A 144,179-nucleotide genomic window follows, 5' to 3' on the forward strand; every position below is an offset into this window, starting at 1 on the left:
ATGATTAGCAAATATATTATATAAACAACTGGTGAGCATTTTGCTAATTGAAGAAGATTGGGTTTTTTGGCTCGTCTGTTTCGAGTAATTTAAAATTTTCAGTTGGGTTGAGATATAAATCAATGTCAACAGAAGGAGTAAGCTTGGCAGCTTCAGAATTGTTCAGCTTTCCATAAAAAAATCTTGGCACAGTAAAAATTTTTGAAGTTTTTAGCTTTCGAATTATTAAGCCGTATATTGTCAATCATTGGAAATTTGGAACTATTACAGTGACTTTTGTTGTGTCGAGAAGGTTTTTTGAAGCGGCCTATATATTAACCAACTTTGGAGTTGTGGTGCGGTGCTGACATTTAGAAGGAGGGGACTTTATATTGAAACTTTGTAAAGGAGGGGTCTTTATGTGCTTCTATGTCTTATCTGATGTGCATACGTTTTGGCATGATTTGGTATGACACACCTTTTGTTCAAATTCATCCTAAGTGAAAATATGATTTAATTTATCTTACAAGTGGTTAAAAGTAAATGAACGTGTTTATATATGATTATCAATAAGTGGTTAATAATGTCATGAGACAATTGAAATATCTAATGGTGATTATATTTGCCTCACAGTGTGGTTGATAGTGTTATAGTACTAGTGTGATGAGGTTATTAAAATGTTTAATGCATGGTGATTAACTTTGTATCACAAGTGATTAATAAGGTCATGAAATTGTTCACTATTACAAGAGGTTAATTAACTACATATGAAAATATAGTTAACTTTATCTCGCATGTAAATAAGAGTAAATAAACACGATTGTATATACTTATGATATGCGGTTAATAATGCCGTAAGGATATTAAAATGTCTAATGGTAATTAACTTTGTCTGACTGTAAGGTTATTGAAATGCCTAATAGTAGGTTTGATGCCAAAAAAATGTTTAAGAGTAGTTAAATGTGCCTTAAAAGTAATTAATATTAACTATATATAAATAATTGTACACAGTTACCTTTAAAATTTAATGATAATAAATTGGTGTAAAATAGTTTTATAATCACACTTTACCATCAATGTTTTGAGATAAAAATTAACTATACTTACACACACGATTAAACACATGCTACATAAACAGTGGGTGGAAAACCCTAGCGATATATATGACGCTCTTAACATATTGCTTTGTAACATTTCGTACTATAAAACAGTTCTTTAATTTTGAAAAAGAAAATCTACATGTGCAAAATGTCATCATTTGATAAAGGAATTGGTTTGGTATGGGTAGCATTCCATTCAAAACATTTATAATAACAAGCTTAATTTTGTTTCTTTTCTGCAAAATCTCAAATTAAACCTATCCTGTCACGTTTCGTTGGTCTCAACAAATTGATTAATTTGATTGTTATGATACCTGACACTATTATTGTACCCCTTATTCATGAAGATTGATGGTCCGGTTAGCTAAAGGGAAAATTTTAAAAATTCGAAGCTAATGCCTAATTAATTAAGGTTCTCAGAAGCCAGTGAGTCCACAAAATTGAGATTGGCTTCAATTGGAATTTGGAATATCACATGCGATCATCAAATTTGCAATTATCAAAGAAAGGATCTACCAATTGGTGAGTTCCTCTGAAAGAATAAACTACTTTCACGTTATTTGTGAGTTGAAGTAAAGCGTGACAACCAGACAAAATAATTAGTAACTGAAAGTGATGTCACCAATACTCTCTATTCTGAATTTCTGAGTGTGTACAAGTTGACAAGGAAGAGGGGTAGTCTTGTTCAATATCTGATTTTGCATGTCTTCTTGTGAATAAAACTCTGATTTGATCCATAATACAAATAATTGTACTGTTGGGAAAGAATTGAGATGACTAAATATCTCCATTTGTATGGATAGGATTTATTTAGCTTTTTTTTTCCTGATATGTTCCAATATACAATCTGTAAAAAAATAATGTAGTTTTAGCATGCAAATTGACAAATATATAAAAAAATGAAAAATACAAATCCGTATTTGATGTCTCTTTATTCTTCTCTCACTAATTTTGATGAATCAAATCATACATTGGGAGGTATACCAAACTCGTGAATATTAAATAAGAGAACCGTTCTTTCCATATTGAGTTATTGAAGTACATGCTAGATACAACATGCACTATTTTTTCTGGACATAAAAGAAAATGATGTTTTCCCAATACGTAATAATAATATTAGGAGAGGATGAAAACGTGCTAAGGCTATTAGGTATATAGGCTAGAAGACAAGGATATTTTTATCAATTGGTGAGTGAGAAACAATAATAGGGGGGCTGGTGTATCATCTTGATTTTTGACTGAAAGTCCCAGACATTGACTCATTCTATGAGTTAAGTTTAGCTAATTCTCATTAATGATACGGTCTTAAATATCAACCGTCTTCGTGTATTTGGTTTTGTCTAACCATCCATTCTAACACATCTCGATAAAAATTAGAATGTCCAAAATGTCAAAAAAGAATTGATTCAATGAACTTTAGAGGAGGAATAATACTTGTGAACTTAATACCATGTTTCGAACAAAATCTTTAACAGGAAGTTCATGGGTTCTTCTACTTTTTTTTTACAAAAGGGTTCTTCTACTTATGTAGGCTTTACTTGATTAGTGATCATATTTGTATTTAAACTTTTAAGAAACTGTTTCTTTTAAGCATGCACCGATTTTGTGGAACAAATCAATTACGTATAACATTGAATATGGAATAACTAGCAATAACTTATTCATTCTTGACAATTTCTTTTCTTCTAGATGACATTCTTCCAACAAATATTCTTATAATCATTCTTTGTAGCATCAGTTTTATTCTATAAATGTAAAATATAACAATTCTTCATATTTCTAAAGTCAGAATATTGTTGTTTGTTCTGCCTTTAGCTTGCCTCTGAATCTCATGTAAATGGGTTTTTTTGGTACTCACCCTTGTACCAATTGATATTAATATATTCTCTTTTGCCGATTAAAATAAAATATTGATGTTTGTTGTGTTTACAACTCACCACGAAGGTAAGAGAAGATTGTAATTTTTTTTAAGAAACTAAGAATTTGATATATATATATATATATATATATATATATATATATATATATTCATAGTGTATTTTTTTTTTACATTGTATTTATATATAGATTGATATTTGTTCATGTCGAGAGGATGCTAGAAGGAGGACGGAGTATTCCAGGGTTCAGCGGCTCTGCTCTATTCTCCCAACTTTGTCCTAACAATAACATGAGGCATAAACACACTTCTATTTATATGTAGAGGGTTTTTAGTGTGCCAATGTAGACTTAAGATATAAATTTAAATTTTAGAGCATTTTTATAAAATATGAATCATCATTAAAAATACAATATATTAAATTATCGGAGTTATTAAAAATAATTGAATCTATATTAATTGATAAATCAAACATAGTGAAATTTAGACAATAATCACGAATAATTAATTTAGTAATTTTTCTTAATCAAATCATCTTATTATCGTTTTCTCATTAGATGGAGAGAGTTTCTTGATTTGATATATTGAAGACCATAATTATATCTAAGGTTTTAAACTTATTATAATTTTTATTATTTTCTAATAAATTAAACTGATTTCCTAAACATAAGATGAGAGAGTATTACTAGGTCAATAAGGTCATGCAGGGTGCAAAAGTTTTTTGGCCCGTCGGATCCATATGTCCCTAGCGTGAGATGTAGACTCTCTTCCCTTGTAGCGCACCATATCACAACCGGCCTTTATTTAAATTAATTTGAAACAGATACGTACAATGACGGCCCCACCTGCACATACGAGCCGTGAGCTAAACACTGCGAATGTGTATTTTAATATGAATTTGCATTATTTCGGCCCATCTTTTGTGTGATCGTTGTATGCTTCTATTGATTCAATTAATTTAATTTTGAAAGTATAATCAATCAATTGTTAGGCATAAGAGCAGTATTTTGAAATAGTTGGAATTGTTAGAAAAAATGAATAAAAACAAATAATATGAATATATAATAGGTTTAAATAATAATTTTATCTCTAAACTATTTAAAATACATTAATTTGTTTCTTAAAATTTTGATCTTTAAAATACCTCAATTAGGTACCTTTCGGCCATTAACAGATCTAGAAGTGTATTAAAGAGGGTGGTATTTATTTTACATAGTTATTTAAATAATTATTTAATAAATAATAAATTTAACAAAATTATTTATTATTAATTTATATGTAAAACTAGATGTATGATGTAATATTAGAAGAAAATTAAATATATATTAACTAAAAAATCTATTTTTTTATTTATTAGTATTTTTTAATATATATACATAAAAGATTTCTAGGAAGGGAGGGGTCAAGGCGCTCCCTAGGATCAAGTTAAGTTGGTATATACATGGCATGTTTGATTAGTGGTAATTTCAATGATGTCAATCTTAATTGGACATAAAAGACCTAATTGAGACATTTTTGAAAATTTAATGATCAAATTAGAACATTTAAAAATTTAAATGTTTTATGCGTGTGTGGGTGGGATACAATATGGTAATAAATAAAAGAGTCTACACCTAATGCTGAATGACAGATGGATCTGACGGATGAAAAAACTTTCATATCATATAGACCTAGTAAGCACGCTAGAAACCGTCATATATGAAATGTCACATGTGGACTCTTTACATGTGTCCTTGTAACATTGGCTTGGGACACAACTGTCCAACAAATATTGAAGGTGAAATTAAAACTTGATTAACAAATTTATCAAATTGCAAAAAAAAAAAGTCGATCTAGTTATTAAGATCAAATTCATATTTCTTAAGAATGTGAGTTTGAATTTCGTTGTGGATGTTAAAATATTATTAATAAATTATATATAAATATTTTCGTAAATCTTTTTTATTATTAAGATATGTCTTAATTTTGATAAATTTTTGAGATTCAATTTAACAAAAATGTAGAAGACAAATTTGTAAGTTTTTTTTAAAGAAAAAAGTTTGAGAAAAGATGTATAAAATACATTAATTTGGGGTGTGTTTTTTTAGTCCCTGAAATTTAAAAAGATTTTTTTAATTCCTAAATCTTGACAAATTATTTTTTAGTCCCTGACATAATAAATTGATAATTTGTGATGATTTTTAGTTGTCATAAATTAATTTTTATTTGGTTAAGATATATTTTTTATTTTCATAAATATAAAAATATTCAAAATTCGTTATTATAAAATTTTTAATGTTTTTCATCCTCATAAAATTAAAATATATCATTTTTTTTACTTAGACACAAGTTTGGATAAATCCGAACCTATAATAATAATTTTTTATATCAGTTATGTATATAACCAATGTAAAATGTGATATATTTTACATTGTGCATCTAAACCAATGTAAAAAGGCCAAGCACATATGTTTGGGATGTTCAAATCTTACTTTGAATTAAAAAATTACACATTTCAATTTTGTGAGTACAAAAAATATATTAAAAATTTTATAAGATCAGCTTGTCAACATTTTCATATTTGAGGACAAAAAACTTATTTTAACTTTTTATTGTTTAGTCGCTTGAATTTACATTTTAAAATTGTAAAAAAGTGTTAAAAAAATTACCACAAAGTATTAAAAATCATCATAAAATATCAATTTATCGAAATTCAAGAACTAAAAAAATATTTTAAAATTTTAAGAACTTAAAAAAAAATACATTCACAAATTCAGATATTAAAATAATAATTAAACCTAAAATATTTAGGTGAAATGAAATCTATGTACTTGTAAACCTCTACCTAATGGTATATTCATGACGTTTTCCTATTCGTTTTGCAACGTGGCACCGTTGCCATTTTGCATCCCCAGATCTAGGTGCAAAACGAGTGTTACATGCATACGAATATTACATTAATCCAAAACATCAAGTTGTACAAAAAAGAAAAATCCAAAACATCAAGCCCTAATTCTAAACGACAAGAATTTGTTCTCTAGATCCGATGAGATACGCGCTCATATATACATTGAATTAATGTTTCTATAACGCGCAAAGCATACCTCTTCTAACATCTATTTGAATAGTTGTTCGTTATTTTGTGGTAAATTAGTTTCTCTCACATCGTTATAATTTTTTTTTCTTCATAAATACCCTCTTTTGGAGACAAAGTTATACGGTGAATTATGTGTATGTCTATATTCTTGCCAAATTTATGTAATATGGATTCAAGTTTTTCAGTTTATAAGAAAAAATCCATAATACTTAATTATTTATCATATGAAGATTAATAGAAACTATAATAGTATAGAACAATTTAATAATTTATCTTTTTAGAGACAATTTTTTTTAAACATTTTTAATCACTGAAAATATTTAAGTCTTAAATTATCATCTTACAAGATATTAAATCTTTTTTTATAATCGATTTCATTAGTCTATTTTTTATTTAAAGAGTCTCTCAAATGTTAAAAATTATTTGTCTAATGATTTAAAATTAAGATTTTTTGACTAAAGTTTGAGATTTGATCTCTGATTTAAATATAAAGTGATGTATCACTTTATTTCAAAATGTACTGAATTGGTTGAAAAATATTAGTTTGATGAGAAATAAGAAATCATGATTTTATTTTGTGAGTAGTTTAATAAATTTTAATAAATAATACAAAGTATATAAAGTGAAAATATAAAAACATGGCAGTCTCCCCTAATCATGTAATTTGAAATGCAGCATCTCATCTCATTCCACCAAAACCATACCATACTGTAATTTTTACCAACTCTCTCTCTCTCTCCCTTCATTTTCAGCACTGTCATACTCATCATACATTGCATTTCCAGCCACCAAATATCCCCTCCCTCCAAACACCCACCATGTTATTTTGGCTGTTTTCTTAGCTTTTCCTTTACCAGGCATATTCCTATTCCCCTTTCCTTTACCCATTACAATGCTTGCTCTTTTGCAATGACGAACGACCTTCCTTTCTCCACTTTTGACCCACATTGTCATTTTTGTACTTTTCACTCACTGCTATGTGTTTTAAGCTTTGACTATTTATTGTAACTTTCAAGTTTGTGCCATATATTTATTTGGGCTAGAATAGATAAGCAACCTTGCATTGTTGTGTTGCCACTGGGGTACCATTGATGGGGTTTGTTTTCATATAAATCTTGTTATAAATCTTAATGATGTGTAATTGCTTGCTGATTTTACCGTAGGTGTGTGTGGCCATTGTTCTTCATTCCTCAGTTGCTCATAGAAAATGCACTGCTAACAGCCAAGATTGAGTGGTGTACTGATGTACAGTGCTGTTTCAGCAAATCTAACTGCTGTTAAAGCATAACAAAATTATAAATCCTTGTAAAGTTTTGATTTTTGGCTATAGCTTCTGGTTAAGAAAACTATGGAAGAGACATTTGTTCCGTTTCGTGGAATTAAAAATGATCTTCAAGGGAGATTGATGTGTTACAAGCAAGACTGGATTGGTGGTCTCACGGCAGGGTTCAGGTACACCTTTTCTTATGCTAGGAAAGATTGTAACTTATTTTCCTAGGATAGTGGATTTTGATAGCATGAAATATGCTTGAATGACAGAAAGGTTTTGCTTTAATTCAGTTAGTATTCCTTTAAAGTTACTACACTTGTGAGCAATGTCTGGCAACTCCATACTTCTTTTGATTGGAATGTTAACTTGGTGCTTGAACTGCTGTTTCTCAGGATATTAGCCCCTACTACATATATATTCTTTGCATCAGCAATTCCTGTTATTTCATTTGGAGAACAGTTGGAAAGAGACACGGGTACATTACTTGTTTACTCATACCGCATACTTGGGTTTTATCCATGTATGGAATATTTTTCTTATGATAAGATAGGTAATTAGACAAATGAAGAGATAGCGATATAGTGCACCTCAAATTTGATTTACTGTGTTCCAACAATTTCCAGATGGAGTACTTACTGCAGTGCAAACATTAGCATCTACTGCGTTGTGTGGAATTATACACTCTATTATTGGAGGCCAGCCTTTGCTGATTCTTGGAGTAGCAGAACCAACCGTAATTATGTATACATTTATGTTTAACTTTGCGAAAAGTAGACCAGAATTGGGTTCGAAACTCTTTCTAGCATGGACTGGATGGTATAGTCTCCTCACTTTCATATTTGAAGTGGTGTCATCATTTTATGTTCTTAGCTGTAATTTTTATGAAGAGTTGCTGTCTGTATGATGCCTTATAAAAGAAACTTATTTGCCTCTTGTATTTGATGTATGGGCAGGGTATGCATGTGGACTGCCATCTTGTTGTTCCTACTGGCTATCTTAGGAGCTTGTTCCATCATCAACAGGTTCACTCGCCTAGCGGGGGAACTGTTTGGCCTTCTTATTGCAATGCTTTTCATGCAAGAGGCTGTTAGAGTAAGAGATGTCTTTCTGTTTTCTTTGATAGTGCTATTGACTCTTGAATTTTTTAAGTGCAAATTATTATGTGGTTAATGAAAATATAAAATGATTTATGATAACATTGGAGGAAGATCAATTCAACTGATAAAAATGCTCTCTAATTGGGTTTAACAGGGACTCATCCATGAGTTTCACATACCTGAGAGGGCAAACCTAACATCACCCGAGTTTCAATCTTCATGGAGATTTGGAAATGGCATGTTTTCTTTGGTTCTGTCCTTTGGCCTCCTACATACAGCATTGAGAAGCCGAAAAGCAAGGTCTTGGCGATATGGATCAGGTAAGACTAGTGAAACTTTATAGAGGTTCCATATCACATGTGCATTTGCATAATCAACATGATATGACTTAAGAGAGCATAAAATACTATATTCTTCCATTGAAATATCAGATATGCATTCTTTGTTGCAAGAAGTATTTAATAGAAGTCAATAAGGAGTAGTAGTTTGCATGGCACTGACTTTGGTTTGTACTGTGAGGTGCTTTAAGTTATGTATTTGATTTATTCCCTTTCCCATCTTTCAACTCATCTTTTGACCCTTTCCCGTTATGTTTCATACTTTCAGTAGTTCTTAGATTATATTCCCATTATTACAGGATGTTTACGAGGCTTCATAGCAGATTATGGTGTACCATTGATGGTTCTATTGTGGACTGCCGTTTCTTATATTCCAGCTGGAAGTATTCCAAAAGGAATCCCTAGGCGTCTCTTCAGTCCAAATCCATGGTCCTCTGGTGCCTTTGAAAACTGGACCGTCATAAAGGCATGATTAGTTTATAAGTCCTAATTATTTTGCGCTAGGAAATATGATGATGAAATTTCTCTTTCATTTTATATATTCTAATTTCTTCCATGGAAATTTTAAATGAAATATTCAAAATCACCAACAGGACATGCTGAATGTGCCAGTTCTCTATATTATTGGAGCCTTTATTCCAGCAACAATGATTGCTGTGCTTTATTATTTTGACCATAGTGTGGCATCTCAGCTTGCTCAGCAGAAAGAGTTCAACTTAAGAAAGCCCCCTTCCTTCCATTATGATTTGCTTCTATTGGGATTCATGGTACATGATACTCCTTGCTCTTTTTGATCCTTTGATTTATAAAAAAATTGTTTTGGTTATTTGCCTTTTTTCCCAATGCTCTTTGTTTTCCCTTTGGAATTTGAGATGACATTGTGTGTGACCTCCTGATTTGCTGTAAGCTGAATGTGATCCGTGATTGTGACACATTTGATATCTTGAATGAATGTTAGGTTATAATATGCGGTCTAATTGGAATTCCCCCGTCAAATGGTGTCATTCCACAATCTCCAATGCATACCAAAAGTTTAGCTACATTGAAGCACCAGGTAGGCATTAATTACAATTGCATGTTTCATGTTCTTTCTTTTTATAGAGCTTTACTGTCATAAATTTTGCCAATACAATTCCACTACTACACTCTTTAGTAGACCTAGAACTTTAAAGAAGAAAGTAGAAACTTAATACATAATGATTACAAGTGCGCTGCTACTATCATCATACTTACATTTGGTTGATTTGCAGTTACTTAGAAACCGGCTTGTTGCAACAGCACGAAGTTCTATGAAAAAGCTAGAAAGCTTGGGACAAGTATATGGAGGTATGCAAGATGCTTACTGGAAGATGCAGACCCCTTTAGTTCACCAGGAACCTTCCTCGCAGGTACGTGGAGCTTGTGGTCTTTTTATCACTCTCCCTTTTCCCTTTTACCTATATGACATGATCACTGATAACAGTTTTCTGGCATATAATTCTTAAGTTCTGCTTTACGTTTTGAAAGTTCTCTATTCTAAAACTGATGAAAGAGAATCTTCCATCATATCATTGTTTTAATGGTTTAACTGAAAATTTTCCTATATTTCCTCTAGTTCAAACAAGTAGTGACATATCATGTTATAATCAATCCTTGCCCAAACTCTTTTTGACAGGGACTTAAAGAGTTGAAAGAGTCAACTATTCAATTGGCATCAAGCATGGGGAGTATAAATGCTCCAGTTGATGAGTCAGTATTTGACATTGAGAAGGAAATTGATGACTTATTGCCTGTTGAGGTCAAAGAACAGCGTGTGAGCAACCTGCTGCAATCTTTGATGGTAGGAGGATGTGTTGCAGCAATGCCTTTCCTGAAAAAGATTCCAACTTCTGTACTCTGGGGATATTTTGCTTTCATGGCCATTGAAAACTTACCTGGCAACCAGTTTTGGGAACGGATTTTATTAATTTTCACTGCTCCAAGCAGAAGATACAAGTATGAATATGATCTTAAACATTTCCTGCCTTTTTTTTCACTCTTCAGAAAAGTTGCATTAACTGACATGCTGCTGCTGCTTTTTTTTTTTTTTTTTTTTAAATAACTATAAAGAGTCTTGGAGGAGTGCCATGCAACTTATGTGGAAACTGTACCATTCAAGACAATTGCAGTATTCACAGCCTTCCAGACTGCTTACTTGCTTGTTTGTTTTGGTATCACTTGGGTTCCAACAGCTGGGGTTCTATTCCCATTGATGATCATGCTTCTGGTTCCTGTGAGGCAATACATTCTGCCCAAGTTTTTTAAAGGAGCACACCTTCAAGATTTAGATGCTGCAGAATATGAAGAAGTACCTGCTTTACCATTCAACTTAGTGACTGTAAGTATTCAATACTAGAGCCAAGTTCACTTTTCTATTTAGCTACATACTAGGGGGGGTTCTTTTGGTAAAAAGAAACTATCTATACTTATATGTTATGGAATTACATGACTTTCATGATACAAATCACATGAATATCAATAGTTGCAAGTAGTTCTTTAATGATTTATATTTCTTAGGAACATGACTTGTGCATAACTTCTTTGAGGTCAATCCACGGCTTAGAGTAATTCTGGGAACCCGTTTGCATCATTGTAAACAGGCATTTCACACTTTCGAATGCATCAAATGAAGCAACATTTTTTTATAATTGGCATTCAATGTCCATTTGGATGGTTTGAACTGATAACCATTTGGATGGTTTTTACAATTGGCATCTGTGTCTTCAGGAAGGGGACTTGAGCAGGACAGCTTCCTTTGCAGATGATGGAGAGGTTTTAGATGGAATAATTACTCGAAGCCGGGGTGAGGTTAGACGTGTTTGCAGTCCAAAGGTGATGAAATCCACTCCAAACCTATCCCAAGAGTTAACAAGTCCAAGGCTCACAGATAAAGTATACAGCCCTCGGATAAGCCATCTCAGAGGAAATCAAAGCCCTCGAGGTGTTGGGAGAGGATCATTTAGCCCTGCAGAAGTTAGGCCATCCAATTTGAGGAAAGGTGGTTGAACACTGATACATCCTTTTATTAGTACTTATGCCTATAATACAAGGATTGCCAACAAAGGTGGCATGCCCCTCACTCATTTTAACCTCTGATTCTTCACAAAGGTAATTGCTACAATATGAATTTTTAGTGCATGGACTTGTAACAAGATTGGTTAATGTCTATGATTAAAAAAAAGAAAAAGTTGTTAGAACAGTTTGTCTATGATTTGTTTGGTAATGCAATTATGGAGGTATTGAAATGTTGCCATCTTATCAACTGTGTATCGGATAAAAGGTCTACGTAAATCTGTCATTGTTCAAATCAGAATAAACCTCTAAAAATAATCATTCATGTAAAATAATTATCAGGGGACAGCCTGAAAGAGACAAGTTTTGTAGACCTAGAGTAAGTTGTTATTAACAAGCAAAAACAATTATTCTAACAACAAACTAGACCATTAACCTAACAAATGATCTATTAGAACATCTATAATAACATTTATCATAATTTTGTGGGCCTTACAATTCTATATAGATTTTAGTATACTAAACAAAAATTACTTCAATGTTAAGATTGTTAAAGTGAGTGTTTAAATTAATTTTATGGGTCCTACCATGCATGAAAATATGTTATTTATGGTGTAATGTTATTAAGCAACTTCACGTCATATGCTCTTGTGAAAAAAAAAAAAACTTAAGTAACGTTATTTAAAATTAAGTAACTCATATAAGCACTCCTATTGGAGATGTCCTTAGAGAGTTATGCACTTATGCTATTGATATCGAAGTTTCTTTTAACGAAATTGTCCTTTCTCGAAATATGATTAACCTTAATCTTATAGGTCTTACAAATATTTGTTAACATAATCCTGTCTTTGGTGTAATGAAAATTCTATGTAACACCATGCTAAGTATTATGTAAAATCAATTTATTCGTTTATGATTTACAATTTATATAGCATTGACATTTGAAAATTTTAAAATATACTATATCTTTGGGATTTGCAATAATTTATCTACCATTGACATTTTAAGTTTTTAAAATATACTAGATCTTTAGGATTTGTAATAATTTATCTACCATTGACATTTGAACTTTTGAGTTTTTTTATAGGTATAATTATTTATTTGGTAGCTATAAATGTAAAAAAATTCTTTTTAGTTCCTATATTAAAAACATTTTCTTAGTTTTTACACGTATTATTTTTAATCTCTTTTCTGTGTGTATTATTTTAATTTCTTTTAGTCTTTATACATTATTTTAATTTCTTTTAGTTGTTATGACAAAGATTAAAAGAGATTAAAAATGATTATATATATAGCAATGAAAAGGGATGTTTTTAAGTATAAGGCCTAAACAAAAGTTTTTCTAACTATATGGACTACACGAGTAAATAATTTTTTTACTAAATATATCATATCGCCATAATGGCTTGCTAATCTCCTCTCTATTTCTTTTGTCCATCTCCAACTTTGTTTTATGATGTGCCCTTCACTTTGAAGGGGAATTATGCATGAGGCATCTTATTCCTAGCACTCGCCATGTAGTTATTGTAACATCGAATTATTCATGGCAGAAAAAATTCTCTGCATAAAACTTTCGGGAGACACAACTCTAGGCGCAGTTTTTGACAAATGAATTTAGAAAGTCGCACAAAATGTTGAAGGAAAGTAACTCTTATAGCTTCCACTCCTCGGTATGCAAGATGAGTCATTGAATAATACAAACCTTATTCCATCTTAGATTCGCTATAGCCTAGAAAAGGAATCTCCTGTTACTTTTGAAGAATTGCTAAAAAATAATGACAAGATGCTGAACCGAGACAACTGAGAAAACAACTAGTAGACTCATTGACCATCTGTCACTAACTCTTCAACTCCAACATCTTTGGCTTGGTTTGACTGTAAAAGGATTTCCTCTTTTTCTGTCAATAGAAAAAATCATTCAGAAATGTTTTTGTCAGTTAAGTACTCTTAATGGAGAATATAAAACTCAAACATAAAATGTGACAAACCTATTCCACAGAAAGGCAAGAATTCTTTTTTTACCAAACTTTAAAAATTAAAGCAATCCAGCTTTCAGAAACTCACAAATGACAATCCCTTGAAGTCAGAAACAGTAGAAATGTATTATGCATGGAAAATTGGAACCTAATAATGCCAGTCTCTTGGCTTAGATTTTGACTTTGGCATCTTTGTCGTGTATCATACACAAGGCTTGATACACAAGGCCTTCTCAATGTAAACGAAAACTAAAATTGAAAAATAAAAAAGCCAAAGAGATCAGTGTTACTTCTTCAAAGGTAAATGTAAAAAAAAAAAAAAAATCATCCACGAGGAGACAGGGTTCTGGATTCATAAGCTGCCAAATGTTGAATTGATAGACACTGAATCATTTGGTACAAAGTAGAAAGTAGTTTTAAGAATCTTGAGGGCACTATGGATTTGAAAAATAGCACCGGCAAAAAAACCATCATCCTATTTCTTACAATTGTTTTAAATAACATTTTAACATGACCAATAACCATCATAAAACCTTGGAAGGCTTTTTTTTACATGCTTGATCTGCCAAACCTTGAACTGATGGATAAACTGGATCATTTGGGATAAAGCAAATTAGGTTATTTGCTCTTGCTGAATTTAGAACCTGTCATTTGCTCTGACTCATACAATATGTGATTGATAAGCCCCCTCGCAGCACTACAAAAACAGAAACCAAACTACAATTTAAGTAATCAAACAAATTACATTGCAGCTGATGAAGGGCAAAGGAATCAAAGAAAAGGGAAAAGAAAACAACAGAAATAAACATGTACAAAATAAATGCAATATACTAGAGCCAAGCTTACTCATCCTTTAACTTCTGAATCTTCTCGGGATCTGTTTCATGCATGTTTTTCTTAAACTGTTGTCTCACCAAATCAACAAGAAGCTCCGTGTTATGTTTCTGCAACAGCAAGCAGGCATACAGCATGATCAGTTTCAAATATCTTAGTCTCATCACATATGTATGTAGCTTAGATATTTAAACTTCTATGTTTGGATAAACTTCTCTATAAGTTAGAAACACATCTTAGGCCCTGTTTGGATAAACTTCTCTATAAGTACTTATGAAAGAAGAAAAATAAAATTAATCAAACTTCTATAAGTTAGTAACAACTTATACACCTCAACCTTGGAAGAGTTCGATGAGAGAATTTCTATAAAAGTTGAAGTGCACATGTTAAATTTAACTTATGTGACAAGTTTAATTCATTTTACCTTTTTATTTTCTTCTCCTAACTGAGTGTTGAAGGAAAACTTTATCCAAACAGAACACAACAAATACAGTGCTTCAGCAAAAAGAGTGCATTACTAGCATAGAAGCACAAGGACAGCAACCTCAATGCAGAAGCACCCCATAAGCATGGATGAAAAGAGCATCACAAGCATAAAAATAAAAGATGAAGTAAATGATGCTGAGTACTCAAAGGATCAGTATCTGCCAAACGTGTTAAATCACAAAATCTAAACTTTAGAAAACATAAGTCGCAAACATGAGGCTCACAACTTGATTAGCGAAAAATTCACCATGGTGAGGGTTCCCATATATATATATATATATATATATATATATATATATATATATATATATATATATATATATATATATATGTTGTATTTAAATTATGCTGACTACAAGTGAATCTGATTGAAAGGAAGATAGAGAGAATGGCGTACCCGATGACCAATATATTTAGCTCTTCGCAGGCATTCACGGTAAAGCTACAAAACAAAAAGGCATAAAAGTAAAAAAAAAAAAAAAAGCATAATTTTTTAGAAAGAAAACAAATTGAAAGGGAAGCAGAGGAGTAGAAGGGGGTTTGGTATGTGACAGACTGACCCTAGTGGCATTGTTGGCGAGCTCAGGAGGCAGTGCAGTTTGAAGAGACGGCATGTTCAAAATGACACGATAGAGTCTGCGAAACAAAAAACACAGAGGCAATTCATCGAACAGATAAAAGGCAGAAAAGTGAACATGGTTTAATAAACAAATTGGGATGGTGGGCACTTGCCTGAGAGACTGATTATGAGGATCAACTAGCTCTGAGTCCTCCGCGGTGTGTCTACGAGCAAACACTCTTCTGCGTTTGCGAAACGACTCGCGTTTTTACGATACTACAAACCAAGAAGAGTAATTAATTTGTTTAAAGATAGTTTTCATGAAAATTTACATGTCAAATTAATTATTAAATCAAAATTAATTATTATAAAATTTATTATATAAATTTATATATATTAAATATATATTAAAAATTTTAGTATTATATATAATGATATTAATTATTTTATAATTTAATTAATTTATTAATCTAGTTATTTAAAATATTTTAAAAAAAAATCTTATAAGCCACTAATTTGTAAACTATTTTTTAAAAAAATTCTTGTAATCCCTAAACTTACGGATTACAAGTTGTAAACTATTTGTGAATTCATAAGTTTACGATTACAAGAAAAAAATGTACAAAGAAATTCCCTAGGGATTAGCAAAAAGGCCCAAATCAAAATGCACTAATGACATGGGCCGATTCCCAAATCACGGCCCATTGGGTTGTCGGGTTGTGGGTAGTTCAAGCGGGTTTTTGGGTGGGCTGTTGCTTCCTGCACTGTCTCCGTAATGTTTTTTTAACCTTTCAAATTGGCCATTCCAAAAGCCAATAAAGGGAGTGCATTCTGGAATGTAATTTTGCATTCCAGATTGACCATTAGGAAAGGCAAAAAGGAAGTGAAAAAAATAATTGGGAAGTGCAGGAAGCAATAGCCTTTTGGGTGCATTATCAAATTTTTCACTTTTTCCTCTATTTTTTCAAAGTCAATAGACTATTGTGTTTAAATTATCTTCACGAGAAATAACTATTTTTTTTTCATTGTGAAGATAAAATAATTAATAATTGATATCTATTTTTTTATTGTATTATAATTTTATAAGGTAAAATTGATTCTTATTTGTTAACCCAACTAACATTTGTCAATAATAAAAATCTACTATAAAATGGGTCATGATTCTAGAATAAAAAGAACATTGTGAGTTTTTATCTTAAACAATCAAATTAATTTTCTCTCCAATGAGAGTTTTTATTAAAAAAATGTTTAACTCACAAATATTCTTTTTCTTTCTTGTTAAACAACTCATGAATAATAATTATTTCTATAAATAACTCAAAATGATACGTGTGCATGACAAAATAATATTTTTTTAACAAGCAACTCGTTAAGTTACTTCCATTCCATTGTGGATGCTCTGAATAAGACATGGCTTGTCTTTCTTGCTATTTACTGCCTGATGTCTCTAATGTGATTGAGTTTTAAAATTTAACTAAACTATTTGCATAGATCCGGTTTAGTTAATACTAGTATATTCTTGGATTCAAACCAAATCCATCTAATGAAATTCAAATATTTTTTTGGGTAGTTTTTTAAATTTATTTGTTGAAAAAAAAATTCTATTTGCATCCTGAAAAAATGATTTTCTTAAAATTTAAACAAGCGGGCCATTTATTCAAGTATCAATTTCGTGATTTGTTATTCAGAAAAAAAGAGAGTATGCTGACATGTTACTCAAACCAATTATTCTAAATTATTTTCCTTTTTATAATCACAATTAATCCAAATCATACATTTGAGTAAGAAAAGATGGTTACTAGAATCACTTAACTTGAACTTACACTACAAATTTATTTTATTTTTGTTTGTAATATCATTTATCAAATCAAACTAAATCTTTTTTATTAAGTTGGTTTAATTCAGGTTTTAAAAAAAATGGAAAATCCAACTATTTTATGTGAGAATTAAATTATTTCAATAATTAATTGGTTTAAAATTTTCTCTCTTTAATTCAAGCTAAATTTATTTGTAATGACTCTGCTATGAACTTCATTTCTTAAATTTAAACTCGTTTGAAATGAAACCTAATATGATATTTAAAACCTATCATCATATATAAATGTAGCTATTACAATCAAGCTATTACAATGTAGGTCCCAAAAAAGAGACTAAACTCTATATCTCGTAACTCATCACACACTAGGGGAAACCCCAAATAGGGACGAATCCTAAGTAACAAAACATAAGACCACAATCACAACCCACAACAATGTGTCTCTAACTCTCTGCTCTATAACTGTACTATATGATATATGAATTTAATGTGACATGTTAACTCCTACAATCATATGCTGAGAGCTCCACAACTGTATCAGGCTCACCTTCTCTTAAGCAATCAAGTGGAGGAATAGTCATGGTCTCTTGAGTTCCATAAGCATTCCAGCAAAAAGGGTCATCTAGTAGCTCCCCTTCGTATGGCAAAAGCTCAATCTCAGAGAGTGTTATGTTAGTGCAAGCCACAGTGTCACTGCATGCAAAGTGTATAGGAGGTGTTCTCACATCATATGTACCCTTTATGTTCCTATATGTCACATCGTTTACATGCACAGCTGATGTCTGGTTGAGACACTCCTTGGACATGCAATAGTACTGGTCAATGATGATGCAGTTCCTCACATTCTCCATTTGGATATTCTCAAATCTCAGGCCTGTCACTGAGCCCGTTCCTCCTTGCCATGTCTTGATCCTCAGGCCATTGTCTGATTCCTTTATGATGGTGTTGCGAACGGTTAAGTTTGAGACACATGCCTGAGAATTGTGCACTCCTAGGCTTCCAATGCTGTGGAAATGAAATGAACAGTGTAAGAATTTGGTGAAAAAATGCTGAAATTAGCTTTGTAGAAACTTGGTACAGTCCAAATTGGCTTTGGTATGTCTAATTAAAGCAAAGGAATAAAATGTTCTGCTCTGGGGAGAAGATATAAGATGAGTTAGATGGTTCAGAGAGAAGAAAAGGAAAGAAAGGTCGCTTCGATCTCCGACAAAACTAACATTCTAATGCGGATAAAAAAATGTTCTGATCTATAGTCATGAGGGGACAGAAATGAAGAATTTGTTGTCATATTAATGATGGGCAGTTTGAACTTTCAACTGTTCCAACTGTTAAAGTAATATAGTTATATAGATCACTAAAAGAAGAAAAAAATATAAAAATAACTCCTGTGATCCTGCCTTTCAGTTGGGATCATTTTTGAAAGGTAAAGCCTTTTAATATTTGTTGTTGAAGATTAGTTGGAATCTTGGGGTACAACTTGGAGAGTTACTACCCTCATGCCATTGGTGGAAGTCACTTTTCATTCGTTTTGCTTTTAGAAATGGTTCTAGAATCAGTAATCACTATATCATACTAATAACAAGCGCCAATTGGGTTTATTTATTTATTGATTTTATTTATACATTAATCATCATTAGTTTGTAGTTAATACAAATAATTAACAACTCAATTTAACTTCATTAAGATTAATCATGTAACATTTATGTAGCATACCTAATACCATGGGTAGGAGCACAAGTTACACCCTCTATGTCCACATCTGAGCACCCGGGTCCAATGGAAATGCAATCATCACCTGTTCAAAAAAATTAGATTATTCTAAACAATTTTTCTGACATTTATAAAAACAGAAGCAAACTACTATATTGAGAAAGTGAGACATTGTTCTTTAGTTTTTTTACCATTGCTTATCATGGAGTTATATATCCCAACACCCCTTGTGTTCCCTAAGTGGATTCCATCAGTATTGGGACTGAGTTTAGGCGAAGAAATTGACAACTTATCAATGAGTACTCCTTGGCAACCATCGAATTTCACGTGGAACATAGGACTGTTCTGAATTTTCACCCCACTCAGCACCAAATTGGAGCTCATGAAGAACCGTATCATCTATAATTGAAAAGAGAGACAATTCTAAGACAGTTTCACGGGGTTGGAAAAAAAATGTATGAAGAGTTCTGAGTACTTCACTCACTGTAGGGCTATCACATGGTCCTGATACAGTTTTTCCATCGGGACCCTGAAATGCCAATTTTTACATTAGCACTTAGTTTGAGTTCATTCAGCATTAAATAAATACAACAATAAATGTCATGGTTTAAATGTTATTATATGCTTGGTGAAATGATTAATTACCCTATGAGGTTTGCAAGGAAGATCCCACCATTGTTCTCCATTGCCTTCTATGGTTCCTTTCCCAGTAAGAGTCATTTGATCAAGTCTATAGAACACAAGCCATTGGCTGTGGCTATCTTCCTTAGGCCAAGATTCTGGTCCATCTGGTGCCATTAGAGTACCATCCACCTATTTACATTACAACCTTGTTAGTGAGCTACATTAGTACTACTAGTAATATAGAAATAGAACACAGGTCAATCACACAAGTGAACCTCACACCACATCCAACTCAAAATCTTAAGGCATTATGTATGCGAGTCCTTGCTACTTATATGTTACTCAATATGTCCATCTTTATACAATGTGGAACTTTTTACTCACATTTGCATTCAACCATATTATATGTTATAAAACAATAACAAATAGCAAAAGGAAAATGATGTGAAGAAGGATGAAATTGAACAAGCATTCTTACTTGAAATACTAGTCCTGGCTTGCATGGACCTGTAAAGATAGTTGAAGTGATCTTGAAGCAGTGATCTTCTGGAACAAGAACAACCCCTGACTCAACTGCACAAGCTTCTTTCCACGCTGCCACGAATGCATCAGTGTCATCAGCTGAACCATCTCCAACTGCACCAAAGGATCTGACATCGAAAATGCAGCCTGAAGGGGAGTCCCCAGGAGGATCATTGGGATAAGGGTCAGAGGGAACACTTGGGGAATTTGAAGGGGGTGGAGAAGGAGAGTCCTCTGGTGGTGTAGGAGCAGGGGAAATTTTCTTCTTCCCCCTGTGATAGTGGTATCTTCCTTCCACGTTATCCAAATTATGGATAATAAGCATCATCATGGTGATCCATAAGATTAAAGACCAGTGAATGAGACTCATTGTTTAGTCTCAAGTCTATGAGTTTCTGACACTAACTAACAATGTCTCCACCAATGTGAAAGGTGAAACCTCAAATATGATATCTGTGGATGGAAAATACAAAAAAAGTCCAGCTTCAGAAATGTTATATTGACAAAGATAAATGTAGAGGGTTGGAAGCAGATTGGCCTAGTAAGAACTATCCTGAAGCAAAGGTTGTTATTTATACTCAAAACATTGAAGATAGATATAGTTCATGAATATTATAAATTCTATAGCAAGAGATGGACACGTGTTGAATCATGGTTGATTCACTGTCTCAAGGAAACAGTTGTACAATTTTTAGAGGCCTTGGAGTCAATGTTCTGTAGTAACCCTGCCACGGTCTCTTTGTTCTCCAACCTCATTTTTATGATCAGCTAGCTAAGCTTCTTATTTTTATTTGTATCTGTTCAGTGTTTTGTGGTCCGTGACATGATACCTCCTTCACTCTCTTCTTGCTTCTTGGACCTAGTTTACCACCACTAGTTTCTCTTTTGTATTTTGTGAATTTGTTTTCAGAAACTACTGCAATCTGGACAATTTTCAAAAAAGTGTATATTTTCAGCTCCTTTGAGGCTCAAGTTCTCTAGAAAATCGTGGTAGCACTAACCACAGTCCACACTTCTATTACTTTTTCTTCCTTATTTTTTTTTAATTCCATTTCTGTTTACCAGTATTTCCTCTAATTAAGCTCTCAAAGATAGAAATGTCTTACTTGTAATACATCAAGGTACATGGCATTTTGAATTACTTGAACTAACTATTTTTTTATTAGTAGGAATAAAAAATAGGTATCAAGAAATTTTCAATAACTCATGCACTTTATAATCAACTAATTGAGTTAAACTTTCTTGACTACTTGTCTGCCTATAAGTTTAACGTCTTTTGTAATTTTATTTATAGAAAATGCTACAAGCTATTATTGACAGATTAGATTAGAGCTTAGGTCAAAACACAAGATTAATAAGTTCTTTTCTAATAATTAACTAGATCAAAATATTTGACCCTTTAAGAAAAGAGAGTATTTTTAGTGTAATCTGAACATATGTTAAATTAGAATAAAGAAGAAATAGAAGCCAATGTGATACATATATATATATATATATATATATATATATATATATATATATATATATATATATATATATATATATATATATATACTCTTCAAGAAAATTGTCAAACTAATTATGAAAATTTGATTTTTTTTTAGCATATTTTGTCCGGTTATATGACATATTTCTTTTGTAGGTTTTTACCTTGGAAGTGACCTAACCGACACATAAATAACACTATGAGATATTCCATGTGAATTATAGCTATAAGTTAGAACAAGATCTGTAAATAACAGAGCAGCAGATAGTAAATAAGAATAAAGCTAAGCATCGTACGTGGGAATTGTGAATATATGAAGCCACATAGGAAGACACAAAAAACAATTGAACTTACATAATGAATCACAACCACCATTCTAGTTTGAGTCAAACAAAATTTATCTTTCCATTTTAATTATGAATTAGAAACTTTCTCTTGCTTGCTAAATTAATCAACTAATAACTCTCTGATTAAGATGTTGTATTTTCTCACCCTTGATGATTTCTACTTCTAATTAAGGCAATTCAGATATCACAGATATACTAATCAATGTACTGCTACACCCATTTATATTGCTTATTACCAAATTATTTGCTGTTTGATTCTGATCACCAGCTCAAAAATGCACACGTAGACCATAGTGTGTGTGAGAGAAAGATCCTTTTGTAACATTTTTAATTGTAGAGGAATGGATAGGATGAGAAAGATTCTTATGAACTTATTTTGTTTGGTTTAAAATTTTGAAAAGAAAGGGAGGGAAATGGAAGAGGCTAAAATCTTTCTCTGTTTTATGTGAGATTTGAAAGGAAGCTTTATTTTTTTAAAATTAATTGAACTAAATTATCCATAACTTAAAAGATTTTATTTGTCTATTGTAAGGATATAATAATTTTATTTAGCTCCAATATAAACTAAATAATATATTTATTGCTCCTTTTCCTTCTCGTCCTTTAAATCAAAAAGAACAATTAATAGTTTGATTAAAAAATGTAAAAGAAAAAGAAAAAGCTAGAAGTGTGTATAGATCGGAGGAATGTGATTTTGATTTAAAACCAATCCATATCGTGACTCTTTGTTGTTGTTTAGCTCATTGTGGCTATGAATTAGCAAGGAGCACACATTTGGTACGCGACAACAGAATTAAGGCATTCACGGGTGGAATCAAACCCCATATGATTTAATGCAAAAAGAAAAACCAAGATAATTATACAGACACACGAAGAGATAAAAAGTTAGGACACAGAAAGTGACCTCATAAAAACCAAGATATACCAATATCCCCTTATATCAATATCTCTTATACGTGACCATTTAAGCAAACAAAACAACATTGAAAAATCAACTAGACTTAGTGATTCACCTGATGAAGAATGGTGCAGTTTTTTTTTCTTCTATTTCTTAGCTGTAATAACCATCCAATTAGGTAGTGAAGTTACATAACAATATGAAGTTGTAACTATGTGTAATTGTGTATGTCTAAGTAAATATGAGTTGCTATATGTAAAATATGTGTATGAGTGGGGTTTTATATAGAAGAGATAGAAGACTAGCGATGTGTAAACTGTAAAGAAATAATAATGCTGTGCATGCATTCACGTTTGTCTTAACCTGTCACGTGTGTACAATCACAGGTGAGAGTTCAAAAACAAATCAACCATAGCAATTTTTTCAACACAGCAAAAGTTTGTGACTAGATAGAGAGATTCTGGGGGTGCACTTTTTTATGATGCTCTGATGAGGTGACAGCATAGTTTGTGGCTCTCTTTCACGCCACGTGGCAAAGGGTCTAACTCACGCGCCTCACTCGCCAACTTAGTGGTTCATTGCTTCAAAGCGTGGGTCCAATGCCACCATGATTGACAGGACACCAGGGAGAGTGTGTTAATATATTATTAAGCCATCTAAGAGTAAAACAAATAAAATTTAAATTTTAGGTCTATCAAAAAAATTTATTTATTATTACTTTTTATTAGGCAAAAATATCTCATATATTAATAAAAAAGTTATATATTTTTAAAAAAGAACTAATATATAACCTACATTTAAAATAAAAATTATATCTTAATTTTATTTTAGGTCTTATATCAATCCTTTATGTATCATATTCACAGTTCCAACACAATGTTATGATCACATGCAGATTCTGCAGAAATCCAAGAAAGAGTGCATGTGTGTGTTCTTTTTTTTTTGCTAGCTCTCACTTAGTTTGAGATCACAATATGAGGAGGAGAAAGGAAGAGGGGACACGTGTTAGGTGGGAATTCACGGGGTGGAGTTTGTAGTTTGTGTCACGGGCGAATGGAAGAGAGGGACTAATTAAAAAGTTAATTAATGAGATTAATTGTTTTTTCATATGGCTTTGTTTTTGAGGCTGTAATTTTGAGACAGTGATGTGGACAGCATATGAAGATCAGCAATAAAACACTGCATTCTGGTGTCTGATTCCGTGACCTGTTAAGTATAAACCCATTAGTTTAATGTTAGTCTTGTTTGCATTTGCTTTCATATCAGAGTTTTAATTAATTAAACACAAGCACCAAGAGGCTGATCGAGATGGACCAGCTAGAGGAAATGCTGCTGGAATGTTACGTGTTCCAAGTTTACTGGGGTTTTTGGCTTCTCTAATGAACAAATCCAGCAAGCACACGAAGGATATCTATTTTTCTTTGATGAGTTTTGTCAACATCTGTGTTTAAAACAATTATAAATAAATAAATAATTATCGTTATACAAAATTAATTGAAAAGTTACTTAAAAATTAAAAAATTAACTTATTAAATTATGATTGTTAAATAAAACTAATTGTAAGTAACAGAAAAATATAAAATGACATAAAAGTAATAAAATCATGATTTATTTAAAAAAGATAATTAAAAAATTTAATAAATATATTAAGAATAAAAAAAGAAAAAATATAAAAAAAACTATAAATTAAAAATTACCATTTAAAAAAACACAGTTTCATGTAATGTTTTTAAAACGTTAAAAGTTATTAAAAAAAATGTGTTTGTTATACTGTCAAACAAGTTTTTAATTAATAAAAAAGCTAAAAACTAGTTGAAATATATACTTACATTTTTTAAGTAGTTAAAATAATAAATATTGATTTTATTCTTCTCAGGGTAAGGCATGTTTTGGCTAAAAAATTATGCTCAATAGTCTCTAGGCAATTCAAAGGAGCCTTGAAACAGTTGTGGCGACTGCACTCTTTGAAAATTTGGAAACAACATGTCAAACTATATTGTAAGATGCCAATTTTGTTGATGGAAGAGGTCGTAGCATACTAAGAGAAGGAAAATTAGAGTTTTTTTTACTTAACATTTTATATGTTTCAATTTACTCTTTGTTGTGTCCAAATACGTGTGCCTCTACCAAAAACTTGTTCTCTCGTATTTTTACTCATTCAAATTATACATCGTTTTTCACATTATTTTTACTCTAATTTCCCGTCCTCTTGATGTCTCTCCTCTCTTTTTTTTTTCTTTTTCTGATCTTATCTTTCATCCAAACATAGTGTTAGGGTTTTCATAAAAGTGTTTTGATTAAAAGAATACTGCATGTATATACTTAACATTGTGAGTAGCAATTAACAAGTTGGTCGTGAATCTCGCCACCCAAGAATGACACTATATATGTTGGTGTGAGAGTAAAAGGCATGAAAGATAGAACATGACACCACCAAGAGTAACATGATAAATAAAATGGTTTCTATATTGAAAAAAATAAAAAAGAATTTTAAATAAATCATAGCCAATATAAAAATAGAAAAAATTAACTTATACGTTATAAGCTAATTGAAAAAACTTCTAAAAATAAATCAGAAGCTACTTAAATAAACTTTTGGACTAAATAAATTTATTTTAATCAAATCAGTTTATAAAATATTAAAATGACTTGTCAAATACACTATCTAAAATATAGGAAATACTTTCTAGGGGATTACATGAGCTGCTCTCATGTTTGGTGATTCTTCATACATCATTCAAATTTTTTTTACACCTAACATATTTTAAAAAAATTTAATTTTATCCTTTTTTACTTTTTCTTATTCGTTTCTTTTTTTTTTCTTTTCTTCATATAGCCTACAGATTGATAATCCGTGAGGCCGATCTATATGGACACATACGGATTGGATAATCTATACCCATGTGGATTGCCAATTGACCTTACGATTTGACAATTCATATGACCCATTATGTTAAAAGATAATTATGCTATTAGCATGATACTCTAACTAACTGAACTAATAGATTAATTATGTTAAAAAATAATTAACGTCGCTATATATAACACTAAAATTTCTAATGTATATTTAATACACATATAAGTTTACATAATAAATTTTATAACAATTAATTTTGATCTTTTTACATATATAAATTTTAAATAAAAATCATAGGCTTAATAACAATTTATGTGTAAAAAATACATTATTAGATCAAGATTAATTATTAGAAAATTTATTATGTAAACTTATATGTGTATTAAATATATAATAGAAATTTTAGTGTTATATATAACGACGTTAATTATTTTTTAACATAATTGACCTATTAACTTAGTAGAGCGTTATACCAATAACGTAAAAGTCACAGGTCCTCTTACGGATTCATAAATTCGTAAGCCTCAATCCATATGTGGTTATATATAAGGATATTTTTTATTTTTCCCTCTCATTGCTAGGTGTATTGGAAAAATAATGGGTATAGGAAGAAAATCCCCTAATGTGTTGGTACTTTGATAGATTGGACAATGAAAGTAGTTCAAAATGGGTGGGCCTTAACTAAAGCCCAAAAACAAATCCAGCTATCATCATCACTCAAATTATGAAATTAAAGTTAACATATGGTTATATATAACTAATAACTTATAATCATGTTATTTATATACTCCATATGAGTTGTGGATTTCATCACAATAACATTTGAGTTGTGGTGTCACTACTAAAAAAGTTATTTTCTATGAAGGTTATTTTACGTATACTACATCGGTTTTGGACCGTCATCGCAGTTAATATTTTGAATGTTATAATACCTACAACGACGATTTCCCACCGGTCTGTCTTAAAATGGGTCTAGTTTGAAGACGGTTACGACATCCAAACCATTTTAGAATGAGACATATTCTAAGACAGTTTCGATTTCACAATCATCTTAAAATGTGACATATTTTAAGACGGTTTAGATGTTATAATCATTTTCGAACTAAGTCATTCTAAGACGGTTATGACTCTAAAATTATCTTTGAATGAGGTCTATTCTAAGACAATTCTGTTGTAAAAATCGTCTTTGAATATACCACATTCTAAGACCGTTTTTTTCAAAACCATCTTAGAATAAGTCGCATTCAAAGACGATTTTCAACATAACTATCTTAAAATGTGATTTTTTAAAATTTATTTTTTGTTTCTTTTCATTGCACCTATATTACATACAAACCATTATAGCTGCAGATAAAAATAATATAAAATCTTCAAATTAGCAACACAATAATTAGTGGAGGATATTATCATGTATGTAGACAAAACTATTCGAAAAGTTTAAAATGTTATAACTTGAGGACATTATTGCTAATACCATTAGCAACATTGCCCGTTATTGGTAGTGGATTATTTTGCCCTACCAGAAAACTTCTGTTAACACGGGTGTGTTGATGATGCGTATTAAATTTAGTGCATTCAAATAGGGTACACAAAATATATAAGAAATCTCTTATCTAATAGAAGTTTTTCCTCTCATTTTCGGTTCTTTTGTAGTAATTAATAACTTTCTTATGGGTGTATTTTGTTTCTGAACAAATGTCATACTTTACGATGATAGCTTAATTTTCAGATGCTTATGAAGATCACTATATATGCTTTCAAAGGGAAAATGCTCATCATGGTCAATCATATATATATTTGTTTCACCAAAAATAGGAAAAATAGTCACTCAGACGTACCAGTTAGTCATTATCCAAGCCCAAGGATGGTGTTATATTGTTATATATACCTCTGGGAGAAGCTGCAGAATCAACATATCAATGACTCAATGTTTCTGTGTTTCGATTCATTTTTTAAACATCATTTGTAGTACTAATTATGAACTGCATGAAGTGTTATTTCATATATATGTGAAAGATGTATAGTTTTGGATCACATAAGAGGCAGAATACTTGACGTGATGTCTCGTCCATGCTTTTAGTAGGCATTAATCCTTTTATCAATGATAATATTCTAATTAAGTGATGAGTGGTAGTAACTTAATTTTTTTACTAAGCATTTGTATTTTGTAGGACAGTGACTCGCAAACCTTGTGCGGATTGGCATGTAGAATCAATTATTCGGTAGTATTTTAAATTAAGTACAGCTTTTATTTAATGTGTACTGCTAAAAGAAATTAATAATGAGTTTTATTTTTATTAAACATTATGTCCGAAACATATTAAAATTTATGATACGATGAATTAATAATTTGTATAATAGTTAGTATCTTAACATTTGCATTTGCTTAAAAAAACATTTGCATCATTTAAATTGGCCTAATTGTGAAACTAAATCTTAAAAATAGTTATGCCGACCTTCCGTTGGAGTTAACATTATTATATTTACATTATTTTTTTTATTAAGAAACATACACAAATAAAAGAGGCACACGTAGTTCTTAAAAATTAATGAGTGTCGCTGTATAAAAATAATATATTAAGTAAGGAATTGGATGGAATTTTTTAATGAAAACTATCTAAATGCAATTAGTACTAGTGTCATCAACTCTATGCCAATGCAATTGGCCCAGGACCGGGAACAAAATATATTGGGCCTATTTGAATATAAGCTAAAAGAGTTTTTAAGAATTTTTCTATTGAAAATCGAGAAAATTCTTATTAGAAAAGCTCTCAAAAGTTCTTCAAACTTTACAATATTCAAACATGTTTTATTTTTTGTCAGGTTGCACCATGTAAATGCACTTAGTTAGTTTTTTCTTCTTCTTATCATTGATCCATGGGTTGGCTTGTTTAATTACAGACTACGCGAGATGAATGTGGACATAGAAAAGGAAACCCATTTAAATTTGTAGGCTGATGCAAAGCAAGACTAAACAAGTGAAACAGTCGAATTTGAATGAATTGAATCTACTATTCTTCATGTTGACAAAATACTCATATGATTGAAGTTTATTTCACCAGTCGTGATTGATTACATGAATAAATCCACGTTTAGATTATTTATTTCATTTTTTAATGAAACCTTTAGAAGAAAACTCTTTAATGATTTATCTCAATAGAAAATAAGGGTAAAGTCTGAAAACAAAATATAAAAGCCAAGGAATATGCACATCCCCTGTTAAACATGCATGTTTAAAAGGTGCCACCTAACAGCCCAGAAGAACTGGGTCGATGAAATGCTTCTTTCACACATGCATGCCTCGTACGTACAGAAAACAGCACCACAATTCCCATGAAAGAAATTTTATACCGATCGATCCGTTCCCACCTCTTGAAAACAAAATTAAGAATCCAACCAGAATTTAGGTAACCCCATTTTTTATTTTATTGTTATTGTTATGTTGCGTGAATGGGATCCATAAATTCCATGACACGACTTGGGTTGGATACATTTTGGCAACATTATATTATTCTTTGCATTTTTTATTGTCATAAAGTCATACATCCTGATTGATGGTTATCCTGTGGGACAAAAAGAAAACTGCTCCGTTTTTCACTTTTATTAGTTATTAAATTAAATAGTATTGATAAAAAGAAAATCAACATTGACACAATTAGTAGTAGTTTGTGTTTTTTAATCAAATGATATGAGTTCAAATACTAACTAAAACTGTCTACCTTAATTATGTGCGCTTAATGAAGATTAATTATTATTTTTGACGAAAACTAATACGGACCAATACTATAATTAATAAAAAATATTAGAAAATAAAAACTTGATATACATGTTGCTTGGCTTATTGTATTTGGCTTCAAAGTTTAGACTATCAAATGGAAAATAATTTTTTTATTGACAACTATTAATTTATTAATTATATTAGAAATGTCACTTAAGATATTTGAACATATAATCTCTCTTTCTTTCTTTTTTCTTTTATCATTTTTTATGATTAAGTCAATCTTATATTTTTTTTCGAATGAATGAAGGATAACATGTTGTAATCATCAACAATATTAGCTCTCGATACTTGATCATAGTGGCCATAGCCATTTTAGACACTAAGCCAGGTGTCGAATAAGGGCCGAAAGTAATCAGGTTATGCATGAACATGCATAGCATTCCTAGGAGGGCACCTTCATACATTAATCATATCATATAGAATAATATAATAATATCGAAATGGAAAGCATAACGCAAGGGTGGGTGCTGAATTGGTTGTGAAAAATGTGCCATGTGTATGATAAATATACATAATAGTTTAATAATCAAATGAAAAGATATGATGGATCAATTTTAATTTTTTATTTATTGAATCCTTTTTCATTTTTCTCTCTTTATTGTTTCTTTGTTTTTTAAATGTTCAATTAAACCCCTCTCTTTAGGAGTTGAGAGGATTTTGTTTGATCTTTTATATATATATATATATATATTCTTGATTTGATTTATTAATTCATTTTGGTTCCTTATTTGATTTTGATTTTTTAAAATGATTTTTAATTAAGTTGAATGAATATTTGGTGTATGAATGTGTTATGGGAGTTGAGATATATTGTGATTCTTTAGGTTAGGAATATTTATTGAATTGTCACTATCTCATTAAGATCATGATTATGGATTTTCTTGCTTTTTATTTACAAGCGTATCCTCCTTCAAACACATATCTATTTGAGACACATGTATTTGACCGCTAAATGTGGATTCCTTCTCTAATAAGAATATATATGGTGATTCTTTATATGGTGAGAAATCAATCCTTTCTATTAGATTCATGTTGACTTGATCTTCTTGTTTGTTTCTCTTAATTTTGATTCACCTATAGGATTAGGGAACTTAATTGAGAAAATAGAATTATTTATGAAAGGAAATAAGATTTAAATAAGTTGGTGAATCTAGCCGACAAAACAAAATGTAGTAATCTCATTTAATGATTTCTAGGTAAATTGATGAAATTTAATTTTAACATGTTAATTAATTAAAGGCTTAAATTTATTTTTATGACCATAATTAAAGGCTTAAATATATTTTTATCACCATAGTTTAATTTTTTTATTTATTTATTTTTGTCTCTTGTAATTATTTTTTGTTTTAATTCTTGTAAAATATTTTTTTTATCCTTTAAAGTGTTTTAAATAATAGTTTTTCACTGTTCAAAATATTTTTTGACTGTTCAAAATTCTATCTAAAACACTTTTAGGATGAAAAATAAAATTAACACGATTTATAAAGACTAAAACGAAAAAAAAAAATCTAGGGACAAAAATGAAAAAACACTAAATTGTAAGGACTAAAATGTATTTAAACCTTAATTAAATCAATCATCTTTCTTTTATGGCTTTTGTGTTTTTCTTTGTTCTTAGAAACCTTAAATTTCAACTAAATGATATTGATTTCTTAAGTGAGACTTAAAATTTTTTCTTGCTATTGAAATGAAAGGTACGAATGATACAAATTATGTGATTGGAATATAAATATTTTGAGATAGATCTCAAAGGATTGTTAAATTTATCTCAAAAAGTATATATCAATAAATTTTTAGAAAAATTCAAAGTTGATAAATCTCCAACATCTTATGTTCCAATTAAAAAAAAAAGACAATTTAAGCCCCATCCAATGTCCAAATTAAGAATGTTCTAAAACAGAAACAAACAAATGGAAACAAATTCGTATGAATTTAACATTGTTGGGAGCTTAATGTATGTTTAGACTTGTACATAACTAGATAGTAGCTTTTAGTCTTTTACTTGGGATGGTAAGGAAATTCAGAGAAATCTTAGAATTTAGATCATTGGAAAACTATAAAGAAAGTTTTATGACATTTCCAATTAACAAAGTACTATATATATACTTTCTCGTTAGCTAGATCAAAGAACATTTTTGTCACACGTGAGTTTTTGAATATAACAAAAAACAAATGTTTAATTTTTTAAGTTGAAAGACTAAACGAGATTTAAGTTGTATAGATGAATCAATCAATTGTCTTAGCAAAAGATTGTCCATTTGAGCTCCAATGGGAAGGGGTCCTAAGTAATATTATTATATGTTGAAAGTATGTACGGTATGAAAGGATACATGAGCGATAGTAATGGGTAAGTAAACACTAGTGTCCGAGTGAGAGGCAGGTTCAATGGTAACCGGAGAGACAAGTGCCCAACTTTTTTCTTCACACACTTTCCTAAAAACTTCAATGTAAACAACCTATGAAGTTTCTTTAGGAGATGTAGCACAGTTACCAACGTGTTTATTTCACCAAGGAGGAACAAAAGTGGCCAGGGGTATGATTTTGTGAGATTTAGGAAAGAAGATGATGAATTGGACCTGGAGAAACGACTCCAAAATATCTCTATCAGAAATTTGTAGATGCTTGTGAACAAATCGTATGGAAAATACGGTGCCAGAGGAAGTTTTAGGGGTGAATATAGGAGATCAAGACAGGTTAAGATAAGATACAAACCTAGTCTCAAGAAGAAAGGTTGGACGTATGCTTAAGCAACTAAAGTGAGCAAGCCTGGTGTCACAGCTCACCCGCAAATACAACAATAGGGTGGTGATTGAGGATACATGATCTATCATGATAAGAAAAAAAAATGAGGAATGGTTGGGGAAGTGCTATGTGGGCTATCTATCAAAAGTGGGGTTGGTGATGAATATACAAGAGGCATCCTTTCTTAATGGATTCTCCTTTGTCAAAATTAGAACATTGGGAGACAACATGGTGGAGTGGGAGGTGAAAATAATGTGAGCTTTTGGGAAGCAAAGTGGTTAGGAGACGTGAGATTATGTTCTAAGTTCAATAGGATTCTTCTTAACTCTGAACAAAAAAGCAAGAACATTGCAGAGGTTGGTGATTGGTGTGGTGGAGTGTGGTCATCGCATTTCTCATGGAGACGATCGTGGGTCTAATGGGAAATCCCCATTGTGCAGCCAATTGGAGGAGGCTTTGGAGGGTTGGGAGCTAAAGTTGGGCAGAGAAGATGGATGGGTGTGGAAAAAAATGTTGCCAAGACCTTCATTGTTAAAGTGGTTTATGCATCTAACTTTGCAACAAAAACATAAAAAAAAAAAACAAAAGCAGGGAGAAAAAAGAAATAAACTTACCAAAGTGGGATTTCAAACCCTAACAATAAACAAAATGGGGATTTCATCTAATAAAAAGCCCTTGCCTGTTCTAAGATCAGAAAAAATAACCTTAAAACCGATTTTTTTTCATTTTTTTTATAAAAAAAATCAAAATTGAAAAGAAATTGTCGGAGTATCTAACCAAAATTGCACTCAATGGGTAATGTCAAACCTTGATCTTGGTTGTTGTAAGGATGAAACAAAAATCCTTTGGTTTGTGCTTTATCCTCAAACCAAAAAAGGCCTTGATTATGTTAAAAACATTTTGTCAAACACTTCATAAGCAAAACAATTTTCAACAATTAAAAGAAACAAAAGCAAAATAATCAAAATTGAAAAGAAGTTGCCGAAGTATCTAACTGAAATTGCACTCAATGGGTAATGTCGAATCTTGATCTTGGTTGTTGAAGGGATGAAACAAAAATCCTTTGGCCTGTGCTATCTCCTCAAACCAAAAAAGATATTGATTCTATTAGAAACATTTTGTAAAACACATCATAAGCAAAACAAATTTCAACAATTAAAAGAAGCAAAAGCAAGACTAAAAAACACTAGCAAAAATCTGAAATGTATATCAAATAAAAATCTCATAACAAAGGTGGCGATGCATTGGCGGAGTGGCATCGACGAAATGAGGGAGAAGGAAGCGTAGAAGAGAAAGTGAGAGAAAGAGAGCAAGGGAGATGGTTTTGGTCAGAGATGATGCGACACGACGATAGAAGTGCAGCAATGCTATTTGTTGGTGGTCAGAGGTTGCGGTAGAGAGTTGATGGTTTATGATGGTGCGGTGACTTTCAAGGGAGGTTAAAATTTTGATTTTTAAGCTCAGTAGAAAAAGAGTGACTAGAAGAAGGTGAAAAAACAAAAAAATCAAATTTTTTAACACGTGTCACACAACCCAAAAGGTTAGAATTGAGATTTCCACAACCCAAAAAATGTATAAATAGAAAATAGATCAGATTATTATAAATATTTCATCATTTTTTAATTGTACTTTCTACTCGATTCAAATGCCAAATTATGATCTACCGTGGACAACCTATTTTCTTTGTCCACCCTATAATCCTCCTTAATAACATATAACATATTAATAACATGCATTGAATTCGAACCCATTGCACCAAACGTATTGGATCATGTGGAGAAATGGGGAGCCAGTCCTTCTACAGTACGTTTTGACTTTAATTAGTAACCAACTTTGTTATTTACTTCAGCCATGTGGAAAACATGCCATAACATATATATATATGATATGTCTTTTTATTCCTTTACTTGTGGGGATTACTTAATGTTGAAATTTGATATTTCTTAAGTGCGTTTGAGTATCGAATTATGTGATTTAATCTTGATAATTTAGGGTTTGTAATCTTACGAAAATACTAAATTTCGATGAATAAGCATGCCAAATTTCAGATAAATTAAACTTTTGTAGGCGAATACCAAAATAAATATTTGAAATTTGAAATAATGTTTTAATTTTAAATTTTTAAGATAACACGCAGACTCAACGAAATGAAATCCTTGAAGGAAAATGAGATGTGTGTGTGCCTGGATATTCAAAAATCCACGGCCCTAACGAAGGTGATATTCTTTTTAGATTTTTATTTTTATTTTTATACAAATCGTGCTAATTAAAACCACAAATCATTATCATTAAATTTGGGACAAATCCATACTTAAAGAAACTAAAAAATCGTGATTGATACGTAATTATTTTACATAAAATAATATATAATCGTGTATTAATTAACTTAATTTAGTCGATAGGAGAATCCCTCTTACCTAATATAATATATACGTGCCTGATTAACATAAAGTTCGATCTAGAATAACCACCAAGGGTTATTCTCGTCATTTCATATTCCGATGCGTGGCGAACTCACGCCACCACTCGTTTCAAAATATCTTTCGTTGGATCCCCAAGGGTACTATGGTATTTTCCTGCGCGTACTGAAAGTGAAATTTCTTTGGTAGCGCGTTTTATAAATAACTCCCGCGAATTATTTAGTGCCAAAAGGAAATAAATAGAAACGCATACGCGCAATTTCTGTTGTTCAGAGCTCTTCAGGAAGAAAAGAAAAAAGAAAAACAGAGAAAACCAAACCCTAATTAGAAACGATTTCGGAATCCCTAATTCGCAAATCGCAACCCTAGTTGTGCTGTGCGTTGTTGTAGTGGTTTTTGGAAGAGGAGGCTTGAGCTAAACGCTGCGTTTCGACGACGATGATCGTGAGCCAGAACATGGTGACGGAGGCGGAAATTATTTGCAAGCAGAACATTCCGATGTTGGACGTGAAGAAGTACCACCTTCGCGTGGCGCAAGAGCTCGGCGTTAACGTTAAGGTCGTCGAGGTTTCTCCCACCTCTAACGGCGTTCCCGTCTTCGGCCACGTACGGGTTTCTTCTGAATCGGTTTCCACCGAAACGACTCGTTTTGAATCGGTGAGTGCTACTGGGTTCCCTTTCACGGTTTTCTGGATTTTTTTTATTTCTGAGATTTCTTTTATTGGGTTTTGGTTTTGTTTTTATTCGGTGAGAGAATTAACAAATCGGTGTTTTGTATTGCCATGTCGGTTATATCTCGGAACTTGAATCGGTGGGTTTTTAGTTTTCTTTTTTGTCTTTTTACCCTTTTTTGTGTGGATAATTGTGCATCAATCGGCGTTGATTTATTATATGTGAATTTATGAGTTTGAGTTGTTCGTTTTCCTTATTTTGCTTGTTAGATTTGGGGAGGATCAAATTTTCGTGTTGAGTGGTTGTGGTTGTGGGGTTTCAAAAACTTATTGGGGATTTTGAATTGGGTTTTCTATAATTTTTGTATCCATTTTGCCTTTAGCTTTCTTTGGGTACCATTGCATATAAGGTAATAGGAAAAAGTTTCAATGTTTATTGTGTTCAAAACATTTTCCTGCGGAAAAATCGGTTGATTCAGATGGTGTTAATACTGGTAAGTTTCAGATTCCAATTGGTTCAATTGTAATAGGGTTTCTTAGTAAAAGGGGCTTCGTGGTTAAGCTTCTATTTTGTCTAATTGTGTCTTTGTTTTACCCTGTCTATCTAAATGGGCAACAGTTCTGTGCTGATGTGTTGATTGATGTCTTGTGTATGTGTGTTAGGTTATGGGTTGCTCTGAGATGATTGAAGAATCCATTTTAGAGACTCCTGCTACTGAATTTACACCGAATGTTCGATCTGGTTGCTGTGCTGATATTGGACCGAGGGGGTCTATGGATGATGAGCATATTCAGATAGATGATCTAGCAGCCCACCTTGGATTTGTGTTCAAACACCCTATGCCGAGTGCATTCTATGCAGTTTTTGATGGGCATGGAGGGCCTGATGCAGCCGCCTTTGTGAAGAACAATGCTATGAGATTATTATTTGAGGATGCTGATATGCTGCAATCTTATGATGCTGATGCACTTTTTCTGAAGAAGTTGGAAGATTCTCATCGGAGGGCATTTTTGGGCGCAGACCTTGCCTTGGCTGATGAGCAAAGTGTTAGTAGTTCCTGTGGAACAACGGCGTTGACCGCCCTTGTACTTGGAAGGCATTTGATGGTTGCTAATGCTGGTGACTGTCGAGCTGTTCTTTGTAGGCGAGGAGTTGCCGTTGATATGTCCCAAGATCACAGGCCAAGTTATTTACCAGAACGAAGGAGAGTGGAGGAGTTAGGTGGTTTCATTGATGATGGGTATCTCAATGGTTATCTTTCTGTGACTCGTGCCCTTGGAGATTGGGACTTGAAATTTCCACTAGGTTCTGCGTCACCTCTTATTGCTGAGCCGGATGTTCAGGTGGTCACATTGACAGAGGACGACGAGTTCCTGATCATTGGGTGTGATGGTATTTGGGATGTAATTTCAAGCCAGGATGCAGTTAGTTTTGTGCGGCGTGGATTAAGAAGGCATGACGATCCTCAACAATGTGCCAGAGAGCTTGTTAAGGAAGCATTGCGCCTACACACATCAGATAATCTTACTGTGATTGTTATCTGCTTGTCCCCTGTCCAAAGCATTGTCGAATCATGTCCACCCCAGAGGCGAAGATTCAGAGCTTGTTCTTTGTCTGAAGAGGCCAGGAACAGATTAAGGAGCTTGCTAGAGGGAAACTGAATGTAAATACGGTTCTCATGATTCACAGTCATTCCTTTCATGAAAAAGATTGATTCGTGTTTGTAGGCTGTTTTAGAGTTATAGCAAGCAGCCAGCAGTTTTGTACGGGTAGTAGAGGAGTATAATTGTTGGGGGTTTAGACCTATTTATTTAATTCTGGGGTTTACCTTGGTCTAGGTAGAGAAACATGTGGCTAGGTAATTTTGGCGGGAACAATGTGGGATTCGATTTCACATCCGTAAATAAGAGATGATTTAGGCTTCTCAGCAATGCTGTGGGTGAATGCGACCAAAAGACTCATTATTTTCTTGATTGTTGCATTCAATAGCGGTTTGTTTGATGCGTGGGGTGGGATAGTTGAGTAGAGTGCACGTTTCAACCTATTTCTATGTTTTTATTCTACTCGTTTACTTCCAATTCTCCAAAACTCCCAAGTCTCAAGTTGCTAGAAAATAAAAATTCATATGAACTACATTGTATGAATTTAAGATGTCATTTTTTTAAAAAAAATAATCAAATGTTTTAATGAATATTGTATGAAACATTAGCTAGGTCATAATAAGAGTAGACTATGATATCAAACTATCAATCGGTGACGTCAGCCATATGCCTATATATGGAAACACTTCATTAAAAATAAAAAATATAAATGAACTTTAGCTATTTATTTTGTTCCATGTACAGGAATCATTATATTACAATCACCATCATCATGTAAGCCATGGGACGATCGGCATTTCTAATCTAACTACTTGCAATTTTACGTGACTTTTTGTATTTCCCCCCCCTCAATTATCCAAAGTTTTGTCAGTTGTGAATTGAAAGACTTTTCAGTTACATGATTTTGGGTGTTCCATTCTTTATTTAAAGCATATCGGTTGCTTGCTTACTTGCTTTGCTCCAATCCAGCGTTTGTTTAACGACGTCATGCCGCTATCCAGAAGTGATCCTGCTTATATAAATTCATTCAATCTACACCTTTCACTATCACTGTATATATCCTGTATATTTCTGCCAAATTGGAAATTTTATTGTTTAATGGAGATTATTTCTATAAGAAATTCCATGATACTTTTTCACACCGAGAAGTTTTCTACGTTAAAATTCTGTTTATTGTGTTATCTCTTTTTTTATTTTTGTTTTTTTATCATCATTTACTATCCATATATATAGACTTATAGAGTAGGAAATCTTAATTATGTTTTGTTATCATACAATAATCTCAATTCGCATGATAATTGTCTTTATAATTTAGCCATGCAGACTGAATTCGATTCTAATACAAAAACATTCAACATTATCATTCGATGACCTAATAGTCCCGTACATGTTTTTCATCGATGTGTTTGCTGGACTAAACCTAAAACCCACTTTCAACGGGATCATGTATATGTACTTTCCAGGAGTGCAGCATAAAATTGGTGTAGTCATTGTGTAATTTTGTGTTTTGTCGTTAAAATTGAACTCAACACTCTATGATATATAGGACCAGTACCCTGCTTAGTGCTTTCTAGTTTGTTCACCTAATTATACTTTTAAAAGAAACATTCACACTTGAAAGGATGTAGAACGACTGAATCATGCTTATAAGTATTTTGAATTTGTCAATGACTTAACTCACATATCATAATTAGAATGGCTAAATTATTATGATTGTTCTGTTCAACTTCTTGACACATAGAATCACCATGGAATAATATTGCTTTAGTTTGTCTCAGGGTTGTGTTAGATATACTGTATACACTCCCTCGTGTTGCATCCTTTGGGAAGGCAATTAAGGAGCATGAGAAGACATTAGGCGTTGATTGCGAAGGTAAAGTTAATTAATTAATGGCCAAGAAATTAAGGAGACAAACAAAAATAGTACTATTTGGAATGCATATTATTATGGCACCCAATGAATGTGCGACAGCTTTGTAGTATGTTTCAGCAACTGAGGACATATATGGCACGTCCTTTATCATTCGCATCCAGCAACAATATTGAGTGACACAATGAAAGAATCCACAATGGTGCCTAATTTTGACAGGACAAAAGTCAGATATAGATGTAGTTTGTTTAATTAGATATTTTTGATATTATTTTTCAATCAAAATTAAAATTTTATCTTGATAATTTGTTAATAAAAGTTTATATTAAAAATCAACATATATTAATAAAATAAAATTTCAATTTTAATTAGAAAACAACATTGAAAATACATAAAAGAGCCGGTTGCCACTATTTTTTTTATTTAAAAAATGGATATGATATCTAATGGATCAGCATGATTCTATAATATTAAACGAAAATCTTATCTATTAATATCTTATCTCTTGGTTGATCTTGTAATTTAAATTTAAATCTTATCTAATTGCTACGACTTAATTTAGATCAAAACAAAAGTATTTTCTAAATCTTGAAATTTTAAAAATGAAAATTGTTTTCAAAAGATAAAAACATTTTTTTAAAATCAAACGCCCCTTATCTTTTGTTATCTTATTTCTTATCTTAGTTTAGATCAAAACAAATCTGATGTCATATCTTCTTATTACTTTTATATTAGTTTAGATTAAGTCGATCTTATCTTCTATCATTTAGTTGTACATAGATTCTCTTTAAATGTACACCATTTTCACTTTCCGTTGCTGGTTAAAAATTTAAGAGTTAATGCTTTTTGCCATGAGGATATTTTTCTTATCACTTATCAGTGATGCTATAGCCTATATTATCACAGCTACTACTGTTGGCTATATTGCTATGGTTTATAAATTATAAGCAGCTACTTTTGGGTTTAATTATGTGGATTGTTGGTAAATCCCAACCACCTATACCTTTTGAATTGAGCATATTTGTGAGTTGAACTGTATCAAAACTCGAGAATTCATTGATTTATGTCTTGAGTTGATTGTTGAGGGGGACAAGTTATAGTTGACTGGCTAAGGGTTGAAGGGCTGATATGAAGATGTTGAAATAGGTTTGTGGCACTATTAGAAGTTCCAGATCTAAAGAAAAAAATTGTTTTCCTTGAAGAAAGCCACGAACAATACAACACCAATTTGATATTGCAAAGGACTTGGAATTTACTAGTTTGTATTTTTTTTTTTCAGAATAGCATGACTTCTCACTATTGGTTATGATGATTCGAGTTTCTCAGTTCAACCATTACCAAACATTGTTTTCTCAGCTTGGAATTTTCTAGGTTTTTTTTTAATGTTTTGATAATAAATATTGTTTTCTCAGCTTAACCATTGACAAGACCAATTTATATGCTCATCGTTCAATGTTAAATGATTTCGCTATGAAGATTTAACTAGAAATAACTTGTGGCTGGTAAGATCGATTAGTTGAAATCATTTCAACAATGATGTATCTTAAAAATAAAAATGAAAATACATAATATATGAAACAACAACACTTAACAAGATAAAAGTATAAATAAAAGATGTTTTATTCATACAATAATTTATGCAACATAGTTTTTTGTTGGCCACCAAAAACACATAAGTTTTTGTATCTATCTCTCTTTCATTATATTTATTACATCTCATACTACTCTCTCTTTTCTTTCAATTGTAAGATTTGTTATACATTTTGTTATATAAATATCATTAAGAAATTTGCACTAAAAATACATGGAAATCATTAAGAAAGCCGGTTTCCTTTGCCTACTTACAGAGTGTTTGATTTTATTTTTTTTATGCACATTCTAAAGCACGCTCGATATTCCAATTCTTGGGGTGTAAGATCATTAAAGTGATGAATATTTGTTTGAAGCATTTGAGTGAAAAACCAAAGACATGTACACCTTACAATGTGGGCTTTGGCTAGTTATTTCATGGATTCACTCTGACCTTATATATACATATATTTAATCACGTATGAGAGGAATAAACGCCTCTAGAGAATAAGCTATAAATGGAACGAATCAGCCCTCAAAGCACTTAAAATACAATCAGGAACAAACTCGAAAACAAGATAATCACTAATAAGACTCAAGGCTTGTTTAGTCATTTCATCTCTGGCTCTGCATACATGATTCCAAGAAACATTTGCTATAGACCGATACACAACATGAATCTCTTCCACCAAGTCATAACAATGATGTTGTCGACTGCTATTTCGGTCCAAGAGCTGGATTGCATTCTTAGAATCATAATCAACTCGAATAAAGATATAACCTCTTGAGAAAGCTAATTTGATCCCAAACAAAAAAATTGCCAATAATTCTGCATGAAGCACCGAACATTGTCCAATGTTGGTCACGGAGGATCCCACCACAAGCAGTTCGAGTACCAAGCTGAGCAACAACTGCATCACAATTTACAGCAATCAAGATGGCAATTCAACTTGCCACTTTTAAATGAATGTCTCACCATTTCTTACCAGTTAACGAGATACTACAAGGACTTAAAGCCCAATCAAATTTGCAATATAACACAAATATTAGAGTCGAATTAGGCTTGCTAACTTCTGTGGGCCTAGATCAAAGTGACTTAGTACATCTAGCTAAACAAGAACGAGTTTGATTTTTTCTTAGGAGTGATACACGGACTATTGCACTCAACAGAGGTAGAATACAAATTGAATTCTAAATAATTTTTTTGGTGGATCTCACAATACTACATAAAGATCTCTAAAGATTTCTTCTATTTTTTTTAGTGGTACATCTCATTTTGAAGTCTTGGACAATTTTTTATAAGTCTCACATGGACTTCACTTTTAAATATTTTATTTAATTATTTATTAAATTAAATATAATTAATTAAGTAATTAATGTTAATGAAACATTGAAGAAAAAAATTTATAAATATTAAGAAATAGGAAAATGAACATAAATTTAATTTTTATTTATGATTAAATGTTAAAGAAATAAAAAATACATAAATTAGATAATAAAAAAAATTGATTGTACAAATTGTTACTGTTTGAACCAATTTATACTCTATAATTTTTTTTCAACCATTATATTGTATATTTTTTTTTCATCCAATTTTTTGACCGTGATTGTGTACATAGTCATAATTGTTGTGTACACAATGATCACTTTTAGTGTACCTTTCTCCTTCTCCTAACGCCCACTTTTTCCTTCACTGTGCCTTTCTTCTTCTTCTTCTTTTTTTTTTTTTTATGTTTTCTCCTCCCTCTTCTTCTTCTTCTTTCTCCCACCTTTTTCCCTTCTTCTTCCTTCTCCTTGTGCGACCTCCCCCTCCCCTCCCTCCTCCTCTCCCTCTTCTTCCTTCCGCCCCTCCCAACCTCCCTCCCCCTCCATGGCCTCCAGGTAAGTCCATTTTTTTTTGTTCTTCCTCTTCTGTTGGTTTTCTTTTTTTCGTTCTTCCATTTTTTTTCTTCTTCCTTCTGGTTGTAGTTGGTTAATTTTTATTTATAAGTAATTTTTTGTTTGTTTAAGCTTGTGTAGAGATCTTCAAGGTTTTTGTACAAGAACTCATTCTTCACCTTGGAGATCTCTATTGCACCTTTATTGTAAGATTCACACAAGACTATTTTGAACTCAAGATCTTTACACAAGATGACACTAAAATTGCTCTGACACTTGACATAATATCTTTTCATTTTTTTTGCTTTTATTAAAATTAAGTAATAAAATAATATATTTTTTCACATAATCAGACATTGAAAGTTAATTTTATTGTTTTAGGGTGTCCATCTATATTTTTCCTTTTATAATTTATATTTTTTTTGGATACAAAGAGGTTAATTACCTATTCACACTCTTGTTTTACCTTCGAATAAGACATAAAAAAGTTATAGTAACATAATATACTAATAATAATATGAGAAAAAATATGGTAAAACAATTTTATAATATTTTCCTATCACAAATTACAAATTAAAATATATAATAAATTTGTCATTTTTTATAATAATCACTTTAGAAATAATAACAACAACAACAAATTATGATTGAATGATAACACAAATTATTTTAAACTATAAATGCATGACCATTAAACTCTAATAGTATTAGCTTTCACTTGTCCCTCTAAAACTACTCACCATTCTAATATAAACATATTTTTTAAACATGCTAAAAGATAAGGGCATAAGTTGGTTTTAGCTTATGAAAAACATATTTTTTAAACATTTATCTTATGAATCCACAATTTGTTCTTCACAACCGGACCAAAGAAATGTGCATGTGAAAAAAATTATTAACTTTTAATAAGGTACATGAACTAAATTAAACGATATGAAATTTCAAGAATTAAAAATAAGAAAAAACAAAATTATAAAAACTAAAAATATATTTATTTCTTAAATTATTTAATGTGATAAAAAATATTAAATAATTTTTTTATTTCTAAGAAATTTATTTAAGTTTTGAATGACTAATTAAACAAATTTAACTGATTCTCACGAAACATAATTTTTAAGATTTATGATTCTTAGAAATCATGATTATCGGACACAATTTTTTTTTCCTACCAAACCTTCAGTTAGAGAAGTTGAAATTAAGTTTTATTTTCCTTTTCACTTTCTAGCTTTGGCGTCATAAATAAAACAATACCTTAATTTCATTTTCATTTCGATAAGTTCACGCCTTATCTATCTAATATACTATACAAAAAGTTCTTATCAGTGACAGAGTAAAGGAGGCATACCGATGACGATGGCGATGACGGCGTCGCAGTTGCGGTGCGGTTGGGGGTGGAGGCCAACGCCGAATCAGCAGCAGCAACGACGTCGTATGGTTCCGGTGGTGTGTTCCATCGCTATAGAGAACGCGAAGAACAAAGAGAGAGCGAAACTGAAGAAGCTCTTCGATGAAGCGTACGAGAGGTGCCGCACTGCTCCCACCGAAGGCGTTTCCTTCACTCTCCAACAATTCACCGACGCTCTCGACAAGTACGACTTCAACGCCGAAATGGGCACCAAGGCACGTGTTACCCTTCCCTTCCTTTCACTCTCCAACTATTCAATTCAACTTTTGTCTACTATGCATTATTAGAGTGTTTTGTGTTTCCCTAGTTTTTACTATGTGCCAATTGTTAATTGATTGTGTATGAGTATGAAGAATACATGTATGGTATCCTGGCAATTCTGTTCGAGCTGCGTAGGATAATATGGGCGAGCGGTAAGAGTCTCTTTCCGAATATTTAACGGAATTGCAGAATTTGGATTTTAAGTTGTGGTACTAGTCGTCGTTTTCGTAGTAATCCTTAATATTGCAAAATTATGGACAAATGCAATTCATGTGAGTGTGAACAATTGTTGTTTCGTCGTAATTCATGATATTGTAGAAAAATTGTGGATAAATGCAGCCGATGTAGAGCAAGTGGTGGAGACCCTAAAAAACTTATTAAGGTTGAGGACTGTATTTTGGAACCTTGAGAGGGGGCTTGTAGTTGTAGCCTATACTATATGTAGGTCATGTTTGGATAAACTTCTCCATAAGCATATAGGAGATATTTGGATAAACTTTTTCATAGACACGTGGGAGACAAAAAAAAGGTAAAATGAATTGAGTTTATAGCGTAAGCTAAAATTAACTCGTACTTTAGCTTTTGTAGAATTTAAATGAGAGAGGTTCTATAAAAGATAAGGGCATAAGTTGGTTTTAGCTTATGAGAGAAGCTCAATTCTTTTTAAATTCCTTATTTTGTTCTCCTATAAGTGTTCATGGAGAAGTCTATCCAAATAGGGCACTTGTACATTTTAGTTTACCCTTGCGTTTTGGGGTTTTTGAATGGACTGGTAATGGTTGCTGGTTGTGTTTTCAGGTTAAGGGCACTGTTTTTGCCACGGATAACAATGGAGCTTATGTTGACATTACTGCTAAGTCCACGGCCTACTTGCCTCTGCATGAGGCTTGCATCCACAGAATTAAGAATGTGGAAGAAGCAGGCATAATTCCTGGCGTGAGAGAGGAATTTATGATCATTGATGAGAATCAAGCGGATGATACCTTGATCTTGAGTTTGAGGTCTATCCAATATGACATTGCGTGGGAACGCTGTAGACAACTTAAGGCTGAAGATGCTGTTGTCAAGGGTAAGGTGGGTTTTGCGAACTCAGAAACTTAATTCAGTTGAGATTTGGTAGGTTTGTGTTGATTTCAAAACTTATTTGTTATGGCATCAATTTGTGGTCATTTGTCAAGTAAAGATTACAAAGTAAAGCATAAGAAGAAATTATTTTTTTACCTTTGCAAGTTGGTTTATTTGTTCCTGAATTACATTAACTGGTTCATCTACCTATCCATCTCTCTCTTCCCTGACTTATGCATGTTGTATGGATGGTAGGTTGTTAATGCAAACAAAGGAGGTCTGGTGGCTCAAGTGGAAGGCCTTAAGGGGTTTGTTCCATTTTCACAGATATCATCGGTTAGCTCTTTTGATATTTATGGACTAGCATGCATCAGATTCAAACTTGCCATGTGGCAAGAGCTCAACTTATTGTCATTAAGAAAAGTATAAGGGCTTTTAGTGGGAACAAGAATCAGATAAGGCTGACCTAATTGTGGGTTTTACCCAAGAATATAAATCTCAAAGCATATATGCATTAGGAGTATAAACAAGTTGAGCTGCACTGATCACTTGAAGCTCAAGGTTGGCTTGCATAAAAATATGGTGCTCAAGGTTGGCTTAAAATTAAAACATAGGCTTGGCTTGTTGGAAAAATATGAAGCTTTTGTTTGGCTTGTTTCAGTGTTGTTAAATAGTGGCCATGGTGGATTTTTTGCCAACCGCCATAGGCAATTTGTGAAGGGAGGCCTGCCATAAGGCGTAATGGCGTGTGTATATGGCAGAATTTTGGCCTTCTGCCATCCTCCATTAATGTGTTTTTTAAGTTTATTAATTTAGTATTTAAAAGACATTTTCATCTTAGAAGAAGAAATAGAAGTAAGACGATAAAGAGAATATTTGAATATAAGAATTATGTAATGATAATTTTTTATGACTAGATTACAATTTATATCTCTTTTCTTTATAAAATTAACATTTTTTATATCATTATATATATGAGCTATTCTTGAGCCTTTCATGTCAAGCCTATAAAGCTTGAGCTAGGCTCATTTATATAACCAAGCCTAAAGTCAAAAGCTTGAACTTGTTTGCTTATTAAAATTAATGAGCTTGATCAAGCATTTAAAGAGTAGAATTTGAATAATTCACAAATAACTCAACTCATTTATACTCCTACAAGCAATATATCATGCAACAATATGGCAAACCCACAATAATTCTTTGACAAGTATTGATGGCACAAACTTATAAATGTAAATCTTCCACAATTATCAATATTGAAATTGGATCATGCAATTTTACAAACAGTACTTAGCTACTTACATGCCTCAATAAGTTCATGTAGATTATTCTGGGTAAATATAAAGTTTCTTTTCATGTTCATTCTTCTGTCCCATTTTAAAAACTACAATTTCAGCTGCAAACTCAAACTGTTTCCGTTTTGCCTCTTTTCTTCTTAGAAATCAGCTGGAGAAGAACTTCTTGAGCATGTGATTCCTTTTAAGTTTGTAGAGGTGGATGAGGAACAGTCTAGACTTGTTCTCAGTCACCGCAAAGCTGTGGCTGAGAGCCAAGGACAGCTAGGAATTGGATCAGTAGTCACTGGTTCTGTTCAAAGCATAAAACCATATGGTGCCTTCATTGACATTGGTGGAATCAGTGGCCTCCTTCATGTCAGTCAGATCAGTCATGACCGTATAACTGATATTGAAACTGTTCTTCAACCTGGTGATATTCTGAAGGTAAACCTATGATAAGCTATGTGAGTATTTGCTTGGAATCACAGATGTTATGTGGAAATTAAATCTAATTTATTATTTGGTTAGGTGATGATCTTAAGTCATGACCGAGAGAGAGGAAGGGTAAGTCTTTCCACAAAGAAGTTGGAACCCACACCTGGTGACATGATTCGCAATCCAAAGCTTGTCTTTGAGAAGGTATAATTCAAAGAAAGGATATCAAGCCTTTTGCCTACTACCTATGTAAATTATGATTGTAGCATAAAAGTAGCTTCATTTATCATGGTTTATTGGTTTATTTCCAGTTTTCCACTCCCTGCTTCTTTTGCTCTCTAGATTGATATCCTAGAAGAAAGACAAAATACTTTGTTCCTTCTGATTCTATGTTTTTAATCATCTACTTCAACCCTTTTTGTTATCATTATCATTACCATTTTTGAAAGAGAATGCACAATTATATTTCTTAATCTGTTGTTATAGGCGGAGGAGATGGCTCAGACATTCAGACAGAGAATTGCTCAAGCAGAAGCTATGGCTCGTGCTGATATGCTTAGATTCCAGCCAGAGGTATTTATTTTTTGATTATTTGTTCAAAATCTCGACTAAATAAAAATGAAGCAACACGGGATTAAAGGTGACTAAAATACAAATGGCATAAAAAAAAAGTCACTTCTTGCTGCTGCTGAGAAAAAATATTGCAGATTCTGAAATAACAATATTTAAATGATTTTGATGGACCTTTTTTAGTGGATGGCATACAAAGATTTGTATGCTTTTTCATTTCTGGTGATCTTAAGTTGGGATACAAGTAGTTTTGATATTTTGGACTCTTGACTAACTGACTCATTTTGCTGACTTGAGATATATGTATATATTCTTGCTTCCAACTATTAACAGTTTCATCTTTGGGTTGGATAATTTTCTTTAATCGCCTTATAGCATTCGTGCATACTGAGATATATATATTATTTGCTCTATTTGATGAACCTATTTTTCCCCCATCCTTTCGTTTCAGAGTGGATTAACTCTCAGCGGTGAAGGAATCTTAGGACCACTAACTTCAGACTTGCCTCCAGAGGGAGTGGATCTGAGTGAGGTTCCCCCAGCTGAAGATTCGTGATTGAGAGAATTGAGAACCGAGTCCTCTTTTCCTCCCCTCCCCCCCTTTTTTTTCTTTCTTTTATCTATTTTTTCTTTTTACACCTTACTCCAAATATTGTTGTAGAAAGATGAACTAATGTAGCGGTTCTTTTTAGCAACTCAGTTTTGTAGTAAAGGCAATTGTATAACTCTTTATTTTCTGTCCAAATTATTGTGAGAGGTTGTCCCTGTTATCTTTAGTCAGATTGACAATAGTGAAACCAGTTCAAAACCAGATTTACATATTTATGTCTCTGATAACTTTATCATTTATCATAACTGCTAGCAACCTAATCTGTTACAGAAATTAGTCAATATCACATTTGCCACCTTCATTCTGATTCTAAAGTTAAGTTATCATGCAAGCAAGCAGCAGCAAGGCGAATACTTTAAAGCCACAGGAATAATGATAAGTTGAAAAGATAGACACAAGTCAGCCACGTTCATATGGCAAAAGTAGAAACTCGTGATTCATTATAATTCTTTTTACATTTCATGTTAGTGGATCGTGCACATTAACTCAATAAAATGAGGGCACATATTGAAATGACAACTTATCACTGGTTTACAAGGAGCTGATGAGGGAGCATACACTAGTGGATATTAGGCTTAACTATACATCATAGTAATTTTAGTTTGAATTGTTTGTAATTTTAATATTTTAGTAAGATTTTTTTAGGCAATTAAGTTCCTCTATTTTTAAAATTAAGTAAACTTGGTCCTTCGGTTAATCTTCTACAATTTTTAAATTCTTAATTTTTTTTATTCAAATATTTACTATATATTTGAAGTATAAAATATTTCTAAAATTTTCAAAGTGAGAAATTTAGAAAAAAAATTGATAAAATTTAAAGGATCTAATAGAATGAGGTTAGAATTTGAAGAGAAAATTTAAGACGATATTAGTTTGGGTAAAATTTGATATTTTTGTTAATTTAAATAAAATGTGATTTAATGAGTGAAGATTTAGAGTAGAAAATAAAAATTCGAAGCTTTTATGTAGAAGAAAACCGAAAGAGGTAAAATATCCTCAATTTTGAAAATGAGAAATTTGATTGACTAAAAAAAACTTGAAAGAGCAAAATTACACCATTGCATGCTTAAATAATACATTTTACAAGTTAGAAAAGGACTTGTCTTCAGTGCCCTCTTTTAGTCTTTCAAACTATAACGCTGTATTATCTCGTATTTACAAATATTCCACTAATAAAAACACTTCTTTGTATATTTACTTGTTTACAGAGACGAAGGCCACGGTGCAAATGATTTCTGTGGACCACTTTTAGACATTGTTGGATTTATCACATGCACATAGTAATTCAGTGCACCATATATTTTCTTCTCCTTTTTCTCTCTCCCTTACCTCTTATTCTCCGATGGGTGCACCTACTGCTCCCAACAAAGACAACTTCAACCACATCGTCTCATCGTCAACAACATTAACATTTCCAACATTACAAACAACAATTAAGAAATACATTGTTTCAAAAAAAGCCACACAAAAAACCACTAAATCCGATCACATTTTCAGAAAGAATGACTAAAAAAGAGAAGTTCATTAAAAAAAAAATAATACAAATGATAGCAGATCTAAATTCCTCTGCATCCCATTCCCTCTCTTCCAGCGCCAGTTCCTCGGGAGAGTTTTGTTCCAATGCTGTACTTGTCATTGTTGATAACCACCGCCTTCTTCAATTTCACACTTCCACCTCGCTTTACGTGTTCTTTTCTTTCACTAGTTGGAGTGCAAGCAATGCCACGATCAAATCACGGAATTGCAGAATCAAAAGGGAAATCTAAACAAAAAAAAATTGATTCGCACAAATTCTACACCGATGGAAAACAAAGTGTGAGATGCATGGGCATCGGAAGTGAATCTGACAGCGACGCAAAGAATCTGCAATGAAAGGAAAACACACCTTGCAATTATTGTGAAGAGTAGCAAGAAAAGGGTTCAGAAACAAAAAAGTGGCTGTGAAAGAATGGAGAGGGAGAAAAAAAAAGTGATGCCACCACCATAAATTGCCTTCTACAGCAGCGTATGGCCGAGACAGCCTGCGGAGGAAGTCGCGAAAGAGATCTGATATGTAAGATGTAGTATTATTACCATGAACCTAAGATGAATCCAAGGGATATAAAAAGTGATCCACCCTAAATCACCTATAAAGGTGGTCCATGCTAGACGTGATCGTTTTCAGAATATAAAAAGAAATAAAGAAAAAAACAACCCTCCATTGTTTCAAAATAATTATTCTGAAAACAATCGAACAGGAAACGGTTTTAGAAACTAATTATTTAGACTAATTAAACAAATTGTTTATAAATTATGATATATCTCCTCTGACAAAACATCCTGTGACAGTCTTTTGACAGTAAATAGCAGAAAACCAAAAATATCCAAGCCAGCAGAACTGAACGGTGGAAAACTTCTCTACAGTGTTTGAACTTAGAAGGATAATAGGATATACAACATAAAAAATTCTTAACTCTAGCTAAAGAAAAGAAAGAAAGAAAACAAAACAAAACTTCACCTGAGTAAATCCTACACGGGGTTGGGGTTTTAGGATCCAGGTTTCAGGATTGGAAAGAAAACTGCAGGGACATGCAGTTTTAGTCCTGGTTATAGTATGAATAGAGAACAAAAATAGAACTAGAGTTGCAGAGGACGGACATAAGATTAAAACTGCGTGAGGTGCAGTTAGTCTTCAAACTGTAGAAGATGGATCCATGTGTTGTGTTGGTTAACTCTCTTGTTTGCTGCTCTTCTTGCCTTTCTTTTGTTTTTGCTTTAATTGCGTAAGGCCAGCTGCCGATATTTTCACATTACCAACAATTGCAGCAACTAGCTCTGGATCTGTACAGGCTTTCATCAACTCCTTCTCCCGGGTTGTTGCTTCTGACATGTGGCTGAATAGGTTCATTGCAGTTTTTGCAGCTATACAATAAATGGAAAAGAGAAAAAATTATGGTAATGTATTGAAATAAAATATCGATAACTCGAGCATCTATATGAAGATACTAGTTATCAATTATGAAACAACAAACATGCAAATTAAAAAATAGTTTTCCAAGAATTCGTTCTACCTGGTACTACTAGTCATCAATAAAAAAAAATTAAGAAACAAGGTAAAATTAAATAACAATAAAAAAAGAACCTTTCCCTTTCTTGGTCGGTCCAGGAATTATCTTCACCCGATATTTGTAAGACTGAACTGCACTGTAAGGACCACAGACAGGAACAGCATATAAGAGAATGTCATTAGGAAGTGGATTCCCCGTTAAGTAATCTACGTCATTTAATTTTTCTTTCTCCTCTTCTCCTATTTCATTAATATCATCTTCTTCCATTGCCACCCTATCTGCTTGGGAAGTGTCAATAGCAGTTGTTTTGGGATTCTCTTCAGCTTCACCAACTGCATTCCTATGCAAAAGATCATCTGGTTGATCCTTACAATCCCGAGATAAGTGACCTGCCTTCTTACACTTGTAACATATTTTTGGAGCATCAGAAGGTATTTTTGGAGCATCCGAAGGACCTGCCAAATAAACATCAACATTATAATACAATAAGCAAGATAACAAATTAAACAATTGCAATACTTGGCATATAAATATGTTGTGTCTAATTTACACTGAAGTTTAGATCTCAGTAATCAGGTAATAGATACGAGGTAGTGACACATTGAATTATAAAACATGCCCACCAGTCTGCCACTGGGCAATGAACCAAGCAGGGTCACTACTCAACCCTTTTAAGTGGGCCGAGGACTCTAGTACATGAACCAAATAGTTAAACTTGGTAAAGAACTTCCTAGAAGCTGCCTCATGACACAGTCAACTTGTTTGGTTCATAAACTCCGTCAATCAAATCATAAAATCAAAAAAAGATAAAAAAAAACATATTATACAAACTAATATATATTACCATACACAAATTTATATAATATAATATGTATGTTTAAGAATCTATTAATGAAATGCATGATCCAGCTCAACTCAAATTGGCTCATATATCTAAACGATTTGAGCTAAGCCAATCAGAACAGCAACAATTTCTATTTGAGCCAAGCTCAATCCAAACAAATTGGTTCACATAAATTCAACCTGAGTTTTAAGGCAATCCAATTGTAATCAAACTGAGACCAAGCTTGGTCAACTCTATCAGCAACACTGGTGATGAAACTATAGAAAGTCTTACCACTGCCAGGTTTTTTCCCTTTGTCCAATGCATCATTTTCAGATGATGTCTCTTCCTTCGTGATTGATTTTCCAGAAGACTACAATACCACAAAAAACCAGCTTTAGAGTTAAATCATGGTGGAGTCTGGAAAACAGAATATGCAAAAATTACATGGGAGGTAGTAAAATGTTCTTGAAAATTTCCATTATGGGAGCTCGTGTACTTTCTCCTAAACTGATTTCTTAAAAAGATTTTTTAGGAAAAGATTTCAGCATTAATTAAATTTAACATCTTTGGACTCATCTTAACAAGGCATGTGATATGTATCCCAGACACATGGTGCCTACAATTTTGAAAATATATTGCATGTATCGTGCATAAGGAAAAAAGGAAAAAACATATCAATTATTTCTGTGGTCTGTGGATAGAAATGAAAGGACATGTAAGCAACTGAACTCACAGCCAACAATGTCATTCGGATGCTCCTTTCTTCCTCGTCCTGGTCAGCATACTTCTCCTTTATCTTCTTAAGTTTTCCCTTCTGTCCACGACTGATTTTTTGACCACCACCTTTTTTCAAATTTTGATCTTCTTTCACTGGTAGATTAGCAGAAATATCTTTTAGCTTTGATTCATCCTTTCCATGTTCAACATTTGAATCTTCTTCTCCAGGTTTCTGTTCTTTTTTAAGCTTTCGTCTCTCAGCTTTTGATATATAAGGTTTTTCCCTTACTGCAGTTTTGGTTTGTTCAAAATGTTGTTCAGTGTCTAAATCAATTTGAGACTTCTCAATTCCATATTTTTTACTTGATTTAGCAACAGGTCCAAGTTCCAGAGCTTGATCAAGAAGTTCCTCAAGCTGAGGGGTGACAGATGCTAAGCCATTTCCACCAACATCTGATAATATCTCCCTATCAACCATATTCAATGTACTTGTCTCTTTCGCAGGAAAATCCTGTGAAATTGCAGTTTCGGCATCGGTAGTAGCCAAACTAGTTTGGGATGGATCTGCAGGGAAGTCTTCTGGTAGGGGTTTGTGTGAATCTGCTGACAAATTACCATTCCTTTCCAAGTCAGTGGCAGGTTCTATATCAGTGACATCCTTCTCAGACTCTGAATCAGATTTATCTTCAAGAGGGCCAGTTTCTTCATAATCATCTGCTGCTTCCTCCTCTCCTCTTACTCTTCTTTCATTTAAATGAGATCCCAAGGAACTCTCATCCAAGCGAAATAGTAGGCCAAAACCCATGATAAGAGGGTGTGGTGGAAGAAAATTTTTCTTTCCACGGATCATGAAACTCCCTACTGTCAGATATTCGCCTGTAGGAGCAGTTTTACTAACCTGATGAGGATAAACCCACCAGGCACTAGTAACAATTTTCGAATCCCAGGCCTGGCTATGGCAGACCTACATTCCAAAATGATGTGGAAGTGGTAATAGTTAACATTTGGTTTAGTTGATGACCAAAAAGTAAATTTAGTTAACATAGTAGGGAAGGTGTTAAACACATACGGTGAAACATCCAGCTTGGTTTAGGGTCAGAGGTGGAACTGGTTGTGCAGGCTTGTGATTCTTGATAACTGTACTAGAAGCTCCATGCAGATCAGCATGTATATATCTATTATACAAACAAAACAACAAAATGAGAGAATCAGAAATCAAACCATACTTCAAACAGAAAAAGTTAGCACATTTTAAAGTAGAATATAATCATTTTTATTTCTGAATTCTGGTTAGAGATCACAGATGTTCCATGCGCTTTAAGTTGCTGCTGAGAATATCAATATACATTAGTTCATTTATTAGAAATGACATAACCATGGCCAACGAAGATATCATAACTACCGGTAGTATCAAGTGAAATGTAGAAAACAAGTCTAACCAAGGAATAAAGTGCCCTTCTATGAAAAAGGACAAAGAGACAGAGCAGATGCACATGAGGAAAACCAGTATATTTTTTAAAGCACATTTAAAAAATGGGAGTTTCTGACTCTAACAAAAGGAAGTTTCTCGAGATTTTCTCCATTGTTTGCAACATTGACAGCAATCTGGGACCTTGTCAAAATATTCTTAATCAAGTATATAGTAAGTTTGGGTTAAATATAAAGTTCTTTCACAAAGACATACAAGTTAACATATTCTTCAAATAATATTGACATTTGTTAACAGTTCAGTGTGAATCATTCAAAAGAAGATAGCATCTGAATCATATTTATTTTCACAATTGCTCAAAAACATTTTTTCATCAACATTTAAGCTTTAGCCTTAAGGAGCTAGGAATCTAGGAGTGTAATATAACAAGAAATACTCACAGATCTCCTTTTGACATATAACGCTTCACTATCATCTCATTTTGCTGTGCATCACGTCCACTGATAACCAAATAGTTCTCACTGCTAATGAACCAATTAAATTTCTCAAACCAGTGGACTTTACGCATATGTGAAATTGAGGCAACAGTTTTTTCCTGGAAATAAATTTGATAAAAAATAAAAAAGAGAAAATTACATACAATTAATTAGAAGTTAAATAAGGCAATCAAGAATGGACAAATCAGACTAGAGCTTGCATATCAATGTGTTATATTATATATACATTAAGTGCCGAAATGCCTATTTTTAGTTTCTTGTTGGGAGAGAAGAAGCAAAAGGTTAAGGTTTAAAATGAGGTATTCTCCAACAATAACAAGAAACGATCAAAGGAAATCAAACCACAACCCTTGAAAATAACCTTTGGCCAAATATCATAAAGAAGCCAAAATGAATATTCCTATAAAACCATAAGCATGAGGTATCTTTCATTAAAATTTAAGAAAAATCACGTTTTTATTAAAGAAAACAAAAAATAAAATAGCTTTATTAGAGCAGAGAAAGTAAAGTGTGGAAGCAGATTATAAGAAATTTGCCTACAAAAAATCCAGAAGAAACATACAGGGTAAAATTTTTTTACAGGCAATTAAGAATGAGAGGAATTCCAAGATAAGTATTACGATCTGGTAATGACATATTTCTAAACGTGAGTGCAAACTGAAACTTGTATGTCCTACCACAAATGGAAACCCAGTTAAGTAACCGATTTATAATGCATATGATATATAAAATGGTAATGATCCAATAAACTTCTTAGAAATTGAAATGAGGCAAACTCTGCAAAACTAATTCTGTTTCTTAATTCTTCCCATCACAGACCACACATTTACTTTTTTCTAAGTTTCTTCTACAATTTATGGGAAAGCAATCTAATAACTACATATCAATTTGCAATATAGATTAAAGATCCACAAATACAATTTCTAACCACCTGATTAAGCTGTAGGCGAGTCTTTCTCTCTGCAGCTTTAAAAGCCTTTTCATGGGCAGTTACAGTTTTTTCCTGTTTGCTCTCCTGCTTTTTCTTCTGTTCATACCACCTCCGAGCATTGGCATGTGCTGAGAGAGCTAAATCAACTTCAACCTTGAACATAAACATACTATAGTTACTAATGTTAAACATTCAAGGGGAAAACATAAAAAATCCACATGTATAAAAATATATAGAAAATCAGCGATGATAGTGACAATGGCAAGATAATAAGTTAATGAAAAATTGATAATAAAGACTTATTGACATAGAACAACCTATAAGAATTTATTCTTTTATACAATAAATAAAAAAATAAAAACCTTATCCACAGGGAGTGTCTTCTCATCATCATCCATTTCATCAAGATTGTTGCTTAACAGTAAAGTCATGCAGTTCCTGTCGAGATGAAGCTTGTCAATGAGACCAGCTACTGGGTTTCCAGCTTTCTTTTCTTCCTTCACCATCCGAGCAAGGTCATCCCAGTTCATACCCTTTGCAAGAGCTACACGAACAGCTAATATAGCAGCATCCACATCTTCCAAGTTATATTCTATCAATTCTGCCATCTTAACACAGTGATCAGCTTCTTTCCTCAAAGCATGTACTCGATTTTCCTACACAGCAGAAATGAGATAAATTATGCTGAGTATCAGATATCATTTTTTGAAGTTATATTTGTGTCCTGTGTTACTACATTCAATCATAAATGATTGTTTTAATTTATAGATTGAAGCCAGTACTCAAAACATACATGCATCTGATTAAAATTTACCCTCTAATGAATCAGAAAGAGATTAAGAGAATAGGGAATTTAGAGCTTGTTTGGTTCAAAACACGTGTTTTGTCTCCATTTCTATCATGTTATTAATGAAAATAAGATATGAAAACATAAAACATTTTATGAAACCAAACAGACCCTTGTTTTTCTGTCCCTGTCTAGCAAGAGAAATACAATTTCAAGTAGCATAACCCAAACTACTATATTTGGCAAAATGGAAGAGATAGATATAATAAAGGAATTAGGAAGCACAGATATGACATGAGAGATGGAAACAAAGTTAGACTTCCAAAGAGCCTAAGACATTAACGCATTTCATGTATTATTTATTGAACTCAGAAAAATAACTCATAATTAAGGGTATTTTTGTGAAAAAATAATTAATGTAAGAGATATCATGAATTGGGTCTTATGAAGAAGACCGAGCATCACTTCTAATTTGGGTCTTATAAAAAGGACAGAAGGAGTAAACATATTTTGGGTGCCCAAATCATGAGTATTTTTGAGTGCCCAAACCTTGAGCTTAAATTCTCTCCTGTAAATTAATGCCAAATTTAAACAAGCTCTTTGTTGTTTCATCGCAACAGACAACAGAAAATCCATACAAATTTGAAGGTTACAAATTACACCACTGCAGCAACCTTGAGAGGATCCTAAGACTAGTAAGTTTAATAATGAAAGGTGCCTGATTAGAAATAAGCAGAGATATACTTCATTATAAAATCAAATAAGAATGTGATGTTATTGGAATTGAACTGAACATTCAGTGTAACAGCATATATATTGGCGACATGTTAATAATTAAAAAAAAAAAAAAATCACCAAAGTATGATCCAGAATGAGATATTCCAGAAACAATAGTGTGCAACATGGTTCAGCTGACTTTCCAGAAGTGTGTTAGTTTGGACAACAGGACAAGAGCACCAACCTGATCCTGGCGAATCCTATTAAGTTTCTGAGAAGCTGAGTTTTCTTTGGCTTTCTGCTGTTGTTCAGATCTTTGGCTCTCAATTTTGCTATAGAACTCATCCAAGGCTGCATCGAATGTCTCAAACTTTGTATAATCCCTTGACTTAAACTGGTTGAGTAAGATGGGGCAGAACTCATCATACATCTGTATCAAAAGACACAGGTGTGTAAACACTAAATTCCACAAAACCATCTGATTAAGAAGTTTGTTTTTTCCATTTTCTCACCCTTATTTATGATACCACTAAAACTGTACAAAAATAGAATACCTGGCTAACACTTCCTGGTTGAGATATGGAAGAATCCTTCCCCATATTTTTGTTTTGCATCAAAATGTATCCTTCAGGGACTAATTCACCTGAAATAACATCCTGCATCCAATCTTCAAACCTCACAACAGCTTGGACCAGCGCCTGAACAGTAGCATCATCCCACGTTCTATCTTTGGGAACTTTTGTACTGGGGATTAGGCCAGCATCTAATAGTATATGTTCAGAAAGTGCAGGTCCATAACCAAGGGCCTCCCCAAGGACAATTTTCAATGTGGCAGATGACTTCCCACCTTTGTGGGTTCCCTGCTTCTCTTTTGCTACATTAGATGCATTACTTCCATTTCCATCGGCCTTAACAGCATCATCGTTATCATCTTCCTTGGAAGACACTAGGGATGTCCGCAACTTTTCAATAGTAGTTCGCTCAAAAACTCTACAGCTTTCCACAGGATAACGATGGCGTGACATAATTGCAAGCCCTTTATCATCATCCCTGTCATTGACAAATTGCAACCATTCCATTAATCACAAACACATTCTTAAAATCCCAAAAAAATAAAACAAAAATAATTGGATAACCCATGCCCCAAGAACATCAATAAAAAAGTACAAGCAAATGCATTCTGAAAGTAAAGTAAAACAATGTTAATTAATCAGTCCCATTTTCAAAAGCAAGGTCCGGCGTAGCATTCAGCATAACTTGCCAAGCCAATTATCCCAACAAGGAATGACATAAAAAATTCAAATATAAAAATGTGCTACGTACAACAGTCTCTCGGTTCTCCATAAGTACACTTATTTTCACTCTTAACAAGAGATGGAGATATAATAATGGTTAGGTGGTTAAGAAAGAAGGGAAGGAGGGAAAGCTTGCGGGTTTAATCCCTCCTGCTAACAAAAAACTAACAAAAAACTAACAAACTAATAATTAACATTTGCCAATAAAAAAATAAAAAAAAACTCTTAACAAGAGATCATGTGATTGTAAGCTAGTGAAAACATACGCCACCCGCATGCAAATTTTCAATTGCACGTTCATATTTTATACCAGTGTAGACATAGGCAACAAATAGGAACTAGAGAGCAGAAGAGAGACATAGTAAGAACCTGTGAGACCGTAGCAGAGTCATGACAGTAAAAGTAGAATCTGTGAGGAGGATGTTCCCCTGAGCATACAGCTCCAATATGACATAGTTTGCATTCTCCCCAAGTCCAAATTGAAAGAGAATAATCTGTCACAGTTTTCATAAACAAACAAAATTAAGAATTTTCAATTTTTTTCTTTTGGGAAAGAAATAAACAAAGGGTGATGGATATACTATACTATACTATACCCGATCGTACCCAAGTTGGCGCACATCCTCGAGCCTTCTGGTTCGAATGTGCTTCCTCAATTTGAGAGTGAAACCAGAGGGAGTGTTGCTCTTGTCACGCAAGTAGAGAGTAGTGTGCAATCTCACGCCACTTTCCATCAGCAGCAGAACCTTCTCGCTCTCCCCAGATTCGGAAACTCCACTGCTGTTCATAAGCTTGAACACGTAGGTCTGCACAAAGCGGAAAATGAGTTGAATTGAAATGGGGAAAGAGAGTGAAAGAATGAATAGTAGAAAAAGGAACGAAGAGTACCTTGGGAGAAAGATCGTAGACGTTGGAGCATCGCATTCCGATGAGGCGGCGGAGGCATTTGACCTCGGCGGCGACATCGGCGGTGTTCATGCGAACCTTCACCATTTTTCTGTTAGGGTTAGGTTAATTATTACCGCTGTTTTGGTTTGAGAGATTATTACTATGAAATGAAGGAGAGAAACAACAAAATGGATTCTCCCCTAATTCTATACAATATTTCGATTTATGCTTGCTTGGTTACAGAGGTTGAGAAAGAAAGCTAGTATTACGATTCTCGTTTCAGAAGGAAGGAAGACCAATCTTCTCTTCTCTGTGTTGCTTGCGTTGCGAGGAGAGGGAAAGAAAATGGTCACGAAGAGGAGAGAGAGGAGAGAGGAGACTTTTAGGTTGTATTGAAATTGAATTTAAGATTTTAGAGAATTTTACGAGACAACTTTTTCTTAGGTTTAGGAACCAAAATTTCAATAAGTCCTTAAGTTTAGAAACTAAAATAAATTATTAAGTTCTTAAATTCAGATATTAAACTAAAAAAATATTAATTGTTTAAATTGATAAATTAGTTAATCAATAATATGTTGACAAATTAGTGTCAACGAGTTAAAAGTCTATGTGACATTTTTTTTAATCATAATTGGATTAGGAGATTTCATGTAGGCACATACAAGTTAATTAAGAAAATATAATAATTAAGTGAATTTGTTTCACTCTTTATAATTTGATTACTAATTTTTAATTTTCATCTTTGATCAATTTGACATCGTGTTACACTCAAGCACTAAAATGAGTGTTTATCCTAAAAAAATTTAAAAGATAACTTTTTTAAGACAAAAGTATCATATTTTGGACCAAAAAAGTTATTGGTATGAATGATACTAGATTCAATCTCCTTAAACATGATCTATATATATCTTAGTCTCAATCTCTAATATTTTTTGTTATCCCACTTTGCATTTTATTTTTTAAGTCTTCATGTTACAGGCTTCTTGGATGGTTATGTTATTTTTTTTTTTCCACACTTTCAAAAGACAATTTAAGATTTTGAGATTGTTTTGAGCTCTAACAAACTCATGTCCAAGAGCTTGAGTAGTGATTTGGAGTTATCAAATTTCATTAATGGTTTCTCTCTCCTTCATGATAAAGTTCTCATAATGTTTAGTTATTCATGATTTGCACATCCTCACTATCTTTATAGGTGATGTGCACAACATCTTACATTTCTTTTGTCTTTAGGCTGCTACAAAACTTGTTATACTAAGTTTGGTTAAAATACAACTTAGAGTATACCTAACTTTGTTATTTAATAAAAAAAGATTAGTTTTCTTGAGTTCACTCAATTTTTCTGACCTTGTGTAATAATGTGTTAGAGTTAGTATTGAGTTGGCTTGATGTACATCTTCATAAGATCTCTCCAATCTTCATAATCTATTCCAATAAAAATCTTTTTGAAAGTTTTTCGCAAGATGCAGGGTTGTCTATGAAGGAAAAAAGGTGTTCAAAAACACACATTACGAAATAAAAGAATCTATTTTGTATTTAAATTATATTATAAACAAATGACATATTAAAAAATGTACCTGTTGATGAGCTCTTGAATCGAGATTGACCTCTATTCGTCAACAACTTTGACAAGTAAAAAAATAAGAATAGAGAAGTGATATTAAGATAGATTCAATGTGCAGCCTAAAGCTCTATTTATAGCACACTAAAGATACCAAATTTCTTATCAAATCAAAATCATTATTGATAGTATTCCTTTTTAAGTTATATTATTTCTTGTTACCTTTTATTGCTAACCATTTAACAATTAAAATTGAAATAATAATTGATCAAGTCAAATTTGTATCTAGCTGCATTTTCAACCCAAATTTCAAATACAAAATCATACATGTTTGTTTCTCTTCTTTCACCAAATCTTTCATATTATTTATATTTTTAGTGCTAGTAAAATATAGTAATATTCCACCTTTTTTTAAATCAATTAATCATTTGATCATATTAAATTCTCTAATTTAATTAATCATCAAATATTAAAATAATTTCTTTAACAGAGATTAGAACACTCGTTTGTGTGTGATCCCGTAGGTTCAATACTAAGTCGATAATATATTAATCAAATTAATATACTAATCAAGGTAGACGTCTAGCAATACTCCTTAACATCCGGATAGCATGAAATAATATTTTACTTTCAAGAACCATTAGAAGAGTAGTTTAATAATTTCTTCCATCTTTATAACTCTGGGTTAACTCTAGAGTATAGTATTACTGTCAAACCCTTTTGAGTTAACTCATAATGACTTAAGAAACTCATTTCTTCTTTCATTTAATTTTCCTGGCGAGAATATAATTTTATTCATAGAGCTCAAACTCATTACCAAGAGTTGATGGATTCCTTCTTGATTAATCATTAATTCTATAGGTATTTAATCTATCCAATATCCATTCAACAAATGCTCTAAAACATTAGGTGTCTGAAATCAAAATACAACAAATAATCTCTTAATTACTATGACAATCTCAATTCAAAGAAAACTATTGTACCTTTTCTTGAGAATTTTCTATTGATAGTTTATGATAAATTTTAACCATTAGAAAATTTTAATTGAGTCAATTCAATGATCACATGAACATGTGACTCATCTATATATGCAAATTAATAAATGAGATATATTAATATTTATCCAATAAATACTATCATATATATTAATCTATTCGGATTATTGATATCCTATGTACAATAATCCTACGATCAAGAACGATTTAGATTAAAATTAGAATAAACTTGTTTCTCATTATCATAATCTCTATTATAATAACAAGTCTTTAATTTTAATCAAGGACATTATCAAATGGACCATTTGGTCAAATAGTGAAATATGACAATGAAAATAAAATAACTTTGTTATTAAAATTAGAATTGATTACATGATGACTTAGATCGTGGACATACAAATTTATTCCCAACAGTCTATGAGCTAAATATGCTAAAAGAGAGTTTGATGAATTGAATGCAAATAGTTTCAGAATGACTATTTTTAGAAAGACAATTGTTTGAAACACAACTAAAATATATAAAATCAAACTTTAAAGAAATAAAGAACACAAAGAACTTTTATATTAATTCATCTTTCATCTAAGATTAGGATTTGTTTTGGGCTAACCCACCAAGTTTCATTATCTTATCCAAAGATACAAGCATTATTTTCCTTGCCACTTTTGGCTCACACCTAAGTAATTTTACACTTGCCTCTTCAAGCAAAGCACCTAAGCATTATTCGAAACAAAGTCTCTTCAAGTTCCAACCGATGACAAATATTTGATAAGGGTAAGGGCTCACAAACTCAATTGTCTTGTAGACAGACGTATACTTTTATGCTCAAGTCTAAACTCTCAAGATATAAATGATTTGAGAACTTGAAATCCTAAAGAGAATTAGAAATAGTTTGAATACAAGGAAAACTTGTTTGGGCAAGTCCTTTTTTTTTTCTGGCTTCAAACTTAATTCTTTAGGTTTATTATAGATGACTCCAATATAATAGCTATTGTGAGTTGCAAAGTCATCATTTTCATTTATTTTAACTTATAGAGAAGTTTATTTCATTTTTTTCTTCTTATTTTCTTCTTTTAGAAGTATTTTTTGAGAAATTTATCCAATCATACCCTTAATTATACAAGTTTGCACGTTAAAAAAATCAAATTTAAAATACGCATTTCAATTACTTTTAATAGTAGTAATTCAAAATCTTAATTATGACCAGACATTTATAGCCTAAATTAACTTCATCCTTGTAAAAAAAAATCATTCTATTTAAACATGAATTTAATAGATATGAGCTGTTATGATAAAAGAATTTAGTGTAAAGAAAATTACAAAGCACATACTACATATACTCTTTCTAAACATAAAAAATTCCATTATTTACGGATTATCTCGTATGCAATGCCATGGTTGTCAAGTGGGCAAGTGCCAGTTAAATAGGGATAAAAACACCATTAGTTGCTGAATATTTTAACTCCTATACAAATTTAACATTACGAAATATCCTATTGCATAATTATTTTATGCCAAAAAGTGAATTGTACAAAATTATATTTTAGGTATATATACATTTAAAGACAAACTCACACAAGATAAAAAATGAATATATTATGTACATGACATTTATATTCCCATCTCCAATTCTCCATACATTACATAATATTTTTGTTTTTTTTGCCTGTTAGAAATAATTTAAATCCTATATCAACTAAAAATAATTTTACATTAGAATATATAAGTGAGGAACAACCTTATCCTTTAAGCTAACTGTCGGAGTTAAGTTAGATCTGTCATATTATACATTCTAAAAGTGACGCTCTGACACTTGATTGTCTTTAAGTGAGTAAATCCTCTACTGCTATGGAAACAAAACCATGCGGTAAATTGCACCTCCTTCCTTTTAACTCAAATCAAAGCCAGCATCAGCGTTTATGGCATACAGTAATTTGGTTTCCAGCTGCTCTTTACTGCATTGAAGTTGTCAGAGAAAATAGTTAAAAGAAAATATAGACGTGTTAAAATAAAATCCAACCTGCACTATCAATCAAGGTCATGTGAAGATGCATGAATACGACTGAAGAAAAATGGCTTCCATTATTGTGGCTCAAAAACTGTCTGTTTTCATAGTCCTAATGGAGAGAAAATTCAAGAAAAAATGGCTTCCATTATTGCAAATTATTTCATAATATATACTATTAATTGATATAACGGAATTTCTCCTTAATCATGTCAGTTCGAATAGCTTTAATTTTGAGACACAAACAAATTTCCATGTACGCAATGGAAACTGCAAAGGCAAGCTTCAGTTCAGTTCCAATAGCTTTAGTAAGTTCATGCACGTAGCTGATGAGGGTAATCGGTCAAGAGCTTCTTCCGGATCATTACCACCGGCCCTACAAGAAGAGACATCAGACAATTCCATTCTGTGATCCTTTTGTCTGTAAAATATACAAGCTTGGTAGAAATCAATTGGAGCAAATATTGTAATAATACAACCAAAGCATTTACCTTTGTATGAAAAACAAAGGTTCAAGATATTGGAATCCAAGCAATGGTCCCCGAGAGCAACCTGTCACAAACCTGTAAAGACAATAAATTCTTAATTGATACTAACATATGCCATAAAAAGAGCAACTAAATCCTATAGCGATGTACATCTTACTTCAAAAATTTCTTATTGTTTTCTAAAGAAAAACCTTTGAGAACTTCCCAGAACATCTCAATAACATAATGCTCCTAACAGAAGGGATCACACGTCAGAATTCATAAGTCAAATAAGAAAAAAGAAAAAAAAACACTGTTCAAGACCAAAATGGTTGACCTTCCCATCATGACACAAAACATTCGGACTCTCAAAAGGTATTTAGACTAGATAAATGGCAAAACTAAAAAGCATAAGATACAAGATCAGCAAACGCCTTTTTTATATAGAAAAGTTTTATCAAAGTAAAATTAGGGAGAGAACAAGATATCCTCCAATGTGGTGTGGCGAAAAGAAAAAACCACATTGGAGGCAGTTTATGTGAAACAGCAACCAGAAGATATAAACACAACCAGATTATGTAACAGGTTTATAAAGAGGCCCCCTTAAGGATGTGATCACTATGCCCCCAACCAAATGATATGCTCTAAAATCTAAAGGGCTGTAAAGACTAAACACTGTCACGAAAATTGTCTCCTTATTTTTACCAGGACCCTTTGAATGAGGCATCATAATTGATCCAATGTTGAATGGCAAACCCAGTGCTCATCAAGAACTCCAATTAGATTGTTCCAAAGGAAAGTAGTCACCTTACACTATGATAGCCTCCTGCATAGTTTGTACGCTGCCGCAAATCAACATCCAAGCTGTCAAGTGAACCTGATGTCAGAAGCTGCGGAAAACAATAGTGTTAAGCAAGTTGAGTACAAATCACTTTGAGACACAGACTACAGATTCTAAAAAAATTGAAGACCTAGTTGAAGATTGAATCCAATAAAATTGGCAGTAAAATATATATAAAAAAGTCGTCATACTAATGAAGTTAGTCAACAAATAGGTAAAAGAGGTCAAAAGCACAGAAGCAAAGACAAGGAAGTCAAGGCATACTTTTCACTTCATAATTGTGGATCACTAGGAACATAATTTGCAACTATAGACAAAAGATAGTTATGTACACGACCCTCTCACAGTGACAAGGGTATATTATGACATGTAGGAGAAAATGATATGCATCCGGTTGTTGAACAGACCCTTAAGACCACCATGCAAGAGCAGTAAATCAAATGAAAAAAACATAGCTTTAGAGGCCTAAAAGTGGGTCAAGATAGAAGAAAACCTGAAGTTCATGCTCATTACACATATCAATCCAATCCTTCTGAATAAGTTGCTGAAGTCCTCTCAAGAAATTTGAACTTTGTTGACGTATCTAATACAATAATTATATTTAGTATAATGGAAGCATAAAAACAGTCACCGTGAGATGCAATTCAAATTGAAACAAATTTAAGCCCTGCTTGGGTAAATTTTTCCACAAACACTTACAGGAAAAGAAAGAGGTAAAATGAATCAAAATTTTCCCATAACTTCAAATCAAATTATGCACTTCAACTTTTGGAAATGCTAGACAAGAGAAAGTTAACATGCATAAGTTGGTTTTAATTTAAGAGATAAGTTTGACTCATTTTACCTCTTTATTTTTTCCCATCCTATATATAAGTGTTTATTTAAAAATTTATCCAAACTAGACCTTACTTTACCTGAAAATTCAAGCGGTGATTGGCCACAAGATGGATGAAAGTAATGACATTCTCATTAGTGACACGAAGGTTCTTTCCCCCTGGAAGCAGCTCCTCTTCTGTTTGCTCTCAATATTCGTTGTTTACTATAACAAAATATAGTTCCAACTCCGAAATGTCACGCTCATAATGCGGTTAGTCAAAACAGAATCAGTGGGAAAATATTGAAACGCTCATTGAGAAAATCTATCACTAATTCCCAAAGTGATTGTGTTACAAACCCGTCAACCCTAGTTCTAATCTGAGGACGACATAGTGTTAGAATATCTTAGATATTTGTGGTAGTATATCACATATTATGGTGGGATACTAGGATCAATTTGGAGGAATCTTCAGAAGTCAGAACTAATCCAGGACTGGATATCTATAATCAGGATTGAATTATTAGGACAGTCCAGACAAATTTCCACATGCTCTTACGACTTGTACAAGAGCTTATAATTTTCTCGTATGTTCACACTCTCTTCTGGTTCTGAAGTTTGGTGCATGACTCCATTTTGTTGATTTGCCACATGTTCTTATGACTTGTACAAGAGCTTATAATTTTCAATTTCAGTTACATGTTTGCTGTAATTATAGATTAGTTTTCATTTGTTTGTTCATACATATTATGTTCATAGGTATAAATGGCAATTTGCGTTACAATTTGAAGATTCATGTTAAGATTTTACAATTTACCATTGAAATTTTAGTGCATATAGTATATGAATTCAAGAACCTATGGCTTGACAATTCAACATGGTACCATCATAGCCCTTCTTTGCTGTGTGTGTACTAAAAATATTATGTCAAGCTATATAGTTATAATAGTGTTTTTTTAATAGATTATACATGCGCAAGTACGATCTTAAGCTGTTAGTTTATTTGCAAGAGACCTTGTTCAGTCAAGTAGTCACTAGCATAAGTAAAGTAATTTTGTTAAGAGTTTTCTCAAGAATGAAGTAGATGCCAGGAAATGAAAGCCAAAGAAGTGATATTACCTTTAGAAAGATAAGATGACGATATAATTCTGGGTCCATGGAAGACAAGTCATTCAAATAGTTGTGCCTGATACATGGGAAGAAAAAGAATAAGAAAGGAGGAAGTATAGCTTCCTCTTATAGCATTAGCACACTAATCTCTAATGCATCTCAAATTAGTCATAATTTCTCATTCTTTTTCTACATATGCCTATTGCCTAGTACATTATTTAAGGATGTTTCTTGAGTAATTTGCACAGTTTTATCTTATTGGAATGTTATTGCTCTTTTGCTTATTTTTTATATAAGAAAGAAAAATATCAACCTTTAGAAAGATGGAAGCTAATTTGGAATGAATGCAGGAAAAATAGGAAGGTAGAGATCACCACACCTCCCAATGGAGCGCACAACACTTGTGGAAGTGAAACATCCAAAAATTAATTAGGACCTTTTAATTGGTATATTTTATTATGTTTTTGGGTCTCATTTAGGAAACCTTATGTTTTATTATATTTTGGGCATTCTTTAGGATCCTTCAAATTTTTATATCTTAGGCCTGCTTTAGAAACCCTACATATAAAAAGGTCTTAGAAACTCTAATAGGAGACTTTTATCTCTCGACAGCTAGGTTTTCTATTCTCTTTCTATTTTCTTTGTTCTTGTGTTCTTATGACTTCCATGAGGAACTTAACTAGCTCCTTTTACAGTCCAAGGTTAATCAAGGCGAAGCTCTTAAAGGATGACAAGGTCTAACCGTTTTCTATCTCTTTCTTTTTTGAGCATTTATATTTCTACGACACCTATTACCGAATTACTATTTTGTTGGTTGTGCAAAACAGTCCTTTGTCAAATTAATAAGATAGTATAAAACAAATTAGGACGGTAGAAATATAATCTTGTCTAAATGAACCAAGCTTGCATGTTTGTTGACTAGAATTGGGTCTCTATAGTACTTAATGCTATTGATAGGTTAAAATCCTAAGAGTTTATTTAGGCTTGTCTATCCTCTTAATATAAGCTTGAAGTTTCATATTACACCTCTTGTGCTTTGTGATAATGCAAGTGCAGTGCAGTTAGCACACTCATACTACACCTCTTGTGCTTTGTGATAATTCAAGTGTAGTGCAGTTAGGACACAATCCAGTTCTGCATGCTAGAACCAAACACATGGAGTTGGATGTGTTTTTTGAAAGGTAAAAAGTCCTAACTAAGCAGTTAGTGGTTCAACATATATCTGGGACAGATCAATGGGCAGATTTACTTACTATGCCCTTGTCTCCTACTAGTTTTGCCTATTTGAGTTCCAATCTCAATGTTGCTGAGCTACCTTTGGTTTCTCAGCCCCATTGAGTTTGCCGGGTGGTGTAAGTGTATATGAGTAAATAACTCTGATAGTTTTATAACTATAGTTAGTTGACAGTTGTCATTAGTTAGATTTCAGTTACAACTGAATATCAGCAGTATAAATACTGCTCTTGTAAGAGATTACAGTGGCTTTGTAATATTCTTCATTTCAATATACAAATCCCTTTTTCTCTTCTCTATACTTTCTCCAATTGGTAAGAGAAATAATCGACGAACTTATCTTGGTTATCAAGAAAGTAAGAAGAGATTGATTTTAAAGCTTGTTAATAACTAGAACCAATTTTTTTAAAGGAAAAGATACATCCTTGAATCAATGATAAATCCTAAGAACCGAACCCAAGTTTCAACTTGGGCTAGAGTTTTCTCATCATTGAATTTGAATCTTAATCATCTTTTAGTTTTGCCTATTGCTTTAATTATCATTTACTTTTAAACTTGATTACTATTCAACCCCTCCAACCCCTTTCTCAAACACAGAAATGGACTTCTGTGCATGGCATGAATGCTACCAATTGTCATGTGTGAATCTCAAACATCAACATAAAGCAGCTGGAAGCAAGTAAACAAATGCATGGAAACTCAAGATTTGGGCATTGAAAAATCTAAATTTAAATAGGGGAAAAAAAACTAACTAAAGCAGACAAACCAGAGACAACTAAGTCTTACTTTTGTTTCCATTAATGTAATTTGCAAGCTTGAAGTTTGGTCCTAATCAAACAAAATCAATATAGGAAAAGAATGCATAGACAAATAAGGGATACAGATCAGTGACCCATGTGAAAAAGAAGAATCAATAGTCATCGGATGGCAGATTCAACCACTATGCAAGGTCCCACCTTATTTCAAATCGCTTGGGCCTAACTCCACCAAAAACTAGCTCAAGGGATGAGAATTGCCAAGCCTTATATGGAGTATTCCTAGCCACTATGGGACATCTTAGCACACACCTCTTGCACCAAGAACTAGACACCTGTGTGAAGTTTGCAGGGTTGTACTGCAGGTAGCCTAATATTAAGGCTGCATAGGCTCCGATTCATATCTGAAACTTAACCCACAAAAGCTAGTCCAATAGAGGGGATTGCCTAGATCCTATAAGGATTATTTTGGCCATATTTCAGCCAATATGAGACATCTTGACACGCCTAGGGAGGAAACGAGACAGAAACATACCATTGCAAGGAGAGTACCAAGAAAGTGGAAAAATTGGAGATGTTGTTCATGTATCATTCCTGTCCAGGATTAGGATAAAGCAGGTGATCTGCTGTTTCCTGGATGCAATGATGTTCAGAATTTCAGATTGCCATAAACCAATAGAACACAAAGTAAAAATATAAGGACTATCAAGGAAGGAGTATTAGCTGAAGCAATGTCCAATCAGACATTTCAAAACTCAAAAGTTATTTATTTCTGTAATATTTTCAGTGACACAATACAGACAGTTAGTCGTTGTTATCTGGCATAATAGCAGTTAATAGTTATATATTCAAACTTTAGCAAACAACTCTTCAGTTTATTCACTAGAATTCTTGTCTATCACACTTCATTTTAAAAGTTATACATTCCAAACCAACCACCCCACTGCAACCATATTTTCACTCACGGATACATCAAAAAGCTTAGGCTACATAGTAAAGGGTCATGTTTTGTAATGAATCAACTTATCCCGAAAGGCTTGTCAGGCAAAAGAACATGAAGAGTTTTATATTTAACACGCCCTCCTACACAAGAACCCTTTGGACTAGAAGCAAGGATAAATACAATACAATGCACAAGTCTACCTTGTTGTCAAGTTCTCAACTCAATATTCTCACCTCTATAGATTTTTCACAACCCTAGTATTTATTTTGTTTCTTGTTTTTTAAAAAAATGCGTTAAAAATAATATTTTATCATTTATAATAAATATAAAACAAGAATCACATGGTCCAGAAATATATTGGGCCTTTAGATTTGAATAAGAGTGTTGCTATTTATATCCTCTTTTTACTCTTTACAATCATTATTTTTTAAATAACCAAACTACCCCACTTTCTCTCTCACCCTCCTTCCCGCACCATTCCCATTCTTTCTCTCACCTTCACCACTCTCCCTTTTGCATTCCTCTTTTTCTCTCTCCCTCCCTCCAAAGTGATCAAGTCTTCTTGATATTTATTTTTTTACTTTTCACTTATCTCATGGAAACTAATTTTTGCAACCTAGAATTTACATTAAGAAAATTAATTATTATACTGTAATTTTTTTATATATTAGAAAACTAGTATCCGTAATATAAAAAGTTAAATACTGAAATTAGTTTCCATATTGTAAAAATATTTGGATAAATTAATTTTCAGAAATTGTTAACACTTGAAATTAATTTCCAAAAGTGTTTTTTAGATACACACCCCTCTTTCAAGATGGATTTTGATTGTCTCTTCGTTTCTGGCTTGAGTGCTAAGGTTTTTAACATGGAGGGGGTGACAGAATGGAACATGGTGATCGAAGAGTCTTCTCTCGCACAAGACATTTTCAAACTCTACCACGTGATGTCATGTGCACGAGGAAGGGGGAGAAGAGTGAGGCAAAACGTCTTTCACTTCTCCTTTGGCAATTCCTGCACGTTTTTGAAGTGACACATAGTGGTGATGATGAGCGATGAGAGTGTGTGTTGTGACAATGGGCGGCAACGGGGTAATGGTATGTCATAGCCTTGCCGTTATTAAGAAAAATGTCTTGGAAAGCCTTGAAGGGTTTAATTTCGGGGAAGAGGATATAGTTAGAAAAGATTTTAAAGAATTAGAAAATGGAGTGTAATAGTAAAAGCGGGGGGTGTAAATAGCTTTTTCTCTACAAAATTCTAAACTCAAACAGTTTATGAACGCCCAGCCCAATTCTAATTTTACATGGGCTGGCCTTTCATGCAAGCGACCGACTAGGTATACCAACTTCAATAACAAAAATAGACCCAAAAGAAAACACCTACAATAGAAAATTAGAAAATCCTAGAAATTTCGAATTCTAACATTTTGAACCTGTTGACCAAAAGAAAAGTCAATAACAATTTGTTTTACTAACTGGAACATGATATCTATACGGCACCAGAAGTGATAGCAGTTTACCAGACCAGACTCCCTCCCAAAAAAATGAATACAAGGTTATTGTTTTTATAATGTCAAATGGTATTAGGTGTTGCTGCAAAAATATCAGTTGCAAATCAATTAAGAGTTGAGTGCTTCATTCTAATTCAATGACCAAGACAACATTAACAGAAAATTTAGTTTTAGCCACAATGCTTACCTAGCTGACTCACTAACTCACCCACTTAATATTAGGAGTGTCCTTAAACAATATATGTAAGAAGATATTTTCGTTGTTGACCTAATTAGTTTCGAATCTTTGACCCTCATTTTTTTTATCCCCTTCCTTTTGGGTAGGTATTTAACATTGTTTTTGACTAGCTAAGCTTGCTGATTTGCTAGGGGAGGCAACGTTGAATGTGAATCAAGTGGCAGGTTTAAGATACGTACCTTCCAGAGGGAGACCTATAAAATGAAATGATTGCATATAACTCTACCCAAAAGATCAAAATAAATCCAATCTTTTCTTTCTAAGCAATTATTTACTAATATTGTGTTTGGTATCTTTTTAATTTATATTACCATCACAATGAAATACTCGTTCTTAGTTTGACCGATATCCTCCTCTTTGGGATATAATAATGATATCTTATTATCTTTATACGATAATTGATCATGCTCCCTTTTGTTGACATGCACTAAGCAAGTGCACGAATGGTGTGCTTTGGCTTCATGGACTTTGCTACATTGGTGTGAAAGCCATAACATTTAATTGGCTTCATATTAGTATAAAGTATTTTTGTCCTCTTCGGTTCTTGAACTTTAATTAAAGAATTAAAACAAACAGACAAGCAAGAATCATAGTCGCCAATTAAAGAGTTATTCTTTTATTATTTATTTTTTTAAAAAAATGGTTCTTAAAGGCTTCTAGAGCTTCATAGCACACAGTGCGTGTGCTACAAGGCTTGAATAGTTGAAGATTTCTATTACCAAAATAGAAAAGAAAAACAAGGATTGTGTGTTTTCAAAACTTGCTGCATGGGTGTTTCAAGTTAATTATAATAATATTAGTATTGAAGCCATGGCCGTATGCAAGTTTGATTCGACTAAACGAATAATGATGTTGGGCTTTAACCAAACCACATGTTCCCTATACCTAAGGATTTCCACGAGAAAAGAAAGTTTATACTTTCTAGTGCTTGGTTTTGCTTTTTCACTTTGAAGGGACATTGCTGCGGAGTTCAAACTCCAAGGCCTTACGTTGTGAGGGAGGTTTCTTAGCTCATAAAATGATTAATCTCCTAACATAGTGAACAAGGTGCTTTATGGTTTTGCCTTCCACTTGGGAGAAAATGTTACTGATTCCAACTCCAAAGCTAGGTTGCGACTTGAGCTAGGTTCTATGTTCCTACATATGTAATTAAATTGAATACTTTGGGGTTCATATATAGTGCACAATAGTTTGGCCTGTTATAGAGGGTCCCAAACATTTTGGTCCATGTTACGCGTTATGTGCCGGGTCTTTTCAGAGCATATAGACCAAAAAGCCAAAATTTTCACCATCCATTATAGTGAGGTACATATGGAATATGTGATAATGTTCCTTAGAAAGGTGAATGAAAGGATGTCTACAACAACATACACATGGTGTTCATTATGATCGATGAGGAAAGTTGATTAAGTTCAAAAGAAAGATAAAGTTGACGTGCCATGAAAAGGAAGAAACAAGCTCAATCAATAGATTGCAGCTATGCATGTGGGGGACGAAATTCAAAAAGTAATAATAACATTATGTTTGGAACTCAATTTAATCAATCAGGAAATTTATATCTATATCAGAAATTAATTCATTCTTGAGTTTCTACTTTCTACAAAATATACATACATGTTATATCGAGATTCACATCGTGTTAACTACTCTAAAAAATACTATCCGAGTGTTTGTTTTTTACCTTCACTTATCACATTATTTCGTGAGATCATTTTAAATATTGTTAATGGATTTAGACAAATTGTATCTTCTACTTGATGCACGTCAAATAGACTTAAACGGGAAATCAAACGTGTTGTATATATACTAAAAGAGTCCTCTCAAAATGAATGAAACTAAAAAGTACAACGAAAAAGAAACAGAAGGAAAAAGTATCGTCTTCAGCCACAAGTTTAATTTAAACAGGATATTACAGAAATTCTGATCAAGAACAATGAAAAGAGCTTTAATGAGATAAAATATAGATTAATTATTGTTTAGCCGAACTAAATTAAGCCATATAAGTTATTAATATATAATTTTGTCACTACATATATAATTTCTCTATACACATGTTAGTATATTTTCTATGCATATGTAGTTTTTTTTTGTGTGTGTAGTATTATGATTTCATAGTCTCCTTTTAGTAATTAAATTAACTGTACAGTTATTAATATTATAAATTATTATCCACTCGGATCAACCTTTTATATATATATATATATATATATATATATATATATATATATATATATATATATATAATCATAGATTTAAATTTTAGTGTGACTACTGTATAAAAAAAATACTTAATAAAGACAACATTTAAAAAATACTATTATAAATCATCATAAAGGGACATAGAGGTGAACATACATTAGATCCTTTGATTGAAACTTATCATCTAACATTTTTATGAAATAAAATATGTTAAAACTTTTGTAAAAGCCCATTTGGTTAAAAAAAGTAAATTTTAAGTTATTTAAAAGTCTTTTATATAAAAAAATTTGACTTATTTACGAAATATCAACAATACTTTTTCGTTAGTATATATTGTTATGATACTATTTTTTTATAATATATTAAAAATTTATTTAACTTTTGAAATGTTAAGCATACTGACCTATAAAAAAGTTAATTTTTTTTATGTCTTATTTAAAGAACTTATAGGTCAACGTCAAATAGAATTTGAATTTGACGTTAACGTATAAGTGGAGGCCAATAGTTAAAACTTAAATAATTTACATCAAATTCTAAGTCGAAATTCATTGTTTTTGTTAAATATTGAAAATATGTCCTAATATATTCATTAATGTAAATAAGTAAAATTATTCATTTATCTAGATGTATAAACTTAATATTATTTTTTAATTTTTCAATTAAATTTTTTTATTCTAATTCATATATATTAACATATTTAAAATGTTTTGATCCCGTCATTACAAGGACTAAAATATAAAGTTTGTTTGACCACAAGGACCAAAAGGATCCTAAAGTGCTCCTATATAAACCAAAATAGATGATTTTTAAATGTGAAAACTAAAAGATAAAATTTATGTAAAATTTAAATGAGATTCTAAGATTGAGGTGTCCTAGAGTGATGTAGGCAGTGAGGGTCAAGATTGAGATGGAGGTGTGGAGAGGGAGGTGTTGGCAAGAGGGTCTCGATCAAACTGTCATGTGGTGACAGTAAATATTTTTTAAAATGAAAATTCATAATCATTTTTTAAAAAAATTATGTAAAATTTTAAAATTGAGTTTAAATTTATTTAAATATTTTTTCCAAATATATTTTGTTTTGTTTCAAAAATCAAAAGCCAAAAAATTTGGAAGTACCCCAAAGGAGCCTAACATAATGTTGTCTTTTCTTCTTATTTTCTTTTCTAATTTGCTGTTAATTATTAAGTAGTTGGTAGCCATCAAATTTTTCCTTCAATAATTATATAAACATTATTACAATAAGTTTATATAGGTTAGTTAGCCTCCATATTAAGATTTAATCCTAGTTACAGTTATAATGGAGTCCACTAACAAATTTGATCCAAAATGGTCGCAAATGTACCTTATTATTATTATTTTAAAAGGAGACACTCTGAAATGTAACATCATGCAAGAGGACAAATATATAGCATGCAGATTTTTTTACTATTTTGTGAAGGGTACCCATTTTTTTTAATATAAAAGAAGACCTGATTTCATGAGAAAAATATATTGAATTTCTTCCTAGAGGCAAAAAAAAAAAAAAAAAAAAAAGAGAAAACGAAAAAGTGGTTGGTTCATGGGATAATGGGGGAGTATATTAACATTACAAGAAAGCAAAGTGAATTGAATAAACCCGTAATAACGTGGTCTAAAAATATTAAAAAATAGAAAAGTTTCTAATTAAAGACCTGTCGTTTTTAAATGAAGACTTTATTCCATTGGTGCCTTGTATCTAGACTAATAAGTGACTTATCTTTCTTCAAATCTCTGTCATATTTCTCTTCATAAATTTGAAGTCTCACACATCACTTTCTCTCAATTTTTTTCATATCCCTACCTGTTTGGTTACATATATATCCTGTTCGTCACCATCTTTATTTTTTTATCGTCATCTTGATATATAGTCTTATCTATAATTCAGAACCATACAGTACTATATATATATATATATATATATATATATATATATATATATATATATATATATATATATATATATATATATTACATTTTGTATCCATATCTTGTTATTTATTGAGATTATTCCTTAATTATGCAGAGAGACCAACAAAGGATAGAAACAAAATGAATATATCTAAATCTACCTACATTTATTTTCCAACTTATAAAAATACAGAAATTAAGCATTGAATTTTTTTTTATTAGTTTATACTCAATTTGATTCATTTTTTTTAAAAATACCCGATACAATTAAATCTTTGAAGAAAAAATTATTAAATAATTATTCAAAATTACAAATATGAGAAACTTTAGTTTTTAATCTATTGAAGTTAATATATTTTTTTGGGTGGAATAAGTTAATTATTTTATAGGGATCAATTTAGGTCACTAATGATTTAATTAGAGATTAAATTGGTATACAATCTATTTATTTAGGGATTCATTCTCTCTGTATATAAATTAGAATTACTATAATAAATGAGACCGATTTTATAAGTTATTATTCAATGATAGTAATTTTAATGATTTTTTTATTGAGTGTTTTTAGATATATTTGTTAAGATCTTATCTCTTTTAATATATTATTTTATTTATAAATTAATTTTCAATTTTTTATAAAAAAATTATCTACAGATATAATATATTACAATATAATTTTTTTATCATAAATCTAAAATATAATTTATATATTGAAATATTTATTAATTATAATATAATTTATATATTCAAACCTATTTATTTATTTTAAATTATAGTAATATAAACGAAATATTTATTTTGTGTATTGTATAGACTAAAATACTGGTTATATGCTACAAGTAAAAGAAAAATAATGGAAAGGCTAAAATGTCTTACAGTTAATTTAGAAAATTATTTGTTAAATTTATTTTTTAGAGACCAAGTTAGATCAAATAATTTTTATTCAAATTGAAGTAAGTGTTTACTCAATTTTTATATATTTTTCAGATATTAAACACATTTAATTTTAATTTGATATTTTTATAAAATATTAAAATAATTTATTAGCGGATAATTTAAACGATATAGTATTACTTAATTTAAATATAATACAATAAAAATCTCCAGAGAGAGAGAGAGAGAGAGAGAGAGAGAGAGAGAGAGAGAGAGAGAGAGAGAGAGAGAGAGAGAGAGAGAGAGAGAGAGAGAGAGAGAGAGAGAGAGAGAGAGAGAGAGAGAATAATGAGTATCAATTAAAAGGAGGGACGAGGGAGGGGGAAAATGAGTAGACTTTTTCCTCTTTTGAAGATATTATCATAAATTCGTTGTATTGTAAAAACATATTGGGTATACAAAAGGTAGAGGAAAAGATAAGTACGATATTAAAATGAAAAAGACAAAGGAATTGAACTTGTACATATGGATATGAGAAGTTTTTTTTTCTCAAGAAATGGCCGAAACTTAGCTTATTTCATAATTTATGTACCACATTTTCTTATCCAGCATTTTTTTTTGAAGATGTTTCTTATCAGCATTATAAGTACAACATTTTTAAAAGTCCCCTTTTCTATAATAAATAGATTTAATTGCTTTCTCTACTTAAAAGTTTACCAATGTAAATGATCTATCTTTTTCTCATTTTAAGATCATGTTAGAGCATTTTCGTGCGATGCATGGCTATTGATTCCTCGCACTACTAGACCCCAGTCATTCAACACAGAACATATATTCATTTTCATTACTATATATTAGTTCCATTAGGAAAAAGCACACTCCATTTTTTTTTCTTCCATTTCCTTTGCCTACTTACTATATATTATATTTTATCCATTGAAAATGCCCATCACAAGCACGGGAAAGGAATTAAATCATTAATCGATCTTATTATAAGATCCTTCAATAATGGCTTTTAAGCATCTATCTATCGTCTAGTGAGAATGTGGGCTTTGATGACCTGGCCATGCATCGGATTCAAGTAAAATGACAAATATATGATAGTTACTTCTACAGCTGGTAGTCAAATATCCACACAAGAACGTAACCATGGACGGTTTTTATATATCTAATTAATTATTAAGAAGCTTCTCAATCTTTGATCCAACCTACGAATCCAACAAAAAGAAAAACAATGTACCTACCTACTCTCACTTACACGAAGGTTTCTTCTAGCCAGTTCTAGGGTTTTAAGCATAAGGATCTTCAACTTTTACTTTATGCAAAACCATATCCAATTATCTATATAGTTCATAACCAACTTTTTAATGATAACCACCATGACCCAATTCCTCAATGAAACGTTACCAACATAAAAAGTTGAATATATATGGTCCCCCACATCGCCCCCAGATGCACTATAGACATGTGTCATCGGATAGAACATATAGCACCCAACATGTGGCACATCATCGACTTCAATTCAATTAACCTCTTCCATGGCCACACCAATCACCACCACCCCCCATATAGTGTGAACTCTAACTTGAAAAAGGTAAATGGATAATGGTAAACCCTCCAATTTTGAGGCGTTTGAAAAATCAAAGAGATTAGAAATACATAGAGATATGCGTATTAGTATGTATAAATAATAAATTAAATTGACCAAGACCAAGCTTATTATCATCATTGTGGTGGATTTTTTTTAAATTAAAACAGATATTAACCAGTATCTTGAAACATTGATTAAGGAATTAAAAAAATATTTTTATTAAGATACACAAAATTATATTTATATATAACTTTTTTTACACTTTCTTACAATTTTTAATAAATATTTTTTTTCCTTTTAATTCCTTAGTTAATATCCTAAAAATATTAATTATCAACATCCTTTACATAATTGGTTGCTGTAGTGTAGTGGATGCAATGAAACAAAACAACACGAGGTGGTGGTAGACCACCCGGGGGGGCTGTTTGTAAATGACAGAGGAAGCACTAATTAATTTATGTAGGATTTGATGCAAAAATGTAGAGTTCGAGACAAACATAGTTACGTATGCTTTTATAAAAATGGCAAAAACTATGGGTAACATAGATTCACGCTTAAGCTTATAATATTGATTTTCTTAATCCTATAATTTAGTTCCAAAGCTCAGGCGTGCGTCCAAGGGACCGGACATTGGTGGTCGTCGTTTTCTTCTCTTGTGCTTTGCATTGGCGGCTACTTCTTTTATCCACTTTTTGAAGGCATAATTGGATTTGATCAATTTACATAGCTTCATGTATTTTCATGATTAAGTTACAATATATACACCACTTATATCGTAACTTAGTTTTCAACTAATCAAATGTGTTATTAAGTATTAAAGATAAGTAACTAGTTTCATATTGATAAGTAAATATAAGATGTGACACAAGAGACTAGTAATTAATTTAATTCTTTTAAATATATAATAGGAATTTAATTCTTATCTATGAGTATAGAGTAACACTCTTAGAGAGGAGAGTTATCCCTTAATTAATATTTTACTCTTTAGGAGGTTAGTCTCATGATAAAGTTTGACGTACGTGGAAATATCTTGTTTTAATGAAAAGTAATTTTTTCAATAAATATCTTTAAATTAATTATTTCGCATAACAATACTACTATAATACTATAACTTGTTTAAATTCAATTATGATAAACATTCAAATGCATTTAAATTGGTATAATTAAAATGTATTATGCAAGAATTGAATCTAGATTTTTATTGAGAAGTTTAATACATGTTGCAAACTTAAGTTACATTCATTAAATGCACAATACAAAAATAATAAATAAACTAGTATTTTGACCCATATAATGCATGTATGGGTAACTTTAATTCTTACATTAATAAAAAAAGATCAAATATGAAAGATGTTGTACTTTTAAAATTTAAATAATAGCATTGAAAAATGAAAAGACAAACTGTCCTTTTAATTAATTAGCCAATAGTTTGCTTATATATTATAATTCCAAAAAAAGTCATGAGAATAGTATTAGATAAGAAAAAAATTCACCAACATATAATTAATATTATATTAGTGAAATTGGAATTGGACTCCATTTCCTTAATATTCAATTTGGCAATTTTTTTTATAAAAGTAAAACTAAAATTTGTCCTTTTTTAATAGCTAAAAATATATCTATTTTTTTTTTTTGTCTTCAGAGCTCTCATTCAATTACAGTCCTATCAAAATTGAATTTTTTTGACACTGTCGATAATTTTGACAATGACACACCACTAAAGTTTGATAGGAGAAGAAAGGGGAGAATGGATAACACTTTTAAAAAAATTCCTCATATTTTTATGAGAATCAAGAAACCTTGTCTTTGTATATACTACTTTTCTTTAGACAGGACAAGAAAAATGAGGCAAGAAGCTGCTTCAATTTCAGCAATTTCGAGAGTGCTACTCAATAAGTAACCAAAGTCAACAATTGCATATGCCAAAACAGCATGATATTTTACAGTATGATCTCGTTTTGTCTAATTAACCCAAAATGTTTTTTTTATTAATCTTCAGAAATCGAACACATATACCAAAGATTTATAAATTATAACAGCTCACTCACGCAGATAGCTTAACTAACTCAATTAGATTTCTTAATAATTCATATATTACACTATAATACAAGAAAACAAAGAAGTTTTACTTTAAAACTGACATTGTAAAAAAATGATAAAAACAATATTTAAAAAATAAACATTTTTAATCAAAATTCGGTACACGATTAAGCATTCAAATAAAATTGGATTTAACATTTTTCGTCCCTATTTTTTAAAAAAACATTACTTTTAGTTTCTAAACAATTTTTTATCATTTTTTTACTGTATTTTTTCCCTGTTAACAATTATAGTATTAATAATTTTTTTATCAATAATTATTGTTCATATCAAATTTGACAAAACCTATTTATGTGGTTGCTCCTCATACTTCCTCTTCTTACATGATGGAAGACATGCAAAGACACACTAATATTTAAGTTAATAGCACAAAAAATAAGAAATTGATATCAAAATTAGGTTAGAGCTCAAATTGGATTACTTCATGTTCCTTAGAGGGGAATGATTGAGTTCCCATTCGATCAGCCCATCTGCTTGGCCGAACACCCTCATGGACGACGCGCCGAATCTGAGTTGTACACAAATATTAATATATTTTAGTTTTTCAAAATACACTCTTTTCACTTTACATGAAAATAAATATACATGTTTTTTTACACAAAATAATAATAATTTTATTTCATTCGTTATTTCAGTATTAATATAAATTTCTTTGACAAATTAATCACTAATATTTTAATTAATGGTTATTGGTGTATTTTATTATACTCTTCACTGAAAATAAATAAATATATATGATCTTTGAAAAAATAATAAGTTTTATTTAATTCTTTATTAAGTTCAATTGCTTGGACAACACACACATTTTTTTTAATCAACCAATAATAATAATTAATGATAAAAAAAAAACTCGTAACGTATATAGTACACATTTTGATTTGCACTAAAAATATCTCCAATCGGTAGTGAGAGTCTTAGAGACTAATTCTTTTGGAGACATAAATATTACTTAAGTGAGTTTTATGGTACATCAACAAAATTTTCTTCATTTACATGATTAAGAATTGAACCAAAATTCTGATAATATATTTAAAAAAACTTAATTATCTATCAATTTATTGGACTTTGTCGGTAAAAAGTTGCTATCTATCAATTTGTTATACAGATACTTAATTGAATCATTCTTAATAATCAAATTATTAATTAATAATTGTCAGTGTACTCCTAAGATCGAGTCGAGTCTCAAGTTCCGGTGGGCACATTTTTATTGAAAAAGAATAACTTTGTAATTCGATTCAGTTCTTAATCTTTTTAGAGCTGGAGTCAAATTGTCAAATCTCGTTTGTGTGACATAGTGATATACTAATTTAGAAGTAATCGGGAATATTCGTGTTGGTTACGGTGTTTAATGTAATAACATCTTACTTAAAGCACGTGATAATTTAAAATGTTTGGTACAAACACGTCAAGATCATTAAGTTATCAAACAAGGAGCAATATGTGAGATTTACTTTAAATTCATGAACACGTTTCAGTGTACACATGAGATAGGATTAACGATGTCAGCTAGTATTAAACCCTGTTTCAACTTCTCCCTGATTTAATTGATCATTTGGTCGTGTTTTGTTCACAGATTTATCAAATGTGTTCTTTGCGATTATAAGCAAAATGGATACTTTTGATAAGTTTGCACAAATATTAAATTTTATTAATTTAATTACGATATTAACAGTCTTATAAAATAGATCAAGTCAAGTGTTCAAAATTTCATTTAATTTAAGAATTAAATAATACTATCTCATATTACTTTATTTTATAATAACTAGATTCTTGGTTTGAGTGGAATTGATTCGGTTATTTTAAATAAGATTATAAGTTCAAACCTTTAAGATAAAAAAGATATAATTGAAAAGAGAAATTTTACTAAAGGTTGTTTAATCAAGTTTTATGACAAAAATTAATCATAAATGACTTTAGTATAATTTTTCAACAGAGATTAATCATCAACAAAGTTGCACTACTACAAAATCACCTTTTGATGATGGTTTTGGAAGGCTTTCAATGGTGATTTTCAACCATCATTGAAACGATTGTAGTTAAAGGTTGAAAGCTTTTAATGATGGTTTAAAACTACCATAAAATGTAGACTTTTAAAGACAATTTTCAAAATTCTCTTCAAAAATCAGAAAAAGTTAGTAGATATTATATACAAATATTATAAAAATTGGTCCGATCGTTGACTTGATCATTAGTAAAAAAAGTGGGTTGGTAATTGAACCACATGAACCACTGTATAGTGGTGGAAATGAGTTTAGTCCTACCTAAGTCTCAATTGGTTTGTTTTATATTTTTATAACTTAAGTCTGGGCAGTCGTCACGAGCCTATTTTTAGGCTTGAGCCCGACCTTTGTATATGCCTATGATAATTGTTGTGCATACTTATTTTCTGCACTTAAATTACACAACAATTACCTAATTTCTTCTCTTTTAATGTTCCTTTTGACCCAAAAAGATAGGAATATTCTTTTGAATTTTTAGCTTAAGAATGTTAGAGTTAGTGAATTTATATTGCTTTGTTTTATTTTGTAGAGTTTTGGTACATCAACAAGATGTGTGAAGAATTAGAGCAGTGCACCAGTGTTCGCTCAGCGCGAGAAGCCAAACTGGAGGAACATGTGTCAAGCAAGTGGTGATTTTCTCAAGTCAGTGTATTGTGCATGTGTGCTAAGCACCCATGTGTAGACTTAATGCATGGTCACTTAATCCAGTTGTATTATGCATGTGCGCTTAGCGCACACATGCAGACTTAACGCATAGTGACTTTTTAAAAAACATGGTAGTACATAGTTTTGATGTGTTTTATAAAAGGATACGCTGCTCCATTGAAGTAATTAGCTTGTCTAGGGCACGTTTCTAGAGAAAAGAAATTCATTTTGGGAGCTCTTCATCTTCCATTTTCTCCCTTCTCTTAGTTTCATCTTCTTGTTTTGAATCTCTCATGACCATGAGAGACTAACTTACTCATTGTTGGGGGATTAGATACCTAAAATTTTGTAATGTAATGATCTTTACTGTCTATTTAATGTTATTTCAGTATTATTACTTCCTTTTCATGTTTATTGTTTTGTTTATAGTTTGATCATTCATTTACATGTATGTTATAGGATTTTAATCATTGGAAATGTTTTTATCTTAAGAACTTGAAGGAACTTCTAAGTAACCCATGTTTAGGGATGAAATGGTGTTGGTTAGCCTTATTGATGCATCTTTAATCTTAAACACAAGTTACTTGGTTTAACTTTCTAAAGGATCTTAGGAGTGAAATCAAGTGATTTAGTCTCTTTTACATGAGGGATTATGGTTAAACTAGTTTAGTTGATGAAGATAATAGTTGGAATAGCTTTAAAAGCTAAAAAATCCTTAAAATTGCATCAAAAGTACTTTTGATAGGCCAAACATTTAGCACTTTTACAAAATTTGCACAAGTGTCACTTTCCACACCCAAAGTGTTTGTTTTCTTGTCTCTTAGATCTTACTCTGTTTTTATGTCCTTTATTATTATTGAATTTTACATCTACATTTATACGCTATTACTATGGAATATATTCGCTTTTGGTCATTATGTTACTTAAAATTTGTTTTATACAAACTCCGAGTTCAATGAAAGTTTCTGTGGACTCGACATCGATCTTACCATTTATTATTACTTTGACAAATTACACGTGATATGCTAACAAAGTCTTACCAAAAGAAAAAAGTGTATACCATTTCTATACTTATACGAATTAACTTATTACAAACATTAATTAGAATGATTCAAATAGTCAAACAACTTATATAATTTTATAATTTAAATAAAATAATTATAATATTACATATCATATTAATAATAATATTTTTATTATAAAATATTATTATTAAATAGACCAACTTGTTATACTTAATAGACTTTTCTTAAAACTTGTGATTTGACCTATTTAACTAAGAAAAAATGTGAAAAATAACTTTTGCTTGAGAGTTTGATTTGTTACGTATTCTTTGATGTAATGAAGAACACAAAATGATATCATTCATTAAAAAGTATTTGTGAATGTGAATTTTAATTAAATTTGGCTCATCAAGCTATCACAATTTAGGTATGCCTCATTCAAACGTAGTATTAATAAGATGTCCTCCAGTATACGGACGGTGGATTCATCTTAGGTTAAACTGGTCAGATTGATGCTATCATGGATTGCAAGAAGGAGAAGCCTATGCTTTGCCGATAGCTAACTATAAGGTGGATGAAACAACTGCCATATCATGCCGTCATCTTTGAATCTGATTGCAAAGGATTGGTGGACCAAATTGGAGATCACAATACCAGCATTTTTAATATAATAATAATAATAATATTTTAAAAAGGATTTCATGATCATTAAGTTGTCCCAACTCATATATCCCAAACTAAAATTCAAGATTAACAAGGTGTCGTGCTCGATTACAATTTTTGTATTTTTTTAATTAATAAAATGTATACAAAATCTAAAGAAGAAGAAAGGAAAAATTTCTCATTTGATCTTATAATTGCATAAATTTACCTTTTAGTTCCATCACTTAAAAGTCATCCATTTTAATCTCTATATATACAATTACTTTTAAATCTTTTTTAGTTTTTAGTGTTATATAAACTTTATATTTTAGTCTTGATCATTTAATTTTTCAATTTTGTGCTTTGTATATATTGAAGGATATTTTGTGTATCACATTTTATGATTAAGGGACTAAATAAAGGTTATCTATCTTTTTTTACTGAATAAATGCTATCTATCTTTCATCGATCAAAATTATATAATTTAATTATTTTGAATAACAATAAATATTACTCTATTTATTAGTCCAATCACTATAGTGATCCTGCTTTTCTTTTCTTAAATTGCTTGGACTTGTTAAAAGTCGGGTAATCCAAATTAGTATAGTAAATTAGTAAATATGTAACTCCTTCACACCACAAGTTATTTGAGAGGGAGTCAATGGTGCGCGTTCTATAGCATTAGAATATCTAATTATAGTTTACGACAAGACATCACATAAAATGACATTCTTAATACATAACAGCGTTCATAAGTCAGTAAATAGTATGTTATGTTAATACAATGGATTAATTCAATGCTCGTGGCACATTTTTCTACTCCTTTTCTATACCTAACATAAGTATACTTAGTTCTTCTTAAGAGGGGAGAAAATACACGCTTTGCCTTTCAAAGAGGTCAAAAGATTGGGGAGACGAAAAAGGATCGCAGTTAACAAACGAATGTATACAATTTGAGTCAAAGACGCTTTCGATGCAACAATACACAGGGCAAAGATTGATAGTATACATATGAAGATAGATATTTTTCATCATCTTATGTATAATGACTAGTTAATATTTGGAATTAGATGTGATGAGGAGGACACCGTCCAAAAAGGAAATGTCAACGCAATGAATCCTGAAAACCCGGCTATCTTTTGACAAAAAGACCAAGAAAATATGGATGGTGTCACTCTCATTGAACCCAAAATATTCCTTGTGACATGGATCCCAATAACGCATAACATTATGAAATTAATAATTTTGCAAATTGGGGTAATTATTACTTAACTAGAATACCCCATTGAAAGAGTTGGGATTGGCATAGATGCCGTCTAATGGTATAATCCATATGGTCAAGAATGCTGTTATGTGAAGAATTTTCTCACTTTGCTTGACAAAGCTCTTGTTTCTTGTAATCATCATCTCTTCTATATAAGTTGCCACTTACTAAAAGTGCATGTTTCTTGCGCAACTAGTGCTAAGTGACTTAGTACAAGTTAATTATATAGTATTATGCATTATATTATATTATCTTGTGAAACATAGCTCTTTAATTATAAAATTAACGTGGGGTTAGGCGTGTTTTTTCTGACATTTTGGAAGGAGAAAATGAAAAAAAATAATTACAAAAACAAAATAAAAGACTAACAATTCATAAAATGTTTGAATATCCTTTAAAGTCATGATGACAACTTCAAAAGTAATTATATATTGTTTCACAATGAGATTTTATAATTAATTTTGACTACCTTATCATTACTCCAAACATACTATGTAATTCAAGACGAACAAAATTATTATGTATCATAAAATTCTTTTTTTTTTTTAAGTACAACAACACACATCAAACTTAAACTTAATATCACAGCTTAAACAGATGGAACAACTCTTACTAGTTAATCAACCACGTGATTAGTGGTGCAATTTAGTAATTTAATGTCACATTTTAGCAATTTCTAATGTGCCAATCAATCCCTATGACTTTCAGCAACCTTTAACCTAAGTGTGTCATGCTAACTGCCTACGTTTTCGTCTTTGGTATTCTCTTCAATCTTCCTTATTCTTCCGTTTTGTTCGTTACCTCTTCACTAATATTTTGCTGCACTTTCCATGAGAATGTGCACAAATTCGAAAACCGTTTCTCTGTTGAAACTGTTATCTCACAACAAATTTAAAAAACGTGGACGATAATATTTGAAAGAAAAATCAAAACTAGACTTAAATTACTAGATTAATGCTCATGAACCTGTAATGGGTGGTGACCGGTTTTGGTGGGGCTTGACCACCACCGTAGGTGTTCTAATTTTCTAATTCCTCTCACAAATTGATCGTATCTGGTGGGCGCAACAAAGCTCGTGTCAAATGTTAATTAGATAACTATGATCCAACTTAATAACAATATGTTCTTTCTTAACTTTGTTTAATTTAATTTCTTCAGCTTTTGTGTTCTAGTTTCCTTATGGGGAGTAGGAAAATGATACTACCAAAGTATCTTATCTTTAGAGCTGTGTCTCTTTAACATGAAACCCCTTTTCACACTGTGTCCCTAAACAAGTACACTATTGTTTAGATGACTTTATTTGCCCACCACTTAATGAGAAAACACTTATTAATGTTTTTTGCATATTTATATAATGTTTCATAATAGCATCTTATCTTCTAGTTACTTCACAAGGATGCCTCATTTTAACTGGGATCAAGATTCTCGTTGCAGAGATATACTAAAGTGTGAGCGAGGCCACGTGATAAATAAGTTTTTTTTTACAAGACGTGCTAACTTATGATAATTATAATAACAACTTATAATAATTACAAAACAAAAAAATGTATTCACACCTTTTTTTTAGTCAGAGATAATAAGTATTCTCAGCTCCAACCTATTGGGTTAAAGGTTAATTTTACTTATAGTGTATCATTATTGTTGACTAAAAAAAATTGTATAAAAAATTAAAAATGAAATCTTCCCTCAAATAAAATAAATTATTTTCACTCATATGAACATACAGAGTCTTATATCACTGCGGGAATCTTTTGAACTGTATTCATGCCCTTTGTGATCTGTACATAGCTGATGAGAAAAGAGAGAAATATGAAAAAAAGCAATAAATGTTATAAATAATAAATAAAAATTAAAATAAGATGCAAGATTAGTATTTTTCCTATACTTAAATATATGAACAAATAACTAGTTTTATATTATTTTTTTTGAAAGAAAATTTATACTAGTTGAGAAAGTCAATTTACACTATTTAATTTTACTTATTATTTTTATAAAAATATCTTTCATTAAAATTTGATATCATGGATAAATAAATCATTGAAAATAAAATTGTAATTAATTAAATAATATTTTAAGAATAATATCATTAAATATGGTTAAATTAGTTAGATTCAATAACATTTAAGTCCACCGACCATGGAGGTCTATTTCATTTGGTTTGCGTTAACCAACAATGATTAAAATAAGTGATAGTGAATTATGTCTCTTAATCAAGTAATCTAGGATTCAAATATTGATTAGTCATAATGTATGAAAAAAAATCATGTTGAGAGGGGAATATCCATCATAAGTGCATTTATGGTCCCCGATGAAGATTTATCATTGCTTTTGACGGGATAACTTTATACCAATATTATGATCAACAAAAAAAAGTTGATTTGTGTTAATTATTGTAAATTTTTTTATACCTATTTCTTTGATTTTTTTTTCGAATAAAAAAAGTTAAGTCCAACATATAAGGCAAACTTATATTTTAGTCTAGAGTGATATATAAATTGGGATGCAAATTTTTGTTTGGTATAAATCATAAGTAATTATATTGAATGAGTTAGGTACGATTATTATATGCAATAAAATTCTCTCTCCAAATATTTAACATAAATATATACTCAAGGCTCAAACTTTAGATCAATATTAAGCTAAAACAAGTTTGCAATCGGTTGATTCATGTACTCAGTTGGTGTGAAAAATTATGAGAATGTTTTATTTTTTTATTTTTTATAAATGGATAATATAAATTAGGCTTAATTGTCCTTTTGTTTTATCAAATATTATAATTGTGTGAATTTAATCCTCATGTTTCAATTGTGCAATTTAGGTCTTTCAAATATCACAATTATATGATTTTGGTCCCTTTGTTAATAATTTTTTAATAGATTATGTTGATGTGATTTTTTTTTTTAAGGAGTTGATGTGATACTTGGAGGACTCAAATTGTAGAATTGAAAATCTAGCTAGGAAACAAAAATCATACAATTATGAGACTCGAGGAACTTCAGGTACCATTAAAACTAAATTCTAATTTCATTTCAATTGATTTATCATTTTTTACAATGGTTATAAAAGGATGAAATTAAAAGAAAACGAGTAGTTTTCTTTAAAAAATTATGATTGATAATAATATGAGACATGCTTGGGAAAACATCTTAAATTTCTATGATACTTTAAATTTTATATATTATTTTATGCAAGGAAAAATACATTTACAGTTTCAAACTTGAAGAATGTGATGGTTGCTAAGATGTCAATGTATATTCGGGTCAGTGTTATAAGACTCGGACTAGTCCCACTAGCCAAACCAGAAAGATCAGAAACCAGTTTGGTTGTAATATTAAATGGGACATGTATTTAACTCGATAATGACATCAGTAACTAGGCATTTAACCGGTTAAACTCGGCGTGGTTTCAACTGGTTCACTCGCGATTATTTAATCTGTTGGTTTTGGCAGGCATTTTCTGCTTCTCAGTACACGATTTTTGTCTGATAATATATACAATAAGATGAATTAATTCTTTAAATATGTCTGATAATATATACTACAACAAACTATTATCATCTGATACAAAGTAATTATAGTATTATGCTCAGAACTTTGTGATGAAGCAAAATCATTGCCCTTACTATTGTAACCGATAAAGTAATATATATGCAGCTGACAAAGTCTCAACCACTAAGCTGTTTTGAGCTACTTTGTATGATAATGGGACAGTTTTTAGTGTGTTTGGATAATTACTAAAATTAATTTTGACTCTCAAAATCATGATAAAAATTATAAATAGAGTAAAAGTAATTCTTTACTACTTTAATTAACTTTTAACGTGAAATTAGAATCGATTCTGAGAAAATTAAATTTAACCAAAACACACTATGCTATTCATCTGTTACTGAGGTTTGTGGCAATTTTATTCTTCGATCAGAATCAATTATGGATGGTCTCCTAGGCATCATTAATTGGAATTATTTATCTATCAAGGGATATATGCAGCCAAAATCAACACATCATCATGCTTCTAATATTCTACTATATATAATACAAAAATAATCCGCCTAAAAGGCTTTCTAGAAATACCATATTCCTTTGCTATCAAAAACAAAAAAAAAGAAAAGAAAAATGCTGCATTCCTTTTAAATTAGATTGGAGGACGTGGGTGCAAATCTTCGGAAATTTAGAACATTCTAAAACCAAAATTGTTGAATAACGGGATTAGCTAATAGCTGTGGCAGAATAAGAACCAACGAACTATCAATTTTATGGAATCCCATTTTCCTTTTGAGAGCAACTAATGGGACTTTAAAGAAAAGCCCCTACCTAGCTAGCTAGCTAACACGTCCTTTTTAATGCACAGGGAAGAAATCATTATTTAACCAAAGTAGATCGTAGCTTGAATCTTCTCAGTATATATCTAGCTTAAAATATGTTATGCTTTATTTTATACCGTATGGATTCATGTTTCTTTTTTCTTCTCCTTACCACAAATAAAATAACATTAAATTTACGAACAAATACTGTAAAATATCAAATAAAAATTCATTATAGCCGTATTCAATCTTCTTTTTTGCCCTTACCATTAATTAAGTATTAAATTTTCGAACAAATATATCGTAAAAGTATGATTAAAAATTACAAATAAAAGTATAAAAACTTCATATTTTTTAAATAATTTAATAAATTCAAATGAGTTGAGTTGAATTGGTGAAGCTGGGTAAGTTATTATAAATTTTTTAGTATTTGAATTTGATTCTTATACATAAAAAAATCAATAAAATATTAAATATTTCCTAAGAAATACTTTAAAATATGACCACTGAACACTTTAAAGTTTGATTAGTTATTAAGAGATTCTATTCAATTATTTTGATATTGAGTTTTGAAGACTTAATAAGAGAACCAAGAGAACTCTACTTTTTTTTTTTCATAATCAAAACTTTATTATAAACAAAATATATGGGTACCTTAAGAGCGTATTGTATTGTTAATTCCTAGGCAAGCATATCAATCTGTCAAAGTAATGTTAAAATGATAAGATTAAGTTTTGAATCCACATGAATTTTGACTGTATTCAAAATTTGTATATATCGAGTTTCAAGCGAATGAATGATTAAAACTAAATATTTTTTGGAATAATAGTACAGAAATATAAACTTCAACCACAACAAAGGTAGGAAAACAAAGCAAAATGCAAGAGATCAAGAAAAACAAACACTTGGAGGGGGAAAAATGATATTTGGTGTAGAGTTTTGTAGAAATGATGGGTATTTGGCCTACCAAAATTATTCTTGATACAATGTTAAATATTTTTCATCATTTAAAGTTATTTCAACTATTATCTTCATCAACTAAATTACTTTAAACATGATTTCTCATGTGAAAGAGCCTAAATCACCTAATTTCATTCCTAATTCCTTAAGAGCAAAACCAAATAATTTGCTTTAAGACTGAAGATGCATAAATAAGGCTAAATATCACAATTTTATACCTATACATGGATTATCTAGAAGTTCCTTCATGTTCTTAGGGTATAAACATTTTCCAATGATTAAAACTTTATAACATACATGTGAATGAGTGATGAAACCATAAACAAGATAATAAATTTGAAAAGAAACCAATAATATTGAAATAACATTAAATGGATAGTAAAGATCATTACATCAAAGAACGTTTGGTATCCAAGCTCCAACAATGAATAATTTAGTTTCTTATCGTCATGAGAGGCTAAAAAATAAAAGATAAAACAAAGAAAATGGAAGAACAGCTCCCAAGTGAGTGTTTTGTTTCTTTTTCGTGCCCCTTGCTGTTGACCCCCTCCAAAAACGCAATGCAACCCTTTTTATATTCTTCAAAATGCTACATAACCATGCTTTTCAAAAATGACTATTCCCCTAAGCTTGCATGTGTGCACTAAGCGCACATACAAAGTACAATTGTTAAGTGATTATGCGTTAAGCCTTAAGACGCGCGCTTAACGCCCGTGCATGATACAACTGGCTTTCTACTTGACTTCTTGCGCTGAGCATGCATTTGTGCGTTAAACGTGCTTCTCCAATTCTTCAACATCTTTAAATCCTTTGTTGATGTATCAAAATTCTATATAAAAAAATGGTACAAAAGCAGTGTAAATTGCTCACTTTAGTATTCTCGAGATAAAAACTCAAGAGAAACTAAATTTCTATGTTTTTAAGTCAAAAAGAGCATTCAAAGAGAATAAATTAGATGTTACTATATAATTTTAGTATACAAACACATATTTGGGACAATTAAAATTTATTATTTATCTATTTTTGTAGAAAAAAGATTGTTTGAAAAATAATCAATTTGCTAAATATGTTTTTTTTCTTAAAAAAAGAAAGTTTTTTTCAGGAAAGAAAAAAAATTGAAGCTTATATTATGATTATTTTAAAAAATTCAGGCTCAGAAAAACGTTATTTTGAAATTACTCTAAAAGTTTCCAATTGTTTTTTCCTTTTCAATTTCGTACATAACCTTTTTTTTTGTAATTTACTATGTAAAAGTTGGTTTTTCTTGTATTCAAATGAAATTAGTTATCTTAAAATTGTTGTTTAGCAAACTCCAACAAAAATTAAATATAACTAAACATATATAATTTATTATTAAATTAATATTATTTTTAGTGTTGTCTCAAATACATTAGCAATAGGTTTATAAGGCCAAATCAGAAGAATAAAAAGACAAAACTTACAAGATCAATATACCAATTAAAAAAGAACATTGAGAACTGCACGTCTTAGCTTTATCAAATCAAACACCTTTCAAATTTTAGTAAATAAGTGTTGACACCGTTATCACCACACACCGTTATGATTTTAGTGAATAAGTGTGGAATTCCCTTTCGTCAGCAACAATTAGCCTATAAGAATGAAATTAATCTCTAACTTATTAATAATAGGTCAAGGGACACTGTTATCTTTGATCTAGGACCGAAAATCCACTCTATTTATATGCAGGATAGAGAGGACAAAATCCATCCCGACCTATCTCATTACCATGTGTAGAGGATTTTCTTTAAAAAATAATTGTGCTTTTATTAAATTTATTGCATTGGGTACGTACATGATAAAAAAATTATTATTTTAAATTATTTCTAAGGAATGGATTTATAAACTTCTTGTACTTTCTTTTATAATCGTAGCTTCGTAGGGAATCCGAATTCCCCTACCACATGATAATAGAGTCATGAAAAATGAAATCATAAAGTAAATATATCAAACCTGAGAGAGAAAAGTATCACGCATATCGTATATAAAACTAATTAACAAAGTAGCACAACTCCTTTGGACACTATCCAACATATATGTTTAAACTTTACAGTTGGTGCCACGTGATTGTCGTGTAACAAAACTAATATCTTTCCTGTTTCTTGTCCATACGTATCATCATAATCACCAATGCGTATTATACAAGGATATTAATCTAGAAAAATGAGTATATTTTAAATTTATATTATAATAATTAATAATAACGAAACGACATGCATATAGATTCTACGCACTCAGCAATATAGCTTGTCTTTCAGACTTTGCAATCTTATCCAAAGAAAATGATTTCACAAATCTAATTTGATAAAATGGTCGAATCAAGGGAATAATAATATACCATTCTTTTAATTTCCCCCAATCAAATTAAAAATTCCACATTGCAAACAGATAATCATATGGTGGTCCATATAGAAACTCAATATATAATATAAAGCATAATCTGAGCTTGTGGCAATATTTTAAGAGATGTGTCACCGTTCCCCAATATGTAATACATGTGGACATTCAATGGATTTCCAGATTTCTTCCCCACCCACTTTGTATTGGGTTATAATTAATAAGATGAAGGGACAGATTAAAAGAAATTAACAATTTCTTTCAATTATTTAAACTTATAAAGCAGCCTGTAACCCTAGCAGCCTCAATAGACGTATTCCACACTGGTCGGTACGTGTACCTGATTTTCATATGGATCGTAAGGGCTTATGTAATTCCAATTTTCCCCCCCTCAAGTAGTGTGGAGATAGTTCCATTATTGGCACGTTTCAGCTTGTTTTTAATGGGAAAGAGAAAGGAAAATACAGTAACATTTTTTTTTTTTTTGCTTCTTGCTATTTTCCAATATTATATACAGTGTGAAAGCTATGTAATTAAATTTCATTAGTCTTTTACCACTTGGGACCAAACTATAAAATGTAAAGTGGAGTTACTTTATTATCTATATGCTGGTGGTCCAATCCAATTGACTGCTACCAATGTACTGGTCTGGGTGGCATATAGTTAATTGAAATCAGTAGCATTTTTACCAATTAAAGCAATTGATGAAAAAAAATTAAAAATCCAAATAATTCAGTCTATACTCCGGCACGGCATACTTTATTTAGAAAGGAATGAAATCTTCGAACCGTTTTTCTTTCCAGAAAGCAATGTAGGATCCAATGTAATGGAGTTTATAACTATAATAACAATAGTTACTTGGACGTAACCCTGGTTATGTAAATATGTTAGGAACATAGGACTACATTATGTTATGCTAACTACACTAAAATATAATTGACAATTTTTTTCTATTTTTCTTCATGACATTCATTCTATTTATAGGTGTTTACAAATGGTGATAATTGTCCACTAAGAGTCCGTTAGCGCTGGAAACAAAAATAACAAATTCTGATATTATCTTGTAGGTGATTATAACAAACTATTGGTAGAGTGAAGTAGGGGAAGACAATATTACGTATTGCTATCATTATCCACAGTTGGAAAATCAACCTTGTTCTTAAGGTTGGGCGATAAAAACAAGCTAAAACAAGGGGTGAGTTTAGAAAACAAACAGATACATGAGTGAAGTGAGTTTGTTTGTGAGCTAGTTTGGACCCTAACAATGATAATGTCATTGCCCTTATCATGGACCACAAAATATGGAGTGGTATATTGTCGCCCTAACACAGAAGATGGCAGTAGCCATGATGCAGGATTTATTGAGATGAAGCTAATTAAAAAGTTAGAATGATCCTCAATAATTTTTACTGTAGCAGCGGTGTAGATGGTGGCAGGTGGCTTCGGTGGCGGCGGTGGAGATGGTGGCGGGTGTGGCGGCCGATGTCGACGCCGGTGACGAACAAAGCAAAGTTAAGTCTCAGTGACAGAAAGAATCCAAACCCAACACGGACGAATCTGGTGCTTGACGACAGCGTCGCCGAGCAGGATGGTGTCGTTATCGTAGTGGATTTCGTGGCAATAGTCGTGGCGGTAATGGCGATGGGCGATGTGGAGTGATAGAGGCAACAAACGATCGGGTAGACGTGGCGGTTGGTCAAACGGAAGCGGGAAGTGTCAGCGAAGTCATGGTTGCGGCTCTTTTAGGTTTGGGATGGTGGGAAGCAGCCAAGGGAGGTGGAGCCAGCGTGGGTGCTACTCTTGGTGATGACTTGGGAGGAGATGGAGTGGTGTGAGAGAGTATAGTCGGTCAAGGATGGCGTCAAGCGTGGTGGTCATCTGTAGAGTCTTGGCGGTCATCTTCAGAGTTTCGGTGACCATGATAGATAGGTTTTGGGTGAGGTGTAGACAACCTCTTCAGGACAGTCCATGGTGATCGGGTGGTTGTTGTGAGCAGACATGGTAAGAGACAAGTGTAGGGTTCCGACAGGGAAAGAGGCAGGTAATGACAACCATAAATAGCAAGTCGGACCAAATTGTTAGGAATAAATGACTACATTATACTATGCTAACTACAACAAAAGGTAATTCATAATTCTTCTCTGTCTTTCTTCATTGTATTCATTCTATTTTATAGGTGTTTACAAATAGTAATAACTATCCACTAAGAATCAGTTAGTGCTAGAAAACGAAAATAACAAATTCAATGCTAGAAAACGAAAATAACAAATTCAAATATTATCTTATTGGTGATTATAACAAAACTATAGTAGAATGAAATAATGAAAGGCAGCATTGTGTATTGCTATCAAAATAACTAAAAGTTTATTATATATGTACAAAAATATATCAAAATTTTATTATGACCAATTAAAACTTCAATCTCTGTTTAAAAAAAAATATTTTTTTGAGAGCCGTTAAAAGAAAAATATAATTTATGAAGTGGTGGCCGGAGAGATATCATAAACGTAATTCACAAATGAGAAGAGAAAAATATAATATAATCACTGTAAGATGGAATTTAATTAGTAGATGGTGATCCCTCACAGGCTCACAGCCTCATAATCAAAATTCAAAGGATTAAATGGAAAATTTATTGTAGCCGTCCTACATAAAGAAGAAACCTTGGCCTTTAAATTATGTCAATGATGTTAGATTTTAATCCCCTTTTCGTTATGATAAAATTGAAATCATGACCATAGACCGCAGTATGTTCACTATGTTGTTGCACATGCATGCAATGCCTGAGATTTGTGCCTGAGCTGCTTGGTAAACATTGGCTTGTACCCCAAAATTTATTATGGGAGAAATTAATATATATACTCTTGCAAACGAAGGATGTCTATAGATCAATATCAAACATGCACCGAATAAAACTTAGCAGCTACATATTAAACACAAGATAGTTTTATACTTGTAACTTACTAATTTATATATATATATATATATATATATATATATATATATATATATATATTTCCAATTAATAAAATAATTTATTAAATTTTATATTATAATTGCAGTAAAAAAATTATATTGTAATAAATTTCACTATTGAACCTGGGTTGATCTTTTATTATACTTTTAATTTTCTCAAAAATACATGAGAAATTACAAGTATATTAAAACTTGTTTTAATAATTTTCACTCTTCCCATTATATAATACTTATTTTATATTTTAAAATATTATAAAATTATTAACTATGTTCAAATATATCTTTTAAATTAAGATTCATTTTTACATTAAAACTTTTTTTTACATTAGGATTTTAAATTATAAAATTTTAACATTAATTAATTTAGTATTAAAAATTGATAAAGTTGTACTTCATTACACTTCAGGCTCCAAATTTTTTTTATGATTTTTATTTTACATTAAACATTTTTTTCTCTTTCAAATTTTAATTCTGTATATTCTAAACTTATTTTTCAATTATTTAATCAATTGTGTTTGGGTTTTCATTTTAGTCCTTGTCTTTGTGAAAGTCATGAATTTGATATGGCATTTTAGTCCATGATGTAATTAAGCTTCTTTGACCCCCACTAATTAACTAAGGTTAAAAAAATATTTATTTTGTTAAAAAAAATAAGTTGATAGACAGTTTATAATTCAGAGACTATTTTGATGTCTTCATAATTTTAGGAAATCCAGTAAAAAATAATAACAATTTTAGGAACTCAGTAAAAATAAATAAATTAGAGACTGGATTGATATCACACTGCAATATTGAGAACTAAGATGGTGATTCACTCCTTTTTTTCTTCTTTAAATTTAAATATTATATTTTCTTAAATTAAGATACTCATATAACTCATGAGATATTGACTAATTTTGTACATTTTAAATCGTTCTCGTCTTCCTGTAAAAAAAAAACCGTTCTTGTCTTTTTCATACTGACCATTTTTCATGGGAGGTAATAGGACCATTATTGGAATAAATTTAAATTATTGGTCCCACTATTAAATTGTAATTGGTACCACTATTAATTTATAATAAATTTTCAAAATTAAAGCAGCACTTAATTACGATATTGAACTTTTCCAGGTTTTTTAATTGTGATAAAGGAGAGGAATAAGCATATAGAATCATAGGGGCCGGATAAAAGTCATTCGGGAATATCTGGAAACACAAACTTATAAAGAAAAAACAGAGTGAGGATCTTTCAACAACCGCAATATTCACTTGAACTTGAAGCATGGAAATGAAAATTTTCCAATATATTTAACGAAGATGATATAATTAAAAATATAGTATCTTTATTTACTAAAATTATAACGTGTTTTTTTATAATAAAAAATACATTCTATATTTTTTTTACTATTTCTTCTTTTTTCTTTTACTTTATCACTATTCAATTTTTATAATTATATTTTAGTGCGTATTTTATTTTATTTTAGTTGATAACCACATAATTATTGCATACTTTATTTCTGATAACATATAATCTTTCAGATTATTGAAACCTATGTCAATTTCAAAGTAGGAAAATGTTTTCTAAAATAAATTAACACCAAAGATGATTAAATTATTTGCTAAAAAAGTTCAAATAAATAAATTGTGTACAAATTAAAAATTATAAAAATCAATTTTCATCATAGTAATTGACACAAAAATAATAAACCAACAGGAGTTTTAATTTTACAATAGAAAGATTTTCCACTAAACTATTTAAATAAATAAATAATAAAAAATGATACCAATAAAATATTATTCAGGAAAAAAATGAGCGTGAAAATTTTCTGTAATAATTCCAAGGATTAAATATGGTTTTATGAATAATATATATATATATATATATAATTATTTTCTATTTATTTCAAAATTTTCTTTTAGTCTCTAATTTTTTTTTTACTTTTTTAGTTTTTATACTTTTTTCTCCGTTTACATTTTTAGTTCATATTAATTGGCATTCATATCATCAATATTATAATTATTTTAGTTCATATTAATTTTACCTATTTATCTTATTCCATAAAATTGTTTTCTGTGAAAAAATATTTTTTTATAAATTTTTTATTTTTAAATACTTTAACCACTACTTTAAGTAAAATTTAATACCGACAAAGTAATTAATTCAAATACTACTAAACTTGAATTTCTTAAATAAAATTTTAAATTTTTTAAGTCTTGTAAATAAAAAAATATAATTAAAAAAAATCACTAGAAATGACCTGTTATGGTTAAAAGATAAATAAAAATGTAAAAGTTAAGCCGGTGAATATTATGAGCACGTAACAACTATAAGAGTCATTGAGCGCACGCGCACACACACAACAAAAGCCGGAAAAGACAACTATAGCGTCAAAGTTCGTAGCCTTTTCTTACTTACAAGCCATAATATTACTTATTATTTTCCTCTTAATTCTCAGTTAAGCATTCGTTAATTAAATCATTATTTTGTTACTACTTCAGCTTAGTTTTCTACTTTCTCTCTCTCTCTCTCTCTCTCTCACCATCCCATCCCAACTCTATCGTTTTCTCATTTTTTTTTAATTTTCTCGCCAATTTTCAAAGCTCCATCCTTGAATATCTATATAAAGCCCCCACCCTTCTTTATCCTCTTCGTAATAAGCCAAAACCCTCTCTCATTCTCTTTCCCTCTTCAACTCAACCACACACTTCTTAGATCAAAAGCTATCTTTGTTGCTTTGAGTTTGAACCTTGAATCTATCAATCAATCAAAGTGGGTGGTGACTCATGGAAGTGAAAGGAATAAGGGCAAGCAACTCCACCACCACCACCACCACAATCCAAAGTGAGGATGAGATGGACCTTCGAAGAGGTCCTTGGACCGTCGATGAGGACCTTGCTCTCATCAATTACATTGCCAATCACGGTGAAGGTCGATGGAACTCTCTTGCTCGTTCAGCTGGTAATTAATAATATACCAAACTTTTGTTTTTCTATGTTTTGATCCCAATATAATACTATACCATAGGGCACAAGTGACATATTTCATGATTGCAATTGTTGACACGAAAATTAGTTCCAGTATTTTTTTTCAACACTGGCTTTCTATCTTCTACATCTCTATGATTATTGTGGTGTGAAAAGCGCTTCTCACTTCTCGTCCCGTTTCATCACCAATCAATTTCTTTGGGGGTAGAAAAGCCAAAGTTTGCGGTTTTCTAATATATATGAAGAGCATCATGATATGGTAGTGGATTATGCTAGCCAGGACTTTATAATATGGCATATACTTGTTCGTGGTGGGGTATATATAAAAATGAAATATGTAATTATATAGGTTGTCGATAGTTGCTTGTCCGCATCCTCCATTCATGTAAAATGGAAAGAAAAAAAAAAGGAGTTATATGAATTCATACCACACAATTAGAAAAAAAATCATATATTTGTACAGGAAAAAAAAAGTACCATAAAGGAAAAAGAAAATGCTCTTTCTTTATTTCCTTCATTATAGTAGTATTTTGCTCCCATAGAACTTTACCAATACAAGCAATTTCTCGTTTTTGCAGGACTCAAACGAACTGGCAAGAGCTGCAGATTGAGATGGTTGAATTATTTGCGTCCTGATGTTCGACGTGGAAACATCACACTTGAAGAACAGCTTCTTATTCTTGAACTCCACGGTCGCTGGGGAAACCGGTAAGCAAAAATGATTAAATATTTATTATCATATCTCTTCTATCTTATTAATTTCTACATCATTTTTCTTTATTTCTTTTTCCATTTTTCATCACATCATTTATCAAATATATCAAATTTTCTTTATTCTTTTCTCTTCGTCTCTCTTTCTTTCACCCATACACTTAAAATAAGGTTTTACATTTTCCAAAATTTAAATATATATGCATGCAAGATGCAACCAAACATTATATCTTTTTTTTAATTAAATTATTCATCATCATTAATCAAAATTCCCAGATTCTGATCTAGTTTATTGATTTGATCAGTTGGTCTAAAATTGCTCAATATTTGCCGGGAAGAACCGATAATGAGATTAAAAACTATTGGAGAACCCGTGTCCAAAAGCATGCCAAGCAACTCAAATGTGACGTGAATAGCAAGCAATTCAAGGATGCCATGCGCTATCTTTGGATGCCGAGGCTGGTGGAGCGCATTCAAGCCGCCGCGGCTGCCACCACCACCGTGGCGGCTGCGGGTTCTCCAACGGCATCTGCCAGTGCTACCACAACCATCACCACCAACAACAACACCACCACATACAACTACTACGACAACAACAACCTTAACAACAGTTTTGAGGTGCACAGTGGGAACATGATGGTGAGAAATCCAACAATCATGAACAACAATAACTTTTGTGGTTCACATAGTTACACTCCCGAGAATAGTAGCACGGGTGCATCATCGGATTCGTTTGGTACACAGGTTTCACCTGTCTCGGACTTGACTCAGGATTATTACAGTAATGTCACGGCTGGGAATAATAACAACAATAACCCTAATCCTGATCAGTATTACCAACAAGCACATGATCAACTGAGTTTCTTAGACTGCATCACAAGCCCATCAGGGTTGTTCGATTTCCAACCCATGGAACCAAACACCCCGTGGATTAATCTGAGTAATGTTGGGGACACGTCCAACGGTTTCTGGAATGTTGAAAACATGTTGCTCTTTCAACAATTCTCTGACAACAACATGTGAAACATTCGTAGGAGAATTCATGGTGAAAACCGTGACGAAGGGGGGAAATATTGTTAAATTTACAGATGATAAAGTTATATAAGTAGAAAATTGAGCAAATAGAATAAATTCATATGTAGGACACACGTAGGATCCACGACATGGACATAGATTTTAAGCTAAGGATATTATAAGAGCAAAGAGAAGGAAACTGTGAATTACTTTTTTTAAGTTTAATTTGTACGGACTTTTTTTTGTTCTTTGATTTTCCTTATTTTAAAGGGGGTGTGGGAAATATTTGTAATTTGAGCTTTCTCAGTATAAGATTTCATTCTTTGAAATTATTAAATCTATGTTCTGTTGTTTTATTTTGATTCCGATCTTAATTCCCTAGCTAGGTAGCTAGAGATCACTATTAGTAGTGAGTGCATTATGGATGCATGATCGTACAAATTAATTTAATAATATATAACCTAAAGACGTGTGCATAATTGATTCCACACAACACACCCGAGCCCTCTTTTTTCATTTGCCAATTCCCTATTACAACAGTTATATATATAAGTAATTATAAGTAATCCCACTTTTGAAACCTTGTCCACGGGACCTGAACCAAACCCCGCAAAGTGTTTTTCTAGATCGTTAAAAAAGAGGTGGAAAGCAATCGTAATTTTTTTAGACGTGGTCTTGTATTATTGGCATGTTCTTCAAGTTGGCCATTAGCGACAAAAACTTTCAAAAGTTTAAACATAAGCCTCCATTATTACCATCGTTAATGATCATAAAGCTTACTAATTTGCCACCTAAGTACGATTCCAAGGACCCTACCCCAAATTTCTCTCACGCTTTGTTGGATTTCGTACGAACATAGCTCCACTATGATCCAAAATTACCAACTTTCAGTCTAATCCATACAAGCCAAGATGCCCTGAAGGGTAATTCGGTAAATTCATGCAATGCACGTGCAGGGTTCATGAGTTGCAAAACGTGAAGGAATAGTAGAGAGAGGGAGAAGATGATCGTGGCGGCGGGGAATCTTTGAAGGCAGCGTGCCTATACGAGAAGCCATCCGTGTGGTCCCGTAGAAAGAGGTGTTCAGAAGTTGCCACGCGTTATATTATATTATATTATATTCCAAATACAAATATAAATCATGTTTTCTTTTTTTTTTTTTTAAAAGAAAAAGATTGAAAGTAGCCGAAATAATAATATATTACGTACCTTAATTAGGGTTCCTGGATCGACAGGACTGTGGCCCTTGCAGCCGCAATTGCCACATAGCAGTGTTCATATTGCTCTTCCCTCTCTTTCCATGTATATACTAGTATTAATTATTCGTATAGTACAACCACCGACTTTCTTACAACAAAAAATGAAATTTCTATGCTCTAAGGATGGCCAAATAATCAAATATACTTGGTTGACAGCAAGGCTAACTGGGTAAAGGAAATGGTTGTAATAGCTGGTATTGAATAGGATGCATGTATTTATCGTAGGGAACGTGAAAGAACATAAAGGGAGCCAGGGAGGGTGACGATACATATTTTTAGCTAACTATATCAAACATTAGTTTTTCAAGCATAGGATCATACCCAAGATTTTACTGGAGAATTAGGGGTGTAATATCCAAAACTAACCACGTGCTTGTAAAAAAGTAATAACGATGTACTTAATAATGATAAACTGTAATTTTATATTTTTTTGTATTTAAACTACTAAAACCGTTCCATATGAAAATGATAAATATATCTTAACCAAAATATTCTTATAACAAGTGTCCACACACCAAAAAACAAAATGAGTTTAGTCAATTGGAACGTGACAATTAAGTACTCTTTTACTCAAAACATTATAGTCCATTGTAATTAACTGAATAATTGTTCAGTCAAGGCAAGTAACCGTCGGCTCATTATATTAATCAAGATTAATGAGGCAATAAGGTAATACTTGACTTAAATTATTCAAATACTGCAATGTGTTTTATTAATTTATTTTGGGCAAATATGTTTCACTTGAGTAGGACTTGATGAATGCTAACATCTTTTAGTTTGTAATACTCCTTTACACTAATTAAAGTTATGAGTCATCCCTGATAAAGATACGTATGAGAAACGTATTCCAATATGCAAGTTGAGCATTCAAAAAAGAAGAAAGTACATAACTGGACTCCACAACCCAAACGGTGCGAAGACTTTTTAAGTTTTTGTCCTTGAGCCACGTTTGAGTTCTTGCAATGTTCGTCCACGATTCTAACCCGGAGATGAGTACTTCGTAGTCAAGAAGTGGGTCCCACGATGAGCCCACGTGGGCATGGAAGAACCAAAAACCAACAGCAACATGCGGAACTAAACTTTGATTGCACCATTAAGGTATCTGAAATATGTGTGATTATGATGTTATGGCAACATTCCATCTCAACACTGTTGGAAAGGCACTCCTCAAGTTCCTTACAATGAACCTGTGCCCTTTAAGCTTATCATGTCACGACAGTCACGTGTCACCATTTTTTGGATTACAACAATAACACATAATAACACTGTTTTATTTGTTAATTTTGGTTGCGTTTTTCTAATAATAATCATGATGAGCCATAATTAGAATAAATACTTATATAAAAATTTATCGAACAGGATAAATTGATTCTTTCATAACAATAACAATGATAATGGATCATTTTAAGAATTACTGTAATTTTTATATAGATTATATTTTTTTTAATAAAAAACAATCTTATTCATTAACTTGTAGGTGACTATTTTAGTTTAATGAGTGATTTTAAGAGAATGGTTTGACATTTATGTACCCATTTTGATTTGTTAATGTAAAATTGTTTTTCTCTAATTTTTTTTATCAAATTAAAATAATCTAGTGATTTTAGAAGCTTAATTTCTTCAATGAGAGTATTTTTAATATTTTTTTAATTTTTCATTTCTTTTAATGTATTGTTTTCAATATTTTTAAATCTAGCTTCAATTTTAATATTTCTTTAAATAATTAATAATTAAAAGATTATATTGTATCACAATATAAATTAATTAACATAAATTTAAAATATAAATTATATTTTAAAAATATTTATATATTATAAATTATAATTATAATATATTTTATACATTTATTATAAATTTTAATCATATAAAATAAATATTCATATAGTGCAATAATAAAAGCATAAGTATAAATATTTAATGTTTTGTTTTATTAATTGAATAACTCTCCCCTCTCGTAGTGGGTCTCTTTACTTTCATGCCCTGCCATGAGGAAAGGGGGTCCATTTTACTTTTCTACAATATTTTTATATATAATTAATACTTATATTAATTATGTACATAATAACAGTATTATATATATATATATATATATATATATAATAATGTATATATGCAGACATAAATTGTACTATATAATATATGTATAATTATTTTATATATACAATACTAGAATTTATTTATAGTGAATTAAAATCACTGTAAATTACTAGGTACTTAGTCCAATGGAGTTAATAATAGTTTTTATTGTGAAGAGACTATATTTTTTTGAACTTGAGATCACTAATATGGTATTGCAATAAATAATTAATTAGACTAGGCTGAAGACAAATATTATAAAAATTGATTAAAAAATTTTGTTGATATTTTCCTATGAAAAGTTTAGTGTAATTTACTGAAGGAAAACGACTCCATATATAAGCCTAGTAAAAAGAAAAACGGACTGTAAAAAATTAAAATTTTATGATTGATTTTTATCAATTGAAAAGCTATGAAAAATCCCACTGTAATATGCCTTTATATTTCTGATGGAAAAATTATATGCAATTTACTCGTGTAAATTAAGATTATTGCAATCCATTTGAATTATGTATGGATAGGGATCTTAACGTAGCCGGGTTAATTTTGGTGGGTCAATCAATCTACTCAATGCATGTTTGTTTTCGCGTCCGCACAAAATTTCACGTGTCAATTTAAAGCTAAACAATGTAGCTTCTGCATAAAGCATCTACAAAAATTGACGTGGTTTTATCACGAGACATGAGAATATAATGAAAATTTAAACAAGCCGTTAACCCACAAAAATGAGTTGGGTGATTTAATCAGCATAACCCAATCCATATAATCTGCCAGTCTTACAAGTCAAGAGACGGGTTGGATTTTTTTTCAGATTTTTATAAATTATTTAGTGAATTTTTTTTTGGGCATTTTATTTTATGAAGTGTTACTGATTTCATGTTATTTTTTTTATTTCACTTTATATTTATTTAACTCATGATAATAGTTTCTAAAAATAATTTGTGCTAAGACAATGTAGTAAGATAATATTCTTGTGATTGTGACATCATATTTAAATTATTTATATTTATATATTTGGCAGGTCAACTTATGAGTCATCTATACTTTTTTTTTATCTTTTTTTTAAAAAACAAATCAGCTGTGTGAGTCCAACTTAACCCATAACGCACCATGGATAGCTTAGGTTGAGACTCTTAAAACAAATTCACTCTAACTTGATGGATAAAAAAAAACACTCTAACTTAGCCTGTTTTTTGGCAGGCTAAAGACAAGTTGAGCTGAAGTTGAGCTGAGTTTGTTGGATCAGGATTGAGAATCTAGAGGGAGATGAATAGATTTCATGTCAAAGCCAATAGATCAGTTGAGTCATTTCACATTCCTAGATACAGTACCAAGCCTAATATAACTAGACATTGTAATAACATAATTTCATGTTGTAAAAAGTATGTATATACGGGGTTGACTCACTGATGAATGAGATCTAAAGAAAATTTTGAGAAAGATTTTTTTTTTTTTTTTTACTTTAGATGAGAAAGTTATATTTTAGACCTTTTGTTAACATATGTAATATTTTTACTTTATAAAAAAATTAATATATTTTTTTTTATTAATTAAAAGATTTAAAGCCTAAATTTTAGTAACCTTGTTCTTGAGCCTGTCCACGCACGTATATAGAAATGATCAAGACGTTGCATCTTATCTCAACCTAAACCGATGTCCATCTTGAACAGTATGTTTGGTTTAAAATATATCAAGTTATCAACGATAATGGTGGCACTTTGGAACTCTTAATCTTGGGATATATCATGAGACCAATAATAATAAAAACGTGGGCATAGTCAAGTAGACCGTGAGGGATAGGAAATTCTCAAATCTTCTAATTAAGCAAGTATGGTTAGAAAGGATTTCTGAGCAGGGCCTCTGGTTGGGTGCACTTTATCACTTTCTCTTTTCTATCCGTTTTTTAGTAGTACATCCACGTTACATCATTTTCATTGTCGCTTATGATCACTTGCGTGAAGCTTTGTGATGAAGAAAATGGATAAATATACAAAATAATAAGCATGGTTTTCAAGTTAAGGGCGTTTCAAAGGTCTCATCTCGCAACCCCTCACAACCACAAGTTCAAGTTGCGCCAACAACAGTTAATGGCGTGATCACCTCTTGCCTCTTGTCAACTTTCATAGGTCATTGCCTCAAAATGTGGGGAAGTTCTTTCCTACCCGTAACAAAGAAAGTGAATGCTTTTGTTGGCTTTTCCACTAAAAGGAAAAACATGTTTTGCATTTAGTCTTTACTCTAGCTACAAATAAATAAATCAAAACCAGATATGCAACTATGATTGTAGATGGAATCAATCTTAATATTAATTAGCTTAAAGATTTAGAAGAAAGGTGTGGCTTATATTGCAATTGGTTAGAAAAAACTATGTCTCATGTTTGGTTTAGGAAATTCTAATTATGTAGTTATCCCATAATCAACCCTTGTTTATCCAAAATTAAGATGGTTGCAATTATAGGTAATATATATCAGTGCACTACTATAACGGCCTAGAATGGAAATCTTCTCTCCAATTTCTCTTATTTTTCTTTTTCAACAGTATTTTTTCTCTTAATTATTATTAGATACAAGAAAAACTTTTCTTTAAGGAAAAAGTATAACTCTAAAAGAGTAACTCTTGGTGTATCTCTATATATATGGAAAATGTTAATTCATCTTAATTAGAATGCATTAGCATTTAATACCAAAAATTTTAGACTATAAAATCATTGATTGTTTTGTTTTCCAAAATTTAATTTATGAATATTATGGTATTTTATCCACTATTAGAAAATATGCTTTCTACATCGGTTATTTATGACTTTCAACATCGGTTTTTCAACCGATGTTGAAAGTACCGACGTTGATAATATTATCGTTAACATCGGTTTTTCAAAAACCGATGTTAAAGTAAAATTACCAACATCGGTTATATAAATAATTTTCGTACCATATATTATCGTACTTTATCATTTAATTTAAAAAATAATTTTTTTTTACTCTCATATTTTTTTCACCACTCTCTCTTATATATGAGAAATATCTTATTTTTTAAAAGTTAAATGATAAAGTACGATAATGTCCTTGAATTAAATTTTGAAAAACAAAATATTCAATGGTTTTTTAGTCTAATTTTTTTGTGTTAAATGCTAATGCACACCAACTAGGATGGATATTAGCATTCCCATATATAATCTTGCTATTCTTTTTAGAAAATTATATATATTATAATTGTATCAATAATGTTAAGTTAAAAGACATTTATGTCTTAGAGATGAATCATGACTCATAATTATTTTTGATTAAATGAAAATAAATATAAATGATAAAAGTTTTATCTAATGTGCTATCAGGGCATGGTTTGTTTTTCTGCGTCTAAGTTTTCAAATTATGCATTCATATAAGACGATCTGACATAACATAAGGAGTGCATTTAAGATCTTCATTTAATATTCTGTGTTCGAGATTCTCTCTTACCATAAACATTCTTTTAGAATTTGTCAAAGTCCTATGAAAAATAAATGAAGTTCACAATTTGGATGTGATGGTTTATCAAAAGGCATGTTATGCTAATACAAACCTACTATCATGAAAGAAATGACTTTTTTGTTGAAGTACAATACATGTCAATCTATCAGCATCGACTTTGGATGAAGAAGGGATGTGAAATGCTCCAATAGCCTCAAGACTTCAAACGAAGAACAAAACAAATTACTTGAAGATACAAACTATATGTAGAAGAAGCTTTGAAGAAATAAGATATGAACTATCTTGCACGAAAAACATTTTTTTCATTCTTTCTTATAAAGTTTTATATAAATCAAAATAAATTTCTGATAATTTTGATTGTAAAAAATTTCTTGATTTGTGTTATCTTCTCACATTTTCTTCCTTTCTTCCTCTTCTTTTAATTGTGTTTGTAAAAAATATTGTATTACTTACAATTTAGGTGAGTTTCTTTTTTCTTTTTGTTACAATTGTTAGGTTTGGTTTGTGATTTATAAATTAGTTTAGTTTGTGTTTTATAAACATCAATTTGTGTGTTTTTTATTATTGATTTCATCCATGTTTTCATCATTTTTTTCAAATAATCTCATACAATATTATTTCTATTTCTTATATACAATAAAATGGCTTATATTTCTTCTAAAATTTGACTCGATTTTAAAAGTATTAGTGTCATTATTTATTCAATAGGGGTCATGATTTTTGTTGGAGGAAGAATTCAAGTAGAAAATTTCATACTAACAAACATTTTTCGTTACATTATACTTCTAATATAATATTGAATTATTTTTATATTTATTTTTATCAGATATTTGGGACATGTGAAGAATTACATATTTATTTCAACAATTTACATATTTTTACAACTCTTTTTGACAACAATAATTATTTTACAATAATGTAATCTTACTTTTATTAAATTGAATTATTTTCTTAATTTTTTTACTTATTGTATATCAAAACAAATAATTCAATACAAAAATTTAAATATTTTTTTTGTTATACAACTATATTATTTAATACAAAATCAACAAATAATTACACAAACAAACTTGATCACATGGATCGCACGGGTCACAGACTAGTAATCATAAAAAGAAAAGAAAAGCCCAATTGATTTGGTATAAAGTTTAAATGCAATTTAAAGTGATCATTTTTTGTATTGTCTTATTTTATTTCTTTTAAGAAAGTATTAAATACACCGTAAAATATATATTAGACGTACTAATATATGATTAATCTAAGTTCGATTTTTTTTATACATACTAAACTCTCAAAACACTTTGTAAATCTTGAGAGAAAAGATTAAAGTACTAAAAGATATATATGTCTGTAAGAGTCTAATATTAATTACTATGCAACCTTTCAACAAATTTTATTAATTAATGTAGAGCCAACAATATTTTAGTAAGACAAAGAATATTAGGTTAAATCAAGTTTGGAATAGAGCTTGCATTTGTAAAAGTCAGAAGTGATCCAGAATATTTGTAACTTCGTGATAAGTTAATGAAAACTTAATCGATTATCAAGAATTGAGTGTAGTCTCAAGATAGAGACAAACCAATATAAACTCGTGTGTTTTTCTTTATTGTTTGCCTTTGTATTAATCGATCGACAAGCATTCATATTTGTTTTTTTAGATATTACATTTGATTTTGATCTATCAAAAAATGGTTTTTTTTATCATTGTCTGATAAAAAAAATATGTTTTTAACTAAATCTACATCAGATGATAAATGAGTTTTCAGTCTAAGAAAAAGTTTAAAATTTAAAAAAAATACAATTCAATGTCTTTTCTTTTCTTGTGTTATTTGCTTATACCACTAATGATAAATTTACTTTATTTTTTATAATATGCTTTCTACACTTACCAACCCATCTAGTTTAATTACCTCCAGTTAAAAATTCATGCAACATTAATTTATTAAATAGGTAAAATGCTATCAAAGTTTATGAATGTTTTTGAAGGAAAATATATAACTACAAATTTTACTTGCAATGTGTATTTCCATTTTTCAATCCATCTCCATTAGTGCTTTACAGCGTTTTTATAATGAAAATTCTGATCAAGCAACTAAGTTATATATAATTGCTTGTTTGGGACAAAATGGCTAGTAGGAGAATGAACGAAGGGAATGAAAACAAAAGGAAATGAAAATTGACAGAAACAAAATGCAGGTCTACTAAACACAGATTCTATCTTGTGCTTAATCAGTCAAAAGGGTAGCTTGATGAAGTAAAAAGAGAATAATCCTTCCTTCATATTTAACGTAAAAATATAATGACAGGCAATAAAACCATGATCTTATGCGTGGTTAGCTGGGGATATATCTTCATTATAAGTTTTAGATAAGGTCGAAGAAGAACTTTTAATTATAGTCTTATTACGTGATGAAACAACTAGCTACTCGCCGTTCAATTACGTTAATACATCGCTATCGAATTCTAGTGGTTCGTGAGTTTCCTTAATTAAATATTAATTGGGACGATAACTGAACAACTTTAGTTAGCTTGGCTATAGATTATTCGATGCTAAATGTTGATAAGAAAATTATTTTTCTAAAATAAGCAAACTTACTTTTCAAGATAAAGTAAATAATGTGAGAATAAAATTAATAATCAGCATATTAATTAAGTATATACATATACATATAATAAATTATGAATATATATATATATATATATAATATCTGTTCATTTTTTATTAACGTTTTATATTTTGACGGATCTATGTTAACATGCATTTGACTTTTTCTAATTTTAAAATTTAAAATTAATATGTATGATATAGCCATTTTAAAAAAAATTGTTTAGTTTCTTTTTTGCATAATATATTTTTTATTTGATGTCCTTTTATATATCAGAATGATGTTGAGATCTTGGGAAAAAATATATTTGACTTGAATATAAAAAATGACACATACAATTTGCTTATTATTATTTAATTATAATCATATTATTTTTTATTATATGTTTAAATAATGATTATTATATTGATTTTTCTTTTAAAAAATAATTATTTTAAAAAAAGAACTGTTGAAAAAATTAACAGAGATTTAATTATAGATGATTTTCAAGATTTTCTCCCTTGACCTTGAGATTTCATCCCTCCAACGAGATTATGATACCAAAAATTCCATCAGTTTCCATTTTTCAGGGTCCCGATGGACCGAAAACATTGTTATACCATTTTCAGTACATAAAAATGTATATCAACTCATGGAATATCATAAATCTCCATTACGAAAGACTAAATCCTGACTTACATTGACAATATCTGGAATATCGTCTTGGCTCATAGTAGGCTTATAGTCTTCAACCTATTTTCTAGTGAAAGGAGTTGCATTTCCTCCGATGAGGTTATGATGTCAAAAGTGATGTAGGCGGTCTTAAATCATTGTTTCCAATTGGGCCTAAATCTGTGGCATATTTTTGTAGGGCGCTCGAGCATGAACTACCTTTGCAGGATCATTGTTTTGCACTACACAAACACTTTATTTCTATGAGTTTCCCTCTAGGATTGTACCATATAATCTCATCTGGGTGGGCATTCAACAATTGATATTTGTTGGTAGAGCTCAACTTGAACGACAAAGACTAACCAGTTTTCTTCATATAATTTGTCATCGTGATCATCTCTATAGAGATAAATGTGTTGATAAATTATTAATCTAATCATGTATTATTTGATACAAATATATTTATTGGATGCACATTAACTTTTAAAGTTTTCCCTTCATCCAGCTTTGACCCCATTGTTGCTTATTGATAGAGTAAAATTCCATAGATACAAAATCTTGAGCTTTAAAATACTTTGGATCTATTTGATTTGTTAAGAAAAATATGTTGTTGAACAACACAATTATAATTTTATTTGAAAAAATCACTGAACAATACAAATAAAACAAAGATGGAAAGGAAAAAAACACAATTTTTTGTTACTCAATAAATTATGGAACAATTTTTTGTTCTAAGAACAAAACACTCAAAAGGTGAAAATAACTATTTGTTTTTCACTTGACAACTATATTTTTTGTATCTTGTCTCTCACTTGTCATTTTTGTTGTTGTTATCATCACTATAATTATTGTGGTTATTATTGCACCCATCATTATTTTTGTTTCCAATCATAATCATCATGAACAATTCACTGTCATCATCATTGTTGTCATCATTCCACCACCATTAATATCATCATTACTACTATTATGATCATGTTAATACAAATTGTATTAAGATAATAGTAAAGATTTATTATACATTGTCTACCAAACAATGTGCACAATAAAAAAATTATTTTGTAACTTAAGCATTAAACATATATTGTTCTTATAATACTATACTATATATCAAGGGCAAATGTAGGCTAGGGGATGACAAAGGGATGTCATGGCCAACTCATTTCAAGAGAATTAACATTTATTAAGTGACAATTTTTCGAAAATTTATTTGTTCTTTCTCTTAAATGCAATAAATGCATTACTAAATCTTTGAAGACAATATTATTTATTATAGTGCAAAATTGGAATAGATGTTTCAATATCTCATTAAAAAGTAAAAATATCAATCAATTTGAAGTTTTTTCAAAGATTAAAATTGCAGTCATTTTGAGACAAAGGGAGTATAAGTTTTTCGTTGACGAGTGATCTCTATTGGAAAACTTAAATAATCACCTTTAGTTAATTATCATTTAATTGACGAGACACAAATATAAGATCTTGCTTAAGGAACTTGAGTTTAGGACTACTCGAATCAACATATATCTATTTATTTTCATGGGTAACAAAATGAAAAATTAGTTATGAAATTCAAAATATTTGTTATGATAATATGTTCTTGGACATTTTTGTTTTATTTCTATCAAGGTTATCAAACTTGAGAGTTTACGTAAATTCGTGAGAGTTTTATAGACTCGACTCGTGGACTCAACTCATAGACTCGTAAGAGTCCACTTCATATAAAAATAATAACAAAATATCTATAAATAACATACCAATTAAATATTTCAACAATATAATAAAGCAAAATAGTAAATAAGAAATTTCACAATACTTAAATAACCAAGTCTAGTAATGCACCACTACTAGATAATAACTTGCAGATGTTATAGTAGTGATAGATCATTCTCATCCCGGATTTGATGTTATTAGAGAACAAGGGTTTGATGATATTAAAGGTGAGAATTTTTGTATTTGAGAATAACACACTAAATGAAGGTATGTTGAATATTAAACAGACAAATAATAACCCAAAATGACTTACATTTTGGTCTAATTTTTTAACTTGCTCACTCGTTGACTCGATGGTAAATTCGAAAATTTACCGAATTTACTTAGAGGTTATAGAGTCTACCGAAGATAAATAGACTCATAAACTCATAAAAATTAGTGAATTAATTCGAGAGTTTGATAACCCAAAATGATTTCTACAATATGTTCTTGGACATAATATAATATATAAGAATTTGTCGATAAAATTTAAATCATCATATTCAATCCAAATGGTATTTTTATTTGTTGTAGATTGTTTTAGGGTCTGTTTGAATATAAAAAATATATATATAATGATAGAAAAAAATATAAAAATAAAAACTTTCGGAAAATTTTATTCAATTGGACAAAAAAGAAAAAAAGTTTTTCTATAAACTAAAAATTTAATTTATGTAAAGTTTAGAAAATGAAAAAATTAATATGAAACGATTTCTACATATTATATTAGCTTCTCCATTTTTTTTCTTTTTTAACTTATACATGAATTAGTTTTAATTTATAAATAAATTTATTTTATTTTTTTCCTATAATTATTTGTAGAAAAATTAATCTAAAGATACATATTTTGATCAAATAACTTCTTTTTTAAGGAAACGAATAACAACAAATCCGGCCATTAACACCTCCACCACGATTCCTATCAATTGTGTGCGTGACCAGATATCAGAATGCATTTCTATGTTCATCTAAAAATCAGTCTAGATATTATTTTTTGATGTTAAGAATAGACTAAAATTATCCTCACCACTGTAATTCTATTGCCTTTCATGTACATACATACATATATATGTTGGGGACACATTGCATCAATCATTATTCTGAAGAATATTAAACACCACAAGCTTCTGCAGAAACACTAAAAAACGTTGTTAGTAACTTGAGATAGCTTGGTTGGGCAAGAGTGAATCAACGTTAAAAAAAATTAAAAATTATTGTGATTAAAAAGTGGGTTTTTTTAGGAATCTAATCATTAGGGATGAGATTAACATTAGTGCTCTTTGACTAGAAACAAAACAAGGGAAGGAAAAAACTATAGTTAAGATTTCAAATTACACCTAAAACGCGGATCAGGCTTAATGTGTTAAGATGTGAAACTGAATCATTGATTACGCCATAAAACACACTAATCAAGCAGAGGGATTCATTCTCAATAGTCACATGGTTTGAAATATGTACCCAAAACCTACTCCTTCTTGTTTAATTTTTTTTTTTTTTTTTTTTGAGTTATCAAGATGTTAGTATGATGAATTTATCTATAAAAATTGAATTTAGTTTCATTTGAATCAATGATTTATTAATATTCAAATTTTATTTATTAGTGGTGATTTATTTAAATTGCATATAATACGCACAGTGATTACTTAAATTATGAAGCAATATAAATCCTGAAATTATCACTTAAAAATTATCTAATCATTATTTTCTATCTAAAATTGCACAAACAATTAAATCGTAGCAAATTGATCATATACCTAAAAACAAAAAGTGACAACAATGGGCCAGCAGCATGGTCCCAGTCCCAGCCCAGGCCTATGTGGAGTCCGTTTGTTGCACACAAGTTGGCAACCAACAGTGGGCCACAGGAGTTTGCTTTAGTTGTGGGCTTGAAAGACTCATTCAACTCCTGATCGCAGGTTAGGACTTCTGTCCCACGTTATAATTATTTTTATTATTACTAGAAGAAAACAAGCACCGTGTCTTTTAATATTTTTTTATAAAAAAAAAAGAAAAGAAAAACGATAATGAAGATTAAATAGTAGTGGCCTGTGACTAGGGGGTAGTTTGCATAGTACAATTGAAAGTTGTGACTGGTTTGGAGAGTATAATGTGATTAATAGAGAAAGTAGAGCAAAAAGAGAACAAAAATCAAATTAAAATAAAGTAATGAAAGAGAAATAATTCTTTATGAAAAAAATTAAATAATTTATCAATTAATTTTTATATTTATTTTATTATATAAATTTATTATTCTTAATAAAAATATATTTATTTTTATTATATATAATATGGTGTTTATATTATGATTCACACAAGTTCAACTGATCCATGTAGTCAAAGACAAGGTGAAGGCTATATGTTTAAATCTTCACTCAATTACTTTATAATTTTGTAAACTATAAATTCTATTAAAAGAAAAAGGACCCAAATCATGGATTGAGTATTATTTTTGTGACAAAAAAGTAATTTAACGTAAATATTAATTGTTACATAATCTATTTAATATCATATCATAGTTAGCGTTATAATTTTAACGATAATGAACAACCATTAATGATTGAATTAAAATTACATATTTTACAGCAATTAGAAGAATAAAAATGCATAATTAAAAATTATCATCAAAATCACAAATTAAGAATTATAAGGAGATTAAAAATACAATTTAGTTAAATAAATATAGAAACCAAGATAGTTTTTTTTATTATGAAAATTTATTAGTCGACTTTGGGGGGTTGGGAGAGGGGAATTATAAATCTTTCTGGTCTTTCATTCTGATAACTATCTCGGGACACTAAGCTGAGTGGCTTATAAAGTTATAATAATATGATTGGTTTTGTATCTCATTTTGGAATTCTAAGTTATAACTAATAATACATCAATGGTGTCTTAACATTCTAGATGTAACTATCCTTTTCTTCCCATGAGAAAAAGACGGAACTAATTACTAATCTAGAACTTGCATAAGTCAATAAAAGACAGTTTTAAGTGCCGACATAAGACCCTTTAAAGAAGTCAATATAGTAATAACAACCATAATTACATTACATTATTATCATGGGCCAATCCCTTTGATTGTAATTAACAATGATTTGCGGCAAACATGTACCAAGTATGGGCGCATTACCCGTTTATTAACGCTTTTAGAATAACGGTTAGTGGATAGATTAAGTAAATTATCTATAAAAATTAGTTGGGTGTGAATAGAAAAATACACGGTATAAAGATATGACAGTCATTTAATCATTTAATCATAACATGATATATAATAAATTTATTAACTTTTATAATAATTATTTTAAATTAATTTAAATAATGATTTATAATTGAATAATGATATTATAAAATTACATAAACATCAAACTTAAAAAAATATTCACGATAATGAGAGATTTTAACTCTTAGATAAGTTTGGATTGAAATGCAGATTTATTTTTTAAAGTTTTATAAAAATGAGTGTGAATATAATTTTTTTTTATTCAATTTGGATCATACCAATATGTTATTTAATATAAAATTTATATGATATTAACTTATAATATTACAGTTTTATGATCAGAACTCAAATTGTATGTTGACATTTTCAAGATAGTGACACACTATTATATACTTTTTTGCTGTGCAAAAAAAAAACTATTGTTATGAATTTGTACTTTAAGTTTATTAGTCGAGAAATATTGTTAGTCCATTGTATACTAAGAGCTTCATTTTTATAATTAGGATATGAAAGCAAAGGGAATTAGATATAGTTAAAGGAATTAATCTTAAAAATAAACAATGAGAAAGTATTTTTACAATATCTCTAATAGAATATTTCTTATAGAAGATCGAGGAAGATACCTGTAATAAAGATTTTATTTTTAAAAAAATAGGGATATGAAATAATAATTTTGTTTGATTAAAATGTGAATAATGAGTCTACGCATCGATAATACGTATACTTAAAAATAGATACTAAAATTGTTACTTATCGAAGTATAAGTTCGAGACAAGATATTTTTTTCAAACAAAACTATAGAAACGGGTAGTTATTAAAAAAAATCAATCAAATTTTGTCAAAATAATAATAACAATAATCAAATAAAGCAAGTACGGCATTATTTATGTTATTTCCAGTCACAAATTTCAACACTTTGACCCCTTTCAGAGCATAGTGAACTTGAAGTACCCAAAATTCAATGCGTCAATTATCAAAGTTATCTTCTAAGTTTCTGGGTTGACCCTTCAAACGTTGCTTTAGTTGGTCCCCAACTTCAGCTCAATTATCGCATGAAGTTATGCAACTCAACTTGCAACAATGTTTCATATTCAGCAAAAAATATAGAACGAACATCTTTTGTTCTTCGTTTTCTCTTCCCAGCAATAGCACCAACATCATTATCATTAGACAAAGAAGTCCAAAATCCAGAGACAGGATCTGGTCTAAGTTTAAGACGTTTACTTTTATTATTAGAATGTTACAATAAAGTCCAAATTAGTTCTAACGTTTGGAAGAAGCCAAAGCTAAAAAAATATATAGAGCTCATCATTGATCATTAGAAAGTTGTGTGTGGCTTTCCTAATTTTAGATTGCACTTAGTGGAATAATTTTTTAAAACGTGAATCAGATTAATAAGTACTATAGAAAAGCGGCACTTCTAAGTTGCTAATCTATTATTCATTTTCTTGCTCGCAAAAAAAAAAAGGATTTTCTAATATTTTGAGACATGTTTCAAACGTATCTACTATATATCATATTGGTTAACTAAGATTTCATATTTATGTTTTAAACATATCTATCATATATCATATTGGTTAACTAAGATTACATATTTCAACGAGTTTTACATTTTTTTTACTAGTTACAAAACTAATTTGACTATTCCATAAACAATTTTTTTTAATGACTTCTATTATTTTTACCAAAAATTATATAAATAATAAATGAAATCAAAATTACCACCCATCATTGTAATCGTGAAAAGTTGTAGGTCTTGATTTCGTTTATTATTTATATGATTTTTTTATAAAATAGATTTTAAGAAATTTTTTTTATTTGTGTTATCCTCTCACATTTCTTCTTCTTTTAATTGTATTTGTATAAATGTTAGATTATTTATAATTTGGATGAGTTGTTTTTTCCTTTTATTTATAATTGTCGTGTTTGATTTGTATTTTATATAGATTGATTAGTATTTTTTATTATTTTATTATTAATTTCATCTAGAATTTTTGTGATATTATTTGAGATCATTTTCTTAGATGAATAGTTAATCTATTTTTTATTTTTTTTTCTAATAATTTCATTTTTCTTTACCCTATTTTTGTATTAGATATATATTTGTTTGATTTGTTTCAACCAATTTCCACAAGTATAGTTTTAAAGTTATGAATATTTAATTTTTTGGTGAAGTATATATTTAGATATTTCTTTCATTTTATAATCAATATTTCTTTACCAAATTTAATAAAATTAATTACCAAATTTTTTTTATAAAAATATCAATAATTTAGTATTTGGTTATTTTGTTCAAATCATACGCACATTATTTGTCAAAATATGTTCATCCTTATTTTATTTGACGAAGTTGTTTTATTTAATAAAGAATTAAATACATCATATTAGTTATATTTAGTATAAAATTTTCATAATTATAATTAAGTCAATAATATGTATTTTTAAATTATACTTAACTGAAGTTAATATGATTTAATTGACATAATTATATTCAACATCACTAATCTTAACCTTCAACATGCTCATTTATATTTAATTATTAACCACATATTCAAATAAGGTATAAAAAACTCAAACGATGCACCTTAATTGTATTTCAATTTTCATATAGAAATGTTAATAATTTGTTTTAATTTATTAACAAATGATTAGTTTTTAATTTTATAAATCTTAAATATTATCAATTTTTCTTATCAATGATTTTTTTCAACCTAAATATATTCAATATTTATTCTTTAATTTTTTTCAAATCTTAAATGTTACAATAATAATAATACAAAAGCAACGTCTTTTCATAATGTCTAATTATAATACATTTAAAATTTTAACGATTTTAAAGAATAAATATAATATCTTAAATAATAATAAATGCCCATTCAATATCATAAATATAAAATAATAATGGAGTATATAAGAATAGTGTAATTGTTATTATTAATAAATTTTCTTTCTAGATTCACTAAAAATAGAAAAATAATTACTATAAAATAAATAAGATAAAAAAATAGTAACATAAAAAGTAGCATGTAATAATATTTTAAAAATTAGCAACAAGTTTAATTAATATTTTTTATATGCAAATAATCCTTATTGTAATTTAATTATAAGATATAAAATCTAAATCATATAATAATTCTTTAAAAGGTAAATGTATTTAAATTAATGTCAAAGAACAAATAATAATAATAATAATAATAAAATCTTATTGTATGATCGGAATCATACAATTTATGTCATAATGAGGTTAACCAACTAAAAATTTCAACAATATAACATAATTAAAAATATTATCTTTAAGATGAATGAAAAATATCATTTTAAAATAATCATCATTTAAATACATTTTAAGAAATTATACAATTTCAAAAAATATTTAATAAATTTAATTTAGAATATAAATAAGATTAAAATATTTATTATAAACTCACAAAATAAAGTAAACATTAAAATAATATCCACAGTTACAAAAATTAATTCTCAAATTAAAATAATTTTACATTAAAAATTATTATATTTATATTATTTTTTGTATGTATACTTTTGATATAAGTATTGCACCATTATTGAAGAAAGAATAAATCATAATAAATTTAAATAGACTTAATATTTTTAAGACAATATCTATTTAATTAAAATAAAATTAATCATCTAACTCAATCTTACCAAAATTATACTTAATACAGATTTAAATATTTAATTAAAAAACAATGGGGACAGTTTTGGAATCTAATAAAATTTATTTAATTAAACAAATAAATAACCAATATAAATTATATTTTACAATTTAATTAAAACTAATGTGACTCTATATATATATATATATATATAAAAGTAACGTGAGTAGTTGATGGATATTTGAGTTTCTATTTTGACAATTCAAATTACTTTTGATATTCCTATACATGTTTTTTATTTTACAAATTTAAATTAATTTTAATTTTTATGTTAAATAATAAAATTAAATATTATGTTACTACTCATGCACATTTAATGTTTTAAAAAATATCAAATGAAAGAGAAAAATGAAGTTTACAAATAATAAAATATCTTTCAATACTTTAGTGGCTTTTTAGAAATTTAAAAAAGTAATTATAGTAATCACTATGCATAAATAAATTTATTATAACAACTGATATAATTATAATCCTTAAATTGTAAGGTAAATGTTCTTTTTTCCTAGATTGCTTTATTTTTCTATTCTACATTCTATTGTTTTTTTTTTTTTTGAAAACGAACATGAATGCAAAGTTCTCCAATTATAATTAGTTTTTGGATTTTGCACTATTTTCTATTTCATAAAAATCTTTTATGCTAGGTTTTTGCAGTATCTCCCATGGTTCCTCAATTTCTCTCTTGCATTAGCACAAAGTTACAACCTTAGCATAATCTTAGGTCTAAGTAAATAACACACAGTTTTAACCTTAGCATAATCTCAGGTCTGAGTAAATAAATTTCTGATAATTTTGATTGTAAAAAATTTCTTGATTTGTGTTATCTTCTCCCATTTTCTTCCTTTCTTTCTCTTCTTTTAATTGTGTTTGTAAAAAATGTTGCATTACTTACAATTTAGTTGAGTTTCTTTTTTTTTTATTTGTTACAATTGTTAGGTTTGGTTTGTGATTTATAAATTAGTTTAGTTTGTGTTTTATAAACATCAATTTGTGTGCTTTTTATTATTGATTTTATCTATGTTTTGATCATTTTTTTCAAATAATCCCATACAATATTATTTCTATTTCTCATATACAATAAAATGGCTTATATTTTTTCTAAAATTTTGCTCCATTTTAAAAGTATTAGTCATTTATTCAATAGCTAAGCGATCATGATTTTTGTTGGAGGAAGAATTTAAGAATTTCATACTAACAAACATTTTTTGTTACATTTTACTTCTAACAAACATTTATATTTATTTTTTATTAGATATTTGGGACATGATATTTATTTCAACAATTTATATATTTTTACAACTATTTGTAACAACAATAATAGTTTTACAGTAATGTAATCTTACTTTATTAAATTAAATTATTTTCTTAATGTTTTACTTATTGTATATCAAAACAAATAATTCAATACAAAAATTTAAATATTTTTTTTCATTATAAAACTATATTATTTAATACAAAATCAATAAATAATTACACAAACAAACTTGACCCCATGTGCACATGGGTCAAAAACTAGTAATCATAAAAAGAAAAGAAAAGCCCAATTGGCTTGGTATAAAGTTTAAATGCAATTTAAAGTGATCATTTTTTTATTTAGTCTTATTTTATTTCTTTTAAGAAAGTATTAAATATATTGTAAAATATATAATAGACATATTAATATATGATTGATTTAAGTTCAATTTCCTTATGAAATGTCTCGAGTTTGAGCCTTAAAGAAAAAAAAAATATGATTAAAAATAAAGACCTTATTGCCAAAAATGATTAACCAACTTTTTTTATCGAATTTTAATTATCAACTTTTTTATATAATTTAGTAGTCACCAACTTTAGTTATGAATACTCCTCACTAATGTTATGACACTAAAAAAATTAAAATTTGAAATATCTCATTCATAAGTTATCCTATAGCTAATAGTAATATTTTTTTATTTGTAGAAATCATGTACTAAAAAATTTATAATAACTCATTTATCATTCTCAATTAATTGAATTAAACTTCCTTTTAATACTATATACTAGTATTTTTTTTCTCTTGCTTATAATATATTTTTTTTATCTAAACAATACCATATGTATGATGTATCTATAGGTAATATTATATCACGCGCGACGAAATTGTTTATAAACGTGCCCTTATCCTTTCTGACAATTTCCGGGTTCTAACAACAAGATTTTAATGTGGTACATGGCCCAAAGAAACTTTTAGACAAAACAATTGTGGGCTTTCCTATTCCCATCTCTTTTTCCACTTTTACCACACCATAATTTGTTTGGTTTTTATGATTTTCATAATACTCTTGATGAAAACACGATTCCATCCATCAAAATACACAATAGAAGCAAGAGGGACGTAAAAACAAAATACGCAAGAAAAACTTGATTTTGTTTTTTATTTTAATCACCAAAATCATCATGTTTTCATTGTATATTAGATTTGCACCTCTTAACACAATAAAAATGTGTTTTCTTTAATCAAAATATATAATAAAATCATATTTTTGTTATGTATATTTCAAAAATACATAATGAAAATTTTTGTTGTTGTGTATTTTGTAATCATACACAACAAAAACACAATTTAGTTATGTGTTTTTGAATTATTTGTCTGCTTTAAAATTCAATTTATTTTTATTGACTGGAGTTCGTCGTAATGATTAATTGACACTTCAGCGAAGAACATAATGCTTCACTGATACATGAACAATGCATGTGTATGAATCAATGTGATTTAGACCATTGATTTAGTCGGTGCAATTTTGACTGTTTCTTTTACTGATGCACAAGACAAATATTTTAATGATGCACTGACACACATGAACAATATATGCATTGGAATTGGTACAATCTACCTTGTTTTCTAAGCCTAAAGATAGTAAGAAATAGAATTAAAGAAATTGACTTCTGCCTTGTTTTTGGATCATACAATAATTCAATTTTATGAGAGAAAATAGAAATAAGGAAAAACCTTTTTGATTAAACGCTATTAACCCATAAATTTAAGTATAGTGAGAAGTAGCATAAATGAAAATGATTTTTTTTTGTCCTGTTTGCATCACATACCCAATTCGGTTTGCACAAGGGAAAAGGGAAATGATGTTTTAGTTTTGATGTCATAAAATGTTTCAAACTCTAAGTTCAAGTTGAAGCTAGAGTTTAATTTAAAAGTGAAGTGAGTTGTCTTCTTAAGTAAGTATATAGTTGAACAACGATAATATTCTAGCAAGATCAAATTTACCTAAATAGCCTGTTGAACCAAGCCTCCTTGTTAATAAAAATGAAATTTTTAGTGTGTGTTAGGTATTTGAGGCTTGAGGCCTCTCAGGAAAAAAGGTGAGTTTTTACCCAAAATGATTCTTGAAGCCTTAATCCAATAAATAAACATGTTTTTAGATGATAAAGAAAAATTAAAATGAGGTGTTTTGCATAAGACTCGCGACCTTTTTGGAAAAACACTATTTTTATTTTATCAAGTAGACAAGTATTCTTTAAATGGACTTAAATTTTTTATAGGAATAAATTGACTTAAATTAAAAATTGCTAACAATTCATTTGGCTTTAGCTCAATCTAATTTAATAAAAAAAAACTATATGGAGCTTTCTTGTAATTTTTCAATTAGTGTTTAAGTTTTAATAATATGCATATATAAAACTTGTTTTGGGTTCATGATTGAATACATTAACATGTTTTAAATAAATGGGCCCAAAAGACCCAAAGGCAGTTTAAAATAAAATGGACCAGATTAAGAGAACTAATTTTTTTCCTAACCTAATAATTCAGTTTTAAAATAAGATGGAAACTAATTTTGTAAACTTAATTAATTGAGGATTAGCATATAATCCCTTTCCAAGAATAAAATTCTTTATTAGTTAAAATAAAAAAATTAAGTATCCAATTTCCTTGTTAATAATTTGCAAATATTTTTAGACTTACTTGAATTATAAAATTAGATACTTAAATTGCTTTATTTGTAAACATGCATGTATAATACTGTTACATGCACTGTATTATGTTGTAATATTGAGTTCAGTCTCTAAAATAGAAATAAAATTATAGCATGATTTGGAACTTAGGGAGTAAAAGATTCAAAGCAAGCGGAGCGTGCATCGAAAATTTAGGCTTGACTGTGAAAAATGGATGACTCAAGTTTGACTTATTTATTTAAATGAGTCTTACAAAAAAAGTTTAGGCTTGACTTATTTTTTTTTTAAGAAAATCTAAAACTTTAGCTTGTCTTATTTAACTTATTTATAACTTAGTTATTTTTTTATTTTTATAGAAAATTTTCTTAAATAATTTTTTAAATTTATCAATCTAGTATTTAATGAAATATTTAATATTGTATAATAATCTACAAATAGAAATTTGTGCTAAACATGTAGTATGATAATGTGAAATCTATGTAATTATATATGTAGGAATTATGATCTACTATGAGAATGTATTTCTTATGTGAAAATAATTAATTTCAACCGTTAATATAAAATGAAAGGCTTTGATTTAAATACTTTAGGATGTGTGTGTGTGATTTGATTAATTTTTACATGACAAATAATTATACTTTTTTATATAAAAAATTAATAATGTATTATATAAAAATTGATTAATGCCACCATATGATTTCATATTATTTTAAATCATGTAATAATTTCTCTGCAGAAAGAGAGGAATAAAAATAAATATTTTTTAAAAAAAAATGCATGCATGTGATGAGTGATATATATATATATATAACAAAAAAGAAAAAAAATATAAATATATAAAAATAAATATAAAATTATAATAACCCTTTCATAAAATAAAATAGCATTCTCACACATGGGATTGTTGTCGAGAATATTTTTTATCATAACTTAGAACTTAGAACCAAACGCCACTTAATAACAACAACCTGGATACAAAGAAACTCAAACACAGATTTCATTGTCAAAAGCAATACCGGTACATTAATAGCACCCAAATGATGCACATGTACTTCATCATCAATAACTTTCTTTTTAAGTTTTCCTTATAAAGTTAATTTGCAGAGTCCAAAATTTGTTGGCACATTTTGGAAAAGCACACAGCACCTCACAAACTAGGACACCACCCCAAAAAAAAAGCTATGTATTAATTTGTAAGAAGTCTAATACGATTATTTAATCATAACTATAATATAACATTATATTTTATACTATTACTGCAAAAACATTAAAGTGTTATTATTAGTCTAGTTGCTCCTGAAAAGGTCAATGCGGTGTTCTCCAAGCCTCATAGAATAGGTGACTTTCTTGTATTCAGCCCAAGTAAATGGCTTGAAGAGAAGAGAGGGCCTCTCGGGTGTAACCATAACTGGGGGAGCAACAATGCATGCATCAAGTGGTGGACCACCAAAATATGCAACCGACATTCTAGACTTGTGTGAGTTGGTCATGGCCCTGTGTCTCACGCTCACAAATCTCCCATTTGTCATAACCTTCATTTGGAGGACAACAATAATTAATAAAATCAATATCACTTCCATTTCTGTACCATCTCTTGCACACATTATTGAAAGCTAATTCGTCACCAAGCTTAATTGTCCAACCTGGCTTATTTCTCAAATTCTCCTCTATTGATTTTCTTTTCCATTCAATTCTTGATGTGTTTGTACATAACATGTTGGTTTGTCTTTGTAACATGTCATATGTCTATCTATGTTTTTCTTTTTCTTTTTTTTTTTTAAATAAACAAAGTTTGTCTCTAGAAAAAGTGAGATATCCAGATCTTACACCTAAACATGTATTACTTTTTCATATATATTTTTTCTTAAAGACAATCATATATAAAATAAGTTTAAACATTAAATATGAACATTTCTGTAAATTATATTCGAACTTTAGTTCATCACCTTATATGTAGGAATGAATCTAGCTTATGTGCTATAGGGACTATTGTTCCCTCTAAATTTTTAATTTTTCTTGATATAATATACATATAGTTATAATTTGAAAATGTAATTAAAATATAATAATGTATAATATAAATATTGCTCCCACAACTTAACATTTCTACTAATTTCTTCTTTTCACTAGACTCAAACCCATGTTGGTGTGTCATTTACTGTTACATTTTTTTTGTTTGTATACATCTATGCAAAATCTGTATTTCTGTTGGTTCTCAAAAGCCTACCTACCACAACCCCAGTACAATATTTATTTGGTGGTTCTGGATGGATCTTAAGATAGATAAATCTTCTAAGATATATATTGAGTCCGAGAATTGCAGTCACCTTGTAGTGATTGTTATTCTTCCCATGTCATTTCACTTTTCACATCAACTTGAACATTAAGTGCTTGTTTATACGAGTGTTATCAAAATTAATTTGAAATAAAATTGATTTGTAAGTAATATGATTATATATTTTTATTATAAAATTGTTTTACGAGTAAAATTTAATATAAGTTTTTTCCTTTAACGTAAAAATTATTTAAAATTATTTTAATTCCAAATCAAATGTAAAATCAATTTTAAATTTTTTTATAACGTAAAATCAAATTTGAAAAAATATATATAAAATTAATTCTCTATCGTCAAACAGACTCAAGCAAACACAGCCCTAGCCCCCCCTCCCTCCCTTACCCTGATGCACTGTTGTGTTGTGCTCAGAAAATGAAACCAGGTTGTGGGGCTGGAAAAATAAAAAAGAGAAAATGGATGTGAAGGATACATAAGAACATATATATATATATATATATATACCTGTAAGAGATCACCCACATTAACACAGAAAGCTGAGGGGTCAGGGGCAACTGGGTTCCACACACCATCTTGAAGAGAGATTTGGAGGCCACCCACGTCGTTGGATCTGAGGATGGTAAGAATCTGAGGGTCAGAATGCTCCCCAAAGCCAATTACCTTGGTGTGGTTGTGGTTGTCCTTGCAATCTTTGTTGTTAAGTATAATAGGTGGGTAGTGATTGAACCTAAGGACTGAGTCACTATCAACCTCCCTGATCAACCTGCTGAAAAACCATGTATCCGGGACCCCCAGACCCTCTGCCATTAGCTCCAAAATCTCACATGCCAGCTCCCTCACACCCTCTGTGTATGCACTCACACTAGAGCTGTCATGTACAATTACCACTGTCACACACCTCTCAGCCTATAACAGCTATATGTTTTTGCTATTTTTGCATATAATTATAAATGCTATGCTCCCAGAAGCACAAGGATTCACATAATATCATAATAGCAATTAAAGAAGCTTTTACACAAGGAGAATAAATGCAAATATTAGCTTTTACACCAAAAAAAAAAAGAGGCTAGTGAGCATCATCATGCAGATTTAGCTAAGTTGGTTAAACATGTAAATAAGTTATTGTAAGATTGTTGATATCTTTTGAATAAGAAAAAATAAGTTAGTTAGCATGCACAACATGAAATAAGTTATTGTAAGATTGTTGATATCTTTTCTTCTTCTATAATAATCTTATCTTACTTAAACACAATCATCTTTAATATAAATTACATGTGATTTATAAAAGAAGAAAAGAATTATTTTTCCAATTCACATCTAGTTAGTAAGCCCAACATGAAAACTGACATGAAATTAATTCAGTTTAACCGATAACATTAAATTTTAAGACTTGAGTATAATATATTAATTACTTAGAAAAAAAACTTTACAACTTGTATAGCGTAAATTATCTTATCTTGCTATAAAATAATTATCTTTAAAAAGTCTACTTCACTAATCCAAAGCTAGGTAAACAGTGAAGTGAAGATGGCAAGGGTAGAAGTAGCAGAGTAGGTATTAATCTGCACCATGAAGGTCCGCATGGGTCTGGTTGACCGGACACAACACTGACACCATATGCTTTTATATTTAATTTCTGAATTTGATGTTTTGGTAAGAAAAATAATTATTAACGAACTTGTTCATAACAATTTGAGAATTTCATTTTCAACTCATTAAAGTTCACCTTTTGGTTTTGATTTGATTGGACGTTGTAGATTTATTTGAGATACATATGAGTGTCAATCTGAAACCCCAATGTTTTTTTATCCGGCAGAACTTTTTCTGACCTTTCCTATTTGATTTCTTCCTTTTTTCCCAAATTAATCATAACATGAGTAAAATAATCACAACCACGCATCACTGATGATCAGTGTTGACATGACAAAGACAGGAATGTCATTAGAGTAGAAAGAGGTAAAGTGAGTATCTGACATACAATCCCACCTCCTAGGAGTACCAACTCCTTTTCCATAGTCCCATACTCCCATGTGCAACATGAAAGACTTCAAATCTCACGTGCATTCCCAATTATTTTTTTATGAAAAGAAAAAATACAACATAAAATAATGATATAATAAAAATCTAACAGTAAAAATAAATCATAAAAATGTTATAAAAATTATGTAAAAATAATATAAACCTTTTTTTATAATACCTTTGTTTTTCTCCTTCTATGCCTTGCAACTAGCAAGTGAGAGAACGGGAGATAAATAAAAACATTAAATGAGTTTTAGATTTTTTAATTTGATATGAAAAAGTCAACTTTCCATATTTATTTTTATGTGGAAATTAAAGTGGACATTAAAGAAAATTTTGAACTTCCAGAAAAGAAAAAAAAATCTCATTCGCATTATCGTAATCCATATTTATTTTCGGTAATTCAAATTTTTTCTTCTGTTTTCTTTTCCTTTATTTTTCTCATCTAAATCGCTAGTTTCTTTCTTCTTTTTTCCCCCACCTTTATCAAACCAATCATAACATTCTTGAACCAATGGTTTTGTTTAAGTCGCAAGGACCGAATCTTCTCATAGCATTGATCTTCAGACAACGAAGTCATATGTGTTGTCTGTTTTATACAGTACGACACTTCAAAGCATGCCAATAAGTATGGATTTTATTGCATTATGAGTTTCATATTAATTACACATTTTACAATAAGTTTTTCTTTTACAGGGAAGTCATGGTATATTTTATTAAGTAATTTAAATTACTTCAAAAAATTTACTGAGTTACATATATATATATATATATATATATATATATATATATATATATATTTATATATTTATATTCTTAATACAATAAAAGTTTTCTGTTATAATAATTAAAGAGTTATCGTATGTCTATTGACATATTAGACAAGTCCTTTAAAATGTATAAATATATACTCTCTATATATCATTAATTATTATGATAAAATATATTTATTTAATTAAATTATAATTATTAAATGAATTAGAGAATACTTCATACGTTTATTTTCTCTTACCACTTAATTTAATAATATACTTTTTTCATTAAATAATATATGTAATCTAATTAATACAATAGTTTAATGTTTGTACAATAACATTATAAAATCGGCTGACATTATTATCCGATCACAAATTATTGTTTGAACTATTTAAACATAATTATTTTAAAACTTAACAAATTCATTTGTGATTGTATAAATATTACACTGTTAGTATATAATTTTTTTCTCTTAATACAATCCCTCTTTCTTTTCATTTTTTTTTTTTTGCTTATTTTCATAAAAAAAACCAATCTTTTTATAACAGAGAAAATTAACAACCTAAAAATACTTGTGTTAAGAAAAAATAATGAAGTAAAAAAATAACTTTTTAATCATAACAAATTACATTCACACCTCCTAAACTTTATTTTTTGAATTGCACACAATACTACTCTTTTTTTCCTATTCCAATATAACCTCTTTAATGTTAAGAAATATGATACTGATACCCCTTATATGTTACAGTGCTAATCCCCTTAATCTTAGAAAATTTTATACTGATATGTTACGGTGCTAAACCCCTTAATGTTAGAAAATATTATAATAATACTCCTAGAAGAGATGTTGTTATTAACTTTAAAGAAGTACTACGTGTATTCTAAAAAATCTCATGAGATGTTAATTTAATTTACTCATTTAATTAATATTAATATATTTTAAATTATTTATTCATTTTTTATTGTCCTATTCACTTTTGTCCAAATAAGTAGAAAGGAATTCCTCTAGCTCTTTTTATCTTATTTCTATATATTCATCCAAACAAAACAAGATTTTTGCATAAAACAATCTTTATTAGCTTATGGTCTCACTACACCCCACTTCATTTGTTATTTGGAAAAATCACATTCACACCTATTTATTGATAACTTGCTGTTGGTTTGTGAATGATTAATCTTTGCTAAAAACTTATCTGACATCTTTTAGTAAAATATGTCTTTTTAATCGCATGTTTTTATCTACAAAGTTAAAATTTTAAATCTTACTTAAAAAAAAATCAAAACACACTTCCACTCAAGCCAACTTGTTGGTCACACCAATTTAACGTTTAATGAAATTCTATTCAATGTTTTTTATTTTACCAAAATATTTTCAACTTATAATTTAACACAATGTCGTATATTTTTCATTCTTAACATAGCTCTCTTTTAATTATTTATGCAGTTATATATATATATATATATATATATATATATATATATATATTCAAAAAGTTAAAATAATGTAAAAAAAAAATAAAAATTTCATCGATCCATACCATTTTTCAGTTAGAGTTCGAAATAGAGCGAGGGACAAGCTCAAATTGTATAATTTCTCTTGTAGCATAATGCAGATGCAAGGACCACTAGCAACGTGCTGGTCTATAAAGAATGGTTGGCACAGTGCCATCACTCACAGAGGGAATAACGTTGAAACCATATTCTCTCTCCGTTCTTTGTTGGTCAGATACAACTCATAGGGAGGTACGTAATTTCAAGCCAGGAAAATAATAAATCGTACACTTCATTTTGCATGGAAAGAATAAAGAGATAAATAAATAAATAATAGTTATAAAAATAATAAATGCAATGAGTTATGTAATAAAAAGTAAAAAAATATGTCACTGAATCTTTAAATCAGGAGTTATAAGTAATGAGGTGGTCACTACTTAAGCTGGCTAGAACTTACTAGCTAGCCTGGTCTATATATCAACAACAAATATCCTACGAATAAGAATTTATATGGTCACTCTGGTGCTTCCCGTGCAATTTTTTCATACTTCTTGTGTGATATTAATTTTATATTATTGTCTAAATTACTTTAATGTTGTTATAATTAAGGTGAAATACATATATATTTCAGAATACGATATATTTTTTTACTTCCTAAAGCATCTTGCATGTTTATACATGAATAATGATCATATGCAAAAAAATATTTATAAAAATAAACTAGAATTTAATAATTTGTAATAAAATATTAAAGTATTATATCATTGTTTAATACATAAAATGCTACCCCACTTGTAAAAAAATATTTATAATATTGTTGTTGTTGTTGCTGAATAATGGTAATTACATATAAATCTCCCTTGGCAAATAATTCCAATCCAAAAATGGGGGACAGAAAAATTTAGTGCGTGAAATGTAAAGTAACCTAGGCGAAATCATAGCCCCACATCTTATTTTATTGCGAGGATTATGTAAAGAAAGACGTGTGTATCCATCGTTAATTATTCGTATCCTACTTATTCATGAGTCACCACCTTGTCATCCCCCAACTGTTACTTTTCTTATGCAGCAGTTCTTGTCCATCGTTTGGCCACACCATCACAAAAAGTGCCATGTAGCCAAAAAAATAAAACAAAAACCCAACACCACATCTACTCCCTCTTTATCACAATTCTTTTAAGGTTGAGAATTCGTCTCTTGAATTGAAGGAGAGGTGATGATATAGCAAATCAAACATGCAACAAAATCTATTTGAATATTTTTTTTCTATAAATAATTTACATAAGAAGATAAAGAGAATTGATTTTATTTCATAAATTAAAATTAACCCATAGCTTAACAGTCTCTAAAAATTAAGATATATAAGTTGTTTTATTTTATATTTATAGAAAGTTTATAACAAGTATCATTTCTATCAAGTCAGTTAAATCCTTAATATTTAATTCTCTTGCAAGAGTTTATGTCTATAGAGAAGATTAAAAAATGTAAAAAGTATTGGACAATGACAGGAATGTACGTAGAAAATGAGTGCACGTACCTGAATTTTGATGGCATATTGGAGATGTTTTTGAAGTGAGAAATAGAGGGAGGAGTAGCACTGAGGAGAAGGTACTCGACCTCTCCCATGTCTCCATTGAAGCCTATGTTCTTGCAGCCATAGAGGGCAAGTTGTTTCTTTTGAGCCATTGGTTTGGCAAAGAAATCAAAAGCTGTTTCTTCCATTTCAGCTATGGTGTCACGAGGAATGCCATGGTTAATCACGTTGAAGAAACCATATTCCTCACACGCCTTCACAATGAGTTTTGTCACCATTGATCTTTCCGCGGTTAGGTCTACCACGGGAAGGTCAATGGGTAAAATCTTTTCGCTTCGAGTGGAAATTGGGAAAGGTGCTACCATATCTGCTTCTATAGGGAAATACAAAAGAGTGAATGAATAGAGCACAAGGAGTTGAAAGAAGACAATTAAGGTGGTTATTGAGTTGGTAAATGGTGGGTTATTGTATGAGAAAGGAGGTAGAGAGAATGAGAAAGATGATGAAGGGAAGGAAGGTGGGGAATTCTAACAACTATATGGGGGTATTTATAAGGAAGAAAAAGTATCATGTGAAAGATGAGCGTGTGAGAGAAGTGCATTTTAGTTGTATAAATAGTAAAACGAAATTAAAATTAATCTTTATTAATTATCTATATAATTATATTGTTTTATTAGATATGCACCCTTATAAATTAAGAAACAATAGAGTTATAATTTTATGAACATGCAGTTGAACACTTTTTATAATTTATATTTTTATCTTAACTTTTATTACGTTTCTTATTTTATTTTTTTAATTGTAAAAAAAATGGAGAAATGTTTTTTTTTTTCAAAACATGAGAGAGAATCTACATGAAAGAAGAGATTAGGATTAAAATATAAAATACAGTGATAAGGATGTTATTATTATAATTAACAATAATATCATTATATTAAAAAACCTTTATTCTTGTTTATAGTTTTTTAATAAAAAAATAAAGCTTCACAAAATTATCTAAAATATAATATTTTTAAGAGTGAATTCAATTTTCATTTATTTTGGTGCTACAACATTAGTTTACTAAAAGAATGTTATTAATTTTTTTCTTAAAATGTGTATTTGAAAGAAATAGTCTTTTTTTAAAAAAATTCCAAAGAGGTTTTTTTTAACAGGTTAATCTTTAATTTACAAGTTTAGAATGATTTAAATATTTAAGAAAGTAGTTTATTAATAAAATATATAAGAAATTAGTTGAATAATAAAATATTTTTTAAAAAATAATTGTTTGAAGAATTAATTTAATGAATTTTCTTAAAACTTCAATATCATTACATACAGGATAGAGGTTGGTAAACGGGCCCAGGTCCATGAACTGGCCTGTAGGGCCTGCGGTCCGCGCAGGTTACAAATCAATTTTTTTAAACGGTCCATGGTTATGTCATATTTTTTGGTCCGTCTTGCTTAATCCGTGGACTATGCGGGTTTGGCCCGCGGGGTCCGCGGGTTGCCCGCATTAGGTTTGATTTGTGTGACCCACCTTGATCCAATTATATTAAGTTTGATTTTCTTTTTTTCACTTTAAACTTTTCTTTTAAAATAATAGATCCAAATCGATCAAAATATTTAGAGTTGTTTGGTTTGACTTTAAATACAGCTTATATTGAGACTTCAAGTGTTGAAACTTGCAAGTGTTGAGTATGCCAGTGTTACTTTCGGCTAGGTACATTGTTGTTGTTTGTTTCACCTTTTTTTCATATTTATTTTTTCTGTCATGTTTATAATATTAATGGATCATATTATTTTTATTTATGTTAGCAAATTAGGTTGCAGCAAAATTTATTGTAAGAAATTAGTTTATAGAAAATAGTTGTGATTCAAACTATTATAATAAATCTGGTTAAAGAATATTTTGTTTTAATTTATATTAGTCTATTTTAAAATATTATGTTGATGATATTAAATGAATCAATTTTACTACTTCCAGACATTTAATAATATTGTATTAATTGTATCTAATATTTGGATGAATTATGTCCTAAATTTAACCAAAATCGACCAAAATTGGCCCATAAACACCCCTAACGTAAGTTGTTAATTACCATGTATTTACTATGACAAACACCTTTACAAACATTGTTGCAATAAAATTCATTTAAAAAATATAAAGCATATGAATTGTCGTCCTATATTAATAACATTAATAAAACTAATTTATTTCCATCAAAATTTCAAGAATTATTTGATAAAAAATGTAAATTTATGAAAATTATGTTCGATACTTTTTCAAGAATTAAATGATTAAAAAATTAAACTTAATTAATTATAATATATGTATTTTCTCAATAAACTTTATAACTCTATTAAAATTATTTAATTATTGACAAATTATTCTAGTAAAATATTTTTAAATCATCTTGTTTTGTTTTTTTTATAGAACCATCTTGTTACTTGCTACTAGAAATTAAATATTAACGTGACATTTTATTGCAGTGTGCCACATTACTACCGCCCTATCACGTCAACATTTCGATTAATTAAATATCATAAGTTAAGTTTATAAGTAAATTAAAATTGCACAATAAAAAAAAATGTAAGGGAATCAAATTTAGGGAGAAAAATGGAGGGTCAAATTGATGAAATGAAGTGAATACAATATAAAATAACAAGTGTTTTAAGATGTGAATATATAATTCTTCTAGATATCGCTCCCATTGACACATTTCTTCCGTTGATGCGAATTCATTTTATTTTGTGCCTACAAAGTATAGGGCTACTTTATCCCACCACAACTTAAATAGTCGAGTTGCCGTTCCCACAAGTTTGACATTTGAGGTCCAAGTTTTGGTGGTTATTGCCACCCATATACACCAAGGCCAGTATTACAATCCCACACGTCCCTCTCAAACAGTAGTGAGTACTCACATCTCTTTAAAGTACCATTTCAAAATTGAAATCCACACACCTCCATCCCCCAGCTGAAAAAACCCTTCAAGTGTTGGTTACACTTCATTTTCTTCCTTACCCATTTTGTGCCAAAATATGCTAAAGCATTTGCATCTTTGCATATGCTATCTTAGCATTCATGCATGCATAATGCAATTGTTATTGCTTTCCTAGCTCTTCGAATATATATATATAGCTTAATTTCATGCAATTACCGTGTGAGTGTAATGTAAGTACTAGGTGGTGATAGTGATCGATTATGTGCAGCGTGCAAGTTGTATAGGCCCCATTTTCCGAAAAAGTTACACTATTGATGAATTGTCATTCCAGCAAAGCTCCTATTTTGTTCAGGCATTCGCCTTTTGTTTGACGTCAATGTATCGGCTTTCTTTATGATTAGTATAGGTAGTTATTTATTTATTTGAATTTTCAAATTTTTATTTTTATGAATTTTATTATTAATTATTATTATTAAGAAATACATAGTACACACGGCTATTGAATTTAGATAAGTTACAGAATCAATACACCAATCATAAAAAGAGCATTGAGCTCTACTAGTTTTGGCCTTAAACTATGTCCATGTTGGGATGTAAAGGGGTCGGTTATTGAATTTAGTTAAATTCATCATTTAACCCAATCAAATTTAAATGGGTTGGTTTCAGTAAGTTTTTTAAGAAAAAATGAAATTTTACTCAAATCAATTCATTTGAAAACAGATTGAGTTGAGTTGGATCAACGGATCAAAATATTTAATTTTGTTTGTTTCTTTTTTAAAATGTAATATTTTTTATAAGTTATATTTTTTATTAAATGAATTAGACACAACTGTTTCTTGTTATAATTTTTATTAAAAGGAAAATTTTATGATATTGTCACACTCCACTCTATTTCACTAACTCTTATTTATTTATCTATCCATGGAGAATAGGAAATTAAATATATCATATTCAAGAAAAAGAGTTTCAATAAACATAGTGAGAATGAGTTTTAAACACTTTTTCTATTAAAATCAATGAGGCATTACAAGACTTACTCTTTGTAAATAGATTCGAAATATTTTTAGAAGTCCATATGAAGTGACATTAATCAATAAAATCCTCATCGCTTTGATCCTGGAGGTTTAGGATGCGTTGATGCTTACTCGAATTAGGTTGATAAATCTATGCAATCAATAGTCAATAGTATTTGATTTTTTAAAATTTTAATAATAATAATAATAATAATTTAATACAAATGAACGGATCGGCAGACTGGGTCAACGGGTTAGTGAATTTAAATATTAAAACACGTGACTCAACTCAAAACTCAACAGACTAGATTGATTTGATTCGGATATGACCCAAACATAAAAATTACACAATCCAAACTATTTGAGTTGGTTTGAGTTAATTTAAGTTTGTAGATGACCTGCACCCACTTACACCCTTATGTCCATGATTATCTAATTAAGTTTACTCAAGTTCAAACACTATATTAAACGTTTGAAGTCAGTAGGGACATCCTGAAACAATTTTATTATGCATAATGCAAGTAAACCATACCACAACATGCCAAAAAAAGATAGCGAACATATATAATGCAATTTTTTTGTTTTTAAAAGAGAACTATATTAATTAGATGTAATGAGGAGAAACATAGATAGGTAAGTAAGATCACAACAACAAAAAAACAGAAGCCATTGAAAAATTGCATTCTGAATTTGGTTTGCCACTACCAGACACGATAGAAAAAGGTGAAGAGTATCTTTGTAAAAGGAGAAACAAAATAAACTCCACCGAGAACAATTCATACAAATTAACTCAAGTTAGGACACTACTCAAAATAATTCACCAAGTTCTAGTTTACTAAAATTTTCCTTCTAACACACAAGTAGGTAATATAAACCAACTTCTTTTTTTGAAGTGTGTTAGAAAGCTATAATATGCTTGTTTGATACCAGTCAATGACCTCAATGCGCAATGGGAAAATTTGTATGTTTAAAAAAGAATCATTTTGATAGGTCTTGGAAGAAAATTTTCTCTTATAACTTTATTTCTTATTTTTCCAGGAAGAACGAATCCAACAATGAGCTTTAGTTTTGGCCTCCGGTTTTGCTGATCAAGATTTGTATGTTTCAAAACTTTTTAGGTTTTTCCTATTTACACTCCTCATATTTGCTAAAATCCATATTCCATTTATGCTTTCCATTGAATTGGGAAAAATTAGAAATAGTTTTATAATAATAATATTTAACAGTCAAAGAAGTAAACTTAGTTAAAAGAATATGATTGAAAATTCTATATAATGATCATAATTCTAAGATTATTTCTTTATAAATAACCATTTAATATAAAATAATACTAAGAACACCATGTGCTGAGCCCAGCTTACTTTGAACTGCTTTCTTTGATTAACACCACTGAATACAATAATGTGAGGCAAATTAATTGACCTCTTATTTATATTTACCGCTTACATTTTCCCTTCATCCATCAATGCGAGACTTTTTTTTTTAATTCATTCTTTTATATTAATTGGAAGGACATGATAAATAGCATTACCAATATATACTAGACAAATTTTGCATGGGAGTATTTAATATAACTGGCTTTGCATTTGTGTATATATTCAGTAGAAAATCCTATGCTTCAGTACTGCCAAACGTTTTTCTTCACCAAGAAAATTAGACAAAAAAGGGATAATGAGCATTAACTGGAGAGAAGCTTCTTCCATATCGACATATCGTCCTCCATACAAAGATCAGCTTTCACTATTTGGTGGTCTAACTTGGAATCATATGTTCTATATATCATCGTTTATTTTAAGATGTTAGTGTCACATTACTGTTTCAAAGCTTTATGGTTCTTTTTTAAAAAATATATTTATTTATCTATAGTTTTTCTTTAATTTGGTCTACATATATTGAGTTGACTTCTATTACAAGTACTTTTTCAGCTAGGATGGCTCAAGAACTTGAAAGGCTTAAAATAAATTTAAGAATGATATCTTTTATATACTCATAAAATAGTTTATTAAAATTATCATTGTTTTATTTAAAATTAATTTTTTGAATTTTTTGTGATACAAAATTATTGATTAAATTGTCATAATTAATTTCATTTTTCAGACTTTTTGTGATACAAAATTATTGATTAAAGAGAATAAAAATAAAAGAAAAATTTTTGGACTTTTTTAGCTATTAATTATTAAATTTCTTTTTTTTAAACAAAGTTATAATATTAGTGAAGAGTTGTTGCTCATTAATTATTACTTACGATACTAATAAAAAAATTAACAGTTACTTATAATATTTAATTAAAATTTATTTTTAAATATAATTTTATAATAATTTTTTAAAAGTATATTAGTAATAAAAAAAATTTGGGGTCTTTTTTTTTTTGTCTAAAACCCTTATTTAGACTGCTTGGACCTTAAGCCGGTCATGCTGTGAGCTTCTCCAACCTCCATGCTGGGTCCTCCAGCTCCTCGGTGATGGATTGGTTACTAGCTATATATGGTGTGGAGTACATGAGATTGAATTATTATATCATGCAATAATTGATGACAATCGATCAAAAGCGACCGTGCCTTTGTATATTGTAAAGTTTAATGAGTTTAGCAATTAGAAAGTTATTAAAATATAAACATCTGTGTGTAAGTCTATTTCACAAACACCTGCAGTTTACCGTCAAGTCATTTAATTAGTTATTAATAAATACACCTTTAGGACATGGTTGAAGAATCAAGATATAGAAATATTTTATTAAAAGAATTGTAATATTGTATTGAAAATAACAAGAAAAATTGCAGTATCACACTTTTTCTTAGAAAAAATAATTCTTTAATCAATACGTCCTTACTGATCATTAGCATTTTCCTAACTATTATAGTACTTAATAATATATTAATGGACAATTCTTTTAATATAAAATATTGATGCATTATATCTTTTATCAATAAAAAAATATTGATGTATTATATCAAATGTTATTCTAGTATTGGTGTAGATTTATAATGTTTATATATACTAACAATTTAATTTCTATAAAGCAAAAGATATATATTAATCAAAACAACCGAATCGACTTAAAGAAAAAATATATAACTCAAACTTATATTTTAGGTCCACCAATAAAAATAAATTTGTTATTGGTATTAATAAAATAAAAAAGATCACCTATGTTGACAAAAATATGACATTTTTTAAAAAAAAAGTCCAACATATACCTCTTTCTTTTAAATTACACAAATTTTCTTTAAATTTATTTTAAGTTCCTCACACAATTGAACCGATCCTCCAAAACAACATAATGTTTGACAGATTTTTTTTGGTGAGACGAAAGAAAAGGAAAGACTAAGATTACATCGGAAGAAAAATTGTGCCTTATAACACCAACAACTAGCCCTATGTCTAATCCTTGAGCGGTGAGAGTTTCAAAAAGGTTGAAGTTGTCTTCGTGTGATGTTCCCATTTTAGCTAAGTAATCAATTCAATGATATGATTGCCTTCTCTAAGAGTATATGTATTGTTCAAGTCGAACAGTCCATATCCATATTCCTTAGCCATGACAGATTGGATAATAAATGCATATTAGGCGCTGTGGGTGCATGCAAGATCAAATGGATGCATGCAATCCCAAGTCCTACGTTAGCTTAAATCTATGCATAATATACATGAATGAAGTAACAATTTTGAACCCTTTTAATTCTCTTCAACATAATCAAGTTTAACTAGTTCTACACTCAAGTTCGATGGTTCCAAATACCATCCATTAACAATAGACACCACAAATAACCAGCAAAAACACCACCTTGACACCCTAGGAGCCTCAAGTCTGAACCCACCCTAATTCAATGCACTTTATAACCAGCAAACATACACGAGCTGTTATGGAGACAGTAACACTACGCAAGCTCCACCAGAAGCAAGACCCAGAAGAAGAATATTGTTAACTAACTCGAGCTGTAGGGCCCACCACTACTGCACCACTATAGCCTTGTCTGCCATTGCTTGTGCGTTTTCAATTCTGCTAGGATATGTTAGAACAGAATTACCAATTCTGTTATTTTAATTATCAGTATAAATATAGCAGCAGTGTAATAAGGCAGATATATATGAATGAAAATTTCCTTGAGTTTTCCCTTCTTGTCTCTGGAAGTACTGGCCTTCGAAACCAACTTCTTTTTCATCGTGTAACACGAGCATTCAAATTCTGGCAAAATCTATGTATACCTGAGTTTAACTAGCAGAAGATGGCCAAAAATTTTAATATTCAATCAAGATATTTTACACAAAATTTGACGAATTAATTCAAAAGGGCTATAATCAAATTTCTGCATAACTAATTGACAAAAATAAATTGAGCTATCAGCTCGCGGCTTTTGACACTTTCGTCACTTTTCATACAAGACATTTCGTGTTAAATAAAATTTCTGATTAATTAGTTATCTAAAATGCAGCTATTTACCATATTTTTTCTTCACCAGTAAACGCAAGATGGAGTATCACGAAAGTCTAAGAATAATGTAACCTTGATCAATTGAAATAAGTTACATTAAAATCAGGATGACATAACTAACATAAAGTATATAAAAAATTGTGCATATAAATGTAAGTTTGTGCACATCAGCCTTCATAAAACTATTTTTTGAATGCAGATAACACGTTGATCAGATTGAAAAGGTACTGAAGTAATATAAGTGTACATAACTGATCCAGGCACTATGTATCGAACAACAATAAATAGTTTCTTAATATTCATGGGTGAATAATGTTGCTGTCACCATCAATTAAATTAAATAGGGTATACTCTTCCACAAAACTCATCTATTATTGATATTCTGATAGACAATGTATACAAAATACGCCCAGGTAATCTGATGAATGACCTTCACATACAGTATGGTGGTTAGGTGAGCCAACTTTTTGTTGGTGATTGGTGAACGACGTACCCGAGAATCTAAGAGTCAAATAAATTAAATTAATATATTAATTTCATTATTCAATGTCAGTCGAAAGCTTTTATATTTCCTTTCATAGAAACCGTGTATTGTCATGAAATTCGCATTGGTAAAAGGTGACAAGGATGGCAATATATATTGTTTCAGTATTAAAATTTGACATTGAGAGGGATGGCACACTACCTAGCCAGCTGTTGATCATATAAAACTTTTTTTTTTATCTTAATCTTCCAATTCACCAAGGAAAAGAAACCTTAATTGATTGAGATTCCAGTTAAAAGATAAGTAAAGTTTAAACAAAAATTATTTCGCCTAGAATACTTAATTTGTACATGAACAATTTAACCTTAACTTCAACGTATTAATCACTTATATTCAATGACTTATTTATATAAACTTGTTTTTATGTTGGCCCTTCTAAATTTTTAATGTATGAAAAAAACTGCACATCCAAATAAAACCCCACATGCTTGTATATGCTGATTTTGATGAGAAAACATTAGAAAATAAGAAATCAAACTCTGTCCTATCACCTATATACTATTTCTTTTTAAATTTGTAGTATAAATACAATAATGGATAGAGGATGAGCTCATATATATGGACATACATTGACTATATGGTAATTGTTCTGTGAAATCTGAATTTCAAGTAGCATGTAACAGGTGTAATGGGATGGTATCAACGAGCAGAATACAAGGTTCGTTCTGGAAAAATTTGTGGAATATCTCCCTTGCATCTCAACCAAAATGTATAAGAACTTCAAAAATATTCTGCCAGCTTAAAGAGGAGAAACTAGAAAGGTGGATGTATGAGCTATATGCCCTGTTTGTCGTGGAGAGAAGGAGACAATTGAACATGCTTTGCTCACTTGCAATGAACCAAGTCGTGTATGCAAGGTTTGGATCAGTTTTGGCAATTGGTGCACGTTATTTGAATAGAACAAGTTTTGCAAAATGGTTTAGTAGGGGAAGGATGGAATCAACTTTATGATAAATTTGATGATTGTTATGTTTTGAGTGATGAGTTTTCAGTATACATATCTCACTCACTTTTACTAGAAGAATCGACAATAGAGTAGCTAATGAATTAGCTCATAGCTGGATTGAATTTTCTTTTTCATGAAAAATATTGGATCGAACAAATTTCTTAACAAGTAGAACATATCTTTTATATATTTGCTTATGTATCTTCTTCTGATGAATAAAATCTAGCTTTTCACGTTTAAGAAAAAAAGTATAAATACAATGAGCATAAAAGGACCCATTAATAATTTTGACTTTGGCCAACCCTTCCCCTTTTATGTCCGCAACACAACTTTTCTTTTAAATAAAATATCAACTGCGTGGTTGACAGTTGGGGACCCCCTTTTTTATTTTTGGAAAGAATATTGTACAAATTTAATTTGCAAAACCCTTTTATGTACATGCTTTGGACCCATACATAGATTCAAGCATGACTTATAAGAATTTGAACCGCAAATTTAATCGACTGGCGAGAATTCAAAATTGCGATGATAAATAGCCCGATCTCGAATAGTAGCGATCAAATATGATTTTCTTTTTAAAGACAAATAGGAATTAATATCTAGATAAAACTTATAAAAAAAATTTCAAGTATTTTTATATTATTTATTAATTGAAACTAAACGTTTGCCTCAATATGTTATTTTTTTTAATGTGAATTTTTATTATATAAATTATTGAAATGAAGTTCTAATTTGATAGAAGAAAAAGCTACATTTATATTTTGTCCATAGTATGCTAAACTATGCACAACCTAAACAAAAAAAAGGACATTTTTAAATCATTAATTTTATGATAATTGTTAACAAGTTTTAAAAAAAATCATTAAAAAAATATAGTAAGTTAATATTATCGATAGATACTTATACGGAATATCAATAAAAAAATATTTATAAAGTCATTAACTATTATCCTTATACCAATAATAATTAATAAAATTACAAAAAAAATGCTGCAATTTATTATGTTATAAAAAAAAAACCATCTTAATGCTTATATTAAAAAGACAACCTCACCCTCACTATCAGATATTAATGTGTAAATCTTTTTCTAATCATTATGTCAAGTAATACAGTATTGAACAAAGTGTCAGTATTAAGTCAATTATGTATTATCAAAATCGACTATTTGAGTGATTAAAAAATGGATAGCAAGTTATCAAAATAAGAGAAACAAAGTATTGTTTTATTTTATAATATTATATTATTCATTTCGTAGTAGCAAATATGTTTACTTTCAGTTCCCCACACATTTAAGTTATATATAACATATTTTCATATGTAAATTAAATCAGTGAAGTGTTTGAATGGTTCTTATGCATAGTGTTAAATCATTTTTTTGTAAAATACAGATTGCCTTAAAATTCTAAACTAACGGTTCTGCTGCTTTTGATCATGATATTTAAATCCGTCGCAGTTGGTCTCACAGGCAGCCCACATCTCCGTCCACAAATAATACCTCAGCTAAATGATATTGATCAACAATAAGAGTTAGAGCAGTACTCTCAAATAGAAATAACATCAAAGAATAACTTCCATAGTTTGGGCCTAATATGTATTTAGAATAACTACGTTTTATACTTCAATCCTGTTTGGAAGATGATTTTGTTTAAAGTACAATCAAACACTAAATATAAACATTTTTTGTATTGATAATTCAAACATTGATTTATCACGTTGTGAAGAACTAATCTATTCCACTGAACACAAACCTTGTTTTGAACTTAACAATTTATACTCAAGTTTATTTTTTGGAAGAAATTTGGATTAAAACATGCAACAGCAAGCATGTGCCTATTCATCAAGTTAGCAATGGGGCAACTAGACTTGCAGATGATCTTCAAATATGGATTACCCAACCATATCGCAGACACTTTAATCCGAAAGATAATTTTACATTCCAGATTAGGTGCAGGAAGTAATTATGGAATACATGAAGCAACTGCCGATCAATACTTAGTTACAGAACTAACTAGATCCTTAGTGACAGAACTAACTAAACGATTAATGAACCCTTACAAACCACTAGTGAGGAGTCACTTATGAGGAGTTCACGAGCCACCCAGTATAATGGTGTTTCTAGATCATTCTTGCAAAGTTAGCTAAGGTGATACAACTAAAGAACAATTAAAGAGGACACACATAATAAAAAAAGCATGACCAACACTGGTCACACAATGCAGAACTCACTAAATTCGTGAGTTCACACCAAACATTAGGAGTTTCCAAAGTGTATTATTCTCTAGATGAACAAAATATATGCAAAAACTGCAATGATTTAATTTAACCTGTTATTCTCAAATGGTGAAATTTCAGCAAACGAAGAATGATATTGAATGTATACCCAAAAAATATATATATTGAATGTACTTTTTGTCCTAAAGAAGGAAACCAAAATTTATATGAATAGGTACA

At 30.1% G+C, this 144,179-nt stretch overlaps 9 protein-coding genes and 1 long non-coding RNA gene across 23 annotated transcripts in view; 4 read left to right on the forward strand and 6 right to left on the reverse strand.

Moving 5' to 3' along the window:
- The first annotated feature begins 6,690 nt into the window (after positions 1-6,690).
- On the forward strand, positions 6,691-12,012 carry LOC114425659 (probable boron transporter 2). 3 transcript variants are annotated; one of them, XM_028392603.1, is made up of 13 exons: positions 6,691-6,741; positions 7,195-7,483; positions 7,694-7,821; positions 7,925-8,117; positions 8,255-8,393; positions 8,553-8,718; positions 9,036-9,202; positions 9,330-9,503; positions 9,695-9,790; positions 9,987-10,124; positions 10,391-10,710; positions 10,825-11,092; positions 11,482-12,012. In XM_028392603.1, the coding sequence occupies exons 2-13, from the start codon at positions 7,380-7,382 to the stop codon at positions 11,758-11,760; spliced, it is 2,172 nt and encodes a 723-aa protein (XP_028248404.1). In that variant the 5' UTR covers positions 6,691-6,741; positions 7,195-7,379; the 3' UTR covers positions 11,761-12,012. The 3 variants fall into 3 exon arrangements, with proteins under 3 accessions (XP_028248404.1, XP_028248403.1, XP_028248405.1); XM_028392602.1 differs by having other exon boundaries at positions 6,708-6,989; XM_028392604.1 differs by lacking the exon at positions 6,691-6,741 and having other exon boundaries at positions 7,365-7,483; positions 7,694-7,776; positions 11,482-11,760.
- Positions 12,013-13,400: 1,388 nt separating this feature from the next.
- Positions 13,401-15,941, reverse strand: LOC114367161. Of its 2 annotated transcripts, XM_028324270.1 has the most exons (6): positions 15,795-15,941; positions 15,623-15,698; positions 15,460-15,504; positions 14,589-14,686; positions 14,314-14,439; positions 13,401-13,664 (listed from the first exon to the last, which is right to left on the reverse strand). In XM_028324270.1, exons 2-5 carry the CDS (start codon positions 15,674-15,676, stop codon positions 14,361-14,363), a joined length of 276 nt encoding a protein of 91 aa, XP_028180071.1. In that variant the 5' UTR covers positions 15,677-15,698; positions 15,795-15,941; the 3' UTR covers positions 13,401-13,664; positions 14,314-14,360. The 2 variants fall into 2 exon arrangements, with proteins under 2 accessions (XP_028180071.1, XP_028180070.1); XM_028324269.1 differs by lacking the exon at positions 13,401-13,664 and having other exon boundaries at positions 14,090-14,439.
- Positions 15,942-17,674: 1,733 nt separating this feature from the next.
- Positions 17,675-23,594, reverse strand: LOC114366946 (polygalacturonase At1g48100-like). 2 transcript variants are annotated; one of them, XM_028323991.1, is made up of 7 exons: positions 23,497-23,594; positions 20,250-20,746; positions 19,793-19,960; positions 19,632-19,676; positions 19,339-19,546; positions 19,151-19,232; positions 17,675-18,442 (listed from the first exon to the last, which is right to left on the reverse strand). In XM_028323991.1, the coding sequence occupies exons 2-7, from the start codon at positions 20,661-20,663 to the stop codon at positions 17,935-17,937; spliced, it is 1,425 nt and encodes a 474-aa protein (XP_028179792.1). In that variant the 5' UTR covers positions 20,664-20,746; positions 23,497-23,594; the 3' UTR covers positions 17,675-17,934. The 2 variants fall into 2 exon arrangements, with proteins under 2 accessions (XP_028179792.1, XP_028179791.1); XM_028323990.1 differs by lacking the exon at positions 23,497-23,594 and adding an exon at positions 23,140-23,377.
- An 11,449-nt stretch (positions 23,595-35,043) lies between these two features.
- LOC114367893 (probable protein phosphatase 2C 13) lies at positions 35,044-37,577 on the forward strand. Its single transcript, XM_028325137.1, has 2 exons — positions 35,044-35,481; positions 36,159-37,577. Exons 1-2 carry the CDS (start codon positions 35,263-35,265, stop codon positions 37,155-37,157), a joined length of 1,218 nt encoding a protein of 405 aa, XP_028180938.1. The 5' UTR covers positions 35,044-35,262; the 3' UTR covers positions 37,158-37,577.
- Positions 37,578-43,685: 6,108 nt separating this feature from the next.
- LOC114368077 (30S ribosomal protein S1, chloroplastic-like) lies at positions 43,686-48,250 on the forward strand. Its single transcript, XM_028325429.1, has 7 exons — positions 43,686-44,034; positions 44,879-45,154; positions 45,401-45,481; positions 46,585-46,866; positions 46,951-47,061; positions 47,344-47,430; positions 47,879-48,250. The coding sequence occupies exons 1-7, from the start codon at positions 43,762-43,764 to the stop codon at positions 47,981-47,983; spliced, it is 1,215 nt and encodes a 404-aa protein (XP_028181230.1). The 5' UTR covers positions 43,686-43,761; the 3' UTR covers positions 47,984-48,250.
- A 1,019-nt stretch (positions 48,251-49,269) lies between these two features.
- Positions 49,270-59,559, reverse strand: LOC114367256 (nuclear export mediator factor NEMF-like). 9 transcript variants are annotated; one of them, XR_003657151.1, is made up of 16 exons: positions 59,172-59,559; positions 58,880-59,089; positions 58,653-58,777; positions 57,543-58,038; positions 57,233-57,418; positions 55,847-56,140; positions 55,485-55,637; positions 54,497-54,651; positions 53,697-53,802; positions 52,644-53,591; positions 52,202-52,280; positions 51,159-51,539; positions 50,675-50,938; positions 50,535-50,595; positions 50,020-50,083; positions 49,270-49,900 (listed from the first exon to the last, which is right to left on the reverse strand). XR_003657151.1 is itself a non-coding variant. In XM_028324404.1 (13 exons), exons 1-13 carry the CDS (start codon positions 59,274-59,276, stop codon positions 50,745-50,747), a joined length of 3,432 nt encoding a protein of 1,143 aa, XP_028180205.1. In that variant the 5' UTR covers positions 59,277-59,559; the 3' UTR covers positions 50,298-50,744. The 9 variants fall into 9 exon arrangements, 2 of the variants coding, with proteins under 2 accessions (XP_028180205.1, XP_028180207.1); XR_003657149.1 differs by having other exon boundaries at positions 49,270-49,738; positions 49,826-49,900; positions 50,535-50,938; XR_003657150.1 differs by lacking the exon at positions 50,020-50,083.
- Positions 59,560-63,475: 3,916 nt separating this feature from the next.
- Positions 63,476-66,939, reverse strand: LOC114367547. Its single transcript, XR_003657236.1, has 4 exons — positions 65,950-66,939; positions 65,529-65,618; positions 64,219-65,084; positions 63,476-64,103 (listed from the first exon to the last, which is right to left on the reverse strand). It is a non-coding gene; the product is annotated as an uncharacterized LOC114367547 (long non-coding RNA).
- A 32,112-nt stretch (positions 66,940-99,051) lies between these two features.
- Positions 99,052-101,487, forward strand: LOC114366836 (transcription factor MYB108-like). Its single transcript, XM_028323840.1, has 3 exons — positions 99,052-99,407; positions 100,012-100,141; positions 100,450-101,487. Exons 1-3 carry the CDS (start codon positions 99,233-99,235, stop codon positions 101,165-101,167), a joined length of 1,023 nt encoding a protein of 340 aa, XP_028179641.1. The 5' UTR covers positions 99,052-99,232; the 3' UTR covers positions 101,168-101,487.
- Positions 101,488-124,939: 23,452 nt separating this feature from the next.
- On the reverse strand, positions 124,940-132,385 carry LOC114367618 (gibberellin 2-beta-dioxygenase 2-like). The gene is made up of 3 exons (XM_028324803.1): positions 131,876-132,385; positions 126,577-126,940; positions 124,940-125,311 (listed from the first exon to the last, which is right to left on the reverse strand). Exons 1-3 carry the CDS (start codon positions 132,235-132,237, stop codon positions 125,066-125,068), a joined length of 972 nt encoding a protein of 323 aa, XP_028180604.1. The 5' UTR covers positions 132,238-132,385; the 3' UTR covers positions 124,940-125,065.
- An 11,626-nt stretch (positions 132,386-144,011) lies between these two features.
- Positions 144,012-144,179, reverse strand: part of LOC114425887 — a 2,184-nt gene continuing 2,016 nt past the window's right edge. For both annotated transcript variants that reach the window (XM_028392856.1, XM_028392855.1), the window contains exon 4: positions 144,012-144,179. This exon is cut by the window's right edge and continues 257 nt beyond it. The gene's annotated coding sequence lies outside the window, so the exon portion shown is untranslated.

This window comes from Glycine soja, chromosome 9 (genome assembly GCF_004193775.1).
Source record: "Glycine soja cultivar W05 chromosome 9, ASM419377v2, whole genome shotgun sequence".
Taxonomy (NCBI): Eukaryota; Viridiplantae; Streptophyta; class Magnoliopsida; order Fabales; family Fabaceae; genus Glycine; species Glycine soja.

Bases quoted from the DNA above. Each gene is read 5' to 3' on its own strand.
- LOC114367161 (XM_028324270.1), bottom strand. From the start codon at position 15,676: ATGCCGTCTCTTCAAACTGCACTGCCTCCTGAGCTCGCCAACAATGCC. The intron at 14,687-15,459 runs GTACGCCATTCT...TTGCTGTTGCAG, and splicing joins CTAAATATATTGGTCATCGG to AAACATAACACGGAGCTTCT. The intron at 14,440-14,588 runs GTAAGCTTGGCT...CTGTTTTTGTAG, and splicing joins ATTCAGAAGTTAAAGGATGA to TGCTGCGAGGGGGCTTATCA.
- LOC114368077 (XM_028325429.1), top strand. From the start codon at position 43,762: ATGACGATGGCGATGACGGCGTCGCAGTTGCGGTGCGGTTGGGGGTGG. The intron at 46,867-46,950 runs GTAAACCTATGA...TTATTTGGTTAG, and splicing joins AACCTGGTGATATTCTGAAG to GTGATGATCTTAAGTCATGA. The intron at 47,431-47,878 runs GTATTTATTTTT...CTTTCGTTTCAG, and splicing joins TGCTTAGATTCCAGCCAGAG to AGTGGATTAACTCTCAGCGG.
- LOC114367256 (XM_028324404.1), bottom strand. From the start codon at position 59,276: ATGGTGAAGGTTCGCATGAACACCGCCGATGTCGCCGCCGAGGTCAAA. The intron at 58,039-58,652 runs GTTCTTACTATG...TGTCAATGACAG, and splicing joins ACTCTGCTACGGTCTCACAG to GGATGATGATAAAGGGCTTG. The intron at 57,419-57,542 runs GTATTCTATTTT...CTTTTGATACAG, and splicing joins AACCAGGAAGTGTTAGCCAG to ATGTATGATGAGTTCTGCCC.
- LOC114425659 (XM_028392603.1), top strand. From the start codon at position 7,380: ATGGAAGAGACATTTGTTCCGTTTCGTGGAATTAAAAATGATCTTCAA. The intron at 7,484-7,693 runs GTACACCTTTTC...GCTGTTTCTCAG, and splicing joins GGTCTCACGGCAGGGTTCAG to GATATTAGCCCCTACTACAT. The intron at 10,711-10,824 runs GTATGAATATGA...ATAACTATAAAG, and splicing joins GCTCCAAGCAGAAGATACAA to AGTCTTGGAGGAGTGCCATG.
- LOC114367618 (XM_028324803.1), bottom strand. From the start codon at position 132,237: ATGGTAGCACCTTTCCCAATTTCCACTCGAAGCGAAAAGATTTTACCC. The intron at 126,941-131,875 runs GTACGTGCACTC...TGTACATGACAG, and splicing joins AATATGCCATCAAAATTCAG to CTCTAGTGTGAGTGCATACA. The intron at 125,312-126,576 runs GTATATATATAT...CTCCAAATGAAG, and splicing joins ATGTGGGTGATCTCTTACAG to GTTATGACAAATGGGAGATT.
- LOC114366946 (XM_028323991.1), bottom strand. From the start codon at position 20,663: ATGAGTCTCATTCACTGGTCTTTAATCTTATGGATCACCATGATGATG. The intron at 19,961-20,249 runs GTAAGAATGCTT...TAATGTAAATAG, and splicing joins AGCCAGGACTAGTATTTCAA to GTGGATGGTACTCTAATGGC. The intron at 18,443-19,150 runs GTATGCTACATA...TCATTTCCACAG, and splicing joins GCTCCTACCCATGGTATTAG to CATTGGAAGCCTAGGAGTGC.
- LOC114366836 (XM_028323840.1), top strand. From the start codon at position 99,233: ATGGAAGTGAAAGGAATAAGGGCAAGCAACTCCACCACCACCACCACC. The intron at 99,408-100,011 runs GTAATTAATAAT...TCGTTTTTGCAG, and splicing joins CTCTCTTGCTCGTTCAGCTG to GACTCAAACGAACTGGCAAG. The intron at 100,142-100,449 runs GTAAGCAAAAAT...TGATTTGATCAG, and splicing joins CACGGTCGCTGGGGAAACCG to TTGGTCTAAAATTGCTCAAT.
- LOC114367893 (XM_028325137.1), top strand. From the start codon at position 35,263: ATGATCGTGAGCCAGAACATGGTGACGGAGGCGGAAATTATTTGCAAG. The intron at 35,482-36,158 runs GTGAGTGCTACT...TATGTGTGTTAG, and splicing joins AAACGACTCGTTTTGAATCG to GTTATGGGTTGCTCTGAGAT.